Source organism: Carica papaya, chromosome 9 (assembly GCF_054855325.1).
Source record: "Carica papaya isolate Zhongbai chromosome 9, ASM5485532v1, whole genome shotgun sequence".
NCBI classification, from domain to species: Eukaryota; Viridiplantae; Streptophyta; class Magnoliopsida; order Brassicales; family Caricaceae; genus Carica; species Carica papaya.
This window is the reverse complement of record NC_142317.1, coordinates 34,840,703-34,982,648: the sequence shown is the minus strand read 5'-3', so window position 1 is coordinate 34,982,648 and position 141,946 is coordinate 34,840,703. Positions and strand designations below refer to the sequence as shown.

The 141,946-nt window shown below is 33.8% G+C and overlaps 17 protein-coding genes, 1 non-coding gene and 8 pseudogenes across 26 annotated transcripts; 17 read left to right on the top strand and 9 right to left on the bottom strand.

The window, feature by feature from the left end:
• Window positions 1-917: 917 nt before the first annotated feature.
• Window positions 918-1,716, bottom strand: LOC110821896 (non-specific lipid-transfer protein D, cotyledon-specific isoform-like). The gene is made up of 2 exons (XM_022051861.2): window positions 1,272-1,716; window positions 918-1,118 (listed from the first exon to the last, which is right to left on the bottom strand). Exons 1-2 carry the CDS (start codon window positions 1,613-1,615, stop codon window positions 1,109-1,111), a joined length of 354 nt encoding a protein of 117 aa, XP_021907553.2. The 5' UTR covers window positions 1,616-1,716; the 3' UTR covers window positions 918-1,108.
• Window positions 1,717-4,794: 3,078 nt separating this feature from the next.
• LOC110821888 (transcription factor bHLH52-like) lies at window positions 4,795-5,800 on the bottom strand. The gene is made up of 2 exons (XM_088212126.1): window positions 5,075-5,800; window positions 4,795-5,011 (listed from the first exon to the last, which is right to left on the bottom strand). The coding sequence occupies exons 1-2, from the start codon at window positions 5,798-5,800 to the stop codon at window positions 4,808-4,810; spliced, it is 930 nt and encodes a 309-aa protein (XP_088068252.1). The 3' UTR covers window positions 4,795-4,807.
• Window positions 5,801-8,557: 2,757 nt separating this feature from the next.
• LOC110821842 (transcription factor bHLH52-like) lies at window positions 8,558-9,822 on the top strand. Its single transcript, XM_022051798.2, has 2 exons — window positions 8,558-9,422; window positions 9,504-9,822. The coding sequence occupies exons 1-2, from the start codon at window positions 8,706-8,708 to the stop codon at window positions 9,705-9,707; spliced, it is 921 nt and encodes a 306-aa protein (XP_021907490.2). The 5' UTR covers window positions 8,558-8,705; the 3' UTR covers window positions 9,708-9,822.
• A 195-nt stretch (window positions 9,823-10,017) lies between these two features.
• LOC110821852 (Pentatricopeptide repeat (PPR) superfamily protein) lies at window positions 10,018-13,190 on the top strand. The gene has a single exon (XM_022051826.2). The coding sequence runs from the start codon at window positions 10,527-10,529 to the stop codon at window positions 12,756-12,758; it is 2,232 nt and encodes a 743-aa protein (XP_021907518.2). The 5' UTR covers window positions 10,018-10,526; the 3' UTR covers window positions 12,759-13,190.
• A 1,221-nt stretch (window positions 13,191-14,411) lies between these two features.
• Window positions 14,412-20,352, top strand: LOC110821864 (alpha amino-terminal protein methyltransferase). 2 transcript variants are annotated; one of them, XM_022051838.2, is made up of 8 exons: window positions 14,599-14,875; window positions 14,996-15,140; window positions 15,817-15,875; window positions 16,203-16,322; window positions 16,904-17,005; window positions 18,152-18,206; window positions 19,237-19,334; window positions 19,996-20,352. In XM_022051838.2, the coding sequence occupies exons 1-8, from the start codon at window positions 14,606-14,608 to the stop codon at window positions 20,119-20,121; spliced, it is 975 nt and encodes a 324-aa protein (XP_021907530.2). In that variant the 5' UTR covers window positions 14,599-14,605; the 3' UTR covers window positions 20,122-20,352. The 2 variants fall into 2 exon arrangements, with proteins under 2 accessions (XP_088067283.1, XP_021907530.2); XM_088211157.1 differs by lacking the exons at window positions 18,152-18,206; window positions 19,237-19,334; window positions 19,996-20,352 and adding an exon at window positions 17,242-18,145 and having other exon boundaries at window positions 14,412-14,875.
• Window positions 20,353-21,168: 816 nt separating this feature from the next.
• LOC110821872 (toprim domain-containing protein) lies at window positions 21,169-47,982 on the top strand. Of its 5 annotated transcripts, XR_015816515.1 has the most exons (23): window positions 21,169-21,533; window positions 22,166-22,305; window positions 22,685-22,740; window positions 22,836-22,893; window positions 22,974-23,087; window positions 24,062-24,145; window positions 24,231-24,311; window positions 24,742-24,807; window positions 24,896-25,012; window positions 26,755-26,802; window positions 26,891-26,976; window positions 27,058-27,118; window positions 27,531-27,713; window positions 35,395-35,526; window positions 35,945-36,006; window positions 38,848-38,931; window positions 42,969-43,100; window positions 44,562-44,658; window positions 44,728-44,862; window positions 44,972-45,039; window positions 46,533-46,789; window positions 47,379-47,599; window positions 47,684-47,982. XR_015816515.1 is itself a non-coding variant. In XM_088211824.1 (21 exons), exons 1-21 carry the CDS (start codon window positions 21,251-21,253, stop codon window positions 46,561-46,563), a joined length of 2,118 nt encoding a protein of 705 aa, XP_088067950.1. In that variant the 5' UTR covers window positions 21,169-21,250; the 3' UTR covers window positions 46,564-46,884. The 5 variants fall into 5 exon arrangements, 1 of the variants encoding a protein (XP_088067950.1); XR_015816516.1 differs by having other exon boundaries at window positions 22,974-23,084; window positions 47,379-47,982; XR_015816514.1 differs by having other exon boundaries at window positions 47,379-47,982.
• On the top strand, window positions 47,690-49,912 carry LOC110810609 (Sec14p-like phosphatidylinositol transfer family protein). Its single transcript, XM_022036833.2, has 5 exons — window positions 47,690-47,753; window positions 47,874-48,827; window positions 48,964-49,088; window positions 49,185-49,329; window positions 49,492-49,912. The coding sequence occupies exons 2-5, from the start codon at window positions 47,883-47,885 to the stop codon at window positions 49,747-49,749; spliced, it is 1,473 nt and encodes a 490-aa protein (XP_021892525.2). The 5' UTR covers window positions 47,690-47,753; window positions 47,874-47,882; the 3' UTR covers window positions 49,750-49,912.
• Window positions 49,913-55,797: 5,885 nt separating this feature from the next.
• On the top strand, window positions 55,798-57,611 carry LOC110807108 (berberine bridge enzyme-like 8). Its single transcript, XM_088211751.1, has 2 exons — window positions 55,798-57,168; window positions 57,280-57,611. Exons 1-2 carry the CDS (start codon window positions 55,839-55,841, stop codon window positions 57,501-57,503), a joined length of 1,554 nt encoding a protein of 517 aa, XP_088067877.1. The 5' UTR covers window positions 55,798-55,838; the 3' UTR covers window positions 57,504-57,611.
• An 8,967-nt stretch (window positions 57,612-66,578) lies between these two features.
• On the top strand, window positions 66,579-69,259 carry LOC110825012 (berberine bridge enzyme-like 8). The gene is made up of 2 exons (XM_088211360.1): window positions 66,579-67,341; window positions 68,155-69,259. The coding sequence occupies exons 1-2, from the start codon at window positions 66,636-66,638 to the stop codon at window positions 69,063-69,065; spliced, it is 1,617 nt and encodes a 538-aa protein (XP_088067486.1). The 5' UTR covers window positions 66,579-66,635; the 3' UTR covers window positions 69,066-69,259.
• Window positions 69,260-69,474: 215 nt separating this feature from the next.
• On the bottom strand, window positions 69,475-71,286 carry LOC110825014 (berberine bridge enzyme-like 4). The gene has a single exon (XM_022055483.2). The coding sequence runs from the start codon at window positions 71,231-71,233 to the stop codon at window positions 69,584-69,586; it is 1,650 nt and encodes a 549-aa protein (XP_021911175.2). The 5' UTR covers window positions 71,234-71,286; the 3' UTR covers window positions 69,475-69,583.
• An 834-nt stretch (window positions 71,287-72,120) lies between these two features.
• Window positions 72,121-72,938, top strand: LOC148240306 (berberine bridge enzyme-like 8; annotated as a pseudogene).
• A 1,459-nt stretch (window positions 72,939-74,397) lies between these two features.
• Window positions 74,398-76,196, bottom strand: LOC110825035 (berberine bridge enzyme-like 4 pseudogene; annotated as a pseudogene).
• A 1,846-nt stretch (window positions 76,197-78,042) lies between these two features.
• Window positions 78,043-79,875, bottom strand: LOC110824938 (berberine bridge enzyme-like 17). Its single transcript, XM_022055422.2, has one exon. The coding sequence runs from the start codon at window positions 79,859-79,861 to the stop codon at window positions 78,215-78,217; it is 1,647 nt and encodes a 548-aa protein (XP_021911114.2). The 5' UTR covers window positions 79,862-79,875; the 3' UTR covers window positions 78,043-78,214.
• Window positions 79,876-83,853: 3,978 nt separating this feature from the next.
• Window positions 83,854-86,095, top strand: LOC110825021 (berberine bridge enzyme-like 14). The gene has a single exon (XM_022055491.2). It carries the CDS (start codon window positions 84,289-84,291, stop codon window positions 85,870-85,872), a length of 1,584 nt encoding a protein of 527 aa, XP_021911183.2. The 5' UTR covers window positions 83,854-84,288; the 3' UTR covers window positions 85,873-86,095.
• A 933-nt stretch (window positions 86,096-87,028) lies between these two features.
• On the top strand, window positions 87,029-88,702 carry LOC148240305 (berberine bridge enzyme-like 14 pseudogene; annotated as a pseudogene).
• A 416-nt stretch (window positions 88,703-89,118) lies between these two features.
• LOC110818419 (protein STRICTOSIDINE SYNTHASE-LIKE 10 pseudogene) lies at window positions 89,119-91,136 on the bottom strand (annotated as a pseudogene).
• Window positions 91,137-91,448: 312 nt separating this feature from the next.
• Window positions 91,449-93,396, bottom strand: LOC110818394 (berberine bridge enzyme-like 8 pseudogene; annotated as a pseudogene).
• Window positions 93,397-93,916: 520 nt separating this feature from the next.
• Window positions 93,917-95,749, top strand: LOC110818412 (berberine bridge enzyme-like 21 pseudogene; annotated as a pseudogene).
• A 5,503-nt stretch (window positions 95,750-101,252) lies between these two features.
• On the top strand, window positions 101,253-103,099 carry LOC110818442 (berberine bridge enzyme-like 21). Its single transcript, XM_022047346.2, has one exon. The coding sequence runs from the start codon at window positions 101,335-101,337 to the stop codon at window positions 102,925-102,927; it is 1,593 nt and encodes a 530-aa protein (XP_021903038.2). The 5' UTR covers window positions 101,253-101,334; the 3' UTR covers window positions 102,928-103,099.
• Window positions 103,100-106,728: 3,629 nt separating this feature from the next.
• On the bottom strand, window positions 106,729-108,527 carry LOC110818437 (tetrahydroberberine oxidase-like). Its single transcript, XM_022047333.2, has one exon. The coding sequence runs from the start codon at window positions 108,347-108,349 to the stop codon at window positions 106,793-106,795; it is 1,557 nt and encodes a 518-aa protein (XP_021903025.2). The 5' UTR covers window positions 108,350-108,527; the 3' UTR covers window positions 106,729-106,792.
• Window positions 108,528-111,341: 2,814 nt separating this feature from the next.
• LOC110818451 (berberine bridge enzyme-like 26 pseudogene) lies at window positions 111,342-113,160 on the top strand (annotated as a pseudogene).
• A 7,991-nt stretch (window positions 113,161-121,151) lies between these two features.
• LOC110807599 (monolignol oxidoreductase AtBBE-like 13) lies at window positions 121,152-123,053 on the top strand. Its single transcript, XM_022032767.2, has one exon. The coding sequence runs from the start codon at window positions 121,200-121,202 to the stop codon at window positions 122,784-122,786; it is 1,587 nt and encodes a 528-aa protein (XP_021888459.1). The 5' UTR covers window positions 121,152-121,199; the 3' UTR covers window positions 122,787-123,053.
• Window positions 123,054-124,034: 981 nt separating this feature from the next.
• On the top strand, window positions 124,035-124,118 carry TRNAY-GUA (transfer RNA tyrosine (anticodon GUA)). The gene is given in 2 exon segments: window positions 124,035-124,071; window positions 124,083-124,118. It is a non-coding gene; the product is annotated as a tRNA-Tyr (tRNA).
• Window positions 124,119-124,486: 368 nt separating this feature from the next.
• LOC110807614 (berberine bridge enzyme-like 24 pseudogene) lies at window positions 124,487-126,082 on the top strand (annotated as a pseudogene).
• A 447-nt stretch (window positions 126,083-126,529) lies between these two features.
• On the top strand, window positions 126,530-128,600 carry LOC110807613 (metacaspase-1-like). The gene is made up of 5 exons (XM_022032781.2): window positions 126,530-127,188; window positions 127,273-127,603; window positions 127,907-128,018; window positions 128,122-128,310; window positions 128,467-128,600. The coding sequence occupies exons 1-5, from the start codon at window positions 126,750-126,752 to the stop codon at window positions 128,539-128,541; spliced, it is 1,146 nt and encodes a 381-aa protein (XP_021888473.2). The 5' UTR covers window positions 126,530-126,749; the 3' UTR covers window positions 128,542-128,600.
• Window positions 128,601-128,636: 36 nt separating this feature from the next.
• MEE22 (maternal effect embryo arrest 22) lies at window positions 128,637-141,654 on the bottom strand. Of its 4 annotated transcripts, none has more exons than XR_015816615.1 (11): window positions 141,452-141,654; window positions 141,240-141,354; window positions 138,309-140,698; window positions 137,427-137,634; window positions 136,031-137,345; window positions 135,060-135,190; window positions 134,107-134,936; window positions 133,083-133,195; window positions 131,769-131,946; window positions 129,377-130,797; window positions 128,637-129,284 (listed from the first exon to the last, which is right to left on the bottom strand). XR_015816615.1 is itself a non-coding variant. In XM_088212166.1 (10 exons), the coding sequence occupies exons 1-10, from the start codon at window positions 141,503-141,505 to the stop codon at window positions 130,624-130,626; spliced, it is 5,508 nt and encodes a 1,835-aa protein (XP_088068292.1). In that variant the 5' UTR covers window positions 141,506-141,654; the 3' UTR covers window positions 128,637-130,623. The 4 variants fall into 4 exon arrangements, 1 of the variants encoding a protein (XP_088068292.1); XR_015816614.1 differs by having other exon boundaries at window positions 128,637-130,058; window positions 130,161-130,797; XR_015816616.1 differs by having other exon boundaries at window positions 128,637-130,017; window positions 130,161-130,797.
• Between the last annotated feature and the right edge of the window lie 292 nt (window positions 141,655-141,946).

Here is a 141,946-nt window from a genome sequence, read left to right as displayed (position 1 = left end):
AATTTTACCCATACTGGATTTGTGTAATCAATTCTTTGAAACTCAATTGATATGTTTAATCCAGTTTACCCTCTTCTTTTATAGTGGATAAATTTACTATTTTTATCAGATCCCTATAAATGATCTTGTTTATTTTAGTCAAAAACAATTCAAACAGTTGCAGTTTTTTGTGAGGGTTTTTCTTTTTTAGATCAGAATGACAAATGAGAAACTTAAAAGTTCTTACTGTACTAACCATAAAAAAGAAACCTCCCAGACATTGTTGATGCAGAAAAAGATTGTAGTTCTTATCTCATAATCATTTTTCTCTTTGAGTTTGATTTCTTTGAAGGTTTTTTACCTGCTCAATTATCATTACAGGCTCAAGTTACTCCTATTTTTTCGAAAAATTATCGAAATACAACTCGTTATTATTAAATATATATGCTTTTTTTGTTTGATTTAAATAAGAAATAAGGATGTGTTGTTAGATCACATTAAATAAAAATTGAATTTAATTATAATCAAAATATTTGTCAATTTTTTAATATAAGATGTACGTTTATAAATTAGATCTAAAATGATAAACAAGTTGAGAAAATTACCGAGGATTGGTTGGAAGTTTTTCTGTATATGCTTTATTGAGAAACGAGGAATATATATATATATATTTAGGAGAATATACACAAATTTGACTACTTATGTATGAGGTTATCAAGTCGTATTTTTCAATCAGAGAAATTTAATTTAAATAAATACAGAAAATTAAATATATACAGAATATGAGAAACATATATTATAAGATGTTTTTTAATATTAAATGATATATATATATACTAATAAGAACACAATATATAAAAAGTTCGTATGATAACACATAAAAATTATTACTTTTTGTAGAGAATTGACATATGAACAGTTAAATTAAGCTGTATCACTTTAATTTAATGATTAAACTTATTATATATTAAGGATAAAAAGCATTAAGGGTACAAGAACCACATGATTAAACTTGCTTCAAGAACAATTTTATTCACATCAAGCTAAGTACTCTCTGTCTCTCACTCCCTCACTCATCATGCTCTTAATGCTAGCTCCTTCATCCATATTCTTGTTCCAGCATAGGAATTTAGTGAATCCTGCAAAACCCATATCACAAATCAATTATATTCTTACCAGCACAAAGCATTTCCATGTTTATAATTCCTGGCATGCATGCATGAGTCTTATCATAAACTGTAATGTATATGTATATATAAGAAAATATAGGTGTAACCAAGGTGAGAGCTCACGTGTCACAGTTGGTGGAGATAGAAACCGGGAAGCCAACTTTGATGTTGCAAGCCTGTGGAATCTGGCTCAAGAACTTATCTTGAACGCCGAGAGACTTGGCTCCGGCCTTCAAGCAGCGGCAAATCGCCTTCTTATCATCCACAGTCTTGACTGTCTGAGCGAGCTGCTGCAGCCCAGAGCAGCATGTAGGAGTTGGCTTTGCGTCCTTGCCTGTGGCAAACCCTACGCAGGCCGCTGCTCTCATGTCCACAGTGCTGCATGGGACAGCTGCCTCGTTCATGGTGGCAGAGAGGAAGAGTAGGGAGAGAAGGAAGATGGTGGAGAAGAAGATGTCGTTCTTCATGGCTGACGAGTTGAATCAGGGAGGGGTGTGTGTTTATATGTATATGTGTGTAGGAGTTGAAGGATCTTGGTGGGTTGGTGTGTGGGATTGGGTGTGAGTTGATGGGTTTATATAGAGGAGAAGTTTGAGTTTCCCAATATGATGCATTGATTTTCTTGGGATTGAAGTTTCGTGACAGAGAAAAGTGATGTTTGCTTGCCTGCGTTTCAAATTTTAAGAAGGAAACAAGAAACAGAGGGCAGGGTGTATGTATACATATATCTATGTATATATATATATATATATATTATATTTAATTTTGTAATTAAATTCATATATTTATTATGCTCAATTAGAGAACCTGAAACCAGCCACTGGAAAAGGAATACATTGTGCTGAGGGTTCAGCAAATCCAAAAATATGAGAGTTGGGGGGGACAACCAAAAACCATGGGCCAAACAGGTTTTACACAATCATATTATATATCTCTATATTCAAAATATTTATTATACATTCACCATATAAATGTCATTCAAATTTTTGGTCTCAATTTATATTTATGTGATTTTCAATTTAAAATAATTTATTTTATTAAAAATTCACGACTTAAAAAATAAACAGTCTTAAGGGAAAAAAGAATTGCATCGTGTTTTTTTTTGGGGCGCGTATGCGTGAGACCTACTTAAACGTACACTCGTTTGGATGGTTTGAGCTACAACTTATAATCAAATATTTAATAATACGTGAGATTATCTAATTCACAAAAAAGTATCGTATTCTGTTACTTTTATGAGATATATATCCTTATTAAAAAACTTCAAGTAGTATAAACTATATGAGCAATATAATGAGAATACGTGGAATCGAAACAGAAGAGTTCATAATGCCGAGAGTATTTTTATATATTTGTTTAAACCATTCTTTTTTTTTTCTTTCTTTCTTTCTTTTTCGATAGAGTTAGCATAGAGTTATATATTGTAACGACATGTTTGTGATCTTGATTTATGATACAGTAAAATAAAACAAAGTACAAAAATGAAAAAGAAAATATAATTTTTGATCTTATGAATTGGTGATAATTACAGAGTTATCACATATATAACTATAAAATTGGTAGACAATTTAATGAGAAAATATCAATGAATTTCACTCGTACGTAACTTATTTAACAATGATGAATCACTGACATGTTTCTAAGATAACTATATAGTTCATATGACAACGATCTTGAATAAAATAATAACATAACAATGATATATATATATATATAATCAGTAAAATAATAAGATATATTAATATTATACTAGTAAGTATTGTATTAATCACTTTACGAAATTATTATTTTTACAAAATTGCTTCTTCCAAAATAATTTAGATGGTCGTATATCATTTTTCCTTCCTTACCTCTCTTTGCTAGAGTGAAAAAGTCAACTCCAAATACAAATCATCATATTAAATTCAGTATGTAGAATTCGTATTTTTGTAACTCATGAGTTATTCAACTCATGATTACCTTCCATCTCCTCTCCATCATCGAAGGGAAAAAGAGTTAATTCTGAAGAAGGATCATCAAGTAAGCTTAAGTTTATCGTGCGAAATTCATTTTCTATGATCCATGAATTGTCAAGTAAAAAAGAACATGATGCTTCAATTTCTCCAAAAATTACACGTAAAAAGTTAAAGTTTTAATAGAGATGTTGCTTAAAGTATAAATTATAGTATGAAGATTTTCTAGCAAATAGGAAGACTTGTTAGGAAGAGAAACTCTTTTTAAAAGAAGTCAACAAAGCATATGACTATAATTTCGAATTGCGAAGAACTATATTGCATTTTAATATCAAGATAAGTGGTCTAAAACGTGAATTTATTACATATATATGAAGACCAATATAAAGTACGAAAATGAAATTGCATTAACATTCTTAGATACATAGAATAATTCATTAGACACATATTACTCAGAAAACTCATCACTAGGATCTTCATAAACTTGAATTCTCCACTTCTCTTATCCCAAACACTTAAAAGACTTTACAAATGAATTCTAATCCCTTCCATAGGCATCAATTTAAACATCTTGAGTGTTACCAAGAACCAACCCGTCTTCGCTAGCCCACCAATTATGAGGCATGTTCAAAAAGAACTCGAAATGCCTCCTCAATGTCCGACAACTGTTCCCGAAGACTAAAAAAATGCCGGTAAAAGTGAAATATGTGGTCGAAATTCCCTACCAAATCATCATTTTAAAAACGTTCAATGCTTTTTCCTCGTACCCTCTTTGTAGTAACGAGCTGATCGCACTGTTGGAAGAAATGGTATTCTTGCTAGGCATTTTATCAAACACCTGGTAAGCATAGTTGATGTCACCGACTTCCTCACAGAAGGCTATAAGGCGATTGCAAAGAGAAGTGTCCTGGAAGAGTCGAAAATGGATAATATCAGCACGGAGTATTTTTCCTGCTCTGCTATTGGGGCTTTCTTCTCTACACTATCCTGCAGGAGACTTGAGAGGTTCGTGACTGTTTTCCATTCCATCTTGTAAACTCGGGGGGCGAGTAATCTTGAAAAGAAGAAAAACTGTGTTTACTTTCCTTACTTTCTCATGGAATCGACACCATTTTGATACGAAAACCGACTGGCGATGATGGGTATCTAAAAGATGTTTGCTTTATGAATCCAGCCCAGTTGGAGGCTGTTCATTTCCCTCCAAAGTCCAAACGGGCTTAAGCATATCTATTTTGGGTCACCACTTTCTTTCAAAGGGTTGAGAACCGAGAGACCGGGGGACGTTTATCAAGCTCGATGGAGGTTGGTGGCTTGGACGTTGCCTACTGGGAAGTAAGTAGTACCATCGCGTCCTCTGTTTGGTTCTCGAGAAAATTTTTATGATGCAATATTTTCTTGGCTACTTATGGGTATTTTATTCATGAATGATTCACGGATTCTCTGTATTTTTTTCCTTTTTTCTCTGGATAAAATAATCGCAGGTTTAATTTGGAAAAATGCACATATTATGTATATACACACATATATATATAATTTCCAAGAGAGAAGCAAGAAAGAAACTGAATGAGAATTAATGGTTAGATTAGCTCTTTAAAACAACAAGACTAACAAGTGGTTAGCTCCTATAACATGTTAAAGGATACTAACAGAGATCTATCTCCTAATAAAAAACAAAACTTTTTTTTCAGAAAAGAAAAAGCTCCAAGGTTAATCATGGCTACTGCAAGTTGGATTTTGCAACAACTTATCGATTTCGTCATTGATGGTATGCATTGTTCGGATTTGATGATCATCCGCTAAGGCTTCGACAAGTTTTCCTGGAACCAAACACTTTTCTTTCCAGTACAATTTCTCATGAATTGTTGGAGATGAAAGCAGAACTTGAAGCTCTTTTCCAGGCTTTAATTCCTCCTGCGTCATCATCATCACCATCATCAATAATTATTTATATATTTATATATCCTGAGCTTATACAATCATTACCTGAGGAAGTGAAGACAGGAGTTGAAGAACACCAACTTGGGCCTGCAAGTATTTTACATACTTGGAAGCAGCTTGAAACATCTCAGCAGTGTTCATCTTGTGACCACCAGGAATCAGCTTAGCAAGCTTCTGTGTCTTCTCAGTTATCTTCCTTCTTCTCTCACGAGCAGCTATGCTCTGCGCAGACAAACTCACTCCATTACCTGCTTTCCTCACGTTCTGGTCGTCATCTTCATCACTAACCACTTTCCCAGTATCAAAAACAGAAGGTAGTGCAGGAACCTGAAGCTCCATCAATGGTGGAGGAGGTTGAATTTCATGCAGGGAGTAAAATTCTGGGAGTGGTACTGAACTGGGATTTGGCACATACCCATTAAACAAATCACTTGGCTGCTCAATATGAGGCTGGTAGTAATTTGTGTGGATGGTCCTCTGGCGCTTTGGGTATTGAAAGGAGCAGTCAAGTTCCAAAATTTCAGGTGGGAAGGAGGACTGGTGTGAGTAATGAAAAGGGTCATCTGGTAGAAATGGGTCAATGAAATTACAAGAACCCAGACGAGAAGGTGATGAATGAGTGTATTCAGAAGCAAGAAGATCATCTGGTGGAAGCTGAAAGTCTTGAAATGGAAACTGCTGGAAGCTGGTCATGGCAGTGGTCATGTCTGAGTTGAGAAGCTGATGAGAATCCCAGCAAGTAGTGCAGTAACTCAAAGCCATGGAGATTAATACACAGAATTATATATATAACCTGAGGAAATGAACCATCATAGCATGCATGGTTAGAATGCCAAGCAAAAGAATAAATATTGGCAGTTTAAGTTAGTATTAAATGCAGGTTAATAATTAGTAATGAATTAGCAGTTGAGTAGTGATGTAATGAGAAAAGAAATAACAGAAGCTTTAAATGGTGAAACTGAAACATGTAAAAGTGGAAAAAAGACAAGATGAAGATGAAGAAATAGTAGTATATAAGACATGGAGATCTGATAGTTAGAGAAAGAGGGAGACCTGGTGTCTTTGCTGTAGTTGAAGTGAAGTAGACCTTCTCATTAACTGACAGTAGTTGATATGTAAAAGTATGTTATATATTCACAGAGAGACACAGAGAGAGAGGGAGAGAGAGATGGAGAGAGTGGAGGCGGAGATAAAGGAGGAGAGGTTAAGGGGAAGAGGGGGGAGTTAGAGATATGATTAAACCTCCTAATTATTAGGATTAAAAGAACCATAATTGACTCTTTCAATTTTTAACAGTTACAAAATTTGGCGGCTGCTTAATAACTTCTTCTACTAATTAAACAATCCTTTTAAACCTAAAATGAGGGTTTATGTGAAGAACAAAGAGCAGAAAGTGCTGTGGAGGAGGGGGAATATTTTACTTTCTCTTCTGGGTATTTAGCAAATGAGATTAAACTAATAGAACTGTGCTTAAAGTTTTCATCTTTATCTCTGCACTTGTTTGAATTTCCTCTTTTCTTCTGCCTGTTGTTCAACATTCCCTTGCCATTAAAGAAGAGTTTCTGAAAAGAAGGGACTGGTAGATCCAGAAGAATTTGAGTGAGAAGAAGAAGAATCCAAAACTCGATATAATCTGTCGATATAGAAAAAATAAAAACCACAAGTCTTCTATATAGAAAAATCAGAACTACAAGACTAACTTTTTGATCTGGACATCTCAGAGATTTTACAAGTTTTTTCAAGGTAGATGATTGATTACAACAGGAAAGCAGAGGAAGGATTGTAAGCTGGTGAGGCTTAGTATGTAGAGTATATAAGCATGGATTATCCAGAAAAGTTGTGTTAACATCATTGAACAGAGAAATGAAATTGGCAGAGAAGAAATGGTAGGATCGAGCAAGAACTCAGAAAATCTTGCAGGGTAAACTTGTTCAAATTGCTCTGCAAATTTGAGTTCAGATCTTTGCTTCTGCCGGAAAAGAGAATCCGGGCAGGATGGTTTGATCATTTTATACATGCCATCAAATTTAGTCCTTCATTTACTAAAAATTATATGCAACTAAATCTTATATATATATATATGTAATTTTTGGTTCTGTTTAAACCCTTTATATATCTTAACTTTTATATACATATATGTGTGTGTGTGTATATATATATAGATATAACATACATGCATTTTAATTTCTTGTTTTCTGAATATGGCTGTTGGGTGTGCCTGGGTATCCTTCCTAAAATTCATTTAAACTTTTGGAGAAATTAAAAGTTTCATAATTTGTTTGGAAATTCATACCTATTTTGTACTGAATTTTAAGAAGGTTCGAGCATCAATTTTATCGAATTTGAACTAAAATAGAATACGAATTGAATAAAGATTTAAATAATCATATGAATGTTTGTCCCTACTTTGATTCTCGTATTGGGGATCATAACAGGTGTACTAGTAATCGTGTGGTTAGAAAAAAAAATATCTCCTGAGATACAACAACGTATTTGACCTGAATACACCGGTCCTTTGAGAATTTTTCAAATTTCTAACATATGAGATAAAATGACTTTTAAAAAAAAATGTTCTTCCGTTCAAAGAAAATACTCGTTTATTCAGTATTAGACCGTTTATAACAGTTTTATCAATTTTACTAAGTTATTCAATAATTTCTTTTGACAATCACTTTGCTTTTAGATAAATAAAAATATAATTTCATCATTATAAAATTAAAGATACAAATAAAATTAGTTCTTAGATATATAAATTGTATTTACGATTTATATATCATATAATTAAATTTTAAAGATAAAAATTAAAATATAAAGATCTACTTATAATGGAGTTCTTAAAAGAAATTATTGATTTATTTCAAACATAAAAATATAGAGCATAAAAATAATATTGTATGAACAACAGGCAGAAGAAAAGAGGAAATTCAAACAAGTGCAGAGATAAAGATGAAAACTTTAATCAAAATACTAATAATTTAATCTCATTTGCTGAATACCCAGAAGAGAAAGTTAAATATTCCCCCTCCTCCACAGCACTTTCTGCTCTTTGTTCTTCACATAAACCCTCATTTTAGGTTTAAAAGGATTGTTTAATTAGTAGAAGAAGTTATTAAGCAGCCGCCAAATTTTGTAACTGTTGAAAATTGAAAGAGTCAATTATGGTTCTTTTAATCCTAATAATTAGGAGGTTTAATCATATCTCTAACTCCCCCCTCTTCCCCTTAACCTCTCCTCCTTTATCTGCGCCTCCACTCTCTCCATCTCTCTCTCCCTCTCTCTCTGTGTCTCTCTGTGAATATATAACATACTTTTACATATCAACTACTGTCAGTTAATGAGAAGGTCTACTTCACTTCAACTACAGCAAAGACACCAGGTCTCCCTCTTTCTCTAACTATCAGATCTCCATGTCTTATATACTACTATTTCTTCATCTTCATCTTGTCTTTTTTCCACTTTTACATGTTTCAGTTTCACCATTTAAAGCTTCTGTTATTTCTTTTCTCATTACATCACTACTCAACTGCTAATTCATTACTAATTATTAACCTGCATTTAATACTAACTTAAACTGCCAATATTTATTCTTTTGCTTGGCATTCTAACCATGCATGCTATGATGGTTCATTTCCTCAGGTTATATATATAATTCTGTGTATTAATCTCCATGGCTTTGAGTTACTGCACTACTTGCTGGGATTCTCATCAGCTTCTCAACTCAGACATGACCACTGCCATGACCAGCTTCCAGCAGTTTCCATTTCAAGACTTTCAGCTTCCACCAGATGATCTTCTTGCTTCTGAATACACTCATTCATCACCTTCTCGTCTGGGTTCTTGTAATTTCATTGACCCATTTCTACCAGATGACCCTTTTCATTACTCACACCAGTCCTCCTTCCCACCTGAAATTTTGGAACTTGACTGCTCCTTTCAATACCCAAAGCGCCAGAGGACCATCCACACAAATTACTACCAGCCTCATATTGAGCAGCCAAGTGATTTCTTTAACGGGTATGTGCCAAATCCCAGTTCAGTACCACTCCCAGAACTTTTCTCCCTGCATGAACTTCCACCTCCTCCACCATTGATGGAGCTTCAGGTTCCTGCACTACCTTCTGTTTTTGATACTGGGAAAGTGGTTAGTGATGAAGATGACGATCAGAACGTGAAGAAAGCAGGTAATGGAGTGAGTTTGTCTGCCCAGAGCATTGCTGCTCGTGAGAGAAGAAGGAAGATAACTGAGAAGACACAGAAGCTTGCTAAGCTGATTCCTGGTGGTCACAAGATGAACACTGCTGAGATGTTTCAAGCTGCTTCCAAGTATGTAAAATACTTGCAGGCCCAAGTTGGTGTGCTTCAACTCCTGTCTTCACTTCCTCAGGTAACGATCATGCAAGCTTAGGATATATAAGTATATAAATAATTATTGATGATGGTGACGATGATGATGGTGATGATGCAGGAGGAATTAAAGCATGGAAAAGAGCTTCAAGTTCTGCTTTCATCTCCAACAATTCATGAGAAGTTATACTGGAAAGATAAGTGTTTGGTTCCAAGAAAACTTGTCGAGGCCTTATCAGATGATCATCACATCCGAAAAATGGATACCATCAACGACGAAATCGATAAGGTGCTGCAAAATCCAACATGTAGCAGCCATGAATGATTAACATTGGAGCTTTTTCTTTTCTTAAAATATGTAATCTGATGTTGTAATTCTGTGTTTCTTACTAGGAGATAGATCTCTGTTAGTATCCTTTAACATGTTAAAGGAGCTAACGACTTGTTAGTCCTGTTGTTTTACAGCTAATCTAACCATTGATTCTCACTCAGTTTCTTTTTCGCTCCTCTTTTGGAAATTATATATATGCCTATATATATAATTAACTTATTACACTGTATATTATATTAGCTTTTATGAATTTTTATAAATAATTTTCTAATATTTGAAACTTGAGAAACGAAGATGTTAAACAATAAAGATATAAGACCAAATAATATGTGTGCATTTTCCAAATTAAACCTGTAATTATTCTGTTCAGAGAACAAAGGAAAATGTACAGAGAATCAGTGAATCATTCGTGCAAATTCACAAACCAAAACAGCCCAATACCCAATTTACCAGCAAGTAAAATACCCATTAAGTAGCTAAGAAAACATTGCATCATAAATATTTTCCCGAGAACCAAACAGGGGACTCGGTGGTACTACTTACTTCCCAATAGGCAACGTCGTCTCTGTACCACTGAGTCTTCTCGGTCTGGTTCCTCTTCATCAGAACCAAGCCACCAAACTTAATGGAGTTTCATCAGCGCCAAGTCCCAGTTGGAAACGAACATCTTCCGACCAGGCTGGATCCATAAAGCAAACATCTTTTAGATGCCCACCATGACCGGTCGCTTTTCTTATCAAAATGGTAGTTGGTGTAGTTTCCATGAAAAAGCAAGGAAATGAAATACTGTTTTTCTTTTCAAGATGAAGCTGCATGCGGATTTACAAGATGGAAGGGAAAACAGTAATGAACCTAGCAAGTCTCCTGCAGGATAGCATACAGAAGAAAGCCCCACTAGCAGGGAAAATACTCCATGCTCACATTCTTCGTTTTTGCCTCTTCCCGAACACCTTTCTTTGCAATCGCCTCATTGCATTCTACGCTAAATGCGATGACGTTACTGCTGCTTACCAGGTGTTTGATAAAATGCCTAGGAAGGATGCAGTTTCTTGGAACAGTGTGATCAGCTCGTTAGTACGAAGTGGTTATATGCAAAAAGCATTGACCGTTTATGATACGATGATTTCGGAGGGATTTTTGCCTACCCATTTCACTTTTCCCAGCATTTTCAGTGCGTGTGGACAGTTGTTGGATAATGAGCGCGGTAGGAGGTGTCATGGTCTCGCTGTTAAGATTGGTCTTGATGAGGATTTAGTTGTTGGTAATGCATTATTATGCTTCTACACCAAGTGTGAGTCCATTAAGGATGCACTTCGAGTCTTTTGGAACATGCCTGATACCAGTGAGGTAACTTTTACCACAATGATGGCTGGGTTAGCAAAGACGGGTTGGTTTTTGGAGGCACGAGATATGTTTAAAATGATGTGTATGAAAGGGATTCGGATTGATTCTGTTTCATTATCTAGTCTTTTAAGTGTTTTGGGTGGAAGAGTAAGTGATGAACGTGAGTTTTATGACGATCCAAGTGATGGGTTTTTGAGTAATGCTCCTGGTGAACAAATTCATGGCATTGCAATTAAACTTGGATTTGAAAGAGATCTTCACTTAAACAATTCATTACTTGATATGTATGCAAAGAATGGAGACATGGATAGTGCAGAATTGCTTTTTGCTACTTTGCCTGAAATTAACACTGTTTCTTGGAATATTATGATAGCTGGATATGGTCAAAAAAATCAGAGGGACAAAGCTCTGGAATATCTGCAAGGAATGCGGCGTTGTGGTTTTGAGCCAAATGAGGTCACTTGTATTAATATGCTTGCAGCATGTGTTAAGTCTGGGGATATTGAGACTGGACGAAGAATGTTTGATCGAATATCAGCCCCAACTGTGACTTCTTGGAACGCTTTACTCTCAGCATATTCACATAATGAAAACCACAAGGAAGTCATAAAGATTTTTAAGGAAATGCAATTTAAGTTTGTGCAACCTGATCGAACTACATTGGCTGTTACTCTCAGCTCATGTGCTGGAATGGGGCTTCTGGATGCTGGAAAACAAGTCCATGCTGCAGCGCTAAAGTATGCTTTTCATACCAACAAATATGTCGCTAGTGGACTTATTAGCATGTATGCGAAATGTGGGAAGAAAGAGATGGCTGAGTGTATATTTTATAACATTCCTGAAGTGGATATTGTCTGTTGGAACTCTATGATTGCAGGCTTTTCTCACAATTCATTGGAGAAAGAAGCTTTCCTTCTTTTTAGCCAGATGCGTCAAAATGGTATTCTTCCTTCCCAGTTTTCTTATGCAAGTATACTTAGTGCTTGCACAAAATTATATTCTCCATTTCAAGGACGACAGGTTCATGCTCTGGCAGCAAAAGTTGGATATCAGAATGATGTCTTTGTGGGAAGTGCTCTTATTAATATGTACTGTAACTGGGGTGATGTAGATGAGGCAATTAAATTCTTTAATATGATGTCTGCTAAAAGTACTGTTACATGGAATGAGATCATACACGGGCATGCCCAAAATGGACGTGCAAGAGAGGCAGTTCATCTCTATAAATGCATGATTGAATCGGGTGAAAAACCAGATAGCATAACCTTTGTTTCTGTTCTGAGTGCTTGTAGTCATTCAGGATTGGTCAATTTGGGTCTTGAAATATTTAATTCAATGCAGAGAGTCCATGGACTAGAGCCACAATTGGATCATTATACTTGTGTCATTGATTCCCTTGGCAGGGCCAACCGATTTCTCGAAGCAGAAATGCTTATAGAAAAGATGCCATATAAAGATGATCCCATCATATGGGAAGTTTTGCTTAGTTCTTGCAGAGTTCATGCCAACGTGAACTTAGCTAAACGAGCAGCAAAGGAACTGTTTTGCCTGGATCCACAAAACTCTCTCCCTTATGTGCTTTTAGCCAATATCTATAACTCTTTAGGAAGGTGGGATGAAGCAGCGGCTGTTAGAGAACTCATGAGCAGTAAACAGGTTCTTAAATATCCAGGTTCCAGCTGGATTGAAGAAAAAAGCTAAATGCTTGACACATGTAGTGGATGAGAATATTTGATAGTACTAAGGCATATTTTCCAGCAGACATATGGGTGGGTAGAGTCCAATTTTCTAGCTACACAGAAGTTTAATTCTTGGATACAAGCTAAGTTGGGCTCATTGTTATTCTTTATATCCAAAGAGAGTGAAGAGAAAAGAAGAAGATCATCATTTTTAACTCTCCTTAAAGGTGGCTTATCCACTTTATGATCTATCTGGATAAAACTTAATATATATTTTAATTTGAATGTATCACAAAACTTTGTAATTTTTGGACCATTAGGAGTATACAACATAAATCTTTTTAGACTAGAAATCTGTACACTCGTTAGAGTAGGACTCTACATTGTAATGTTATAAATAGCATATAAACTTGATGAGTAAAATCACCTTCAATATTCTTATACTTGTTCATTAGTTCAATAATCATTATTTTGAAGATCAAGAAGAACTTTTATCTTTGATGGTGTTTTTGCTTGCAAATGACCATCTATCGTTCATGGATAACACCGCTTTGATACTTTTTTAAATGAATTTAACTTTCACATCAAGAAGTGTATTTGGTATTGTCGGTAATTGTACATATCCCCTTGACTGCTCTTTTTTCTTATGCCATCATTAGGGAGGGACAAAGAATACTCAATTTCCTCAACCATCTATCATAGGATAGATAAAAGTAAGATTTTTATGTTAAACTCATATTTCATCATAGTGTAAATGATGACACTACTTTTTTTCTCGTCCTACTCGCATGATTCTCTATAGATATCTCTCCTATTCTCTCCTAGTTGTTAAGTTCTCATTGAAGACCCAACATGAATTCTTTCTTCTGTCAATTTTTGTACCTACTAATTTGATGTAAGTATATATAAACTTTTGAAGTTAAGGATGAAGATTAATTGCTTGTTTGTTTGATTGTTTCAAGATGTTTCCTTGCTAATAAACTAAAAACCTTTTGATAGTCTAAATTACTTTTATCATTTGTCATATATTTCTGAAGTTCTTTTCTAAAATTATTGTTTTGCTTACCATAATGAATACCGAAAAACTATCATTTTTGTACTCATTGAAAATCACATTCTCCACTTTCGTTTTTATCCAAAAGACTTCAAACACGTAATAATTAAATAAATCTGAACTTTATTTCAGTGCATTAATTGAAAAATATTCAGTGTATAGAAAAATTGACCTGTCTTTGCTTACCTTCTAATCACTTTGTAAAAAGAACCTCAATAATTTGACTTGAAACACATCTTCAATGATACCACACTTCATGTACAAACATAATATTGCATTACTGCACAAATAAATTCTTATCGAGGCCAATCTTAATAGCAAGACCATGCCAACATCCATTGGAAATGCTCGCAAAAGTGAAATTACCCAGTGATAATCCCTCCTCAAGTTATCATAATAATAAAGCTCATATATTTTTTTTCATATTCATTTCGTACTAATGAGTTGGGCACACTATTTCAATGGAATGGTATCCTTCTTGATAAATAGAGGTGAGTTCACTGTATTTGAAAATAAAAGACTATAAGGTAATTAGTTCTAGAAAAGGCCAAATCTAAGAATGTAAGTGTGGAGAACTTTTCCTCTAGTGGGGCTTTCTTCTCTATACTCTGCTACAAGAGACTCGCCAGTTACATGACCAAATGTTTTTTTCTATCTTATAAGGACTGGTTTTAATGGGGAAAAAAAGGAAACTATATTTTTGTTTGCTTTCTCATGAACGATACCGTTTTGATTCAAAAAGTCACCTTTGATGGTGTTGGGTATCTAAAAGATGTTTGCTTTATTGACCAACATGTATGCGGCCCAGTTGCAGGATGTCCATTTCCCTCCAAAGTCCAAACCGATTTCTTCGACCTCCCTGTAAAAGTTACCATCTTGAGCCGCCATTGAGAGACCCGGTGAGGAGTCGGGCAGAAAACTCACGCATCGTGACTCGTCTATCGAGGTCGATGGAGGTTGGTGGCTTGGATTCTGATGGAAGGGAATTTAAGAACGCACAAGAGATGTGGAGAGAGCAGGTTGGTGAAGAAGGAGACGAGAATAAGAAGACCCAGTGGTATAGTGATGGTGTTGCCTATTGGGAAGTAAGTACCATCGAATCCACTGGTTGACGCTCGAGAAAGTTCTATGATGCAACTTTTTCTTGGCTACTTAATGGGTTTCTACTTCTAAGTCTTCTATGTGCTTGTTTTTGGTTAGGATAGGCTGTGGAGCCATCGGTAGATGGGGTCTTGGGCGGGTTTGGGCATGTGAATGACGCTGATATAAAGGGTAGTGAAGCTTTTCTCAAGACGCTTTTGCATGAAAGATTGACTGATTGTGGAGGAGATCAGCATCTTGTTGCTCTTGGTATTCCCTCCTCCTATACTCCCTTGGTGCTTCTTCTTCTTCTTCTTTTAAATATCTTACGTAAAAACTAGCATGCAAATTGGGGATTTGGTTAATTTGAGATTTTGGCCGTAATTTGGAAGATGTTGCAGTTTAGGTTTGGGTGGTATGAAATAATTCTGGCCTATTATGCATTTTTGCTAAAGAAATAACAAATTTTTATGAGTAAGCTTTTGGGTCTGTCTTCAACATGGATTTAAAGATACAAAGTGAAGATATTTTTTAATAGTTATTTCCGAACTTCTTATTGTGAGATGGAAGTTTCTCTATAAAACGTTCAAATTAGGATGCTTCTCACACTATTGCAATTTTTTTTTTTTGAATCTCAGTCTCAGTGCCAATAAGCATTGATGTTTCTACAAGTTAAGTTTAAAGAAATTTAAACCTATAGTTTTCTCTTGTTGGGCCATGTATAAATGCATGTTTTTTAGCAAGTATGGGAAAAAATATTTGATTTTTAACATTGAGTATGCGAACTGTGAATTTTTCTCTTCTAGTTTAGTTGGTAATGAAGGTTTGTGAATCTTGTTGATATTCCTAGTTCTTAGCTGCGGCAATGTATACATTGGGTTCACTATATTGAATTTCTGAAGTTCAATAATTTGATTTTTGATATCACTAAGTTGAATTTCTGCAGATTGTGGTTCTGGTATTGGGAGAATCACCAAGAATCTTCTCATAAGATATTTTAATGAGGTAAGGTCATTTCTGTACTTCTTAACCTTACATCTCAATTATATCATTTTGTTTCTTGATAGTTAATAATCATTATTTTCTGTTGTTATGCTCGGATGTACGGCATGTTGTGTGCTCATTATGAGAATTTCTTGTAACTATTGATGAATTAAAGACTGTAACAAGAGCTGCAATTTCATTTTAATTGTTCTAGGTGTAATTGAGTCATCATCAGAAAGTTCTCCCATTTACATGGAGTGAAATTGTTTACTTTAGTAGCTATATATTGTATTTTTTTTCTTTCAAAAAATATATTAGATTGTGATTGTTTTCATTGATCGGATCCAGGTTGATCTTCTTGAACCTGTTTCACATTTCTTGGATGCTGCCCGTGAACATTTGGCTCCTGGAAATCCTATGGCATCTGATACGCATCAGGCCATGAACTTCATCTGTTTGCCCCTTCAGGTAACATGCTTCAAGATTAACAAGGACATACTTGTGGACTTTAAATTGAAATGAAAGTAATCTGCAAGCAGTATCATGTATAAACTTTAAATGTATATAGTCCATGTCAGAAGAGTACATTCATTTGGTTACTGAAAAATAGGTTAGTTCTGACGAGAGAGAACAGGAAATATTTAAGGGTAAAAGTTCTCAGCATGTTCCTCATACAATGATGCTGCTTGTTATCAACTTCAGACTTGGAGTCTTGAGCGGTCTGGTTCTAGCTTCATCTGAAATATATATGTCAGCTTGGGAATAAACAGAACGAAATAATACAAGGTTTGAATTTGAACCTAGAAGATGAGATTTTCTTCAGTTCATAGGCATATATATAAATATGATTAGGAAACCAAATTGAGGAGGACTGAATTCTCTTTTGGGGACATGATTTTATATGTGCTTTTAGTTATGCTTGTTTAACTTTGAGTATCAAACCATTCAAGTTATGTCCTGTCATTCGTTTTTCCTGCATGGTCTTCTTTCCCTCCTTATCGTAGGTTTCAATTCATTTTCCCAAGTAAAACTTATTTGCATCTCTTCAGGAATTTACACCAGCTGCTGGAAGATATGATGTTATATGGGTTCAATGGTGCATTGGGCATCTCACTGATGATGATTTTTTATCTTTCTTCAAAAGAGCAAAGGTATTAGAATTTTTTTGAGATAATCTGTTAAACATCATGAAAAAGATTCTGGGACATTGCATATATTTATATTTCCAATTCATATAATGAACAAAAGTGAACTCAAGTTGGAGTTAGTTTCCCATATTTCTGATTTCATGTTCCTCATTTCACACAGTTTTCAGTGTTCAAGAATCTGTAATTTGCTTTGATAATTTTTAACACTGTTCAGTTTTCTTTCCTTCTAATTGATCTAGCTAATGGTATTCGCTGTTTACCATGACAAGCATTGCAACATGCTCAAATTCAATTGCGAGATCCAGACTTTCTAAAGAAGAAAAGTAGAAATATGTTATAAGAACCTAAAAGAAGCCCAAAACAGTGGATCCAATCTGAAGAGGATCTAATTCAGGGAAGAAACTGTCTGTTGTCTCTTCCTCTCCTGAACAATTTTCTCAAACTCTATCCTTTTACTCCCAGTGTCTCCTTGACTCTGCTTTGTTTGAAGGCTTTTTAGACATTAAAGAAGTGGAGTGTGGTGGTGGTGGGGAGCAAGTCTTGTCTTCCAATCTAAACAGTTGGTGGGATGAAGAAGTTTGTGAATTTCAGGTACCTTCACTGGTATCGAAATTTGAATGGGTGTTAAATTGCACTTCAAAGTGAGCGAACTTCTTGGAGCTTTGAAGTGTTGAGCGAACTTCAAATTGAGCCCTTAATTTCATATTTTTTCTCCCAAAAATTTCACCCTGCACATGTTATGTAGTTAGGACAGAGTTATTTGCATCTGACCTCTGTTGAATGAGGCAGATGGATTTTAGGGTTTGGTTTTCACTACTATGCAAAGAAACTGGAATTGCTGTCTTATACTGATACATATCCCCTTTCTCTTCTTTTATTTTTTATTCTTTGGTTTTGCTTTTTTAGCTCAAAAAATTTTTTTAAAAATTGGTCTTGCTTCACTCCATAGGAGGCCTTTGTTCTTTCACTGTGGATTCTTTTCCTCTCTTAATAATATGCCAGGTTTCACCCCTCTAACCATACTATATTTCCTATCTGTTTCTCTGTTGCATAACGGTTTCCTTTACGTGTCAAGATCTAATAATATGGAACTCAATTTTGGGTTTTTTTTGTGTAACTTATTTTAACCAACCGGTGCATGAATTCCAGGCTGGTCTCAAACCTGGTGGTTTTTTTATCTTGAAGGAAAACATTGCAAGAAATGGTATTGTGCTTTCCATCTCTCTAACAATGCTTAAGTTCTGATTTCTGCCTTCTTCTGCCTGTATAGTTTCTTCAAATGCTTTTGTTTTGAACCTGCTAACAACCCGACTGGTTACACTTCACCAGTTGTCTGAGTTACTTTCCTGAGCAAATATTTCTGATTTATTGTTCATCTCTCTTGCTCGTATCTGAAAAACTCAGTGTGGCTTTTCCTTCATCTATTCAATTCTCTGATTCTTGGGAGAGAGATTCATTACAGACATTCAAATTGTTGAAATGGTCGATCAATGAGAAGGATTGTTGCTGGCAATAGTAGATAACTAAATAATGCGTAAAAATATGGTTTATGGTGCTATAATATCCTTACAGGATATGAGTTAATATGGTGTATAGAACTACGGTATCCTTCCAGGATAAGAATTTAGTGTTGCTATTGAATTCTCATCTTGTATGTGCATTGTCTGCTAATGGAAGAAAAAGTGGCAGCATAAACTAAAATCTGAAGCCTCTGCTTAGTGCCTTGTGAATGGGCAACGCTACTTTTCCTCTTGAAGAAGGTACTAAGCTGTGAATTTGATTTGGGATTACAATTGGTAGTGTCGGAAAAGTGGAACTCAAGAAATAAATTTGATGAAATTGGCTTTCTAGCAGCAGAAATAAGAACTGATACGGAAAGAATATATATATATATATATATATATTTTGAAACCAGTACTGAGAAAATCACATGGTCCAAGGAACTCACTTTCTTATCGTCAAGACTTACTTAAAAATCATAGTACTTTTTTCTCTTTTGGACAATATATTAAGTAATAACCATTTTATGGCACAAACTGATAATTTTAAATATCCTTGTATGATAAGTTTTTTATGTGTGCAAATGATTGTACAGACTCAGGAGCATGTGCACCAAGTTCTTTTCATTTGGAAATCAGTATTCTTCCTGAAAATATCTTCATCTGCTTAAACATGTTCTTTTGAAATCCTTGGAAATATGGGGTTGGTTTCTCAATGGAAAGTATTGTTTGCAGGATTTGTTTTAGACAAAGAAGATCGGAGCATCACAAGGTCCGATGCATATTTTAAGGAGCTCTTTCATCGCTGTGGTCTACATCTCTACAAATCAAAGGTCAGCATAATCTTATGCTAGCCCCAAAAGTTTGTTTTGTACAAGTACCAAGTTCTTATTCTATCAAATTAAGTCACTATAAATACCTGGCATGGCCACATCTTTATGGTGGATTCATATTGTAGAGTTGCTTCATCTGGATAAACTCCAACAGTAAATAGCTCGGTGGTTTCTTAATCTTATGTTTGCATAAAACTAAGAGTGTAGTCTGTTGAAAATGAGGATAACAGGACATGTAACTCAGGAAGACTTGCTCAAATATAAATAGCAAAATTGGGGAATCAACTAGTTTAATTATCTCACATAGTTCCAAAGTAAAAGATCCCAGGATCGAACCACAAGCCCCCAAGAGGGTGCCATGTACAAAGGAAAACAGAGGCTAATTATTTATTGCAAAAATTTTTTTTTGGAGGAATTAATGTTAAGATACTACAAATAAAAGATCGAATTGTAGACCCAATCCTGTCTTCCCTAATGAAATATTGTTTCTCTTCGTATTCTTATTGAAATTGTATGAGTTTGGGGGGTTGTTTCTATTATTCAGCGATATGATACATTTTATGAACTTCAGTCAGCTTGTGTGTTCATTTGCTCTCACCTGTGAAGTGATCATGGTAGTCAATCCGTAAGCACAATCCTTACCAAAACTATTCTGTGACAGGATCAGAAGGGATTTCCCGAGGAATTATTTGCGGTGAAGATGTATGCTTTGACAACAGATATGCCAAAGAAACTTCAAAAGAACAGATCCAAAGTGAAAAGCAACAGGCCTGGCGTTATAAAATAAGGTTTTGCCCATCGAGTATCATGCAATTGCTGTAGAGTACAGTTTTCCTTTGGAACAGAAACCCGTATTATTTGACAAACAGGGTGATTATTTCAGAGTCGTAAACTCTAATTTGCTTCTGAATGTATCGTCATCTACCAGCCATTCTGTTTTCTTAATCTACACGGATTGCTTCTGTCAGCTAGCAAGTGTACAGTAAATTTTGTGAACAACATTCTGGATTGCAGTTTCCTTTTGAGTTCCTGAGTTAGACAGGAAATGTTGCTCCTAAACAAAAGCAAACAAAGATTTTACTCAAGTCATTTTTCATATTACTTCTGGAGAAATTTTCCGGCAAAACTGAAATTTGAACTCGAACTCGTGCTTGTGCAGCAAATCTGATCAGTTTACCCTACAAAGTTATTGGCGATGAGACTCGTGACAGTTTGCATTTTAATAAATCAAAGATGGCCATGGTTTTCACTGATTAAAGAGTGATGGAGAACTGAATTTAGAACTCATTTATGCTGTTTTTAATATATGAACTGGTTCAAACTTACACAACATATACACATCTTCCCTGTATTTGATATTTGGTCGATTGATCTGTGCAAGTTAGCCCCAGCCTTATTACCTGTTTTGCTCGATCCAATATGTTTTTCGTATTCAGCCTCACCATTCTCGAATTCTTCTTCCATTTTTATGTTCATCGTAATGGTAAAATATCAGTATATAATATAAATAATTTTTAAATAAAGAATATGTGAAAGTAAAATTTGATTCAAATTTCTAATTTTTTATGAAAAAATAATAATTTAAATATTTTATATTTTAATATAAAAATTAAAATATCAGTCGACAATATAATGAAATTTATTATTTTTAAAAAATAAAAATTATTTTAAATTAGGAATAAAATAAATACTTTTTTTAAAATATTACAGTTATATTTTTGTAATTTTATTTTTAATTTTGTTTTGCATCCAGAGGCCCGACAAAGATGAAAGGTGAACCCGACCCGACCCGACCCATTTCATAAGCTAGAGAGAAAAGAGAGAGATTAAAGAAGAGACAGAACCCTTAAACCCTTCCAAGCCATGGAAGCCTACTGAAGACGAAGGTTGATTACTTCAAGATAACACAATCAGATATGCGTTTCCTTCAACAAAATCAACAAAGAAATTTCCGTAGTATCTACTCCATGTCTGCTAACATTTCTGCTCTTGTGTCTGCTAATCGACTTCTCGAAACTCATACTTCTCTTGCTTTTATCCCCTTCACTCCTTCTTCTTCTTCTTCCTCTAGACAGCTATTCCACACCTGTAAACGTCTGTTGCCGGTCTTTTGTTCAAAACCCATCTCCAATAACCATCCCATTGCCATTAAAAGGAATGGCATTTCTTACATTTCTCGTGGACGCGTCTTAACTCCAGGTATTCCGTCTTATCGTCTTTTTATCTCGCTTACCAATTTTTGTATGTGGGTCTTCTTTATTTATTGTGGAAAATCTTTTGTTGAAGGCTTATGTCTGGTTGTTTGTGGATGTTGTTTTCTTTGTATTCTGTCATCTGCTGCTATAAGTGGGTTGTTTTTTTTTTTTTTTAATTTTGTTGTTATTTTGCTTGTGAGGTATTTAGTTGGGCTTATTTTTATAGACGCAGGCAACTAACCGATGAAGAGTTCAAAAGCTATTTGCTTTGTAATAGCATGTTTTAAAAGCGAAAGCTAGTGAGATATTTTGGTTTTGGAGAGTTTGTGCATAGAATAAGTGAATGATAATATTACTCCAACTTTGAAATATTTTAAGTCTTATTAATTTTTAAAATTTGTATTAATTAAATAACAATAAATGATTATTATTACACTTCCAACCAAAAAGTTTAACACTTGAACTTGTGTAGTTTTAATCCAATGACCCTTTTTTTGAAGTAACAAGAATTCGCCTTTACTATGCTTGCGCATGTACTTGTATTACTGTTTGTATAGATAAGCGTACTTCTGACTATTACATCTGTGGATGTGCATTTTTGAAGACTTACAAGTAGAAGTTTTGTATGTTTCTAAGTACATCCTGACGAAGAAGATGAAGAATTAGTGGGTCTCCACGAACGTCGATTGAGGTTTTTGTGTCATAGATTGAAGGAGATTGGCATAGATCCTGCTAATTGTGTTCCTGGGAAGGAAAGGCGCATGATTTGCCCTATGGTGAGTCCTTAAAATATAATATTTTCTGTTTGGAAGAGAAAGTAAGCTCGGTGTTAGAATATTAATGTTTGACAAAAGATACTGCATTTGTTGGAAATTGATATTTGAAAAAAATTTCAAACATTTTCTGTTAAAGAGTTTAGCCTACTCCCTTCCGTATCTCTTAGCTGGAGACTTCAACCCTCATAACAGAAGAGCCCATCTGAAGAAGGAATGATCCTGCTGAATATTGGGATAATAGACGAAAATTGTACAGTATATGTTTTCAATGGTTTGAAATGGCTAATTTAATTTGCTGTTTCCCTTGTTTTTTTTTTGAGTGGGAAAGTAACTAGTTTGTATTTCATTGTTGACCTTTGGCTGATGTTCCTTTTGTTAGTGCAAAGGTGGTGAATCGAAGGAAGTAAGCTTGTCTGTTTCTATAACCTATGATGGGTATGTCATGTATACCATTTTTTTTTCGTGAATTTTCAATTTTAGCTTATAATGGCTAAGCACAAACTTAAATTTGGTTTTCCTTGGATGCTTAGTGCTGAAGCTTTGTGGAATTGTTTTCGAGCAAATTGTGGGTGGAGAGGACGCACAAAGGTAAAATTGTGTGTTGAAAACTTGGTTCTCTTTATCTTATTATGGGATTCTAAGAGTCTTGAACTTGTGGTTGCTTGCAGGCCGTTGCAAATGAAAAATCCACTTATTCAAGTTTGAGTAAAACTAACGTGGTAAAGACCAAAAGACAAATTACGGAGCAGAGTCTATCACTAGAACCGCTTTGTGACCAGGTGGTGAGATTCTACCTTTCTTTAATTGTTAGATTTATTGATATGGCGTAAATAGCATTTTAGCTTTGTTTGGTAATTCTGTGGAAAAAAAAGAATTATTTTTAAGAAATTTGTTTTTAATTGTTGTCGCTAAAAGGCTGCTGTTAAAAAAAGTAAGTTTTTATGTTTCTTAAATTGTTTTCTGTACTGTATTATTAAAGGTACTGGAAGTTATATTTGTGTTTGGTGAGAATGCTTTTAAAGATGTTACGGGAATATGCTTAATATGATCATATCATTTTTAAAGATTTTTTTTCTTTCTCCCTTAAAGTTTGGATATTTTGTATATTTTTTACAATGTAATCATTTTATATAGATTATGTGTCTATTTGACAAGTAACTAAAATTTATTTGCTTCACCTAAGCCAAATTTTGTTGCTTTGAGAAAGCAAGCACATGTCTGCTTGTCTAAAGCAACTATATTTGCTTTTATTGATTATAAATTTTAAAAAAGCAATTAAGATGCGCTCAACCAACACTAATTCTTCAAGAGCTAGATTATTTGAGAAAAAGCAACTTCCAAAGCACAACCAAACAGTGCCTTTATATAAAATATGATTTACTAGCATGTAAATTCTTTGCATGTGTAAACTTCTTCTCACACATAGTGATGCAGTCTGGAAGAAACTTGTATCTAAGTTCTTTGGACTCTTTAATATGAGTGCCATCCTTTGACCGGACGCAAGGAAAATTGCTGTGGGTATGGGATTTGTACTCGACACTTGATGTGCATGCCGGAGACTTGACGGTATAGAAGTAGACCTTAATATATGATGATATAAAGCTGGTGACGAAGACTCTTGTATTAGAAGTTGAAAAAGAACACATAAATGGAAATACACGTTACATTTTTATTGTTTAATTACTCAATAGCTATTACATTTTTTGCTTTTGTGGGATTCATATTTTAACATAACTTTTTGTTGCCAATTTATCAGATTCGTGAGTATTTTGCTGTTCGAATGATATCAGCAGAGACACTACAGAGAAATGGTGTTATGCAGAAAAAAGTTGATAATCAGGTACCTAATGGACTGCAAATTGATTTCTTAGGATCATGATTCCATATTTTTCTATTAAATAAATGTTTATGGTCGTTATGTGCAGATTGCTATTGCATTTACTTATCGACGGAAGAAACTGCTTGTAAACTGCAAGTACAGGGATCTTAACAAGAGGTTTTGGCAGGTCCACAAATTAGTTCATGCCCTTCAATTAAATGTGCAATGCTTTAACAGTTACTAATAAAATTTACTGTTCAAGCATTTACTCTTTTCTAATGGTTCCAAATACTCGTCAGCTAGGTCATTATCTGGCAAACGCTGGAAATAGTTGTTTGACCCATATATTGTCTATTGTCATCAATAAGATTGATTCTTATATTAGAGAGAGAGCTGTGAGAACTGAACCCATGGTAACATTTGTTGCTTTTGTTTTAGCTTAGTCTATAACTACATTGTTGTTTAATGTTTTACATTTGATCATATAGACTTCAGATTCGGATGGGTGTTGTGTTGCAGTCCTTGCATGATTTCTTTCACAATATTGCTAATTTCTTTCAGATTTCTACATTTAATTTAGAAATAACTATTGGTAACTGTATTATTCTTTTGTTTAGGAAAAAGATGCTGAGAAGATATTATATGGACTGGATGACATAGAGAAAACGGATGATATCATCATTGTATGTCTTTCCTTCTTTCCGCATTCTTGTCACAATGACGTACTTTATATTTACTGCTTTGTTTTATTATACATATTTTATAATATAGGTTGAGGGAGAAATAGACAAGCTTTCAATGGAAGAAGCTGGCTTCCGTAACTGTGTAAGTGTCCCTGATGGAGCGCCACCATCAGTGTCCAAAAAGGAACTACCAGCTGAAGATAAGGTTCCTCTCAAACCTTAGAACTGTTGGTTTGTGTTGTCGTCAGTACTTCTGGCTTTCCATCTTTTATGAATTGAGAGAAATTTATAAATGGGGAAATAGTTAAGAAGGGAAGAAAAAGTTATAATATGAGAGGATAAGGCACCCTCCTAAGAGAGAAGAAACAGAAAAGAACAACAAGTGAAAAACAAGAGACAAGAGGAAAGGGCCAACATATAAGGGATTTATAGATATTCAACCACTCATATCTTGTGTGTGTATATGCAGGGATTACCTGACGGATAGATTTACGAGTATCCACAAAGCTACACTAAAAGTAAATATATTGCTGGGTTGGCATGTATCTTCTTAAAGCTAACATCTGAAAGTAAAATGCTAGTTGTGAAATATTGGAATTGGGTGATTATTTACCCAAATAACTTCAACTAGTAGTAAAGTATCCAACTTTATATTGTATTATAATTTGCCTCTTCACCGTTAAGCCTATTTATTTGAAAACATGAAGATAGTATAGGTTCACTATATTTTATGCTTAAATTTAAATTAAATAGAACTGAGCATTAAGTATTAAACTTTTGATACTGGATCTAGAACCATGTGAAATTACAGAATTTAGTGATAGAATATAATAAAATACCTAATCTTATTTTTTACATTCTAGTACTTTTTTTTAAAGAACTATATTTGTTCGCTTTTTATAGGAAAATAGATTTTGTTAAGAAAGAAATAAACTAGGGAGAATGAGGATAAGGAACTATTTGTATTCTAGTACTAGTCATGAAGACAAAGCATGAAAAAGACACCATAAAAAAGTAGAAGAAAAGAAAAGACATGTTCCTTTTGTTGGTGGCTTAGTTTTCTCTTTTGGTGTCCATATTTGTTTTTGCAATTTTTGGATTGTAATATAATAATAACAAAGTTGATCAGAATTTATGACCCTAATTTTAGAAGACTCGGGATTCCAGATCAAATAGAATTGGTAGTAGACACAAGTGGGACTGTTCTTGGAACCTGTTCTTTTTAGAAACCTTCTTAATGATCAAGCAACTACAGATGTGCTTTTCTTGCTTGATCTAATGAACCTTTCAACTTTTTTTTCCCTATCCCTTACCATAGAGTTTGGTCTTTCAATTCTTTAGGGATTTTCACTTGCAAATATTTCTTTCCCCAGAAGGAGCTCTTTTTTGTGTTGGGTTTGTGCCATCCCTTTTTGTTGTAATGGGGTTGATAAGAATGCTTGTAGGGAGAACAGGATGATTGTGAATAAGGAGGGGTTGCAGTAATCTTATTCTGGAGTGAGCCAGAGATTTCCTCTCTACTCTTCAATTTACCTGGTTGGTGAATGGGTTTGAATCACTTCTTCTCACATTGATTGCTGTCTTCATTTCCAATTGTTGAGAGGATATTTTTCATGATTTGGTGAGGGAGATTGCATTAAACTAAAACAAACACAACATTATTTCTGTTGTCCAGAATTATTTTGAGGAAAATAACAAAATAAAAAAGATTTAATTGGAAAGTATTCATTTTTGTGTTAAAATGATTTCACATTGTTGCAAAATGGTTTAAATAGAAACAAATTGCCTTAACCTCAGCTTGGCTCTATTTGCAGCCATAAAGGCATTACATGATAACATGATTACTGTTGGTTCATTTTTGTCTTCTTGAGAAGGAAAAATAATGTTGACTTCATTACTTCTAATGACCTGGATTTAATACACTTCTCTCGTGTTTCATAAAGCTAGGACACAAAGTATCAGTATTTGTGGAACTGCAAAGAATACCTAAAGAAGGTAGATAAGTTTATTGCTTAAAGTAAAATATTAGTTCAGGCATAAAAACAAGAGGCCTTTTGTTTATAAAAGATGTTGGTATTGATAGGCATCTCGCATTATTCTTGCAACTGATGGGGATGAGCCTGGTCAAGCATTAGCTGAAGAACTAGCACGCCGCCTTGGGAAAGAAAGGTTTTTAACTTTATACATGGAAGGAATCCTCTAAGCTTTTTGTTTTTATATTAAAGAATAACTATGTGTTCTCTATGGCAGATGTTGGCGAGTCAAATGGCCTAAGAAAAACAAGGATGGGTTTTGCAAAGATGCAAATGAGGTCAGATAAGAAGTTAGTTCAGATTAGCTGCGATAGAAACAAATTTTGTTGCATCTATTGTCCCTGCTCCCCCTTCTTTAATGAGTAGCTGTTTCTTTGTAGCATTTGCATTTAAATGAATCTGGAAACTCTGTTATTTGCCTGGCTTGGCTTTTGCTCAACCAAACATGTGTGATTTGTTATTGTCAATGAAGTGGTTATTAGATGTATAAATGTTTGATAGATGGCACAGCTGACTTGTGAAAAATTGTTACATTTGTTTCTGAGTAGATGCTTAGGCAAGTCTCATACACACCGTCGATGCATATATGTGTTGATTCTCACAAGGATCATTTCATTAGCCAGTACATATGTAGTTCTTCTTCAGACATTGCAACAATATTGACTATTTACAAAAGAAATTCTTATATAGGTGCTTATGTATTTGGGACCTGAGGTTCTGAAGGAAGTAATTCAGGATGCCGAGATATACCCTATACGTGGATTATTCAGATTCAGCGATTATTTTGATGAAATTGATGCATATTATCATCGGACTCATGGATATGAATTTGGAGTCTCAACTGGATGGAATGGTCTAAACAACTTATATAAAGTAAGCATCATATTGTCTGTGATCTAGCATCTTTTATATCTTCTTAAACTTCACTAGTTTTCTTCTTTGACTTTCGTCAGTCTGTGGCGCTTCCAGGTCAGGATTTTGAGATTTCAAAGCCTTCCATTTTAAGTTAGGAAGATGCTTATGTTGTGAATGTTTCATTTTTTAATTTGAAAATTTGATTAATAATTTGCTTGACGGCATAAGCATCTCTTTTTAATAATTTGGTCACTACAGTTAGTTATAAATTTGATTCACAGCATAAGCATCTGTATTATTAGTAATTTGCTCAGCTTATAATTAATGAATTTTATTTATTTGTAATTAATGTAGAACAAAGTTTCATTGCTTAATCATTAAATTACATTTTCTACTGGTTAGAATACAAAAAATTATATCAAAAGATAAAATGGTCTTAGTATAAATTTTTGCTATGCAGACAGTATCACATGGGAATTGGGAACTCAGGTATCATACTTTTCAGGGTTTCTTGTAAATTTTTCTTTCTTCCCTTCAGTTGAGTGAGTTGGATGAGGGAAGAATAGAGCAACTTGAGAGGGATTTTTCTGAGGAGGAAGTGTGGGAAGGGCTAATGCAGTGCGATAAAGATAAATCTTCAGGTCCGGATGGGTTTAACTTGGGGTTCATCCAGAAGTGTTGGCATTTCATCAAGGATGAGATCATGGAGATCTTCAGGGAGTTGGATGAGAAGGAGACTTTTGTGAAATCACTGAATTCTACATTTTTGGTCCTCATTGCCAAGGTTGAAGGAGTGCATAGTATTAAGGACTCCCGGCCTATAAGCTTGGTTGAGTGTATTTATAAAATCATATTGAAAGTTTTGGCTAGAAGAATGTCTAAGGTGTTGGGGAAAGTAATTGGGGAAAGTAATTGGGGAAAGTCAACACACATTTGTGGAGGGGAGACAAATCATGGACGCGGTGTTGATAACTAATGAAATGGTGGACGAATTGGGTTATAGAAAGAAGGAAGGTGTGTTGTGCAAACTAGACAAGGAGAAGGACTTTCTCAAACTGTTTCTTTTTAAGAACCAAAAAGATTTGTGCCAAAACAATGGATGCCAAAAAGAACAAAAGGCCTTGGACATGTGATGGATCTTGAAATACTATTTCTGCATCCCCCTGACCAAATCCACCCACATTAGGATTACTCGTTAATGGTTGATCGAGTTTGATGGATTCGCCCTCGGAAACAAGAAGTTCTGGTCCTGGGGGGATAATATCAACCACTTGACATCCATCCGATGCATCCACTATGGTTATTTCGTATCCTTCCTTTTCTTTTCATAAAATTTTGCTTACTATACCCGCTGTTGTAGCATTATAAACTGTATTGTTACTTTTTCTCCCGTCAGGATAAATCTTACCCCTTCCCCTGTTCCCGCCTACATATATGGAATATTTTAAGAAGTGAACATCTTTATTAGTAGCGGGGTCTGGGGAAAGAATAGGAATGGTGATTTCACTATATTTCTGACCCGGAACAGGACCTATTACAAGAATATTTTTTTTAGTAGGGCGATAATTCTGAAAAGATTACAACATGTAAATTGGGATTTTGTTTATTATATGCTAGGGAGAATGAGATTTGGAGAAAAATGGAGAAAATGGATGAAAATGTGCATGACGATTACCTCTTTTGCTATTAGATAATGGGGGAGCTTCAAAATTTTTTTGGGCAAGCCTGAGTTTGGGGCGGGGAGATCTGTTATCACCATTATTTTTCATAGTGGTAATGGAAACATTGAACAAGCTTTTACTGAGGTCTAAAGAATTAGAGCTAATCAAAAGGGTTACGATCGGGTAAAATGATAGTGCGACGGATATGACTCATGTTTTTTTCGCTGATGATACACTTCTATTTTGCCAGCCCGATGAGAAAATGTTGCTCAATCTTTGGTCATTTTATTATGTTCCCAAGTTGTGTCAGGTTTAAGCATTAATCTAAAGAAATCAGAATTGGTTATGGTGGGCGACAAGAGGGACCAAGAGAAACTTGCCAGTGTTCTGGGCTGTAAAGTTGTGGATTTCCCGATCAGATACCTTGGCCTTCCTCTTGGGGCGAGATATAAAGATGAGATGGTGTGGGATCCGGTTATTGAGACGTTCAAAAAAGGATTGGCTAAGTAGAAGAGGAAGTTCTTGTTTAAAGGGGGAGATTAATATTGATGAAGAGTACGTTGCAGAACCTTCCTATATATTACATGTTTGTTTTAGCAATACCAGTGAAGGTAGCAAGAAGACTTGAGGCTATCCAAAGCAGATTCTTGCGAGGAGACACTGATGAAAGAAGAACATATCAATTGGTTAGGTGAGAGGAAATAAAACAGCCATTGATGTTGGATGGGCTAGGGGCTGAGGTCCTTTGTTGAGTTGAATCTGGCCCTTCTAGGGAAATGGCTCTGGAGGTATTTGAGGGAGGAGGATAGACTTTGGAGGAAGGTGATTGATGCAAAATGGGGGAGTTGGATCCCGGGTGAGAGGATTAAGGAGCATGCTAGGCCCCATGGGTCGTCTTTATGGAGGAAGATCAGCATGGGAAGACAGAATTTCCGGGTGTGTATTCGGTCAAAGGTTGGAAACAGAAAGGGTGTAAGGTTTTGGAGCGATGAGGGGGTGGAAGGGGGCAGACTTAGCTGTCAATTTCCCCAGATGCATGCAATTGCTTGTTCTATGTTGGTGAAGCGTACAGTGAAGGGATTAGCAACAGGGACTGGAATGTCAAAGTTAGTAGAAATCTTAATCATTGGGAACTGCTAGAATTAGGAGAACTTGCTGAGCCTGTTAGGAACTACTTTGCTGAATGATGAAAAGGATGAACCTATATGGAAACTTAAGAAGAAAGGTGCTTTCACTGTCAAATCCTATTATTTTTTTTTTGTTTAAGCAGAATGGGTTGGAGAGCAGTTTCCCAGTGAGACAGATCTGGAAAGTGAATGTCCCACCTTGTGTTGCTTTTTTTTCTTGGGAAGCAGGAAGAGAATGTATTTTTACCATTGATAAACTCATGGGAAAGGGTAATATGTTGGTTAACGGATGTTTTTTGTGTAGAAAGGCTGAAGAAACTTGGAACCATATTTTGCTTTGGTGTCTGGTGGCTTACAGCTTATGGACTTTGGTTTATGGATTACTTGGTATTAGTTGGGTCATTGCGGGTAATATGAAAAATAAGTTTTGGGCTTGGGATGGGTTAAGTAGGGGGAGGAAATTTAATACCTCTTACCATTTCTTGGGTTGTGTGGAAAGCGAGGAACCTGGCGTTTAAAGGGTTTGAGGATGATATCTCAAAGTTAAGGGATAGATAGTTGCATTATTTAGACTCTTTATATTTGGGTCATGATATTAATACTGTGGAAGATTTTGGGAATTTTATTGATATACTGACCAAACTGTAAATATCTTTGTACATGGGCGGCACCTCCTTGGTGCCTTTTTGTTAATTATGTACCTTGTACTTTTTATTTAAAAAAGACTCTCTCTCTCTCTCTCTCTCTCTCTCTCTGTCAGCAATTATCAACTTCTTTTTTTCTCCTCTTTTTATATTGGAAGGTCTCACAATCCAATTTCTTTTTCCCAGAAGTCCTATAATATGCATGTACCTGGTGCCTCTTTTTGCTTTGTTTTTCTCATTATTTGTTGTCTACTCTTGTCTTTGCTGTATTGAGTACAAAATTACTTGCTACTCTTTTTTAGTTTCCTGCTCTTTTCATAGATATAAATATATAGGAAGATTATCTTTTCACCTTGCTGTAGTTGCTTATTTTATTATTATTATCTTTTTGAAGTAAAAAGTATAAATATGTAGTAACGTGCACCAAAGGGGTGCCAACCCGTATACACATTATTTACAAATCTATCAAAATATCAACAAGGTCCCCAAACTCCTGTTGTAGTTGCTTATGTGGGAGCTACAGTCCAAGTTTGAAACTTTTTTGTCCTAAAGCAGTTGTGAGGAGACTTCTCTTACCGACTTCATTTGTTTGATATTTTTTAGAGGCATAATCAAAGTACCAGTTTTAAAATTTTATAGATTTTTTCTTTATCTCAAAAAAAAAAAAAGGATTTTAAAGCTTTTCTTTGAGGTGTAGGACAGAGTTCTTCATATTTCTATTAACCTTCAGGTTATGACATTGCGTTGTCTAATTAAAGAATCAGTGAACTGTTTACATGGAAGACAACTTCCATTCCCCTTTGCTACATTGAAGGTAGTGGAAGTTGTATTCTCTCTTTACCAAATGGCTTGGCACAATATTCTTTTGTCCCTACCTCTCTTTGCCTGGAATCTCTGGGTGGTGGCTTAGAAAATTGAGAAGATACACGAAGAATTTTGTGGTGTAGCGGGTTTTGGCATAGACTTGGCGGGACAGAATTTGTGCTGTCTTTTTAAGAGAGATGGTGGCGTGGTATTGGAAATCTGATGTCTAAAGAGTAAGCAGAGATTGCAAAGAAGTTGGAGTTCTAAAGCCAGACATTGGAATTCTTGGAAACTTTTACACATCTCTTACCTCATTTGAAGGGGGATGATGCTCTTGCATTTTGTTACTGGAAGATAACTGGATCGGTGATCTCCCCCTTGCTAAATGATCGTGGTGTTTTCCTTCGGAATCACTTTCTTTTGTGGCACAGGTTGATTAAGAGTAAGTAGAGATTGCAAAGAGGTTGGAGTTCTAAAGCCAGACGTTGGAATTCTTGGAAACTTTTACATATCTCTTACCACATTTGAAGGGGCATGATGCTCTTGCATTTTGTTACTGGAAGATAACTGGATCGGTGATCTCCCCCTTGCTAAATGATCATGGTGTTTTCCCTCGGAATCACTTTCTTTTGTGGCACTGGTTGATTAAGAGTAAGTAGAGATTGCAAAGAGGTTGGAGTTCTAAAGCCAGACATTGGAATTCTGGAAACTTTTACATATCTCTTACCTCATTTGAAGGGGGATGATGCTCTTGCATTTTGTTACTGGAAGATAACTGGATCGGTGATCTCCCCCTTGCTACTGTTTCTGCATGCCTTTATAACCTCACTTGTGCTGCAAGCTACAATCTCTTACTTCATTAATCAGCCTGATGGCACAGCTCTTGCAGTTTGTTCCTTTTTAGAAATTTTAAATGTTTGGGAGTTAGATGGAATTCTTTCCTTGCTTCATATCAATCAGCCTTTTATGTTCTCCCTCTCTGCTGGACTTACCCATAGCTCTAGTTGACTGAGAGAGAATTTCACTAGCACGTTTTGGAAGTAAGCATATTTACCTGAATGCTGCTCTTAACTGGCTGGATACAGATGATCTTTTGCAACTTTACAGACCCTGAAACCTCTCTTCCTAGTGTTTTATGTGCTTCTGGAAGCTGAGTACTATCATCATCTTTTTGCCTTAGGGTTTTTTATACTTTTGGTATCATGTGGATTTCTTCCCTTTCCCTCAAGTATTTCTCACTTTATCACTTCGGGGAGTGAGTGTGAAGAAAGAAAAAAGCTAGATGCTTTGGAGAGGATATCTTTTGATGGAGATTATGGCTGGATCATAATGCTAGACCCCCTGATGATGCTTCTTTCCTTCGTACTTTCTCTAAGTTAGTGAATTTTTTAGTTGCTCTGTGGGCCGAGGCTCATGGTTCTTTAGGGGTCTCTCTTTGATTATGCTACAAAGGAAGGGGGTCTTGCTATGTATGGTTTCTGTATGGCTTTAGTTCATTTCTTTCTTGGTGCTTAGGAGGTTTTCTTACTCGTTGTATTTGTCCATATTTTTCCTCACTAATAACATTTGTTTCTTTGCAATATTTTTGGTTTATCATTATTTCATTAATTATTTGTATGGAGATGAGGCACATGGGTCTGGGGAGGGAGTTGTTGGATAATGTGTCTATTATTTACCTGTGTAGTTTGTTACTGATATTTTAAACTGGTAACAAGAATAAGTTTGCATATCTTTTAATATGGGGAAATGTTGGTAACAATTTTTCGGCAGCGGAAGCCAATGAATTCAAGGAAGTGTTGGAGAGGTGTGGGCTGGTTGATCTGCCTTTGTGCAAGGGGCAGTGGATGTGGTCGAATCAGAAAAGTAAATCCAGAATTGACAGATTTCTTATATCTTCTTGTCTTTTGGTGGAGTTGGCGGGGGCTAGCCAAAAAACTCTTCCTAGGCCAATCTCTGACGTCTTGAGACTGATGGAATTCACTGGGGCCCGATTTTTTTAGACTTGATAACAAGTGGTTGAAAAAGGGGAGTTTCCGTCAGTTGGTGGAAGATATCTGAGGAAATTGTAGCATTAAGGGTTGTGCTAGTTTCAGATTCGCTCACAAATTGATTGCCTTGAAGAATGCTGTCAAAACCATTGCCAAGGAGGAGAGGGAGCATAAGAAAGTCTTTTTCGATGATGTTTTGACTCAAATTAATGATTTCGATTCTAAAGAGGCCGCTGTGGGTCTTAACGATGAGGAAAGGAGTAGAAGGGTGTCCTTAAAGTTTCAACTATCTATACATCGGAAAGATGAAGAAATGGTTTGGAGACAAAAATCCAGGGAGAGATGGCTGGCTGAGGGAGACCAGAATACCAAGTTTTTCCATGCTTTAGCCTCTCACAGAAGAAGTAATTATGTTGACGAAATCTGGGTTGATAGCTGGAAGATTAGTGGGAATTCTGACCTGAGGGAGGCTGCTAGAGAGCATTTTTGTCAGTTACCAAGCTCAATCAGTCCTGTTCTACACAGGTGGATCTCATTAGAAACTTGAATGACTTGAGAGGAAGAGGAATACTTAAACTCCTTAGTCTCTCTCATTAGAAACTTGAATGACTTGAGAGGAAGAGAAATACTTAAACTCCTTAGTCTCTTCTTTCTTTTTACTGTTATTCTATCTGAGGCAGATGCTCATAGGTGGAAATCTAGTATCAATGGCCTTCTCTTAGTGAGATCTTTTTGCTCCACTTGCACTATCATCTTCTACTGAAAGTGACCTACCTTTCATTTCGAAAGTCAATGCAATTTGTTTTCATTTGGGAAGCTTTGTGCTTAAAGATCCTCTACATTAATAATTTGAGGAAAACAGGGCAAGATTTTGGTCGATGGCTGCTACTTGCATGAAAGGGCGGACAACTCTCCAAACCATCTTTAGTTGCAGTGCCCTTCCCCTGTTCAACCTTTTGCAAACTGCTTGATTTCCTATGTTTGACATCATTGTTGGCAATGAGATTTGGGCTTGGCTGCGTTTCTCCAGGTGATAAGATTCGGAAAAAGTTTATTTCTCTTATTCCTCTAGTTACCCTGTGAGTTATTTGGAAAGACAGAAACGAGAGAGCTGCTAAGATTCAAGTTTTTTCTTAGAAATTATGGTTTTAGACCTGTATATCTTGTAAAGGTTCATCCTATTTATTGTATTTAGGATCTTTGAGGAACTTATTGATTCTTTGACTTAGTTGTTATTACTTTCTGTTTTTAGGCAAGACTAACTTGCTCCCTTTTAATAATATTTACCTTTTTTAACTCTGGAAGTGTTATCAACTTTATGAACAAAGGTGTTTGCTTTTACAGTTCTGATTGATAAATATTTGCTAGCAATATTGAGCAATTTTATTATGTTATTTTATTTCTTCATGTACTCCCTTGAATTGTGTGTTACCTGTTCTTCTAACGTTTGTTTTTATTTAATTTTCTCGCATTAGGTTGTACCAGGAGAATTAACTATGGTGACTGGGGTTCCAAACTCAGGAAAGAGTGAGTGGATTGATGCTTTACTGTGCAACATTAATGAAAGTGTTGGTTGGAAATTTGCACTCTGCTCGATGGAGAATCAGGTATGGGACTCTATACTTGTTAAACTTGTACTCATATTAGATGTTATATCACTACACATTCTAAATTAGTGTAGATTGCCTCAGTGGTTCTGAATTGTTAGCTTAACAATATGGAACAAAGTCACTTGAATTGCACTTATTATCCTTTGGTGGTTGTGGGTCTGGGGGTTAGGTTTTATGCATAGTTCATGTGGAGAATAGAATGTTATGAATTTATTGAATACTACAGTCCTGTTTATATACAATTTTAAGAGCGGAAAAGTAAAACCTTAGTAATTAATTACACTCCTTTGAGAGACTAATTAAGAGTTGTAATCTTGGCAGAAAGCAGTTTAGGGGCCATTCTGGCTGGTATGAATAGTAACAACTTGGTGTATTACATTTATGTCACTATCATTTTTCTGTTGTTGACTTATAGGTCCGAGAACATGCAAGAAAACTGTTGGAGAAACACATGAAGAAACCTTTCTTTGATGGAAGGTAAGTTTGAGGCAGCGCCCTTGTTTCTTCCTTTGTCATGTTGTGACTTTTTTTTTCAATTGTGAAATTCTTATTATATGTAATTGTTACATTTTGTAATGATCTTTGGGACGAGCTGTCCCTTTTCTTTTTCGTTTAAGTTGACATTATCATTTAACTTGTAAGGCTGAAAAATTGAGCTAGGACATCCAGATGTGGGAATTTTAAAAAGGGAGTTTAGCTTTAATTCGTTAAGGGCTGTCTTAGTAATTTTTTCCTTCTTGGATTAGCAGTATTTACCCGTTGGGGTTTTATTAACCTGTTAGGACCAACCCTCCCTACATGTTTACCGATCCAGGACCTTCAGCAGTGAAACCATTGAAGGTTTACCAGAGGCATCCGCATCCCAAATGGGTAACCCATGAGGTTACACTAAATGTGTAGTAATTAACTTAAATCTGCTAAACTTAGATTAGTTACTGGATTCAGAGATTAGTTACATAGTCATTTTTTCCTTTTACAGCTGTGTCTTTTATTTCAGGAATAATTCTCTACTATGTACTATTTCTGTCTTGATTTTGGAATTTGCAGTGGAAATAGGACTGTACTGATGTATGGAGCATCTATGCAAAAATTTTAAGGAAATCAATCATTCACGAAAAAGGACTATTATGGAACTATCTCTTTCTCTAATTCCTCTGCTTATTGATTTACTCTACTCAGTTTTCTTCTCCCAAAAAAGCTCTCTAATTCCTTTCTTCTTTACATCCTGCATTTTTCTCTCTAAACCTTTCCCTTGTTGGAGTCTCTGTCTAAGGCTCCTAAGAACTTGGTATCAGAGCTCTCCGATAATGAGGATACCCCTACCTCTAGTGTGGTTATGGCTCGCAGTAAGACCACCATGAATGATAATCAATGCCTTCAACACATGGAAGACACCATGAAGGGTTATGACTAGAGGTTTAAGGATTTTACGATGAAGGTCTATTAAACCATGCAACGCATAACTGGTGACTACAAATCGCTTGCAGCAATTGAATGAAAACCAGTGCTAGAGCCAGGAGCAACTCGAAGCAAGAATCGGGTGCTTGTCCGAATTGGTTCATGGATTGACCAAACAAACAATGCCAGCAACCCTGGTAACTTCCTCTCCTACTTCCAACCATACCTTACAGGGAATCTTACCTACTCCAAGACCAAGAGAGACGGGAGGTTGTAGTAACAGTCTTGGGTCCCCTATGAACACTCAAGTTTTGTTTTTCCAAGGGTAGAAATTTCTGTGTTCTATGGGGACAATCCTGGATATTGGGTTAGACGCTGCCTGAAAGTTTTTCAAGTGCATGGTGTTATAGAGGAATAGATGGTAGAGCTGGTCACTCTGTTTCTAGCTGGCAGATGTATGGTACCAGGGTTTGCTTGCTCAAAATGAGCTCCAATGCTGGGATGACTTTGTGGAAGAATTATATTGAAGGTTTGGGAAACTTGTTGACTGTTACGTGGTTGAGGAGTTCAATAAACTCACTCAAGAAAGTTTTGTAGTGTATTATCAGGAGCATTTTGAAGATTTAAGGTCCCAGATGTTGGAACCCCACCCTAAGCAAGCGTTACTTTATTTCCAGTTTCATCAGCAGGTTAAATGAAGAATTCCATCCATGATTAAAATGTTGAAACCTCGAAACCTCAACATAGCATTTGAACAGACACTGCCCCTAGAACAATTAGTCTTGAGCCATTTTTGGACTCCATAAGATACTCAAAACATACCTTTAGCTCCATTCTCAAACCAGTCAGTACAGATACCTCTTGACTGAATCCTACACTCACCTTCATTACCCGATACAATTGCCAATACAAGACATCATTTTCTTCCTCTGTCCAACAGTGGAAAACACCATCATAACATCACCCACCAAAACAATAGCTAGACTAGCTACACTAACTGTAACTCCTCGACCCTCACCAATTGATAAAAAGTATCCAACAATGCTTGCTTCAACTGTGGGAACAGTACCTTTTCGGGCCACAAATGTAGATTCAAGGCTGTGCTAGTATTAGAAGAGTGTTTTGTGCAGGATTTCCCATGTGGGAATTTTTACTTGTAATTTGGGATGTTACCTCCAATATAATTTATGACTTCTTAGGGAAATTAAGGCCAAAAAATAAAATTACGGGAAGGAAATGACAGGCTGGACAAGATGATCCGAGGCAGCTTGGCTGGTGGCCAACAAGATGTTGAAAGAATGGTGAAATGGTGTTATGTTAATATGCAGATGACCATTCACAAAAATATGAACTTGTCACCATCTACATTATCTTGGTTTATCTGAGCATATGGATCGATACCCTTATGATTCTCTACACCATCTTGGTTTTTCTTAGAATGGACTTTGTTCTTGGACTGCGAAAGACGACAAGGGCCTATTATTCTATGTTTTCATTGGTTGATCCTGTTTTTAATATGGCTTACTTTATTCCTCGTTTGCAACAATTGATGTCTCATGTGGTAGAAGTACTTTTTATTCTAGAACACATGATGTTATCCTGGGGTAGAAGTATTTTCTAGAGCAAGGATATTTCATATCTACATTCTCGGCTTCAATTTTGGGTAATGATGTCATGTTTATGAATCACTCTTGGAGGAGAGTAGTATTTTTACACTACCTGTGCTCATGTATTGTGTATTCTGGGTGGAATATTATCTTTACATTGTATGCATGGTACTTTCTTCATTTAGTTTGTGAGCTTGCTAGTGTTGATGGATTACTCTGTTGCTTGAAGTATTCTTTCGTAAATTTACTAAGCTTTCGTACTATTTTTTGATGCCTGACCTGTAACAAGTCTTTCTTTGTTTTCCAACTAAAGTTATGCAGGATCAGCTAAGAAAATGAGTGTCGAGGAGTTGGAGCAAGGGAAGCAATGGTTATCTGATACATTCTATCTCATAAGGTTAGTTAGAGAGTCAAGGATTGTAGTGCATCTTCAGAAAATAGCTGTTCATAAAGATTTCCATAATACTTCAATCAATCAATTCCATATCATGTTTTGCTATATTTTTTTTTTTTTTTCAATTTTCCATGTTTAAGGTCAACATAGAATTCTGAGCCCATCCTAGAGAGCCATTTGTGGTGTTAAATTAACAGTAAGTCTGTCCATTAAAAATGCTAGTTGATAGGTTTTAGGGATCATTAAGCCATAAAAATGTCATAAATTTTTCAAGAAAGCGTATTGCAAATTCTGCTGTTGGAATACTCATGTCTTGAAAAGTCATAAACAAAAAAAGTTATAACTGCTTGTTTACCCAAAAAGAATTTAACCCTTCTAGCTCATAGATACCAATAAAATCTAGTTGTGGTAGTGGATTTGAGTTGACTTTGGTACCATCTATGACAACAGATTGTCATCTAAAAGTGCTAGTATCTGTTGTTCGACTTGGTATTTTTTTGCTATACCCGTTTTGAAATGATATAACCAAAGTGTCAAAGTTTTCTACAACTCTCTTTTCTGATTTCTCAGTATCTAAGCCTCTAACTAGATCCATAACAAGGGAATGTACCAATTTGGTACTAGAGCAAGGAGTTCTGGCTGATCAGATCCTTGTTTGAGGGTCCTATTAAATCCCATTATGAAGATCATGCGCAAGACTATGCACCCTTTGTTGCACAACTACAAGAACTTGATGCCTGTTTGAATGAATGATCAACAGCAGATTGATAGCACATGCAGGGACAGAAGCAAGCCCAAAGAGGTTAGCCAGAACAAAGGACTGAAGTAACAACATGACCAGGAGCATGAAGATACTGCCTCTTTTATTCCAAATATTCCAAATTAGGTTTCCCTAGATTTGACTGGACAATTTGTGTTAGCATACCAACTGTGAGCATTTCTTAGAACACTGAAACACCTAAGAGGATGAACGAGTTTAGGTTGGTTCCATTCCATCTAAAAATTGATGCACAAGCATGGTTCATCAAATTGGATTGGAGCATACAAGCACTTCCACAGGAAGAGTTTCAGCATTCCTGTCATTTGCATTTTCATCTTTCAATTAGAAATGACAAACCTGGAGGGTTTGTAAAATTGAAATAGACGACTTTAGTGGCGGAGTAGCACTGCCAGTTTAAGCTTTTATATATCAGGGCAAGTCGACTGACTTTGGAACAGGAAATGTAGCTTTTCTTGAGCAGCTTTTAGCCCTATAATGTTCTGAAGGTAGAACTCTGATGTGGTTAGACCCTTAAACAAGTTGGCTACTGTTCTTGAAAAGGCTAAGTCCTGTTCATCTGGAGTGGTCAAAAGCTATTCTATTAGGAGGTTAAAGATGGTGATGACAAAAATACAAACTGGGATCTGGCCAACGAGTTTCGCCAATTCCTCTGAAGTGGAAAATCTCCATAATGCAATTTTTGGTGTCCACTCATCACAGATAATGCTGGTGCAAGAATCCTTGGAAGGTTTTCGATTACTGGTGTTAATATGCAATTATGCTTGGAGGGAACATAGGCATGCGGGTTATAGTTGCAAATGGAGAGAGTCTAGTTTGAAAGAGTTTGTCATGGGTTCCTCTTGCACATGGGTAATTTTGTCTTCCCAATTGATTTATTTACTCTCTCACTGGTTAAGGTTGTATTGCAAGCAATTAGGATTCCCTTCAGTTTCATCATATATTGTCTCAGAATTTGTTGCAATTTGATTCCAATTTGGGATGGTTGTCACTGACCCAATCATGTGACCACTGTATTATCTTAGAAAAGAGTTGCGCAGGATGGTGGTTACACCTTGTCAATACCCTTACTTCCAAAAGGATGCATGGAGAAGCAATGTGAATAGATGCTGGAAAAGGAATCATTAAGCATAGTGACTTTACTTTTTCTTCACTAGTATTGTTGGTTAAAAAAGCATATGGTACTTGGGGATATTGTATTCATTACTGGGCTTTAAATGCTAAAACTATTGAGGATGAGTTCACAGAGTTAGATGTATGCTCCGCTTATCGTCAAATTGAAAAAACAACTCTTTGGACTCATCATAGGGATTTCTACCCTATGATAATGCCGTTGGTTTAAAAAATGCTTGATCGACGTTTCGATAATGAAGTCATTCACATGGTTCCTATCTCATAAGATTTGTTCTTCTTGTATGATATTCTTATGATCCACTGCTGGTAGGTGGAACACATGCAGTACTTGTGGCTAATCTTTTCGGTTTTACAAACTCACTGCCTTTTCCTTGGAAATCAAGATGCTTGTTGAGAAAGCCTTAAGTCTCTTATTTGCATCATGTGATATCAGCTAAAGGGGTAGCTGCAGGTTCCAGCAAAGCTTCAAGGAAAATGAATAGGCTCCTGCCCACAACTTTTCCGTGGTTGTTAATTCTTTTGGCTTGTCAAGGTACTGTCATCTATTTGTTAAACATTATGGGTTCGTTTTGGCTCCCTTAACAGCTAAGTTGCAAAAAGTTCTTTCATGTGGAAGAACCAATCTGCAACTGCAGTTTGCTTTTCTAAAAACTGCAGTGTCCACTGAACTAGTATTTGATCTCGACTGTCTATTTTTGAATGTGATGCTTCTGATTCCCAAGTTTGTGTTGTGCTCCAACAGAAGGGGTGACCTGCGGCTTTCTTTAACCGTCGTTCAGCTTCCTGTGAGATGAAGCTTCTCATATGAGAAGGAATTAGTTCTACTAGCAAAAAATATCCGTCATTGATGTCTTTATTTGTAGTGAAGGCACTTCCTGATTCGAATTGATCATTATAGCCTTAAACTTTTCGTTCTAGCCAGGGATTACGGCATTCTCACAGAAGCATTGGATCAGTTAATTATTGGGTTTTGACTTCACAGTTGACCATCAAACTAGTAGAAAAAATATTGTCGTAGATGCCTGAAGGATTTTTGGCATTTGATTAATCTTAAGAAAAGCATAATCAGTTTACCTCCTAACTCTTCCTTACAATCTGCTTTGTTTTCTGTCATCCAAAATCAAGCACATGACAGGGTATTGGAGGACTTCAAGGCACTTAACTTCAAATTCTTATTGGTAGGGAATGAAGAAGCAAGTACAAGATTATGTAACACCTTTAGCCATTAGGTTCATTGCAACTTTTACTAGTGCTGGTGCAAATGTTGTCAGATACTTCAGATAACACTTATGGTTTAGAAGTGCTGGTGCAGATGTCATCAGATACGTCAGAGAATTCTTATGGTTTAGAAGTGCTGGTGCAACTTTAACTCAACCTTCAAATAGTGTTATTGGTACACCAGAGAACACTTGCAAGCCATACCCTTGTTTAATAGGAACTTCGTGATGGTTTCCTTCATGCTCAAGTTTGACGAAGGCTTTTTATGATTCTCATCACCGTGATGTCTTTTTCAAGGAAGCTTTTATTTCAAAAGAAAAAGATTTTTTCAAGGATGGTGATCTTTTACTTTTGAAGCTTCAGCCTTATCACCAAGTCTATTTCTTATCTGCCTTTGTTACAAGATTATCTTCCTACTCAACCTGTGTTTGATTTCATACTTGAAATGGTCAACCTTAACTCGTTAAATTGGGAGGTTTTTCTCCAACTGATGCTTGCTGGGGATCTGTTAATCATATCCTACTTCATTATCCTGTTATTCTTTGGGGGCGAGGGGGGAGAATGTTTCTTGCAAATTCTGCAATTCTCCTTTCTAATACTTTGTAACTAGGCCTATAATTAGGTTCATATCAGTGAGATGTCTTTGGTTAAATTGCTGGTTCATTAGTGTTTGACTTGGAGGGCATAGGCCCAGGGATTGCTTTATTCACTTTTTTCTTTCAAAAAAATAAAAATAACAATAACGAGGTCCACATCAAGGGATCATACGAATTATCAAGGGTATCCTAGTTATATAATCGATACATAGGATGATAGTATTATGCATACAATGACAAAAAGATTCCTTCTTGTCAGGCCATTGGTTTTGGCCTTTCAGTTTACCATATAATCGTTTTTACTTGTTGAACAGGTGTGAGGACGATTCCCTTCCTAGCATAAGATGGGTTCTTGATCTTGCAAGATGTGCAGTTCTGAGGCATGGGGTGCGTGGGCTTGTAATTGATCCTTACAATGAGCTTGATCATCAGCGTCCTGTTAGCCAGTAAGTGCACGTTGAGCATCTGATTAATAAAATAGTTTCTGTATAAAAAAAAGCTTTTCTATCATTAGTTTTCTTATGTAATCATGATGATCATAAGAACTTGGTTATGATGCACAGGAGGTTTAATTACTTAGGTTTCTTTTGTCAAAGTACTTAGTTTAGAGGTGCTGACTTTAGGGTGGTGCAGCCATTATGAGCTTTTTTAGATCTTAAAATCTATGATTGAGTAACATAGCAGTATAAATACACTAATGACACGTTGAATTTGCTGAATGAAATATATTTGGAATGTAATAGCCATTCATGATGAATTAAATGATGCTATAATGGAAATGTGGTTACATTACAATAACATCGCAATCAGCAATGCTTTATTATGATATTTGGTTTAGAAGTACTAAAGGTTGAAAGAAAATTCTTTTAAGTTATAAATTATAGTAATCTTTTCTATTGGATTTGTTTTAATATATATATATATATATTGTGTATATACATTAATTTAATAATATACTATTACATGATAAATGGACAAAGTTTCATGTAATTATTGTAACTAATAAAATTATGCATGTTATATTTAAATTTTTACTTATATTATTTTAATTTTGTAAAATTATAAAACTTCATATAACTTATCCTAAAAATTGCACATGGTTTGCACCCCTTGGTGCCATAGTAATATATATTTACACTTTTTATTTCAAAAAAAAAAAAAAAACTTATCCTAAAAATCTAGTAAGTTCTTCTTATGCTCAATTTTAAAAAATTAAAATAAATTCTTCGATGAACTAGAAATTTTCAAACATCTCATAACTATAAATTTTTTCATATTTGATAATTTCTAAATTTTGAAAATTTGTAATGGGCATTCTTTTTTCTTTAAGGGGAAGAATTACTACTATATAGGCATGTTGGTGGAGTGTACACCACTATATCAGTTCCCTCTCCGTATTCAATTCCCTGCAGGATAGCGAATAGAATTGATAATATCATGAAGTATTTCTTGTTGGGAGTGAGGCTAAAAATTATCTAGGCAGGGAAGCTGTTGGAAGCCAAAAGGGGAGATGGACTATGGTCTTGGAAATTTAGTATCTAGAAGGAGCACCTTTGTGGATAAATCTTTTAATGAAAAATAATGCAGATATGGACCACAGTGAGATATGGCTATATGTTCAGGTATTTGCATAATGTGTCAACGGAGTTGGGGAGCAGATAATCATTTTCTCTTGCATGTTAAGGTGGAATGACAGTCATAGATTTAACTTTTTGCTGTCTTTTGTTCTTGGTTTTCCTTACTTGGAAGCTTTCTTATCCATTCATCTGATTTGTATATATATATATATATATTTGCATGTGTGCATGCGCGAGCATGTGTATAATGATTCTGTTCATGATCATACGTCACCCTTGGTTTTTAGCTCAATTTTCCCTTTTTTTTAACATCAACTACATTTCTAATAGGACCGAGACAGAGTATGTGAGTCAGATGCTTACAATGGTCAAGAGGTTTGCTCAACATCACGCTTGCCATGTTTGGTTCGTTGCTCATCCGAGACAGGTTGGTTTCTGTTACCCTCTTGTTTGTTCTTATGTTTGCTTTGTTCTAATTTTATCTCTTGTTCAATAGTTGTATAATTGGGCTGGGGACCCTCCTAACCTCTATGATATAAGTGGAAGCGCACATTTTATAAACAAATGCGATAATGGGATCGTTATTCATCGAAATCGTGATCCAGATGCAGGGCCTGTTGATCATGTCCAGGTGGGTATTTATTTCCAGTTATGTTTATATCAAATCTTCATATCTTTTTATTGTTGCAATTGTCTTACACAAGGACGCCTACTGTGGAATTCATGGCTGTTGTATGCAGGTATGCGTGAAGAAGGTACGCAATAAGGTTGCAGGAACCATTGGTGATGCATTCTTGTCATATAATAGGTATGTATCCTGATCACCTACTTACTCATTGGATTAAGCATTGAAACAGGGAGGAAGTGGAGCTTGATATATCAAATCAAAACAAAGTAGAGCTTTATTAGCATCTCACCGTAACAATTTTTTTTTCCAACAACTAGATGATTATCTGCTTTAAAGTTTCAGTAAAAGGAATTTCTAGTGATAAATATTAATCTTCCTATCGAGGTTCTTTAGCTATTTCTGGTCTTGGTTTGTTTATCTTTTATCTTCTTATTCCTTTAATTTTGGATTTATGATGAATATCTTGGGTGGTCGTTGACTGAATTAAAGTAAGACTCTTCAATAAATTTTCCATACTGCATTTTCTGTGATTGGATGCAAGCTCTTCGGTGAGATTCTTAAACTATATTTAATCTTGATCCGGTATTTTTGTTCTGATATATAGATGTACGTTGAATCTTTTATTTGGCCAATTACTAAATTAATTATTTCTCTTTGTTTCAATAATTATCTCTACTATATCAGAAACAACTACCAGGAATTTCCCCTTTTTTTTTTCATTTACAATTTCCTTATTTATATTCATAGATGATTCAGTGCTTAGTGCGTTGGTATGGTCATGGAGCTCTATTTCTTACCTTTTAGAATCCAGAGGTTGTGTTCGGAACTTTTTTTTTTCTTTTTTTGTTGGACATGGTAGAATACTATAAACAAGGCACCCAAAGGATCTGCCATTTGCAGAATTTAGAGCATTGTAAATTGATTAAAATATTAATAAGATCTCCTGAATCCTCGTAAAAAGCAAGATGATTATGGGATGTTCCAACTGAGAAGAATTTCGAAGTTATACCTGCTCTGTGCAGTTTCACGGAACAACCTCCAAATGCAAATTATGGCCTGTTTTACCTCTCTCTCTCTCTCAAAATCATAAGTTCTATGCTGTTGTTTCATTGTTCCCTTTTATTATTTATTTTTGCACAAGTTTGGTTCTTTTTCTGAACAAGGCTCCTTATACCACAAGAATGAAAGCACTCCTAGACCACAAAAACTGAAGCACTATCTTCCAGATTTCGGACAGAAAAAGAACTGGTTCGCTAAGAAAAAAGAAAGAAAAGAAAAAAGAAATGCTGACTTACCTTTTTCTTTTGTTGTTCAATAGAAAAATGACAAATTCAATGAAGTTCAGAAAAGTTAATTAGATTTGCTCTTCAAAGACAACCGTGTCACTTCCTGCTTTCTGTAGGAGTCACTTAGAAAAATCATCTGCTCTTAATTTCTCGTTGTTACTATTTCACTGCGATTATCAACTTAACCATTCTATTGACTTTGTAAACTTTAGCACTAACCGGAAGGCACTCTTTGGCGTAAGTTTGATTAGCTTCGTTGCATCTGCTGCTTGATTTCTTGAGTTAACACGTTTGTCTTATCTGTCTCTCTCTCTCTCTCTCTCCATCCTCTTATGTTTTGTCAAGCTACTGTTGTTAGTGATGATTTGTTCACGTACAATTTAACAGAGTCACTGGTGAATTCGAGGACGTTGAATGAATAGCCAGAGAAATAGGCTGCTACATTCGACAATTTTCTTGTGATGCAAGGCTGTACAGCGAGGTGTCTCAACAATATCCGGTTCCATTCACGGTGTTCGCTTAGACAGTTCCTGCTCTTCACACTACGCCAATTCTTGTGATCTTTACCGAGCAGACTGTGTAAATTTTATCTAGCTTTTTGTTAATCTTGAACAAGTACAGCTAAACAGCTTAAGAGTTATCTGGTAAATCCTATATCTATGATATATACATACATACATCTTTTGGGTGTATTGTTGTTGTAGATGGAGATGATAAATTTTGTCCATTTTGTTCTGAATCTCTTGTCTGTAGTAGGATATTTACTGCCCTGTTCTTTTTCTTTTTGCTGATGCTTTGATTTGAACATTGGAAATCATTGAGAAAATATATGGTCTAAATTCATATATAGAATATAAGCATACAAAAATTTGCAGACATTTATGGATTCCATGTATTGCTGCCAGTGGAGTGTATGAATTAGAATACCTGACAACAGAGTAGGGACATTAATTTGATGGTGATATAGGAGGGATCACATGGAGCTTGTCATATATCAAACTGTCATCTGTGAATATATATATATATATATATATAGCTATATATGTATATATATATATATAATTGGGAATATGCACATGCCAATTCTTCAATTTTTTAGAATTATTTTACACTTAATGTCATAATATATAATAATAAATTGTTTAATTTTTTTAAGTATTAAAAGAATTTTTAAATATATTTTGGACTAAAACTGTATTATTTTATATTTATGAAATGTATATAAAATAATAGGTTGTACCGCTCATTTGCTAAACCTGAGCACATATTAGCACTACCCATTGGAGCCGTTGGGTTAACTCAGTGGGGTCGACCGTACCTGATCATTTCCCGATTCCTTTCGGCCAGTGGGGCCCAAAACGTTCTTCCCACGCCAAAAACTTGCTGGCTTCCAGGCTAGCAAAACCCTTGGGCAAATCAAATAATCTCCAACGGCTCATCTGCGGTGGCTCCAGGTATGTTATGTTACCGTTGGTGGGTCCCACTTTCCTTCTTTCGAAAAATATGTAACCGTTACAAAACCCTCATTTTCTCCCCAGCCAAACAAGAAATAAGAAACCAGAGTTCGCTCATTTCTTAAAACCCACAACCGCCGAACCGGTCCTTGAGGTGGGTGTTTTTTCTTTTTTCATCATTTTCTCTCTCTTTTCTCACTTCCCAAACAAGGTTCTTGCTTTTCTCTTTCTCATTCCGAAAGTTTCTTGCTTGTTCTGGGTGTAACATATTTAGCAAGAAACAATGACTGTGGAGGCTGTTAAGGTTGAAGAGAAGCAGATGGATGAGGTTGCAGTTCCTCAAGAGGAGTGCGAGAAGGTTGTTGAAGCTGTTGATGAGCAAGTTGTGGAGTTGGATGAATCCGAGCCCAAGACAGTGGAGAAAAGTTCTTCTTTTAAGGAAGAGAGCAACTTTCTCTCGGATCTTAAAGAGTTTGAGAGGAAAGCTCTGAGTGAGCTTAAATCCAAGATCGAAGAAGCGATTCTCGATAACAGTTTGTTTGAGAAAGAAGAATCCAAAAAGAAGGGGAGTGAAGTGGAAGAGAAGGAAAAAGCTGTAGCAGAGGTGAAAGGAGGAGGAGAAGAAAAAGAGGAAGCTGAAAAGCAGGAGGAAGAGGAGAAGAAGATTCCTGAGTTGGGTAGTGAAGAAAAAGGGAAAGAGATTGACGGGGAAATCAAAATCAGTCTTTGGGGAGTGCCTCTTTTGCCTAGCAAAGGAGAAGAGAGTACTGATGTTGTACTGTTGAAGTTCTTGAGGGCAAGAGAGTTCAAGGTAAATGATGCATTTGAGATGCTGAAGAAGACCATTCAGTGGAGGAAAGATATCAACATGGATTCTATCTTGGAAGAGGACTTTGGTTCTGATCTAAGCTCAGCTGCTTATATGAATGGTGTTGACCGTGAAGGTCATCCTGTGTGTTATAACATTCATGGAGTTTTTGAAAATGAGGAGCTCTACCAGAAAACTTTTGGCAGTGAGGAAAAGAGAATCAGGTTCTTGAGATGGAGGTTTCAGTTGATGGAAAAAGGGATTCAGAAGCTTGATTTAAGACCTGGAGGTGTTACTTCTCTTCTTCAAATCAATGATCTCAAGAATTCTCCAGGCCTCTCAAAGAAAGAACTGAGGATTGCCATGAAACAAGCTGTTTCTACTTTGCAGGACAATTACCCTGAATTTGTTGCTAGAAATGTAAGTCTTTTTACATTAAAGTTACATTTTTTTTCCTTCTTTCCATAACTCATGCTTGATCTTACCTAGCTTTTATTACTTCTAATATTAAAAGTAGGAATCTTTTTCAGTTAGATTTTGTGAATATGATGTGCAGATATTTATAAATGTTCCATTCTGGTACTTTGCTCTCAATGCTTTGTTATCTCCTTTCTTAACACAAAGAACCAAGAGCAAGTTTGTTGTTGCTCGTCCTGCTAAAGTTACAGAAACCCTTTTCAAGTAAGTATTTTCTATTCAGTACCCATTAAAAAGGATTTGATTTTGACTCCATTAGAACCTCAAAACCTTAAATTGTTTGTGTCTGGACCTCAACAGGTATATTTCAGCTGAGGAAGTCCCCATTCAATATGGTGGTTTCAAGAGGGAGAATGATTTGGAATTCTCCACTGAAGATTCTTCAGTCTCTGAACTTGTAATCAAATCTGGATCAACAGAAACCATAGAAATCCCTGCCAACGAGGTACTCAATATCATTCAATTTGCAATTTTAAGTAGTTGACTGAACCGATTTTCCTGAAAACTTAAGCTGATGCATATCAAATCGATTCTTTTCCCTTTCTCGTGAACCCAAATTGGGTTATATATCAATCCAAATTGTGTAATGAAACTGGAACACTGACAGATTGACAGTAAACTGGTGTGGGACTTGACTGTGTTGGGTTGGGAAGTGAATTACAAGGAAGAATTTGTGCCAGCAGATGAAGGGTCTTATACCATCATTGTTCAAAAGGGGAAGAAGATGAGTTCCAATGAAGAACCAATTAGGAACAGTTTCAGGAACAGTGAGCCAGGGAAGATTGTTCTGACTGTACAGAATTTATCGAGCAAGAAGAAGAGAGTCTTGTATAGGTACAAGATCAACAAAGGCGGCTCCTTTTAGGAAGAAGAAAACTTAATCTTGTTTATTTCCATATTTTTTGCTTTTTATTTCTTCTGGTATATCAAATATTGGTATTGCATTCTTTTATTTTATTTTTGATAATATGTTTTGTTTATTAAAAGGATGATACTAAAATTGGAATTCATTTGTTAATTTTATTTTATTTTATTTTGTATTCGTTTGAAGAAAGTTACTCGGCCCAAGTAACTTTCTTAATTTAACCACACAACAAAAGAAAAATGTATCTACTATGAAAATTATGGATCAAATATGATTAACGATTGAGAGCATGCGGCTTAATTTAACAACAATAAAGAAAAAATGTATCTACTATGAATATTATGGATTGAATATAACTAACAATTGAGATAGTGAACTCTTAAACTTAGTCATGAAGGAAAAATGTATCTATTATGAATATGATTAACGATTGAGAGCATGCGGCTTAATTTAACAACAATAAAGAAAAAATGTATCTACTATGAATATTATGGATTGAATATAACTAACAATTGAGATAGTGAACTCTTAAACTTAGTCATGAAGGAAAAATGTATCTATTATGAATATGATTAACGATTGAGATAGTGAACTCTTAAACTTAGTCATGAGATTTTGAGAAGAGTTCCTCCTGTGTTCGGGGAGGAGTCTATCGTTGGCCTCTATGGTAGAATCAGTCGGGAGCCTGATAGGCGGTGGTTTACCCTGTGGCGGATGTTAGCGGTTCGAGTCCGCTTATCTCCAACTCATGAACTTAGTCGATACAAAGCTATATGATAGCACAATAAAGGACAAATGTATCTACTATGAATATGACTAACGATTGAGATAATGAACTCTTAAACTTAGTCATGATGGAAAAATGTATCTACTATGAATATTATGAATTGAATATGACTAACGATTGAGATAGTGAAACTCTTAAACTTAGCCATGAAGGAAAAATGTATCTATTATGAATATTATGGATTGAATGACTAACGATTGAGAGAGCATGCGACTTAATTTTAACACACAACAAAGGAAAAATGTATCTAGTATGAATATTATGGATTGAATATGACTAACGATTGAGATAGTGAACTCTTAAACTTAGTCATGAAGGAAAATTTTAATTTTTCTCTCATTCTCTTTTGATTAAGGATGTCTTCAAGTTTTCTAGTGTCGGTTAAAGTAATTAAGGATGAAGGAGAAAAACATATTTAGAGAATTTCTAATCTTGGAGAACAAATGCGTGTCAGATTTAAAAGACAATAACTAAAATAAAAGATTATGGGTTCGAGTCAGATTTAAAATGTTACTTCTGTAATATTATAATGATTGAATAAATATCACTTAACTAATAAATGTATGAATTTATTTATAAACCTAATTAAAAAACTATTTAGAGAATTTCTCATCTTGAAGATCAAATGCGTGTCATTGAAGGAGATGCGCGGGCATTAATGCAAAAGACAATAACTAAAACAAGAGATTATGAGTTCGAATCAGATTTAAATGTTACTTCTATAATATTATAATGATTGAATATATATATCACTTAATTAATAAAATGTATGAATTTATTCAAAAAAATTGACAAATTAAAATATGAAATGTATTCATAAAGTTTAGATTAAGGGATGTAGATATGCAAAAAAAGTCTAATGATTTTTACTCAAATATTAAGAAAAAAATCAAAACATCGTCTCTTTAAATCGAGCAAAAATTCTAGAACATAGAATGTAGATATGCAAAGAAAAATCGGCCAACATTTAAGGGACATGAAGGAAGGGGTTGTGGAAAATGGTGTCCTTCTCTACTCCCCTCACTATGTCCCTTCTAAGACATTACTATTATTTTCTACTCGACCTACATGAGTATCGAAAATTGTTTACTACCTAATCTCTAATCCTACTCTGTGAATGTTCCTCTATAAATGAATAAAGGGTTTTTCTACTTGGAAAATTTTAGCATATGCCTTCGAAATCATGTTAAAATAAATAAGAATTTCAAGACCTACAATATGCTTCATTTAGGATATAAGATTGTTTGAGTAAATATTGTAATAATATGATGAGCGATCCAGTACGAAAATACGATACATTTCATTTGGGATAGGGTTGTCAGAGTAGATAATGTAGTAATATGATAAGTGATCGAGTAGAAAAACGAGATATGTATGTTTATCTTGATTTGAAACTAGGGTGCTGAACGCCTTGTGAATTTATCAGAATGAACTTAAACTTGAGGTTGAAGGTTTGTACTTTCGTATCGTATGTGTTAAGTACTTCGGTACTTCAGATAAAAATAAATCATTTAAAATTTTTAAAATATTTAAATCAATTAATAAATTTATAAAAATAAATTTTCTTAATACTAATTGTAACTAATCAATACCCATGCTTTATCATATTTTTAGTTTACATTAAATTTTTAATTAATTTAAAAATATTATTAATTGTTTAATTAAAAAGTTAATTGAAGTTAAAATTATATGGTAATTGTATATGTTAGATATCTCCTTTTAACTTTTAGGAATTAAGTTGATATTACATCTTTGTAATATTAATTTGTATTTATTATTAAATATTATATTTATCTATTATTTTAAATTATATTTTATTTTAATTAATACTGAAATTATTACTTAAATTTTAGTTAATTATTTAAATATTATGTAATATTTTGTTCTTCGAGTATAGAAATAGTACGAATTTACATTTTTATTAATATTATTTCATGTGTCTTAAATGCATTGGCACTTTATGTAAAAAGTCTAACAAACATATATATATATATATAAGTTAAATTTCGAGCTCTTATATCTTCTTAAGAAATTAAGTAGGTAATATCTTTATAAATAATTCAAGTCTTTTTCAATTATCGAGTCATATATTGTGAAATAACATCTACCTCACTCAATTAAGAAACAAACTAAAAATTTAATTCGTTATTATATACTATTTATATAGATTTAACATCTACACGAGAGTGTCTAATTATTTTCTGTCGTATGTTATTTAAATATTTAGTCAAAATAAGTGGTTACTGATATAGATCGGTAATACAGTATGGACTATTAAGCAACGTGAGTTATATATAACAAGAGTATCCAAATAGATCTTTTCTCATGGTCAGAGATGTAATAAAGCATTTCTACGTCTTTGTCCTCACGATGCCCGATATATATTGGAGATTTCTCTTAGTAGATGACTTCAATTGATTACTTGATATGACCAACACAAAAAAATGACGATTACTCTGTGAAATTAGGTTGCCATTTTGCACTGTTGATGAGAGCTTCACAGCATTAGGATCATCGTCTTGTGTTTCTGGCTTTCCTTGGAAGAAGATTTGGCATTCTTAGCTTCTTCCTAAGGCTAGACACTTAAGTTTAGAAGTTGTGCTGCTATATTTTGCCACGTCTAACTCGTTTAGTATAGGAACGTATACCCATTGATACTCATCGTCTAATGTTTGGGAGAGAGTTGAGAGATTTTAAATCACTTTATGATTGCTCCAATGCGAGACGAGTTGAGTCCCTTAATACATGACGTTTTTTGTATCGTTGTGCTTTTGGCTTTTGATTAAGGAAAGTGTCTCAAAAACTATTTAAAATAAACGTTCTGGATTCATGTTGATCTTACGTGACTTTCAACGGGCCAAAACAAATAAGTGTATAATACCATAAAAATATTGATTCTCTTCAATCGACCCATTATCTTTAGGCATGGTTCTTAAATATATAAGCAATTCAACAATAAGATGTTGTTGATATATCTATAATCTCATAAACGTATATGATTGAAGAATCATGGATTTTATGAAAGTTAATTCTAACGTATATCCAGTTGTTGACGATTGAACAAATATTATATATATTTTTAAGAATTCTATTATGAAAATTATAATATTAAGGATGAGAAAAACGTCTGTCCCATTTTCTATTAAACATAAGGAATTAGAACTCTTATTTACACTAAATGTTACTTACGGAAAAAGATACACACGTATTGTTGTAACAGATGTCAACTCTAAACATGTTTACTCATTCATTTATTTTACATCGGTTTTTTTTTTATTTTAAATATCTAAAATTTATAATTTTATATCTGAAACTTTATTTATAGATGGACTTTGACTACATAAACATATTTATATAATTCGAATTACCCAATTCGGATAATTTTTTATTTTATTAAATTAGAAATACTTAGTTCATGAATGAATTTCTATTTTCTCTAAATACATATATATATATATAAATTTTCTATTTAATTACACCATTAATTAAGACTCATAATTAAAAATTAACTTTTATGGAGTCACCTTTTTAGGCATTTGTAATAAGTATAGTAAAGAATTTTTAATGTACAAATAAATATAATATGTAAAAAGTCATTTTTAACCTTCGGTAAAAATTATTTGTCGTACTAAAAAAATATTGTGTCAGTAAAAATTTATGATGATCTCCGTACTCAATCAATGAGTGGGACCCACTTCGAAGTGGCTGAATCACTACCATACAATTGTCCGTACCAGATTACTTCCCCTCCTCTTTTATAATTTTTATGTTTAAATTTTTCTAATTTTATATTTATTTTTTATGGATTAAAAAATGAAATTTTATTTAGAAATACGAGTAAAATTTTTTTAAAAAAATTAAATTTAAAGTGAAAATAATTTAACATTTTATTAAAATTATAGTGGTGATAAAAATAATGTGTATAAAATATAATTTAAAAATATATTAGAAAATAAAATAAACGAAAATATATAAGAATGTTGAAAATGTATGTATAGACAGTGTAATTAAATTTAATAAAAAAAATAAATTCATAAAAGAAAAAAATTAATTTGTATAGAAATAATAAAAATTGATTTGTATTTTTTAAGATGGAGAATTTTTTAATTTTATTGTCACCTAAAAAATTCTTATAATTTTTTTATAGACCGATGAAAATTATTAATTTAAAATATAAAATAAGTAAAAAAAAAATTATAATTTTGAATTTTAAAATTTAAAAATTTATAGAAGAAGAAGAAGAAGAGATATACATTTTCATAAATTATGGAATTTAAGAATTAATAATATAAAATTTCTTTTATTTTCTTAAATATTTTTGTGACAAAAATAAACATAAATATTAAATATTAATTTTTTAAAAAAAATTAATTGATGAGTTACTCAATGCAATAGGCTTTTAGAACAAGTTTTTTGGTTTTATTTTTATCCTCACAGAGTAAATAAAATAAAATAAAATTTATTAAGTGATAAAAATTTATAAATCATTAAAAAAATATGTTGTTTAGTGTATTTATTTATCGATATTTATAAATTAAAAAAAGTAATGATTAACTATAAAAAAAAAAAAAAACTAGAACAAACAAAAAATTAGGGTTCGATTAAGTGGTTTTAAAACAGTACTGTAATGATTCAAACATAGAAATTGTTATAAGTCATTAAGAGATTGACGTAGAAAAATTAAGTCAATGGATGTCTGATATGCCTGGTGTGCCGATTGACTAGAGCACATGTTGTCTTTTCTATAGATGTGAAAGAATTTAACATTGTAGTACCAAGTCATCAGCTCTCTAATCTTACGTACGTAGTTTATGGTAAAATTCTCGTTATCGATCCTACTCGACATTCACTATCAAAGATGAAGAGAATCGACCTCAATAGTGAGGCTTTTGACCTTTCATCCAAGGCAAGTTAAAGTATAACAAGAACGCCATATATATCGGCAGTCATAAGATTATCCTGGCCAATATTGCACGTGAAACCGATGATTTAAACGTTTTGATTATATTTAATAAGACTTATAGCTATCGTTTCTAACAAACATCAGTCATCGAATTGTGTACTAATTCTCAAGAGGAGCCTTACCGAGCTCGATTGAAAAATAAAAGGGCAAAATTAACTTCGAGTCAATTACTTATAATTAAGAAATTTTAATACTTTTTTTACTTTAAATTTATTTATAAACCCTTAATTTATTAATTATTTTTTACAAACCAAACACACTTTCTCCTGCCTACTAGAATTCTTCTTAGTATAAATTAATCACATCAGAAGACTTCCTTCAGAAGAGAAATCCAAGAAAATGGGAGGACTTCCATGGCAGCTCCCACTTCTTCTATCACTACTACTAACCCTTTCATCTTTACCTTCTTCGTCTTCATCATTTGATTCTGAAATCTTCCAACAATGTCTTCAAAACAATTCTCACCCTTCTCATCCAATCTCCCAAGCAATCTACACTCCCCAAAACCCATCTTACTCCTCCATTTTAAAAGCTTACATTCGAAATCTCCGATTCACAACTCCGGCGACACCAAAACCAGTCGTCATCATCACCGCCATGCACGAATCCCATGTTCAATCCGCCGTTCTCTGCGGGAAAAAACACAGTCTGCAACTGAAAATCAGAAGCGGCGGCCATGACTATGAAGGCACATCGTATGTATCTTCTTCCCCATTCTTTCTCCTCGACATGTTTAATCTTCGATCGGTTGACATAGATTTGGAAAAGGAAACGGCTTGGGTTGGTGCAGGAGCTACACTAGGAGAGTTGTTTTATAGAATTGCAGAGAAAAGTAGAATCCATGGATTCCCTGCTGGTGTCTGTCCGACAGTGGGTGTTGGTGGGCATTTCGTGGGAGCTGGGTATGGAAATATGATGAGAAAATATGGATTGTCAGTTGATAATATTATTGATGCAAGATTGGTGGACGTTAGTGGAAGAATTCTTGATAGAAAATCAATGGGTGAAGATCTTTTTTGGGCTATCAGAGGAGGAGGAGCAAGCTTTGGTGTTCTTCTTAGTTTCAAAGTTAAACTTGTTCAAGTTCCAGAAACAGTTACTGTATTTCGTGTAGAAAAAACTTTAGATCAAAATGCAACAGAAATTGTTTATCAATGGCAACATATTGCTCATAAAGTTGAAAGAGATCTGTTTATCAGACTGGTTTTAGATGTTGTTAAAAGGGATGAAGAGAAAACAGTAAGAGCTTCTTTTACTGCTCTGTTTCTCGGTGACTGCAAAAGACTGGTTTCCACCATGGATGAGAGCTTTCCTCAACTGGGTTTTACAGAATCAGACTGTGTAGAAACCAGTTGGGTCAAATCGATTCCGTTCTGGGCCAATATCTCCATGGACAAACCTGTTGAGGTTTTACTAGAAAGAGCTCCTGAAAGGGTATTCTCCCTCAAGAGAAAATCTGACTACGTAAAAGAGCCAATCCCAAAAGATGGGCTTGAGTTTATCTGGAAGAAGATGATAGAGCTTGAAGCTCCATCAATGGCGTTTAATCCTTACGGAGGGAGAATGGCAGAGATTCCAGAAACAGAAACCCCATTTCCTCATAGATCAGGAAATCTATGGAAGATTCAGTATTTAGCAAACTGGAATGAAGTAGACATTGAAACTTCGGGTAAGTACATAGAGTTGATGAGAAAGCTTTATAGTTATATGACTCCATTTGTGTCTAAGAATCCAAGACAAGCTTTTTATAGTTACAAGGATCTGGATTTGGGATCTGCAGATTGGAAGAGGAAGGATTGTTGGGGAGGAAGAGGAGATGATTATGGGATTAGGTACTTCATGGGAAATTTTGAGAGACTGGTTAAGATTAAGAGCAAGGTCGATGGAGATAATTTCTTTAGACATGAACAGTCCATTCCTACTCTTTCAATGAGTGGAGGGTGCTGTGAAGTAGGAGATAATAGCTACGCTGACGTCATCAATGGTGGGTATGCAATTTTGTAAAAATAATAATAATAATATCAACTCTCCTATCTCTCTCTCTCTCTCTCTCTTTCTTCTTCTACTTTTTATGAATGATCATGGTGTGAAAAAGAGTAGATTTGCTTTTGATTATTATGAGTATCTAAATTTAAGTTCAAATTAAATATAACTTAATCACTATAATTTTATTAATATATTAATAAATTCATAATATACATATAAAGTAAGTGATTTTACGAATTCATTAAAATTTAAATATATAACTTTCAAATAGAATAGAAAAATTTTAATTCCCGAACTTGTGCATTGTTAACTCTTATCTATTTTAAGTTACGTAGGGGCATCAATTTATTCTAGTTATTGAAAATCCAAAAAGAATCTTTACAAATTTCGTTATATTGAAACATTACTAAAAACACTTAACATGTCGAATGCATGTAAGTAATACCGGAGGTTCTAAACAATCAAAGTCTATGAGCAGCCCGTGTTGGTTTTAAGTTGCACCATTTTGCTGGAGCGGACATGAGGATCTACTATAAGGGTTGTGGGCATACACAAAAGATTTATGCGATTAGGTAAGACACTCGTCAACTATAAGAACGTTTCAGTCAGAGAGGTATGATCTTTTTTTTATAGTTGATCCCAAGAGTTTAGAACCTTTTTACCAGTTTAAGTAGGAGTTCAATGATCTTCGTACTCAGTGCCATGTTCCAGAAGAGTTATCATCGAGATTTTCTTGTATATATTTTAGTTTCTTATTATTTAATTTTAGAATCTGAAATGTTAATTCTTTAAATTAACGTGTTGGTTTGTCAATTCTATGTTGTTAAATCTAGACAACAACATATGATTCCAAAATATTTTATAATTTTTTTTTTAAAAAATGTGAATGAGAGGAACAACTACTATGATACATAATTTTATTTATATTGATATTTTATATTTAATATGTACAAAAAAAAGATACGGTCAGTATTTAATACACGTAGACGAGTCATTTATAAACTAAATATAAATATTTTTGTCATTAATAATATCAGTGATTGAGACCGAAAATAATTTATGTATATTAGAATTATAACATTATTTTTAATTAAATATATAAAGTTACTTTTCAAAATTCACTGAATGTTATAAAGATTTTAACAATTTCATATAACTCATACATAAAGTTATGAATAAACATTCAATATATCATTATAAATGTAGTTTTTTACGTAATATTTTTTTTATTATTGTTAAAATTATCGAATTTAACAGCATTTAGAATGATGATAAATGATGTTTTCCATTTTTATTATATTTTTATTTTTTTTTCTTTACTAATTACTTTTAAATACTATAAATAAATTATACATGTTTTGACTAGGTAAAAAAAGTAATACACCTCAAACTATGATGTATACATATGATAATATAATAAATGACTATTAACCTTAGTATATGAATGAATTTTTTTTTTTGTAGAGAAAAATATTTACCAAAAGAAATATAATAGTATTGAATACATGTGATTCATAAAGAATTGGATTGGACCCACATGCTCCAAACTTTTTTAAAATTAGATTTTCTATGTTTAAAGTAATTATATATTAAATTATACTATATATATATATATATATATATAAGAGATCTGATAGAGATAAGAAAATCTTGGGCAGGATTTGAAAATTGTAAGCAACAGAGAGAAAAACAAAAAAGGAATATTTTTAAATAAATTAATTGAAATAAACATGTGAAGAAAAATTATTAATTATATTAATAAAATGGAAAATTATAGAGAGACAGACACTGAAATGTAATTGTTGTAATGGGTCTAATCAAATAATTACACACCAATTCATTAAAAATAAATTCAAAAAAAAAATTGTAACTCAAAAATATATATATGTATATATAAATTACAATTATATTAAATTGGTGGGTAATAATTTATTAAATTAATAAAATACTATCTTCTACTTTTGTAAAAGAATTATTAAGTTAATAGATTTTTTTAAATCACTAATTTTGATACATCTTGATAGTCAAAGACTCATTTAATCTTTCATTAGAGTGTTAATTAATTCATAATTGAACTTGGAATGATCAAATTGCCATATTTTTCATTTGACAATTCATAATTATGTCATGAACCAAATTAATTTGAATTAATCCGATTTGCCCCTTTGAAATGTAGAGGACTATGGAACATTTAACAAAAAAGTTTCTTCTGGTATAAAGTTAAACGGTAGATAATATAATTTACGAAGTATCATGATGATATCTGTTAGCAAGAAATATTAGAAAAAACACGAGTACTTAGTTGTTGTAATCTCTTTTTTAAGTGCCAAAGTGTGTTTGAAATCATACCTCTAATGATTTTATAGAGTAATTATCAATGTAAGAAAATAAAGATATAATTTTCGTGGTGATTGATAGGTTCATAAAGTATGTGCACATCTTTGGCCTCAATCATCTACTTATATTAATAAAGTTTGAGAAGATCTTCGTTGCTTATATAATAAGCTGATGGTGCTCCTCAGTTTTTGGTAAATGATAAAGATAAGATTTTTATTAGTTTCCTCTAGCAATAGTTTATAAAGCTAACAAGTATTGTAACGGCCCCAGAAATTTAAAATGAAATGTATATTAAAAATATCAAATGCGGAAGTGAAGTCAAAAATTCGATTAAAATCCCTTACACTAAAACAAAAAACGTGCTCATAAAATATAAAAGATCAAACTACCTAAAGGAGAAACTTGAAAGTAAAAGCTACGAATATGACTATGGAGTCTTTAGGCGTCCCCTTCGTCGTCCTCCTGCGGAACCGGCTCGGGAACAATGTCTTCCTGATCTGAAATGATTAAATAAGGAATGAGCTACACTAGCCCAGTAAAGACATCACGATATCTCACCGTCACGGAGGTAAAGGTGGGTAGAAAACACAAAAAGACCAATGGAGCATAATTTATAACAAATTCTTTTATCAATAATAAATCCTTCACCATCCACTTACCTCGGTGAAATTCATAAAACAGTATACGAAAGCAATAACATTATCATCATCATGAAATCATATATAAACTGTATAAGATAATACTTATCAAGCCTTTTGAAATTCAATCGTTACACAACATATTTTCCTCATTTACCAGCCCACTAGTATCCATGGGGATCCATAGGGGTCCCGCTACCCGTTAATCCTTAACACTTGAAATCAGATTCCAGGGCCGTCCCCATACCCCGTCCGGTATGGGTGCCAAAACTATAAACCTCATTACCCCGTCCGGTATGAGGGTGAAACGGGTCGTCCCCATACCCCGTCCGGTATGGACGCCAAAACACATAAGATCTCCATACCCCGTCCGGTATGGGAGACCACAATCCCGGTAGGGTTCCCTACGGACCCGGTCCGTCCACCATCTCCCAGGATATCTAGTCAGGCTGACCCCATTATACAATTACCCATTTACATAATCTTTCATTCTCTTTTTCCTCAGTCAGCATCATTAATCCACATACAAACAAGCAAAACGGTAATTTATGCCAAACAGACAACATACAGCATCAATATCCCAGTCATTCAATTCATAATCAATAAAACAGTAAAATATGCACACAAAACTATAAAATGAAAACATCAAACCTCATACTGCATTTTAAACTGTAAAATATGCCAAATAACAGTTAACCGATAAACACACTAGACTCGAGCTCCATTAGTGACCTTAAGCAATTTCACACATTCGTTGATTCAAGAAATACCGTTTTATCATTGTTGAACTTTAATACTGTGATAGGAAATAGGGTGAGGGGTCCTTACTCGTTTCGGGGTCCGAACACGGCTTCACAGTGCGCCTACAGGCTATCCCTAATTTTCCCTGAATTTCTCCGGGGAACTGAAACGCACTACTGGTACCTGCACGTGTTCCAAAAAATCGCAAATTAGGCCCAGGGCCCCTTTTTGGCCAATATCGCAATTCCGGCACGGCGGCTCCGCCGTGCTCCGGCGACGGCAATTTGCCTCGGTTTGGCAGTTTTCGGCCGTTTCCGGTCGAATTCGGCCACACTTGCATCAGTCCTTGCGATAAAACAACCCTAGGGCCCTCGGGGGGCCAAAAAATTATGGAAAACCGAAGCTTACCGGCGACGGTGCTCTCGGGTGCGGCGACTCTCCAGTGAAGTTCGTGTTTTGGATTCGACTCTGATCAACCTGTAGAGAAAAGAATGGTGATCACGGTGATATAAAAATTGCATCAAACGGAGGCCGGGAAGGGCCTCATCGGAGGCAAAAATCGAGAAGGGGCGCGGCGGTGCCGCTGGGTTTTGGCTGTGTTTTCCGGCCGTTTGGCCGGGATTTTGGCTCCGATTTGGCCACAGGGGAAATCAACGTGGAAAAACGAGTCGGGGGTATGAAATTTACCTCGATCGGCGGTCGGAAATATCCCCGGTGCGGCAGCGGGCGGCGGCGGCCGGCGTCTCCGACGTCTTCTCCGGCGAGGGCAGGCGGCTAGGGTTTTTGTGGTCAGGTGTGGGGGTTCTATTTATACCCTTTTGCCTTTTGATCTCAGCCGTCTATTTTGTTTTAATCTGGGCTGTCCGTTTTTGATTGAATCTGGGCCGTCCGTGCGATTGCATCTGGGCCATCCGTACGCACGCTTGATCTGGGCCGTCCGATCGCGCGTACATGGATCGCCAACGTGGCCCGTCCCCGGTCGATGTAGTTTTGCCACGTGGCAGGTCCTGGTTGGCTGGGACTGCTGACTGGGTCTGCTGACGTGGCTGCTGACGTGGCGTTTTTTTTTAACTCTAATTAAAATAATTAATAATAAAATAATAAATTTTTTTTTTTAAATTTCCGGGCGTTACAAGTATCATCTACAATTGTAACTCGACCTATCGTCCTAAAAAAGATTGGTAGAAAGACTAATTTAATTGATTTAAATCCTATTTAATGTGGGTGAGTTTCAAAAATGAGTCTGGCGTATGCGTTAAGTGGCAAAGTAATAGTCTAATATTAGTATGACACTAATTATAATTCTAGTTTACAAATGAAATATTTTTTTATCTTGTTAAATGATTTTTTAGGGAGAAAGAGAAAGTGTAATACCCGAGTCCAGAATTTGGTCCGATATCAATTTTAACATTTTCAATTATATAAAAATTTGTTTTTAAATTAATTTATTTTAAATTTTGTTGAATTTATAGAAAATAATAGGTTATGGATAAAAATAAAAAATAATTTTGAAAAAAAAAGAGTGAAAATTTGGGTTCATATGATGTTTTTGAAAGAAAAATTAGAAACAAAGGATCAGAGTGCAATAGAAAAAATTGTGTCACGTAGGACCGTCCAGTCAGCAACATCGACGAACCGGAGCACGCTGCGTGGCGAGGCATATTGACGTCGGTGCCACGCGGGCGATCTGCTTGCATCGCGATCAGATGACCCAGGATTGATCCTGCGCACGTGGATAACCCAAATTTATTTTTTCTTTAAACGTGATCAGACGTTCGAGATCAAATTGTGATGGACGGTTCATATTTATTTTCTCCTTAAATTCAATCGGATAGTCGAGATCAAATCGTGATGGACGGTTTAGATTTATTTCCTCCTTAAGCGCGATCGAACGAACGAGATCGATCGCTATGGATGGTCCAGATCAAAACAGGATGAGTATAAATACCCCGCATCACACGAGAATCCAAACCCTAGCCGCCAGACCTCGCCAGAGAAGAAAAACCAGACGCCGAAGAAGGAGGCCGATCACCGTCTCACGGGGCTACCGCCGACCACCAAAAGAGGTAAAAATTTTCCCTACCAGTTCAAAATTTGATTCTGAGCACCCCCTAGCCAAATCGGAGCAAAAAAGATGGCAGGTGAGCCATAAATCGTGGGTGAAGCTCGGTAGTGCCCCCGCGACCAAAGTCCTAAAACCCTTCCGATGAGCCCCTTCTCGTTTTTATTTTACGTAATTTTTGATTATTGTGTTCATTGTCATTTTCTGTGCAGGTTGGTCGAAGAAAGAACCTTAGTCGCGAAGGAGAACCGGCGGAGCCGCCGCACCCGGAGGTCCCCCCGCCTGTGAGTTCGATTTTCTATGGTTTTTGGGCCAACCAAGGCCCCTGACGTATTTTTTTGTAAGGATATGGCCAAAATCGCCCAAAAAAGAGACCAAAATCGGCTAGGCCGAGGCAAACCGCCGCTGTGGGCGGTGGAGATGGCGCTGGAGCACGGCAACACCACCGTGCCGGAACTCCAAAATTGACTAGAACGAGTTTTGGACACCAATTTTGGATTTATAGGGTATTTTTAGGTATGTGACAAGTGTTTTGATTTCCGCAGAGAAAATTCAAGAAATCCAGTACATATTAAGAAGCCTAGTAGATAGTGCAGTGTCTCGAAACATCGATCCGGGTAAGGATCCCTTACCATTTTCTCCGTTACAGCAAATTGAGATTTAATAATCGATAATTGTATGTTTTATGAAAAATTAGAGAACCCTAAAAATAATTATAGGTCACTAGTGGAGGTAGAACTGGTTAGTTCACGATCGTTTTGATTTCTTATTTATTTTTCTTTATTACCAATATTTGTTTACTATTATACTGTTCGTAACTGAATTGATGGTTTTTAGGGTCTTTTTGGTTATTTAGTTATTTGTTTCCCTTGTATTGTTTGTCAGTATTTCGGTCATTGGTTATTTAGCTGTGTTAAACTATATTATTATTTAAGTGAACTGTGAGTGTAAGATGAGATATGATTATTGCGTAGTTGATTGTTATACTGATGAAAATTTATATGGAAAAGACTTACTATGTACTCGGGAAAGGGTGGACAGACCCAGTATATAGAGAACTCTACCGTGAACGTTACCTCAGTCGGACAGGGTTGGAAAATCCATTACCAGTAAGGTTTAGGATATATGATTCACCCTCATACCGGACGGGGTATCGAGATTATTTGACATCCATTACCGGACGGAGTATGGGGAGGATAAGTTAATTTTTTAACTGAATATTGGGTTCACGAGTAGGAGGACATCCCTATGACCTCCATGGATACCAGTAAGCAGAAAAAAAATGAAAAGTGATCGTTTCTTGTTATCTTATATGTGATAATGAAAAGTGTATGAATATGATTTTTATAGGTTATTTTTAGAAAAAAAACTTGTTACGTAAATACAGAATAAATGACTTTTTTATAGTAAATGAATTTACATAAATTAAGGGATCCATTGGTTGTTTTTCTGATTTTTATCAATCTTCAATTTACTGTATCTGTTATTAGTGTGATATTCTTATTAGGGTAATGTAACTCATCATTTCATTAACTATTTCAGATCAAGATGATTAAGATCCAGATCTCGATTAACAAGAGGGTCATGAATAGTTCATCATCTGGACTCTCTTCAAAAGGTAGTGAAGGTCGTTATAGGCTTCTTAGCTATTTGCTTTTCTTTTATTTCTTTAATTTTTGTTATTATTTTAGAATAGATATTCTCGTATCTTTATTGCGTATTCTAAATTATTGTGTAAGGAATATAAACTCTAATTCTATCATTTCGTTTTTACATTTAATTTACGAATTTATTTTTATTTAAGTTTCGAATCTCTACAGAAAGTGACTCAACATATGGGGTATCATGTGTTAGGAGCGTAAAATGAGATGAAAAAATAATGATACATAGTGAACAGAGAGAGTTTGAAGAATAAGAACTTAGTTATAATAAAACTTCAGTCTTAGACAAAACTTAATGTAGTCTTCTAGTCTTCCGTGCCTCTCACATGAAAAAATATGTACCAAAAAATCAAGTTTATCATAATAACTTACTTGAGATAATTCAGTATGGGCAGATAAAAGTAGAACACTTCAAATATTTATGGAAGTAAAAAAAAAAAGTTTTAGAGGCATGACAAACAAGTTAAATAGTTTCTAGTGCAATGATCGAACCTAAATCTTGATAAAGTCACATTAGGAGGATGCAGTTTACCTGAAGGTCGATCCCTGATAAAGATTGCTTTTAATGGAGAGGGTATTGTCAGGAACTCTACTAATATAGATGAATGAAATAAGGAGGTGAAGGGGAATAAGTTCACAGGTTAAAAGGATAGTAAGTTCTTAAGCTTCAAGAATCTAAATAAGATAAGTTGAATGAACAGGTTTGTGGAGAATAAGTTCTTAAACTTCAAGAATCTGAGTAAGATAAGTTGGACAGCTAGGTTTGTGTATTTAAGTTAATTTGTACTAAGTTCAATAACTTAGTAAACCAAGTCGGATAATTTGAGATCGACTTTCTCTTTTAGATCCGTTACTTTGATTCGACCATATCCCCTCACAAAGTCAACAAAAACCATAAACTTACTCGAGAATGTGTAAGTGAAATCATGAATGAAAAGTCAAATCCCTCTAAATAGTCCTTTTATATTCGTCATATATCGTCCACAATATATCCACGAGGATTTCTTATTTATGCAAATTTAATTAATAGAAGCAAGTAATTAACAAAAATATTAGAGAGAATATTAATAGGAGAAAATAAATTAAGAGCAAAGTTACCCAATACTAAGTTCAATGTATAGACATTGAATTCATCTTATATTCTGTTTAATACATATATATATTTATACACATATAATTAATTTAATTAATAATATTATTAATAATAAATCATTATTATGTTAAATTTCTAAGACTACAAAACAAAAAAGAGATCAAACTGTCCCATTGTTCCCTACAAAGCCATTTACTTACGTGAGATATATCTTATCATCATTGAGTACGTGTGCATGACAAGTGCACAGATATTGCAGATTATGAAATACCAACGTATGTATGTATATATATATATATATATATATATATATAATAACGTACAAGATCATTAACAAAAGGCAGCTTCCTCTAATAATTTGTTAATTATTGATCCTGGTAATCATCCTCTCGAATGTCAAAGGCTAATTATCTTACGTTTTATAACTTTGAATGTTCTTAGTCAAATTTAATCAGGCCGCAAATATCACTTGCGTGATCATCTTTATATTTATATCCAAACAAAACACGCCTTTATATAATATACTATATTTACAATTTATATATATACATATATATATAGGGTAAACTCATCTTACATCTTCATAAAATTCCAAACCCAGGACTCAATTAACCAAAAATGGGAACTTCAATTCCACAACCAATAGTAGGATTTCTAATCTTGTCAGCCATTGTTACAGTCTTCTTAGTTCCTTCAGCTTCTGGTTCATCATCATCAGCTCATGAGAAGTTTATTCATTGCCTGTCAACTCATGCTTCTCCTTCTCATCCAATCTCCACAGCCATTTTCACACCTCGAAACACTTCTTACTCCACTGTTCTACAAAACTACATAAGAAACCTAAGATTCAACACCTCAACTACACCTAAACCCTTCCTAATCGTCACCGCATTGCATGAATCTCACGTTCGAGCTGCCATTCTCTGCGGCCAGAAGTATGACTTGCAGATGAAAATCAGAAGCGGCGGACACGATTACGAGGGCACATCTTACGTGGCCTCCGTTCCTTTCTTCGTCCTCGACATGTTTAATCTTAGAGGTATCGAAATTGACATAGAGAAGGAGACTGCTTGGGTTGAAACTGGTGCAACTTTGGGGGAAGTGTATTTTAGAATTGCAGAGAAGAGCAGAATTCATGGGTTTCCAGCTGGTGTTTGCCCTACTGTGGGCGTTGGAGGACATTTTGGTGGAGCTGGGTATGGTAATATGATGAGGAAATATGGGTTGACTGTTGATAATATAGTTGATGCAAAAATGGTGGATGTGAAGGGGAGAATTCTTGACAGAAAATCCATGGGGGAAGATCTCTTCTGGGCTATTACTGGTAGGTAGAGTGGATGATATTTGAATACATTTATATATTCATTAATTAAATGATACATATACATATACATCAATTATAACATAATATAAATAATTCTTAAAGGATGAAATGTATAAAAACATTTTCGAACTCAAAATTTACGATTTTTTAAAAAGAAAAAAAGTTTATCAAACATTCAGTAAAAGAAGTAGTTTATCCAAACAATGATTAGATTAACTAACACTAGATAATTTATCAGATAATATACATACATACATATATATATATATATATATACTTGGTGATTACTGGCTTAGAAAAATATAAAATTGACTAATTCGATATCAAATTGAGAGTTCTATTCAAATAGACATTTTGTCAAAACTAATAATCTTGTTTAAGAAAAAAAAATCATTTCTTTTTCAAAAATTATTGTTGCGTATATGTTCTTAATCTGGGTCATCTAAAATTGATAATTTTTTTAAAAAAAATTGAAACGGAAGATTCTTTTTTGGTCAAAACATCGGAATAGTATTAAATGATAACATACGAAATAATTTTATAAGTTTAAAGACCAAACTATAATTAAAAATGTAATATTAAAATAATGATTTGCGTTATTCAGGTAGCCATTATTCGTCTCAATTCATTATATTAATTATTTTGAAAATCTCAAAATATCTTTTATAATTATTTAAAAAAATTATCCTATTTGCACGCATCGAACTCACAATTTTTTATTTTTATACTAATGAAACAAAAAATATTTAATTATTTAATTAAGTTAACCCGATGAGTATTTTTGGTAAACTAAATTGGCGTCTAAAATTACAGGCGGAGGAGGAGCAAGCTTTGGCGTCGTTCTTTCTTATAAAATTAAGTTGGTTCGAGTCCCAGAAGTAGTGACAGTCTTTCGAGTTCAAAGAACTCTCGAACAAAACCTTACCCACATTGTCGATCGCTACCAACATGTAGCTTCTCACTTAGATGACAACCTCTTCGTTAGGCTCACTATGGATGTTGTAAACACTAGTGGCCAAACTGGTAAAAAGACTGCAAGAGGAACATTCCTCTCCTTGTTCCTTGGTGACTCCAAAACTCTCCTCTCCATCATGAACCAGAGCTTTCCTGAATTGGGTCTGGTCCAATCTGATTGCATCCAAACTAGCTGGATCCAATCAGTTCTTTTCTGGACCAACTTCGCTATTGACTCACCCGAGCTCTTACTCAACCGCACCCCACCATCGGTCACTTTTCTGAAGAGGAAATCAGACTATGTGAAGCAACCAATTCCGAGGGAGAAGTTAGATGATATCTGGAAGAAGATGATTGAATTGGAAGCTGTGATGTTAACTTTCAACCCTTATGGTGGGAAAATGGCTGAGATTCCTTCGACCGCAAGTCCTTTTCCTCATAGAGCTGGAAATCTATGGAAGTTTCAGTATGCCACAAACTGGAACGAAGGAGGGATTGAAACTACAAATCACTTCATAGATTTAACAAGGGAGCTTCATAAGTTCATGACTCCCTTTGTTTCCAAGAACCCACGGCAGGCATTCTTTAACTACAAGGATCTTGACATTGGCATCAACCATAATGGGAGGTTTAGTTTCTGGGAAGGAAGAGTTTATGGGGTGAAGTACTTCAAGGAGAATTTCAATAGGCTGGTGAAAATTAAGACTGAGGTTGATCCTGCTAATTTCTTTAGACATGAACAAAGCATCCCAACATTACCACATAATTAGGTCACTTTTATAAAGGAGATTGTGACCAAGATACTTAGTGGTTGGCCAAGATTGGTCATAAATATATTGTAATTTACTTACGATTCTGAATGTTTATCGTTCATTTGTAATTATAAATATGTCTATGTATGAACTCGTACTTCCACTCTATACCAAAAAAATAAATTAGTCATTTATTGACATAATTATTGAAATTAATCTTACATTAGATTTCAATATATATTAGGTTACATGCAGTACCATATGACTTCAATCATGTACTTAAATAATTCGGTTTGTCTAATATTAAGTTCCAAATTTTATATAATTATATATATACTCACTTTAAAATTTTTTGAGTTTTAAAAAATATTTTGAACGAACAAATCATATTTACAAAGTCTTTTAATTCATTTGTTCTTCCGAAAAGCGTAGTAACTATTGAAATTAACATATTAATTATTTTTGTAATCATACTTATTTAAATTGATATTAAAACTGTAACGTGATACAGTGATTTGTATACAGAGCAAATGGAATTATAGTTCATAAGAACTTTTCACTAAGCCTTCACCAAAATGGAACAGGGGTGGAATGCTTTGTTCATTCTTAAAGAAATTATCAGGATCCACCATGGCCTTCACCAAAGCCATTCTCTTGAAATTACCCTTGAAGTATTTGAACCCATAAACTGTAGCATCTTCAAAGTTGGTGCCATTGCTTGAGCCACTACCAATGTCAAGATCTCTGTAATTTAGAAAAGCTTCTCTGGGTTGGCTTGTCACATAAGGAGTGACAGCATTGTAAAACTTTCTTATAAGACTTAAATACTTTGGTGTTGCCTGGTTTCCTTCTTGTGTCCACGAAACCGAGTGTAGAATCTTGAAGATTACTCCTGCTCGGTGTGGAAATGGTGTTTCGGATTCTGTAATCTCCTCCATTCTTCCTCCATAAGGATTCCATTGCATCCAAAACCCTTTTATTTCCATCATTAACTTCCATATGGTTTCCAAATCTTCCTTCGAGATCACCTTCCTTACATAATCAGACTTATTCTTTGACATGGCTTTGATCGTTGATACTCTTTGAAGTAAAACATCGATGGAGGTCCCGTTAGGGAATCCAAACCAAAAAAGAGTCGATTCAATCCACTTCATTTCAATGCAATCATTTCTTTGTAAACCCAATTCTGGAAAATCTCTGTTTAGCAATTCAAGAAGCCGATCCGTTTGCCCAAGAAAATGGCCAATGAAAGAAATATTTACTGTCTTCTGACCATTATCACCGTTCACAACTTGTGGCATAACCCTAATGAAGAGATCCTTGTCAAGTTTTGAAGCAACTTGTTGCCATTTATAGACTATGTCAGTAGCTCCTTGCTTTAGGGTTCTCACCACATTGAAGACGGTGACTTTGGGTGGAACACGAACAAGCTTTATCTTCCACGAAAGGATAACACCAAAGCTTGCTCCACCACCACCTCTAATCGCCCAAAACAAGTCTTCCCCCATTGATTTCCTGTCAAGAATCCTACCATTTGCATCAACTAATTGGGCATCGATGATGTTATCAATCGACAATCCATACTTTCTTATCAATGTCCCATATCCACCTCCACTAAAATGGCCACCGGCGCCTAAAGTGGTACAAACTCCTGCAGGGAAGGCATGGAAATCACTTTTCTCTGCAATTCTATAATATAACTCCCCGGTTGTCGCTCCTGCTTGAACCCAAGCAGTCTCGCTCGCTATATCCACATCGATTGCACGAAGATTAAACATGTCAAGGATGACAAATGGGACAAAAGAGACATACGAGAGACCTTCAAAGTCATGTCCACCACTTCGGATTCTGATCTGTATGTTGTTTTTCTTACCACAAATAACAGTTGCCTGCACGTGGGCGTCCTCTAAAGCAGCGATAATGGCCAAGGGTTTTGGAGTTTCAGGAGTCCAGAACCTGAGATTGTTTGCATAAGCCTCGTAAATGGATTGGAAAGAAGGGTCGGATGGAGTGAAAATAGCTTTAGAGACTGATTGATTAGATGGGGATTGAAGAAGACAATTGAGGAATGAACCAAAAGATGAATCTGGCGATGATGTTGCTGATCTCGAAATCGAAATCAAGAAGAAAACCAGAATTGAAACTGTGGGAAAGATTGAATTTTGTTTCATCTTGAGGAGAGACATTTTCTCTTTTCTTCTGTCACAACTCCTTTTGCATGCAAGTTTACGGGTTCTTCACATATATATATATATATATACACAGATATAGTTGTATTAGTTGAGAGATAAAGAAAATTTGATCAAGAAAAGTTCAACCCATCACATCCCAGTCTATGTATTTTAAACGTACACACCAACTATAATTCCTTGTTGGAGCTAGAAAACCAAAACCAACGTATGAAATTTTGAAACTTGTGAGCACGTACGTGTTAGCTGGTCAATTGAATCAATTATGTTAAGTATGAAAGCATACTTAGTTGCTTATGTTAATTGATTATTACTGTCTTAAATTACACTAAATGCGCCATTAATAGGATCCATATATATATATATATATATATATATATAGGCTAATTAAAGTTACTAAAATTCCAAATTAAAAGTTTTATTCAAATAAAATCATAATTAATTAATGCATGTGCTAGAAAAATTAAAGTATTTCTCATGACGTATATATTTGAAATTGTGAAGATATGTCATATTCTTATTTGACAAGTCAACGGAGGAAATTTAATATAAGTATTTTATGTATATATATATATATATATATATATTAAAAAATTAACCTACTTTATGTAAATGGTTCATCTAGAATCTCTCTCTCTCTATATATATATATATATACATATTTGGTGATTACTGGTTTAGAAAAATTTAAGATTGATTTATTTCATACGAAGATGAGAGTACTTTCCAAATAATCTTGTTTTAGTTAGGTCACTAATTGTATTATATGTATAGATAAGGTAGGTTAATTTTTTAATTTATGTTAATTTCATCTTTTTAGTTATAATTTTTGAAAATTACTTTTATTTTCTCCCCGAAAAAAAAAAATAAAATCGAAGTAACATATGCATAGTAATAATAATGTTTACATTTAAATATATGTATGCGTAAATAAAAAATAAAAGTTGAAAATATTTTTATATACTAAATACAAAATTCTCATGTTAACTCAAAATAACATAAATGAAAAAATAATTTTATCACAATGTTAATCTAAGATTAATATGTAACATATCTTAAAAACAGTTAAAAAGCATTTAGTGTTGTTAAATTACAGGTGGAGAAAGAGTAAGCTTTGGCATCGTTCTTGCTTATAAAATTAGGTTGGTCGAGTTCCAGAGGTTCTGACAGTCTTTCGAGTTCAAAGGACTCTTGAATAAAACTTTATCCACATCGGAGATCCCCACCAACATGTAGCTTTTCACTTGAATGACAACCTCTCAACTACGCTCATTGTGGATGTTGTATACAAGTGCCCATATTAGTAAAAAGACTACAAGAAGAACATTCCTCTCCTTGTTGCTTGGTGACTTTGAAACTCTCCTCTCCATCATGAATCAAAGCTTCCTTGAGCTAAGTCTAGTCCAATCTAATTGCATCCAGACTATTTGGATCCAGTTAGTTTTTTTTTTTTTTTTGGACTAGCTTTAATATTTATACAATCGAGACTGTCTTGCTCAACTGTACCCCACAATTATTCATTTTTCTTAAGAATAAATCAGACAATGTGAAACAACCAATTTGAAGAGAGAAGTTAGACGAGATTTGGAAGAAGATGATTAAACTAGAGGCTCTAGTATTAACTTTCAACCTTTATGGTGAAAAATTGGATGAGATTCGTTTGAACGCAAGTCCTTTTCCTCATAGAGCTAGAAATCTATAAAAGTTTCAATATACTACCAACTGAAATGAAGGAGGGATTGAAACTACAAATCATTTAATAAATTTAACGAGGAAGCTTCATAAGTTCATGACTCCTTCTATCTCCAAGAAGCTAAGACAGACATTGTTTAACTACAAAGATCTTGACATTGACGTCAATCACAATGGGAGATTTTAGTTTCCAGGAAGGAAGAGTTTATGGGGTGAAGTACTTCGAGGAGAATTTTAATAGGTTGGTGAAAATTAAGACTAAGTTACCACATAATTAGGTAAGTTTATAAAAGAGATAGTGACCAAGGTCCTTAGTGGTTGGCTAAGATTGGTCATAAACTTTGAGTAATTTACTTATAATTCTGAATGTTTATCATTTATATATGATTATAAATATGTCTATGTATGATTTTATACTTTTTCTCTATATGCAGAAAATAAATTAGTCATTTATTGACATACTTATTGGAATTAATCTTACATTAGATTTAATTGTACAATGATCCAAAAATTTGTTAATTTAATTTCGATATATGTTGGGTTACATGCAGTACTATATGACTTTAATCATGTACTTACATAATTTCGTTTGGCTAATATTAAGTTTCAAATTTATATAATTAACAACAAGTTCACCTATCTCAATCTGTATAATCATAAACTAAGTTATTTAATAAGATGAATAATCATTAGATTAATCCTATTTGTTGTGTATGTTGCACAGCCCATTTGAGTATTTATATAGGTATATGGAAGAGAGTTCTTCATGAAAGATTTGAATCCAAGTCCTCCATTAAGGACTCCTTGAGTTAGTCAGTTTCTAATAAGGGTTTATTTCACTAGTTAGAGGAGTTATTTCACTAAATTCTGAAGTTACGCAAGAGGGGCATCGGACAAAGCATCGTTCTCCCTTCGTGACTCTGATTGACTTAGAATGGATCCCTATGTTACCTTTGAAAATATAATCTTTTCGTCTGTATACGATCCTTAATTAATTTTAGATGTCACAAATCTACTAATAGTATATGTAAAAAAATGCGAGTTATCTTAATATATATATTTTTTAAAATTTAATATGTTTTAATTCATTAATGTATTTTAATGAGTTTTCTCATATGATATAGATTGAATAATGTAAAATATTTGATGTTTTTACTCGTCTCTGACACTATTAAGTTAATTCTTAAATGTTTAGTATACGTGTTTTTCTATATTTTTGTCGTGATTGTTTGTTTATTTTCAAATGTATATATAATTTTTTTTAGTAAAATTCATATTTAAAAATTAATTATCGATGTAATATTTAAAAATTGCATAAAATATATAACACATAATTCTATTTTTTAGTAAAATTCATATTTTTTTAATAATATATAATCTACGTATAATCTGATTCACATAGTAGATTATATCTAATAATATATATATTTATTGTTAAAAGAAAAAAAAAGAAAAATTATTAAATACTCACAAATGAGTTATAAAATTTATATTTGAAATGAGCAAATTATATGTATAATTTTTTGACGCTAAGTTATAACATAATAGCGCGAGTTGTATAGAATAATAACTCGTAAAGGCTCTTCACTTGAGAGGTGGAACACTTTGTTCATTCTTGAAGAAATTATCAGGATCCACCATAGCCTTCACCAAAGCCAATCTCTTGAAATTACCCTTGAAGTATTTGAACCCATAAACTGCAGCATCTTCAAAGCTGGTTGCGCCATTGCTTGAGCCACCACCAATGTCAAGATCTCTGTAGTTTAGAAAAGATTCTCTGGGTTGGCTTGTCACATAAGGAGCAATTGAATTGTAAAAGTTTCTTATAAGACTTAAGTACTTGGGTGTTGCCTGGTTTCCTTCTTGTGTCCATGAAACCCAATGTTGAATCTTGAAGATGACTCCTGCTCGGTGTGGGAAAGGTGTTTCGGATTCTTGAATCTCCTCCATTCTTCCTCCATAAGGATTAAATTGCATCCGAAACCCTTCTATTTCTGTCATTAACTTCCATATGGTTTCCAAATCTTCCTTCGAGATCACCTTCCTTACATAATCAGACTTATTCTTCGACAAGGATTTGTTCTTTACTACTCGTTGAAGTAAAACATCGATAGAGGTCCCGTTAGGGAATCCAAACCAAAAAAGAGTGGATTCAATCCACTTCATTTCGATGCAATCATTTCGTTGTAAACCCAATTCTGGAAAATCTCTGTTCAGCAATTCAAGAAGTCGATCGGTTTGCCCAAGAAAATGGCCGATGAAAGCAATGTTAACTGTCTTCTGTCCATTATCACCATTCACAACTTGTGGCATAATCCTAATGAAGAGATCTTTATCAAGTTTTGGAGCAACTTGTTGCCATTTGTACACTACATCAGTAGCTCCTTGCTTTAGGGTTCTCGCCACATTGAAGACGGTGACTTTCGGTGGAACAGGAACAAGCTTTATCTTCCATGAAAGGATAACACCAAAGCTTGCTCCACCACCACCTCTAATCGCCCAAAACAAATCTTCCCCCATCAATTTCCTGTCAAGAATTCTACCATTTACATCGATTAATTGAGCATCGATGATATTATCAATCGACAAACCATACTTTCTTATCAATGTTCCATATCCACCTCCACTAAAATGGCCACCGGTGCCTAAAGTGGTACAAACTCCTGCAGGGAAGGCATGAACATCACTTTTCTCAGCAATTCTATAATATAACTCCCCGGTTGTTGCTCCTGCTTGAACCCAAGCAGTCTCGCTCGCTATATCCACATCGATTGCACGAAGATTAAACATGTCAAGGATGACAAATGGGACAAAAGAAACATAGGAGAGACCTTCATAGTCATGTCCACCACTTCGGATTCTGATTTGTATGTTATTTTTCTTAGCACAAACAACAGTTGCCTGCACGTGGACGTCCTCTAAAGCTGTGATAACGGCCAAGGGTTTTGGAGTTTCAGGAGTCCAGAACCTGAGATTGTTTGCATAGGCCTCGTAAATGGATTGGAAAGAAGAGTTGGATGGTGTGAAAATAGCTTTAGAGACTGACTGATCAGATGGGGATTGAAGAAGACAATTAAGGAATGAATCAAAATATGAATCCGGCGATGCTGTTGCTGATCTCGAAATTGAAATCAAGAAGAAAACTAGTATTGAAACTGTAGGAAAGATTGAATTTTGTTTCATCTTGAGGAGAGACATTTTCTCTTTTCTGCTATCCAACTCCTTTTGCATGCATGTTTACGGGTTCTTCACGTATATATATACATATATAATTCAACCCTTCACATCCTAATCTAGGTGTTATTTTAAACGTACACACCAACTATAATTACTTGTTGGAGCCTAGACAACCAAAACCAACGTATCAAATGCTTTATTGTGCGAAACGTATGAAGATTAAAATGTAAATGTTCTTAATAAACCAGATTCTTTTAATCATCCATTTACAGTTGACAGCATGCTTGATCTACCATTTTTAATTAATTATTACTGTATTAAATTATACTAAGTGCTTATTAATGACCAATTATATAGATATATATAACGTTACACAATCATAACCATATACAGGTATTTGTAGTGTATGCAGTGGGTTCGAAAGACTGTTCAGAAATGGTTGTTAAATAAAATTGTTTTTAATTATAATTTATTAGGTATTTAGAAAAAAAAAAATAGTTATTAAAAGTGATGTCAATTTAAAAAATAGATCCCGAGTATTTGATTAAAATAATTGGTTATACTAAAATATATCAAAAGAAGTATCGAAATTACACCAGTTTCTATAAGCCGCCCCTAGTTCTATCCATGCTCGGATACCATACAAGGCTTCAGTATTCAACTTGAACGCACCTACTTACGACATCATTCAAAACAGAAACGTTTCTATACTCTAAATGACATAGAGTCATTAAGAGATCATCAAACTACCTAACTTACGATTATAATTTATACACTAAGGACTAAGGTTCAATGCATTCAAGCATTCATGAGTTCGAAGTTCACCAAAGACCCGATAAAATTATCATATGCCATCGCTTCCATGTCCAAGTTTGTACGATTAATGGATTCAGCTAACCAAGCAGAATAAGGCATACGAGAAGATTTGTTACTTGCGGCCACCATAAACATGTAGCAATCGTCTTCAACTACTTATAAACTCTATGTGGTAGTAAAAAGATACTCATATGATGAGATGGAATTACTTAAGCTACGACTTTGATAAGCACTTCTTACCAGCTTCAAAAAAATTTCATTTCCTAAATCTATACATGCTGAACCATTTGAGATTCACAATAAAATTAAAATTTTCCTTCATATATCCTCTAAGAGTTATCGGGAAAACAAAATACTTAGATGCATGTTAAAAAGAACCTACAATTCATGCAGCAAAGATAGACGACCCTTTTTGAGAATGATAGAGTTCGTTTTTGAAGATTGATGGCATGACCTAATGTTTTCCATTAAATCCTCACAACATTTGCCCAAGGTAAGAATTTCAACTCTCGAGGCTCTCTCAAACACTATACTATCATCTACAAAAAAAAAACGTTAGTTATTAGAAGAGCAACTCAACAACCTCTAACACCATAGATCCGTCCCTCGTCTTCAACATGCCTCAAGAAGTTAGAAAAGCTTATGCATGGAAAATAAAAAGATAAACTGATAGTGAATTTTCTTCGAATAGTCTCGTACCATGGTAAATTAATGATTACGTGTTCTGATTTACTAAAGTTGAGTATACGGTTATGGCTAAGGTACAAATTGAGATTCAAATTCCAACATACGCAACATACCTTCCTTAAAAGGTCAACAACCTCATCATAAGCTTTATTTGAATTGAGTTTGATGCACAATAACCTTATCTAGAATTTGGATGGCATTTAAGGAAATAAAACAATTCAAAAGCAATAATAAGAATTCATATTTAGAAATTACTTAAGCAATATAATATTTGAAAAGTGCATATAATTTATGACATGTATAATTCTTTTTCCTAATTATATATATATATATATATAATCTATATGTATAATAGATCATGTCTAATTATATATATACTCATTGTTAAAGGGGAAAAAAAAAAGATAAATTATTAAATATTTGAAAAGTACAAATGAGTTGAAAGATCTCATAGATATAGTTTATTTATGCTCTTAGAAACATATAATTGTTATTGAAATTTACATAAATAATTATTCTATAATAATATTTATTCAAATTGAACCACAACATAATACAGCAAGTCGTTTATATGACAAATGGAATTATATAATTCATAAAGATTCTTCACTTGAGGGGTGGAATGCTTTGTTCATCCCTAAAGAAATTATCAGGATCCACCATAGCCTTCACCGAAGCCAGTCTCTTGAAGTTACCCTTGAAGTACTTGAACCCATAAACCGCAGCATCTTCAAAGCTGGTGGTGCCATTGCTTGAGCCACTACCAATGTCGAGATCTCTGTAATTTAGAAAAGCTTCTCTTGGTTGGCTTGTGACATAAGGAGCAATTGCATTGTAAAAGTTTCTTATGAGCCTTAGATACTTGGGTGTTGCCTGGTTTCCTTCTTGTGTCCACGAAACCGAATGTTGAACCTTGAAGATGACTCCTGCTCGATGTGGAAATGGTGTTTCGGATTCCCTAATCTCCTCCATTCTTCCTCCTAAAGGATTCCATTGCATCCAAAACCCTTCTATTTCTGTCATTAACTTCCATATCGTTTCCAAATCTTTCTTGGAGATCACCTTCCTTACATAATCAGACTTATTCTTCGATATGTCTTTGTTTGTTGCTACTCTTTGAAGTAAAACATCGATGGAGGTCCCGTTAGGGAATCCGAACCAAAAAAGGGTCGACTCGATCCACTTCATTTCGATGCAATCATTTCGTTGTAAACCCAATTCCGGAAAATCTTTGTTTAGCAATTCAAGAAGACGATCTGTTTGCCCAAGAAAATGGCCGATGAAAGCAATGTTCACTGTCTTCTGTCCTTTATCACCGTTCACAACTTGTGGCATAATCCTAATGAAGAGATCTTTATCAAGTTTTGAAGCAACTTGTTGCCATTTGTACACTACGTCAGTAGCTCCTTGCTTTAGGGTTCTCACCACATTGAAGACGGTGACTTTGGGTGGAACACGAACAAGCTTTATCTTCCATGAAAGGATAACACCAAAGCTTGCTCCACCACCACCTCTAATGGCCCAAAACAGATCTTCCCCCATCAATTTCCTGTCGAGAATTCTACCATTTACATCGACTAATTGGGCATCGATGATATTATCCACTGACAAACCATACTTTCTTATCAATGTCCCATATCCACCTCCACTAAAATGGCCACCAGCGCCTAAAGTGGTACAAACTCCAGCAGGAAAGGCATGGACACCACTTTTCTCCGCAATTCTATAATATAACTCTCCGGTTGTCGCTCCTGCTTGAACCCAAGCTGTCTCCCTCGGTATATCCACATCGATAGCACGAAGATTAAACATGTCAAGGATGACAAATGGGACAAAAGAAATATAGGAGAGACCTTCATAGTCATGTCCGCCACTACGAATTCTCATTTGTATGTCATTTTTCTTAGCACAAATAACAGTTGCCTGCACATGGGCTTCCTCCAAGGCTGTGATAATGGCCAAGGGTTTCGGAGTTTCAGGAGTCCAAAACCTGCGATTGTTTGCATAGGCCTCGTAAATGGATTGGAAAGAAGGGTTGGATGGTGTGAAAATAGCTTTAGAGATGGATTGTTTAGATGGGGATTGAACGAGGCATCTAAGAAACGAATCAAAAGATGAGTCTGGCGACGACGATGCTGGTCTCGAAATCGAAATCAACAAGAAAACTAAGATCGAAACTGTGGAGGAGATTGAATTTGGTTTCATCCTGAGGAAGGACATTTTTTCTTTTCTGCTATCCAACTCCTTCTGCATGCAACTTCATGGGTTCTTCACGTGTATATATAGAGGTTGTATGAGTTGAGAGATGAAGAAATTTTCATCAAGACAAATTCAACACCTCACATCCTAATCCAAGTATTTTAAACGTACACACCAACTATAATTCTTTGTTTGGAGGCCGGGCAACCAAAACCAACGTATCAAATGTTTAAACTTGTGGGAACGTATGTATATATATGATGCCTGGTCAATTGAATCAACTGTGTTAAGTTCTTGATAAACCCTATTCCATTTACAGTTGAAACCATACTTGGTTTGCCATTGTTAATTTATTATTACTGTCTTAAGTTACACTAAATGCTTATTAATGACTAATTATATATATATATATATGTATATATATAACATTACACATTCATAACCATATATTTAGAGAAATAATTAATCATAACTCAATTTCGAGTTATGTTTTCAACTCATTTCACATAAACATTTTAGATTAAAACTTTGGTACATTTTTAAAATTTTATAGTCAAATATAATCTTACATTATATTTATATCAGTCAAAAATTACATCCTCATATTTGAAAAAATAATAATAATAATTTTTAAATATATATAAAAATTATACTTGAATTACATTCAAAAATTATAATCTAAATAATAATTTCAATAAAATTATTTCAATAGTTATCTAAATTTATTTAAATATGTTTTTTCAAAAACAAAAATTAAGATCAAATCATAGTTTTTGAAAGATATAAAATTATAATTAATCGATGCATATTTGATATTGTGAAGATATGTCATACTCTTATCCAACAAGTCAATGTAGAAAATTTAATATAAGTATTTTCTTGTATTTTTTTTAAAAAAACACAATTTTTCAAAACCTTAAACCATACCACTAAGTAACGATGAACTCACGATTATCTAATAGTTAAAAAACTGTATTTTCGTTAAAGTACACGAATTTCAATTTCATTAATCGTATAAAACTTGTTGTTTTGTAAATATATTATGAGTTAACAATTGTCAACCTATAATGTTTCATCTACTATTTAATAATACCAAAAGTTTATTTCGTAAGTATGTTGGTTGGATAAGGATGGTTAAGTCGGATTTAGTTTTAACGAGGTTATTACGTATTTTGATTTATCAGTTAAATTTTCTTAATTGAAAGAATCAATCACAACTAATTAAAACTTAACCTAATTTTTTTTTAAAAAAAACACAATTTTCCAAAACCTTGACCACACCACTAAGTAACGATGAACTCACGATTATCTAATAGTTAAAAGACTGTATTTTCGTTAAAGTACACGAATTTGAATTTCATTAATTGTATAAAACTTGTTGTTTTGTAAATATATTATGAGTTAACAATTGTCAACCTATAATGTTTCATCTACTATCTAATAAAACCAAAAGTTTATTTCGTAAGTATGTTGGTTGGATAAGGATGGTTAAGTCGGATTTAGTTTTAACGAGGTTATTACGTATTTTGATTTATCAGTTAAATTTTCTTAATTGAGAGAATCAATCACAACAAATTAAAACTTAACCTAATTTTTTTAAAAAAAAACACAATTTGAATTTCATTAATCGTATAAAACTTGTTATTTTGTGAATGTATTATAACTTAACAGTTATTAATATATAATACTTTCTCTACTATCTAATAAGACCAAAAGTTTATTTCATAAGTATGTTGGTTGGATAAGGATAGTTAAGTCGGATTTAGTTTTAACGAAATTATTACGTATATTGATTTATCAGTTAAATTTTTTTAATTGAAAGAATCAATCACAACTAATTAAAACTTAACTTAAATTTTTTTTTTAATTAAAAAAAAAGATTATCGAGTCTAAGACCATCTTCGTTATATCTAAAGATGTGCTAGACACCACTTGATGTATCGTACTTTTCTAGCCATCGGATATATATATGTATATACTAATCAAGTTGTCCGTGGAGATATAATTCTATATATGTACTCATTTGAACGTTATTTTTGTTATTTTATAACTATTATATGTGTATCACTTAATTAATAAATATATAAAATTTATTTTAAAAAATAAAATAAAGTTTGAAGATTTTATTTGAGAGCTCCAAAATTAATAATGATGTGTCAACACGTAATGGATGATAACTTCACAAATTAATACTTGTATTAATAATTCACATAATGTGATAATCTCTGTTGATTTTTTCTTTTAAAAAATATTTGGTCAAAATTCAGGATGTGTGTGTGTATACATACACACATATATATATATATATATATGTATGTATGTGTATGTCAAATAACACAAAATTATTGGTCAAATGTCTAAATTTTTTTCAGTATAACCCACAAATCAATTTTTTTTTCCTTTAAATTGAAATTTATAATTTTGTGAATTGTAAGATATCATGTTTATCTTTGAGAAGTATAGTTTTTAATATCATATAGGTCAAATGACTTAAAATATCAAATGTTAAATTGACAAGAAAATAATAAAATCTTATTTTAAAATTAATTACATTATTTCAAATACTACTTTTGTAAGGACAAAATAATCTACCATTTTGAGTAAAAAGTCAATTTAATATATATATATATGTATATAAACAAAAAAAAAATTAATGTTTGGGAAAATGGAGGTAGCAAATTCTAGATTTTAACTTAGCAATGAGAATAAAATTAACTTTTAGAATAATGTTTGGATTGGTGAATACTCACTTAAATTGCACTATGGAGATAGGAAGTGAATGTGGGATGTAAGGTTTAGGAAACTTGTTTTGATTTGGGAAACTTGTTTTGATTTGGGAAAAATTTAAGTTTTTAGTTCCTTATAAAGTTAACTAAGGATTCTAGAGGTGTCGAAAGTGTGGAAGTTCAAAATTTTTTCACGAGAAATATTTTTTATACGACAAGTTTAAAAAGCAGAGTTCTTGTTTTATATTATTTTCGTAATGTTGTTTGCAAATTGGATTTCCCTAACTACAATCATTTGTAGGGAGAGAGGGTGGATAATCGATAGATCATGTATTTTATAAGGTGCTCTTGGTCTTTGAAACGTTTCGTTTACAATTCTAGCTCGACCGGGGATAGTTTGGGTTTAGGATAATCTAGTCACTTATATATTTAGACCTCACACTTTATTTCTTATATTTGATGCTATTACTTATCGATTTAGTTGATCAACAACGATGAGAGTGTGTATTGGAAAATATTAATTTGTAAACAAGTGTGTCGATTGATTAGGATCACATTTGCTCGGTTTAATTAAGTTTTTTTTTCTCGTTTCTAAGTCTAAGTCTCCGTAAATTATTTTTTTGTTCTTTCTTCAATTTATCTAACGAATTTTTTTTTTTTAATCTCTAACCCAAAATTAGTATAAAAAATTCATATTTATGATTCGTATCAAACATTTTATTCTGAATTTTTTGTATATAATATTTATATGAAAAGAAGACAATCCAAACACCCACATAATATATAATATATATATATATAATTAATTTGATGTATCAACATTTTATGAATATGTTATGATCAACATATTAGGTTATAACTTAGTACTAATTAAGGGACAAATGCTCAAACCTTTCTTAATTAATTTTAAAATGAGACATAACAAAAAATTACCTTTGAGTATCTCCTCTAATCACTCTCCATGCAAAGAGCATGTCTGATCTTGGGTTAGTTAATTTAATTGATTAACAAAAATATTTTACAAAGGGTTTTTTAGGGTTCATCAAAATCAAAATTTTTGTAAAGTTTATCTATAAATTTATACTTGATTTAATTAAAAATTATATAAATACTTAATAGAGTGATGATAAAACTCAACTTATATGGAATTTGCTCATATAACTGTAAAAAATGCATTGAAATTTGTCTGATATTGCAGCTAATTATCTTGAAAAGTTGAACACTTCAAAAAATCCCAATAGTGCTTTTATAAAGTTTTAATACAAAATTAATGTGGGATTGAGAGATCTTAGAAAGAATCACAGACGAAGTTAATGTTGTTCAATGGATTGTGCCGGACAAGAAGACATGTTGGATAACCTAAGGATGAATACCAGGAAATCAGAGAACAAGATCTTCCAATTTTATGGATTATTTTCTTGGGTAGAGATTGAAAATCTGTTTTTCAACTTCAAAGTAGGAAATTAGAGATTGAAATCTCTAAGATTTAATGGAGTTTGATTTTCATTTACAGAGAGATTTAAGATGTGTTTTGTTTTTTTTTTTTTTGACTGGGAAATTAGAGATTCATATCTCCTAACCATTAATTATTAACTGATTCAATGGAGTATCCATTTGATTAACATGATCGCTGCAAAGCAGGAGGATTTCTGTATTAAATCCTGCAAATCTTAATTAACATGATTAGCTCTATAAGTTAACCAAATTCAGAAGAGATGAACACAGCCTTACGGGGGTGGTGGTGAAAAAAGAAAAATGAAGGGATTAACTTCTGTACTTCTGTTTGTTGTTTCGATGATTTTCTTTTCAGCTTCATCTGCATTACCTTCACCACCAGAAACCAGCTTCCTTCTATGCCTTTACAAGCAATCTCAACCCTCCAATTCAATCTCCAATGCGATCATCACCCCTAACAACTCTTCATTTTCATCTGTTCTGCAGAAATATGGAAGGAACCTGAGATTCTTGACACCCGCCACTCCGAAACCTCTTGTCATCGTTGCTGCCATGGACAAATCTCATGTTCGGGCCACTATACTTTGCTCCAAAGCAGGTGGTTTGCAGATGAGAATTCGCAGCGGTGGACACGATTACGATGGTCTTTCTTATGTTTCGGACGTTCCCTTTGTTTTACTCGACATGTTTAATCTTCGATCTATTGATATAGACTTGAAAGATGAGAGTGCATGGGTTCAATCTGGCGCGACTGTTGGAGAACTTTATTATCGAATTGCAGAAAAGAGTAATGTCCGTGGATTTCCAGCAGGAATATGCCCTACTCTTGGAGTTGGTGGCCATTTTTCAGGAGGTGGATATGGGAATATGATGAGGAAATACGGGTTATCGGTTGATAATGTTGTCGATGCTGAAGTAGTTGATGTGAATGGAAATGTTTTAGACAGGAAAGGGATGGGAGAAGATCTGTTTTGGGCAATCAGAGGTGGGGGAGCTGCAAGTTTTTGTGTTGTTCTTTCATGGAAGATCAAACTGGTTCCGGTACCGGAAAAGGTTACAGTTTTTCAAGTGGAGAAGACAATGGAGGAAGGAGCTGTTGACCTCGTTGTGAAATGGCAAGAAGTTGCAGACAAACTCGACGAAAATCTCTTCATCAGACTGATGCTGAGTCCTATGAAAATCGGTACCAAGAACAGTGTAAAAGCATCTTTTGTTGCCATGTTCCTTGGCCAATCTAATAGTCTTCTGTCTCTGATGAATCATAGCTTTCCTGAATTAGGGTTACAGCAGAAAGACTGCATTGAAATGAAGTGGATTGAATCTGTCCCCTTTTGGACTGGTTCTCCGAACGGAACGCAAATAGATGATTTGCTCATCCGAGAATCGAAACGACCAGTTTTTCTAAAAAGAAAATCTGATTATGTTCAAAAACCAATCTCCAAAGCAGCCATCGAATCAATCTTTAAGGCAATAATTGAGTCAGAATATGTAGGGATGTTATGGAATCCTTACGGAGGAAAAATGAGCGAAATCTCGGAGTCAGAAACTCCATTTCCTCATAGAGCAGGAAACAAATTCAAGATTCAGTATTCTGTGAACTGGAACGAAGAAGGCAACGACATCGTTAACAAGTACTTGGATCGAACAAGAAGGCTTTTTGGCGCGATGACTCCTTTTGTTTCCAAGAACCCTAGAGAGGCATTCCTCAACTATCGTGACATCGACATTGGCGGAAACCTAAATGGAACATATGATGAAGGAAAAGTTTATGGGATTAAGTACTTTAAAAATAACTTTGATAGGTTAGTACAGGTGAAGAACAAGGTTGATCCTGAGAATTTCTTCAGATATGAACAAAGCATTCCAACTAAGAACAAGGCTTAGAGAAAGATCAAATCTTCTGTACCAAGTAAGAGGATTAAGGTTGTATTTCATTTTTTTTTTTTTTTCTTGAAGATACACATGAAAAATCATCAAAAAGAAAGAAAAGTTACAGTGATCATACATAATTTCATATATTTAATGTGATTCTTATAAATAAATATTTCAAGATTTACGAAACTATATAATCATAGATCCTCTCTTTTGTATCTCATTGATACCCCAAGTTTAATTTCGGATTAACTCAACAAACCCTACTCTTATATTGAATTTTAAATTTATACTCGACGTAAGTAGTTTCCAATTAACTTAAACGTCGGTAAAATTAATTCTTAAACCGCGTATAATTTCAACAAAGTAAGATGCATAACGAAAACAACACAAGATTTAACGTGGTTCAGCAGTTTGCCTATATCTACATATAAGATCGATAAAAAAAAATTTCTACTGTAATAATTGATAGTACATTATCAATAGGTTTACAAGCCAAATAGAGAAACTATACTGAGTTTTCTTCACACAAAACTCTATATGATATATATACGACAGTGTATCTATATACACGATAAGATCGATGAAAAACTTTTTCATTATAATAATTGAAAATACGTCATCAATAAATTTACAAACCAAATAAATAAGCGATAGGAGTTTTCCTCCCACAAAATATATATATATATATATAATGTTTCTTAAAATAAATACATCAAATTCAATACACGTCAACAGTTAAAATTTAAAAAATTCAGAAGATATATACAAATCACGAATTAAAACTATATTAGAAATAATTTATGACCCCCAAGTTAATTGAGAAACGTTTAACAAGTAAGCAAAGAAGAGAGGAATCAGGAAGGCAAATGGAAGGTGATTAATAAAGAAACTTAATTGGTGCCAAAAAATTGTAGAAGAAAATGAAAAATCTTGGGCCGTGAAGAATTCTAGATGAGAGATTTTTGCAGTTGTCGGCAAAATCAGGGGTATAAACAGCCATGGCCTCTTGATTCGGAGGTAATTGAATCATAATCTGAAATGTATGATTAAGTTTCTTGATCTGAGATATTTGATTTGCTTGATATCTGCAGAGTTTGATAATAACCCATTAATAATATTTATATACCAAAAAATCCCAAGAGAAGGTTACAGTCATCTGGAGAAGATGAAGGATTCAGAGTCTGCAATTCTTCTCTTTTTTGCTTCATTTCTTTTAGTTTCGGAATCTTTATACGTAAACTCTGACTCAGTTCAAGAAACCTTCGTTGAATGTCTTCACAGCAGATCTCAGCCATCCAAGCCAATCTCCCATGCCATAATCACCCCTGACAACTCTTCATTTTCATCTACTTTGCTGGAATATGCAAGAAACCAGCTATTCACGACAGCCAACAATCGGAAACCTCTTGTCATCGTTGCCGCCATGGACAAATCTCATATCCAGGCCGCGGTTCTTTGCTCCAAAGCAGCAGATCTGGAGATGAGAATACGCAGCGGGGGGCATGATTACGAGGGCCTTTCTTATGTCTCAAGTGTTCCTTTTATTATACTTGACATGTTTAATCTTCGATCGATTGATATAAACATGAAAGACGAGACTGCCTGGGTTCAATCTGGCGCGACTGTGGGTGAACTTTATTATAGAATTGCAGAAAAGAGCAGTGTCCATGGATTTCCAGCAGGAGTGTGCCCGACTCTTGGCGTTGGTGGACATTTTACAGGAGGTGGATATGGAAATATGATGAGGAAATTCGGGTTATCAGTCGATAACATTGTTGACGCAGAAATTGTTGATGTGAATGGGAATGTTTTAGACAGGAAAGGAATGGGAGAAGATTTGTTTTGGGCAATCCGAGGAGGGGGAGCTTCGAGCTTCTGCGTTGTTGTTTCATGGAAGATCAAGCTGGTTCCGGTACCCAAAAAGGTTACAGTCTTCCGGGTGGAGAAGACAATGGAGGAAGGAGCTGTAGATCTTGTTGTGAAATGGCAACAAATAGCAGATAAAGTAGATGAAAACCTCTTCCTCAGATTGTTTCTGAGTCCTCTAACTGGTACAAAAAAGACTGTGAAAGCAGCCTTTATTGCCATGTTTCTTGGTGAATCTAACACCCTTTTGTCTGTCATGAATACTAGCTTCCCTGAATTAGGGTTACAGCAGAAAAACTGCACCGAAATGAGCTGGATTGAATCGGTCCTCAGCTGGTCTAATTACCCGCAAGGAACATCAAAAGATGTTTTACTCAACAGGAAATCTAAATCGTTGTACTTTCTGAAACGATCATCAGATTATGTTCAACAACCGATCCCGAAAACAGGAATCGAGTTAATCTTTAAGTTGATAATAGAATTTGATGAGTTGGGAATGGTATGGAACCCTTATGGGGGGGAAATGAGTAAGATTTCAGAGATGGCAACTCCATTTCCTCATCGAGCAGGAAATATCTTCAAGATTCAGCATTCCACAAGCTGGAAGGAAGCAGATAATAATATCATCGACAAGCACTTAGATCAGATAAGAAAGCTTTATGACGCCATGACTCCGTTTGTTTCCAAGAACCCTAGAGAAGCATTCCTCAACTATCGAGATATTGACATCGGAAGAAACCTTCATGGAACATATGATGAAGGAAAAGTTTATGGGATTAAGTACTTTAAAAGTAATTTTGACAGGTTAGTGCAGATAAAGAACAAGGTTGATCCTGATAATTTCTTCAGGAATGAACAAAGCATACCAACTAGTGGTCGCCACAGTTAGAGGAAGTCTTATTTCTAACTTACTTTTGAGGATATATGAAACTAAGCAATACAATAAAAGACTGTAATGCCTCCGACATGAACATGCAAGACTCAATAATTACGAAAATTTACGAGTACATATTTTTGTAAATTTTAAATTTTTTCCTTTATATAACACTCATAACTCGTTTAGACAAAGATCAGATTGTGAAGTCAAAAAACAGACTTTTCCATTTCCAAAATACAAAGATCAAGAACACACATATATACAAAGTCACACAAACTCAACTGACGGCGTAGAAGACAGAATATCACAAATAATATTCAAGCAACTGCTGGTACGTATTCTAGACACAAACACATCATTGACAATGCCACAAGCAAGTCCTTATTGACAATGTCATGGACTGTCATGTGACAATTCACTACAAATTCAAGTTATTTGACACTATCTAAATACAACAACGTCGAAGAAGAGATGATCATGAACAAGTAACATAATAACAAATTTACAAATACTTACCGATCGTAATCATAAATGCCTATATATGGCGTGGTTATAGACCCAATCCAGAGCTTCCCATCTCTCTCCAGCACTTCGCTGATAAATGCCAGTGTCTTCCCTTTCGAATCTTCCAGCACCTCAATAATCTCTCCGGTCTCACTCAGTTTTGCAGCAAGTGCATGGGGTGTCCCTCCAATTAGCAGTGAGTTTAATTGACTGAAGTTCAATAACTTAAGCAGGATATTTCCGAACCATGGATTAGTAAAACCCATGTATGCAAAAAGTGTTTTCTTGGTGTACATAGCTACCCAGAACTCACCCTTTTCGTTTCTCCTTATATTGTCTGGGGCACCGGGAAGATCAGCAAAAACGTCATGCTTGCCGGCATTAGGACCACGAAGCCAAAACCTGAGAACCCTAAACCGAGTGGATTCAGCAACTAGAACAAAGGATCGGTCTTTGCTTAATGCCACACCATTTGGAAATCCAAGCCCTTTTAACAACACTGTCGTTTTTCTGTTTTTCTTTTCGTACTTAATCAATCTCCCTGTTCGGTCTCCACTCATGATCAAATTCATGTATGTCCTGAAAACAATTGAAACATCCATATAGGGATATATATATATATATGCACACACACACACACAAAGTGGTATAAGCCATAAGATTATGGATGTTAAAGAGGAAACAAACCTAATGTTGTAAACTTTGCTACTATCGGTGAAGTAAATAACATCATCAAGCTCATCGATGTCCATATGGTTGGTAAAATCGAAACGGAGGCCTTCAGCTTCTATTGCTAGTTGTTTGGCCAGGCCGCCTTCAGGGCCAACTACCATCAGGCCGAGATAACAATCATCAATATACAAATCTCCACTCTTCTTTTCAAACATTACACCTAATGGCCTCCCACATATATGCTCCAACTGTGGAAAAGATGGTTGACTGCAACTCTGCCTTCAGTATTAATAATTCATTAATCGATTATCATTTCAATATTCACCTTAATGATTTCATAATATCATACACACTTATATACACACACACACACATATAGATGACCACCAAAAGAAACGCATAAAAACAGGTTTTTACAATTCGAATCTACTATGAAAAACAGAGTCCAAACTTTTCAGACTACAGCATGAGTTGCAGAAACAAAACAAACCCACCATTTACACACTCTTCACTTTTCAAAGAGGCTGAAGTAGATATAGATATATATACTAAACCATATAGATATATATTTATACGCACACCATTGTAAATAATTAAGAATTTCTAAGTATAAGCTCAAATCAACAGAAGGGGCTGTACATGAGAAACTTGATTAAAGAAATTTCCTGTTAATGTAGCTTGATTCTAAGAAATATTCGGAGTATATTTTAGACAATATTCTATGTATATTCTTTTGAGTAGTTCAATATATTCTGGAAATATTTCCAAACAAACTCTAATAATTTCCATATATAAGAGTCTATAATCTTATGTTTTTTCTTATTTTGTTCTTTACTTTGGGTGATTGTATTCAGGATTTATTTTCACAACATTTCCATATATAATTGTGGTTGGGAGTAGGCAACTTCACGGCTATATAAATACCCATTTGATGTTGAACTTTTGAAATGAATCAAACTCCCCCAAAAATGAAATTCGATTTTCCCCACAACAATTCTAACTTAAAATCATTATAATCCAAACATCAACCTTCAAACCCTAGCATAACATATATAAAAATATACCTATGAGGAGAGTCAATTGCAAATTCCCTCCAGCCAACCGATTCGCCTTCCCACTTAAGAATTCGACCATCAGCAACGCCTGTGTAAGGTCCTTCTCCTTTTGGATCAAAATCCAGACTCTCTCCGGCGACAGCCCCGGCCGTCGAGAGATCAAGAACTCGAGATGCATGTAGCACGTCGCGAGAACCTTTTATTTTGGGCACTGGATAAAAGAAAGGAGCTAAGAAGATTGCAAGAAAAGCTACAGCCACCGCCGTAGCCCCTCGCACCACCAGCTTCTTCTTGTCCATTGAAGAGTGCAAGTTCAAGTTGAAATGAAAAGATGGCTACTTGACAGAGATTCATAGTAGAAACTGCATGTAGAGGAGGTGGCGGCAGGTGGCGGCAGGTCGATGGCAGGTACTGCATGTACGTGGCGTTTATATGCTGAGCTCTTACTTACACCCAGCAACCTCTAGAGTTATACACGTGAATGTAGAGATTTTTTATCATTTTTTCAAAAATATAAATAATTATTAGACTAAAATTCGATATTTAAAATTTTGGATTGTTTAATTTAATTGTATTATCTACATATTTGTTATTATTACAAAATAAATTAATTAGATCTCAAGAAAACATTATGCAATTTATAGAAAAATTTGAACTTCGCAATACCAGTTTCCCTTTTCAGTATCAATTTCCGAAATAGGAAATAAATCTCATATGAACCTGTTCCAAGCAGCATCTACTCTGCCATTTTACCCTCCCAAGCTGCAATACTTGGTATACTTTGTTCATATCTGAAGAAATTACCAGGATCTACCATGGTTTTTACCTGCACCAACCTGTCAAAATTCTTATTAAAATACTTTTCACCCCAAATTCTAGCTTTTGAGTAGCTTGCATTGCCATTTTCATTCACACCCAAATCAATATCTCTGTAATTTAGATAAGCAGATCTTGGGTTTTTTGATACATATGGTGTCATATAATCATACAGCTTTCTAATCAGACCCAAGTTTGTATCTTCAGCTTCAGCAGTTTCCTCTTTCCAAGTCACTGAATATTGTATTTTGTAAATATTGCCTGCTCTATGAGGAAATGGAGTTTCCAATTCTGAAATTTCACTCATTTTCCCACCATATGGATTTAATGTCAATGCTGGTTTTCTCGACTCAATCATCTTCTTGAATATCCCTTCAAGATCAGTTTTTGAAATTGGTTCAACCACATAATCTGATTTCTTCTTTAAGAACTTGACTGATTTTGGTTGTCTGTTAAGCAAATTCTCCATTGATGTACCCTTAGGATGATTATCCCAAAACAATACTGATTCCGCCCAGCTCATTTCAATGCAATCATCTTTTGACAGACCCAATTCAGGAAACTTCGAATCTATTAAACCCATAAGTTCTTGAGCATTTCCAAGAAATAAAGCTACAAACTTGGCTTTGATAGTCTCATTGTTCTTCCTGGTTACTGGTAACAAAACCACTCTAATGAACAAATCTTGATGAATATTTGGTGCAACAATTTGCCATTGATGAACAATGTCTGTTGCTCCTTGTTCTAATGTTCTCTCAACTCTAAAAACAGTAACAATTTGAGGGACAGGAACTAATTTGATTTTCCATGAAAGAATGACTCCAAAACTAGCTCCACCTCCTCCTCTTATAGCCCAAAACAGATCTTCCCCCATTGATTTTCTATTCAAAACTCTGCCATTTGCATCAACAATGGTGGCATCAATCACATTATCAGTTGATAACCCAAATTTCCTCATCAAATTTCCATACCCACCTCCACTAAAATGGCCACCAACACCCACTGTAGGACAAACCCCAGCTGGGAATCCATGGATCTTACTCTTCTCTGCAACACTATAAAAAAGCTCACCAAGTGTAGCACCTGACTCAACCCAAACACTTTCATCTTCCAAATCAACCCTTACAGACCTTAGATTAAACATATCTAGAACGATAAAAGGAGAAGTAGAGACATAAGAAAGACCATCATAATCATGGCCGCCGCTACGAATTCTGAGCTCCAACCCATGAAGTTTGGCGCAGATGATTGATGCCTGGACGTGAGAGACATGAACAGGGGTGACAACGAAAAGTGGTTTTGGTGTTGATGGGGATGTGAATCTCAGGTTTCTGATGTAAGCCTGCAAAACAGATGGGTAATTAGGGTTATCAGGGAAGAAGACGACCTGGGAGATTGGTGGGTTTGGTGTGGAATGCGCAGAAAGACACTGGAGCAAGACTTCCTGGACTGGATCTGAAGATCCCATCTGAAAATGGAGAAGAAAGATTAAGAAAATGTTCAAGACTGTTGCAGAAGATTTCATTGAGGTGTTGAAATTGACATGCTTGGTCATAGATATTTGAAGGGAAGGGATTCACTGTAAAGATTAAAAAAGCAAGTTGCTTGAACATCATTTAACTTCAACCCTAAAGCATCATTGAAATTTTCTGTTAAAATGACTAACTTTGTAAAAAATTTTATGTTAAAATAGTTGGATCTGTTATAATGTATACAGATATACACCCATGATTACTTTCTGTTTGAACATAAAATATATATATATATATATATATATACATACATATGTATATCATCAGCTCTTGATTTCCAGTCATAGTGATATTATCAATTTAATTCTTGTAGGTGGGAGAAAGACAGAAATTATGGAGATAGGTCCCTCAATTATCAAATACATTTATGAGTCGGCTTCAAATTTATTAATGAGAAATTTTAATTAAAAATAAAATTAATATTCAATTTAATTTATTAGTTAAATAAAATTGCAAATTGGTTATTTTTTTAATGAAATTATCGATTATTTTCATAATAAAAAATAAAAATTTTTAGTTAATAAAAAATTAATTTAATTAGTATATTCCCCTGAAAGCGGGGCCCACAATTTAGGGGACATTATTTAAGGTTCCGCTGAAAGTGGGGCCCATAATTTTCGGAACCTTGTCGGCTTTTACTTGAAAATAATTAGTAAATACGTAAATATAGAGAGTCACCATGCATGGATTTCTCCTCAAAGCAAACCTCCCTATAAATTCTTCTCAGCCTCTGTCAAATATCAATGGGGTAGTTTGTGTTCTTATTAAGTTTATTTCTTCTTTTCTTCACATAAATCCTTTTGTGTATATATATATATATATAAAAAGAACACGAACCCCAGAAACTTCAAAAGAATCAACAATGGCGAAACCAAGCTCTATGTCGATTCTCGCAGTTTGTTTCCTCTTGTTCTTCACCAGATTCGAGTTATCTTCGGCAGTCGAAGTTTACCAAACCTTCCTGCAATGTATGACAAACCAGACAGGTCCTGAGATTTCAAAAGCCATTTTTGCTAAAACCAACTCTGCTTATACCTCCGTTCTTCAAGCATACTTACGTAATGCACGTCTCAACACCTCTACTGCGCCAAAGCCGGAAATCATCATAACCCCATTGCAAGAATCCCACGTTCAAGCAGCTGTGATTTGTAGCAAGAAAGTTGGTTTTCGTTTGAAAATCCGCAGTGGCGGCCATGACTATGATGGGATCTCGTATGTCTCTGATCTCCCTTTCTTCATGCTGGATATGTATAATTTGAGGAGTGTAACGGTGGACATGGCGGATCTGTCTGCGTGGGTTGGATCCGGTGCGACGCTTGGGGAAGTTTACCATGCGATTTGGAAGAAAAGTAAAGTTCTTGGGTTCCCCGCCGGAGTTTGTCCGACTGTCGGCGCTGGTGGACATATAAGCGGCGGTGGGTATGGAAATATGATACGTAAGTACGGTTTGTCCGTTGATCATATGGTGGACGCTAAAATAGTTGATGTGAATGGAAGAATTCTTTATAGAAAATCAATGGGGGAAGATCTTTTTTGGGCGATCAGAGGAGGTGGAGGAGCAAGCTTTTGTGTTATTTTATCTTATAAACTCAAACTCGTCCCTGTCCCCGAAACTGTTACAGTTTTCCGAGTACAATATTACATGGAAGAAAATGCTCTTGACATAACTCACAAATGGCAATTCGTTGGTCCAAAAACTAACCCTGGTTTATTCATGAGAGTTCTTCTACAACCCATTACATGGAAGAAAAACAGGACGATAAGAACGACTATTATGGCATTGTTTTTGGGTAAAGCAGATGAAGTAGTTTCCCTTTTGGGGAAAGAGTTTCCTGAAATGGGTTTGAAGAAAGAGAATTGTACAGAAATGACATGGATTCAGTCTGTTCTATGGTGGTCAAACATTGATGATGTAAACAGTGTAACCCCAGATGTTTTACTTGATAGACATCCTGGTTCAGGAAGTTTCATGAAGAGAAAATCAGATTACGTGAGTAAGGAGATTAGTAAACCAGATTTGGAATCTCTATTCAAACAGATGATCAAGATTGGAAAAACAGGTTTGGTTTTTAATCCTTATGGGGGAGCACTTAAAGAGGTTTCTGCAACCGAAACTCCATTTCCACACAGAGATAAGCTTTACAAGATTCAGTATTCTGTGAACTGGGTAGATGCTGGGATTGAAGCAGATAAACAGTTCATGAACGAGATAAGAACTCTTTATGGGTATATGACTCCTCTGGTTTCTCAAAACCCTAGAGGGAGTTACATAAATTATAGAGATCTTGATATTGGGATTAATAAGCTTGGTGGGAATGTGTATGAAGAAGGAAAGGTTTATGGGAAGATGTATTTTGGTGATAATTTTGATAGGTTGGTGAAGGTGAAGACTGCAGTTGATCCAGGAAATTTCTTCTGGAATGAACAGAGTATACCTCCTCTAAAAACTGCGGCATAGACAATATATATATATATGATAGGTTCACAAAATTAGTTTGTGATCAGGAATGGAAATTCCTTGACATCTATATACATACATATATATATCATTTGAACCATAAACAGAGAGGTTTATTATGATTATCTCTCTGTATTATTAGTTGTATTGATTTCAATCAATCACTATTATCAAAAAATTTCTCCTTTTTTCCCCTACATATATACATATATATATATCATTTGGTGGGACAAAAATTATAATGTGATGATGGGCTTTTCTTTATACTGTTTAAGGTCCAAGTTTTGGCCCAAATTCCATGCCTTTCGTTAAGCCTTCCTCGGACACGAATAGGCCTTTCTTCGTAAAATCTTGCGACCTAAAAAATGCTAACTTTCTAACTTTAGAAATCGAAAACATGTCGAAACAATGAGATATCAACCTCGATTATCTTTTGTCGTTATACCTACTAAATTCTCGAAAGTTATGTTGGTTCGTACATGATTCTCGTTCGCAATCGTCTTCTTTCTCATTTGCAACCCCTTTGCCTTTCTTAACCAATATACTCCAATCTCGAATTTTATTCACTTAGAAGAAAAAACACGTAACTCATTAGTATGTCGTATTATTCTTTTTTAATAAATAATTCCACTTACGTGGTTATAAACGGTATTTATATAAAAGAAAAAAATGTTAGTAAGTGTTTGTAAAAAACGATATTTAATTGAGTTTTTATAATATAAGATTTACGAAAACATAATACATAATATGATTATATTTTAATTAAGATTGAAATCTAATTTAAGTTTGATATAATCAAATCTAATATGATTATAGGGTAATATATTAAATTAAACAAAGACTAAGTGAATTCTACTACACCAACTCTATAATATATGTATATATATATATATATATATTTTATGTTGAAAAGATCGGGTGATCTTAGTGAAAATTCAAATGGAACAACAAGCACGAAACGACATGACGTTATCGCGAGGACAGGAGACAAAGCGACAAAAACAATGTCGTTTTACAAAGGCCAAAAAGAGTAGTCTCATAATATGAATCCAGAGAATGACACGTGTTACAACCACATGATGCCACGTGTCCGACTGAAAAAACGCAAACGCGGGGCGGCTCTGGAGATACCAGGTAGGAAAGGGTTGAAAAGTCAACCTCCGAGTGGGCTGGCCGACTGATTGAAGCCAGTTTGACTTGGTCAACCTTATAAATTTCACGCTCTCCACGTGAGACCAAGAGATTTTTGGTGCACACGCACCCACATGATAATTTTAAGACGCGCCTCCTCGTGGTGTAAAATCAAACCATGTTTATCGTTTCAATAAATTAAATTAATTTTTTTAATTATCAAGTACCTAAAAAATAATTTTCACTATAAATATTACATACACGATATGAAGTTTTATGTGTTTCTTTTAATTAAAAAAATATTAAAAATATAGTAAATTCACTGAAATTTAATCTAATTTAATCATCAAAAAGTAAAAAAAATAAACGTCATGCACATTTGAGGTTATGAAATATTAATGATATCGTCAGTGAAGAGCTGTTGAAGATCATTTGACACCTGAATACGAGAGTGGAGGCCTATCAGTAGAGAGAAGTCAGCATTTGCGAACTAATCAATACATTTATTTACGATAAACATGTTGGATCCTAACATGTCAATCATGCGATAATAAGTATTTGATCTCACGAGCGAGAGCGGCATGCGTATTAGTGCTATAATTTTCTTAATAAGTAATTACACTGTTAAAACGCTATCCATTTTCAGAATAATACTACAGAATCCAGAATGTCAAATGAGTTGAAGGTCATCGAAAGCACTCCAAAACTCGACATGAAGAACAGAGCATTTGTCAATCTTCCTGTTGAAGCTTCTCAAGCAAATACCATCCTCATCCTTAATAAGTTCGCCACAGCAGACGAGATTGATAGCAGCACGATAAGCACCATCAACATTCACCTTTCACAAATTTCTGAGAGGTTTCTGCTAAGTTACAAGTCATTAATTTTACTAATTCAGTTATTACAAATTGGTCATACTCGACTAAAATTTAATCCTTAATTTTTAAATAAAGTACAAATATTTTAATTACACTAAACCATTGATTGTACTAATTTTTTTAATATATACCAAAAATGTTTATTATATGAGACATGTTACATATAACCAAGCAAAGATGGTAACGATTATGTTTTGGGTTATTGAGTAAGAGAAGAAGTTGGGCACGTAGTTTATTTGACTAATAATATCTTAATGCATCTCAACTTACTATAACATAATATAATATAATTATAATAATAACAAATATAGAATATTAATATTTTTTAAAAAAACTATTAGAAATACTACTACTAATAATGTAAAAATATTCATAAGACTTACGGAAAAAATAAATATTTTAATAAAATTTGACACCACTCAATATTAAACTTATCAAAATGAGTAAAGAAAGTAAATAAAATAAATTAGTTTAGAGTTAATTGAAAAAAAAAAAAAAACTAGTTTAGGGATTGTGTTAATAACAAATCTAAAATTTCTACTAAATTCATTTTAAAATTTACACATATTTAATTTAAATAACGATAAAATTCTATATCGAACAGTAAAGATTGAATTAATAAATATTGGTAATTCTTTCGATAGTTCATATGCAATAATTAAATTTTGTTTAACGTAATCGGGAATATTTTATTTTAATCGTTTATAAAATTATATGTAAACTTAAAACTTGTCATTTCTTCGTTAAAATTTATGCCTCGTATTATTAAAAAGTTTAGATTCGGGAAAATTTAAAAAACGAATTTTGAATTTTCAATCATAAAACTCTTCAAATTCTAAAATACTCACACAATTTTTATATGTATCAAAATCACTTACGATCCAACTTGGAAAATTTGGGATTGTGACTTTTAGAATGCTTGAAGTCTTATTAACAATCGGCAATGAACCAATGAATGTGGATGAATAATTTATTTGGAATTAGTTGGTATGCACGTTTGACTTTTTCCTTGGTGAAGACTTTGAGTTTTGTATGATTGGAAGGTTGCTTGTTCCGTAATTAAAGACTAAAAGGTGATAAGATGCTTATATATATATATATATATATATATATATATATATATATAAACCAAATATAAACATGGGGAAATAAAATATTGGAAGAACCAAGAGATTTTGACTATGTATGTTTTGATCTAGTTTAGAAGAAAAAAAAAATTCTTTTTTTTAATAGCTCAACTTTAATTAGTGTAACTAAAACCTCATTAAAAATATATATAGTAACAATTATTTTCATAATATAAAGTATTTTGTTGTTAAATATTAATATATGCTGAAAGTCGTAGTTTAAGTATTACCTCGTAATGGCTATAATCAAATAGAGTCTATTGGATCGAACTTTTGACAGAAAAACAAAGATAGTTAGAGATTTATTCGTTGGCTTAAGTGGTCTGTGATACGTGTGAGTAAAAGAACAAGCGGTATAGGCTTTTGGGATTTCTAAAGTTTCAATAAGGTAATGCTTGCAAGGCAAGTTTGGAGATTCATCGAGTATTCTCATACTCTAAGTGCAAGGTTACCTAAGATTAAATACAATTATGATGGAGATTTTATGACTGTATTTTAAGATTTATACTAGAATATATATTGGATCGACTTTTTGACGGAAAAACAAAGATAGTTATAGATTTATTCGTTGGCTTAAGTGGTCTGTGATACGTGTGAGTAAAAGAACAAGCGGTATAGGCTTTTGGGATTTCTAAAGTTTCAACAAGGTAATGCTTGCAAGGCAAGTTTGGAGATTCATAGAGTATTCTCGCACTCTAAGTGCAAGGTTACCTAAGATTAAATACAATTATGATGGAGATTTTATGACTGCATTTTAAGATTTATATTAGAATATATATTGGATCGACTTTTTGACGGAAAAACAAAGATAGTCAGAGATTTATTCGTTGGCTTAAATGGTCTGTGATACGTGTGAGTAAAAGAACAAGCGGTATAGGCTTTTGGGATTTCTAAAGTTTCAATAAGGTAATGCTTGCAAGGCAAGTTTGGAGATTCATCGAGTATTCTCACACTCTAAGTGCAAGGTTACCTAAGATTAAATACAATTATGTTGGAGATTTTATGACTGCATTTTAAGATTTACACTAGAATATATATGGTGTAGTGTTCTTGCAGGTAGAATTTTGTTGAGTGATGATATCCTGTAGAAAGTGAATAATAGAATACAAGTGAATAACGGTAGGACAAATGACTTTCAAATCAAGAGAGTTATAGAGTATGGTCACTAAAACCACAAAATTGTACCTTCAAAACATGGTGCAACTTATATATCCTGATGGACCTTGACAGAATTGGGAGTTAATTGATAACTTAAGTCAATGAAAAGGTATTTAGTAGATTTGTAGCATTTCATCGAGTAGATGATTACTACCAAGCAAAATAATTTAGAGATTTACAAAGTATGGTAGCTATACATTTAAATTTGGTTAGCGTAAAGTTTGGAGTATATGTTTCATAGAAGAGACAAAATTCTCGTCCAGCTCTCCAATGTTCATATCGAATAAAGTTCAAATAAAACTAGTTTTTCCTGCACTAAACGCTTGTCTTATAATGTATATTATAATATCATCATATGCAAAGATGAAATAATGTTAAAACAATGACTTTAAGTGTTGAACGCCAAAAATATTAAAAGAGACGAAAAATGAGTGATGAGAGTATATGGATAAAAAAAAATATATAGTATATATAATACATGTATATGAAACAAATCAAATAACAAATCGAAATATTATTAAACAAATAAACATTACGTTCAAATTAATTAATTCTTTTTGCTATTTCATATCGGGTTTATTTTAATTTTTTTTTTAAATTTGGATTTAAGTTTTTGGAATTGGAATACTTTGACTTTTTTTTTCTTACAAAAACACGATCGAGTTGACTTTTTCTTTGGGGAGAAGATGATCAAGTTGACTTTTTTGTATTAAAAGAAAATTATGAAATTTAAAAATGTGTGATTGGTGGGAAGTGATATTAATTCTATACATATGGAATCTTGTTATTCCATGAAAGGTGCAAAAAATCAAAATTTTAAAACATGTTTGATAATTATTATTCGTCTCAAAAATTTAATAAAAAATATAAAAAAATTTATAAAATTTTAATAAATTTTATTTTTTTTCTTATAAGTATTAAAATTTTATTAGTAATAAATTAGTGATATCTTAATCATAAAATAATAGTGTTTTAAACATAAAATAAACATATTTTAATTTTAATAATTATAAATTAACTGATTAGTGATTTTTTTAGTGGATTAATATTTTAATTTTAATAATTAAGAATGTTTGGTGGGGTTTTTTTTTTTAAAAAAAAGAATTATTAAATTTAAAAACTTTATTCGCATTTAATGGTATTAAAACGAATAATCATAATTAAATAATTAAATCATTTAAAACATAATTAATTTTTATTAAATTACTAATTAAAAATATAATACCACGTCATGTGTCTCCCCCGTAGATTCCTCCGTCTCATTAGATTTTTTCTATTTTCCTATTTGGGATTTTCCGGGAAACTAACTAAGCCGTAATAACGCTCCTTTATAAACCAATCAGGAAACCACCGAACTCAACGCCAATCATTTCAAAAACCTTCAAACCAGACCGACAATGGCGAAACCTATAGACTTCATTCCACTCTGTCTCCTTCTCTTCACTCTTCTTCACTCATCTTCTGCAAACGAAGATTCTGTTCACAAAAGTTTTCTGAACTGCATGATCAAGGAAACAAATCCAGAAATCTCAAACACCATTTTCGCCAAAACAAACTCTTCTTACACCTCTGTTCTTCGAGCTTATATTCGTAATGCCCGATTCAATACCTCCTCAGCGCCGAAACCCATTATTATTATAACCCCGTTGGAGGAATCCCATGTCCGGGCTGCTGTAATTTGTACAAAGAAAGTAGGGTTTATACTCAAAATCCGCAGCGGCGGCCATGACTACGACGGGATCTCCTACGTCTCCGATTCCCCTTTCTTCATCCTCGATATGTACAATTTGAGAACGGTAACCGTAGACATGGAGGAAGAATCAGCGTGGGTCGGCGCCGGCGCGACGCTTGGCGAAGTGTACCACGCGATTTGGACGAAGAGTAAAGTTCATGGGTTCCCCGCCGGAGTTTGTCCGACGGTCGGTGCCGGCGGACATATAAGCGGCGGCGGGTATGGAAATATACTGAGAAAACATGGATTGTCTGTTGATCATATGGTGGATGCGAAGATAGTTGATGTGAATGGAAGAATTCTTGATAGAGAATCAATGGGGGAAGATCTGTTTTGGGCGATCAGAGGAGGAGGAGGAGCAAGCTTTGGTGTGATTTTATCTTATAAGATCAAACTTGTTCCTGTTCCTGAAACTGTTACAGTTTTCAGATTAGAATATCTCATGGATCAAAATGCTTTGGACATAACTCATAAATGGCAGTTCGTTGCTCCAAAAACCGACCCAAATTTGTTCATGAGAGTTCTAATTCAACCTGTTACTAGAAACAAGAAGAGAACAATCAGGACTACTATTATCACATTGTTTCTGGGTAAAGCAGATGAAGTGGTTTCCCTTTTGGGAAAGGAGTTTCCTGAAATGGGTTTGAAGAAGGAGAATTGCACAGAAATGACATGGGTTCAATCTGTTCTGTGGTGGGCAAATTTTGATAATGTCACTGAGATTTCCCCAGATGTTTTACTTGACAGAAATCTTGACTCTGCAAATTTCTTGAAGAGGAAATCAGATTATGTGGGTAAGGAGATTGGGAAATCAGAATTGGAGAGTCTATTCAAGCAGATGATCAAGATTGGGAAAGTGGGTTTGGTTTTCAACCCTTATGGAGGGAGAATGAGAGAGTTTTCTTCAACTGAAACTCCATTTCCACACAGAGAAAAGCTTTACAAGATTCAGTATTCTGTGAACTGGGAAGAACCAGGGAATGATGCAGACAAGCAGTTTATGAATGAGATTAGAACTCTCTATGGGTTCATGACACCTCTGGTTTCTCAAAATCCCAGAAGTAGTTATCTGAATTACAGAGATTTAGATATTGGAACCAACACAAATGGTGGGAAAATCTTTGAAGAAGGTGAAGTTTATGGGAGAAAATACTTTGGTGATAATTTTGATAGGTTGGTGAAGGTGAAGACTGCAGTTGATCCAGGGAATTTCTTCTGGAATGAACAGAGTATACCTCCTCATAAAAGTAAGGCATGAAGAGGAAGATGATGAAGAAGAAAAATCAATTGATTTGTAATAATTTACGAGATTATTTTCAAATCTGATTTTATCATGAACACATTATGCATACATATTCACAGAAAAATTAGCTTGTATTATTTGGTATCACACTGAGAATAATGAATTATTACAGATTTTCCCTCTGTTACTTGTTTTGTTGCTATCATGTTGTGTTCGTTGTATCAAATTATCAAGGAGATCTAATTTCGTAGAAACCGCGAGTTCGAAATACAAACTAAAGGATTCTGGTTTGTGATTGCAGAGGAATTTGAAATTTCCATGGCGAGCGAATTGAAGACGGCGATATCCTCTGCTGTGTTTCTGATCTTGCTGCTGCTAAATTCTTGAAGCCATTCAAGAAAGAGTAAAAAGTTCTTTTTTCTAGTGACACGAATTCGTTATAAATAACACATGAAAATTGCAGAGTTCGAACCGTGGATTTTAAAATTAACGGGAACTTTACTAAAACGCCAATGATATAAGTTTTAAGTCTATTAACGTCAAATATTACGAGACAATCGCATTCATACTTCATCAGTAGTCATGAATGACTGATTTTTTTTAATCAATCTTTTCGACGTTAGTTCCGTAAGAACAAGTCAGAAAGACCGAGAAATAGAATCATCTGATTTGATTCGTTCTCAATAGCCATGAAACGATCATCTTAGAGTAATTCTTTTGTCGACAGACGCTTCGTCGTCGTCCTTCATGTATTATTTTATTACTCGGCGATTTAAGGTGATTTAATAAGTCAAAAAGTCTAAAAATTCAGAGCACCAAACATGATGATATGGTACAAACCCATTAGTGCAAATTGCATGACTTTTTTCACTTTCACAATGAAAATTTAGTTTCTAAAAGTCTGACTTTTATATATATATATATATAATTATATAACACATTCATAGAATGTATACTACAAATATTTCAAGAGCTATTATTGAAAATACAAAATGGTCAAAAAACTTTTCCATACCATATTTAATGAGAAAAAAAATTTCAATCTTCTAAAATAAATTTTATTATTGGTTTTTAAAATTTTATAATTAAATAATTTTAATTGTAAATAATAGAATTTTTAATTTCATAATTAGTAAAGCTTCTAATTAAATTTTAATTTCAGTAAAATAGACAATTTATACATATTTTTTTTTTGAGAGCAAATATAAATTTTTATTGGATATTACTTTGTGAAAGTATAAATTTTAATATAAAATTAATGTTATGTTATATATATATATATATATATATATATATATAAATTAAAAAAATTATAAAGTCACGATTTTTTAAATATTTATTTAGTCTTTAATTTATGGATATATGAAGATCTTTAATGTTGTTTGTAAGTCATACAAATATAAAATTTTAAATCTTAATTTAATAATAATTATAAGGTGCTAAAATATATAAATTACATGATATTACGGCTAAAAAATCGATAGAGATATAAATTTTATTCATGAACTTTATAATTTGCATGATATTCTATATGAATACTTTTACATATTTAGTGGTTCGCCATATTTGAAAATTTATAATCTTTATTAGCTTTTATATTATTTATGTTAAAAATTCATGAAATTAATATATAATCTACACACAAACATAATTTTTTAATATTAACATACGTAACAACATATACAATCACATTAATAAATAATAAACTGTACGAAATATTCACGACATAAATATCTCTTATAGAAATCTGAATCACATAATCAGAACTTTTTGAAAGAGTGAGAAAGAGAGAGAGAGAGGGAGAGTACTGAAATTATTTTCTTTTACTATACAATAAATATATTGTTATTATTATCTTTAATTAAATTCTACTTAATTTAATGTTGGATTGTAATATATGCATGATATGCGGCGAAAGATAAAAAAATAATTTAATCTGATCTATTTGTGCTTAAAAATTATATTGTAAGTTAAATATTAAATTTAAAATATATTTGACAGCGAATTCTTAAATTAAAATTATTCGAAAATACGAACATTTTATGCGTATTCACACTGAAACTAATATTTACTGTTCAACTCTTTCATTCACGGAATTTTTTCACAAAACTTTAACAGAAAAATTCTTCAATTTCTCTTTTCTTGGTGTGCGGCTAAATTTTCTAGTTCTCTTCTCCACACTTTTTCAAAACCTCTACACCTATATATTTATCATATACGTATATGTAGGTGACATGGGTGGAGAAGTTCCTTTTGGACTCTCCCTATAGACGTACAAAATTATTTTGGATTCATCCACCTTTTTTTTCACACTTATATATTTATATATATATATATGAAATATATATATGTTTATCTTTTTTAATTATTATTATTTAATAAAATAATTTTATAAATTAATTTAATTTTAAATTAAATTTTAGAATAATCTTAATTTTTATAATAGCTCTATGTATTATATTATTATATTAATAATATAATAATCAAAATATAAATATTAATTTTTTATTTTAAAAATAGAAAAATTTAATTTATTTCAAATATTAATTACATTCTCGATACTAGTAAAAAATATAATAATATTTTATTTAGACCAAAAAATTTATTTATTTGATTAAATTAAATTTTTTAATTAAATTCTTAAATAATTAAAATAATTAATTTATTTATCAAAAGTCAGAACACTCGTTAAGGTACGATCCCATAAATTTAATATTAAACCGGTAGCAAATTAGTTAATAAATTTACTAATTAAGGTTGACATATAACAACACTTTTTAACGACTAGATAATGTAAAATGTACAATTACTCTCAAGAATTTATTAAAGAAATATGTATTACTTTCTTCCGTCATTATTGCTATGGGGTTAATCCTAGGATATGGTTTAACCTTCAAATCTCAATAGGTAATGATTTATGTTTCACGTCAATTATAATTGATTAGTGAATGACATAAAAAATTTTTTTTTTCTTTGATTCAACTACAATGACCAATGTCTTAATTTAGTCATTATAATAAATGACAACATAAAGTTTAAACTTATTATCCAAGTTGACAGATTCCGTCTTAATCAATCATTAATTATACAAGTATTTAATCACACTCAATATTCTTTCAACTGTAGTTCTATAACTATAGGTGTTCAGAATTAAAATATAATAAATGAGTTATCAATGATTCTGATGATCTCAGATCTAAGAAAATTTTTACATTTTATCAAAATAAGAGAATACTCTATTGACAGTTTAAAGTAATGTTAACTATTAGAAATTTTCAATTGGATCGGTTCAGTAATCGTATCTCCATATGCATCATCTATATATGTAATTTAGTTAATAAGATCAACTAATCTTTATCTTATAGAGACTATCACATATATATTAGTCTTTTCGGGTCATTAATGTCTCATTTTGATGATCCAACAACTAAGAACATTTTAAATTAAATCATAAAAGATTTCACTCTCATTATCAAAATCTTCATCTTGATGTAAAACCTATAAATTTAATTAAGTACTTTATCACATAAATTAAACAATAAGATAATAAATATGATAATAAAATACTGTTATCATATATTAAAATAAATTGTCAAATAATAATATATTCAATATATTACACGAATAATTGGATCGTAGACTTATAACACTTATATCCCCAACATTGAACTACTATAAGTTTTTGATTATTCACCGAGTTGTAAGCTCATTTTATCTAATCTGTATATATAAGATGTATATATGGAAGATAAATTTAGAAAGAGTTAAATACAAAAAGAGAAGTAATTAGATATATATAGCAAATAAAGTAGTCCCTTGCAATTTATTTAATTATCTCCATAATACTACATGCATTCGTTTAAGCACATCCCTAATTGCATTACTCTAATATTGGAATGCTCTGTTCATCCTTGAAAAAGTTTGAAGGATCAACAGCAGTTTTCACATGAACAAGTCTCTTGAAATTATTCTTGAAATACTTGAAGCCCCAAGTGCTTGCTTCTTCAAAACTTGTATTCCCATCAATTCTATTCATGCCCAGATCAAGATCCCGTCCATTTAAATACGCAGCTCTTGGATTTTTAGAAACATAATTTCCCATGTAATTATATAAGCTTCTCATCGACTTTATATGTTTCTCACTTTCTTGTTCATCTTCCCAGAAATCTGAATACTGGAGACCATACATGATTCCACTTCTGTGAGGAAAAGGAGTTTCGGAATCAGAAATCTCACTGATTTTTCCTCCGTAAGGTTCGAAATGGACCCGGAATTTTTTCTCTGCAAGAACAAATTTGTATAAACCTTCTAGACCAGTTTCTGAAATAGGGTTCTTCACATAGTCTGTTTTGGATTTGAACGATGTTCGTCCACTGCGATTAAGCAATAGATCGAAATGAGAATTTGGCGAGAATCCAGCAAAGTAAAGGACAGATTGGACCCAGTTCATCTCTTTGCAGGCTTCTTTAGATAAACCCAATTCTGGAAAAGCTTCTTGCACTACAAGGAGAAGTTCCTGAGTCTGTCCAAGAAACAAGGCTTCGAAGGAAATTATAATACTTGGTTCTCCATGTGGATTGCTTGTAGTATCGATGTTTTCCATGGTTGCATGAAGATAAATCTCTTTAGGTAGCTTATATGCAATGTTTTGCCATTTTTGGAGCAGTCTGATTGCTCCTTGTTTCAGTGTTTTCTCGATCTTGAACACGGTCACTATTTTCGGAACTGGACTGAGTTTGATTTTCCATGAAAGAATGACTCCAAAACTTGACCCTCCACCTCCTCTAATGGCCCAAAAAAGATCTTCTCCCATGGATTTTCTCTCAAGAATTCTTCCATTCGCGTCAATTATCTTTGCATCTATCACATTATCAGCTGCTAAACCATATTTTCTTGATATCACACTCAATCCACCTCCACTTATATGTCCTCCGATTCCAATAGTGTGACAAGTCCCAGCTGGGAAACCGTAGCTTTTACTTTTCTCAGCAATCTTATAGTATAATTCACCTGTTGTCGCACCAGATTCAACCCATGCACACTCGTTTTCCACGTCAACATTGATGGACCTGAGGTTGACAAGGTCAATGATCATGAATGGAAGATGAGATAAGTAGGATGAACCCTCATAGTCGTGGCCGCCACTTCGGATCCTTACCTGCAAGCTTTGTTTCTTGGCACAAAGAATGGCTGCCTGAATGTGGGATTCATGAGTAGGAGTGATAATTAGTTCAGGTTTGAGAGTTGAGTTCAAGAATCTGAGATTTCTGATTGAAGATTTCAAAACAGAAGAATACTGCGGATCATTTCTGGTGAAGATTATGTTAGAGGAGGATTTTAAATGGGAATCAAAACATTGCATAAAGCCATTGTAATAAGCTAGTGATGGAGTTGAAAAATGCAGAGAGATAAGAATCAAGAATAACAATGAAACCATGTTATTGAATCAGGCACTGAGGATGATTATTTACATACATACAAATATTATATATATGTAGTGTGTGTGTGTGATGATCATGTACATGTTAATGGGGTAACTCCACTTTAATTATTACAGAACTTTGTGATGAGGGGCCTATATTCACTGCAAATGAAGGACATATTATCACAAAACATGAACCTATAATGATCACAATTTTGTGGTGGGTAAGAGGTGGAGGGTGAAGAGATTCAATCAGTTGCTAATTATATATATTACAAACATGCATATGTATAGTACTGGGAATTTCCTAAAATAACAATTTACATCTCTCTCACATATTAATTTATAAAGTGTTATCAGTGAATGTATGAATTTCTTGAAACACTGTATACTTTTTTCTTTCTTTTCTAAGATGCAGATTCCTAATTTTTCAATAAAAATTCACATATTTTTTTTTATTAATTATATGATACTTACATAAAATCCACATTTTTATAAAAATAAGTATTTACGATCGAGTCAAAGAGTGAATGATTATATTGTTAATTTTTCGTAGCCGAAATAAATATATTTCGTTAAGTGAGTAATACAACACAACAAAACATACAATCTGATTCGTACTCAGAGTCTCTAATTCAAAGATGCAAACTTATATCATGATATGATGGACGATATAAAGAAATTGTCTACATCAATTCGATCTGTAAAACAAACGAATATTGGATCAAAGTAGTAATAGTAGAAAATGAACTTTATTTGCTTTTCTTCAAAATCTTTTAATATAAACCCGTGATCGATGATCATTTTGGTAATTACAAGTATATTAATGAAAACTGTTTTCATTATCATGATTATGAAGTGTAAGATTGATTAGTATCATTTGCTTTTTTTTTTTTTTAAAGTTTAGTGAGCACCATCTTCTTTCTTTGGAAATTTTTTGTACGGATATTAGTTTTAGTATTATTTTTTATACAATAAAAAAAGAAAAGAATTAAAAAATGATACAAAACAAAACTAACAATCCATCAGTCTTCTGAAACAACGAAAGAATTTAATGTGGTTGCTAATGAGAGACTCATAACTATTAAGGAGCTACGTCGCGTCGCTAACTAAAACATTGTTGCTTGACTAAGGATCTAAGAATCTAATTTACTTCATCAAGTAAAAGCTCACATTCTCCGTATTGTTGGTCTTTTGGAGGCTAAGAAATAATCTTTGAGTATTAACTTTGACAATGAAATTTTATATGCTTCTTCATCGTATCATTTCAATATCAATTCTCAAAACTGACAATTCTATTAACTCTATTATCTATTGATGTAACACTTCTCATTCTTGTAAGAGCTATTTTACTTTTATACCCTATTCATTGCGGGTTGGTTATTCGTCAGCACGGGTTTAGCTTACGATGTGTTTGGAAGCCCTCATCCAAACGAGTATTTTACAGAGAGCCGACAAGGAATTCCATTAATAACTGGCCATTTTGATTCTTTAAACTTTTGTCTAACCATCATTTTTTAATAAAGCATCTGTTCAACTTAGAATAACCCTCTAGAAGTTACGCCATGAAATAGGATATATGGATAGGAGAGATAGAAATGAGGTGCATTGTTCGTTCACATAGTCTACTTATAATCACACAAGTCTTTTTACGAAATTTATGTTCAGGTTAAGAAAGTACGCTCTTCTCCTATTATGACACTATTATTTTCTATTCCACCATATATATATAACGGGGCGAGGCAGAGCGGGTACAAAACAAGTAAATGATTAAACTCACATTTGTTTCATTTTCATTTTAGGTTTATAATTTTCTACATACGCTCGTACCATATCCTGTTAATTATGAACTTTTATTCATTCACTCTATTCTAAGTAAGTTAACGAGTCATCTATCCTAATATCTATTTCTACATGCTATTTTTAACTACAATTCCGTAAATTTTTTACCCAAGAGCGGCAAAAAAGCTTAATAAATCAACAAAAAACACAAGATCGTAGAGCAAGAATAAAAAAGTTCTTTACATCAAGTCAAATGGAAGGGCATTAAAAACCTAAAGTCTCAAGCTTTTGGCTTTTCTCATGGACCACATAGCCTTATCAAGTGGCTGGCATCAAAACCTAACACTACAATCTTACCTAATGTATGGCACATGTCTAGAGAGAAAATTACCATATGCATATTTATGACATACATGTATATATCAAAATAATTTTATAAATAGTGAATTTGTATGATGTTTATTAAATTAATTTAACTTTGTATACAAATACATGTATTAATAAGTTAATTTTCGAAATGATTTTCTTGAGGATTTTTTTAGAAAAAATTAATTTATTACATACATGTAAAAATTAGATTTTTTTGGAATAAATATCGGAAATAATTAATTTAAATGCATGTATTTAATTAATTTTAGGAAATAATTAATTGCATTCATGTGTTAAACTAATTTTATAAAGTAAATTACTTTATAAAGAATTAAGTAGATGTGTGAAACATTTTTTTTTTTTCGAGATTAAAAAGGGTGTCCAAATTTAATGTGATATCTTCATCTCTATCTATCATAATCTCTAATCAAACAATTCCTATATTCGAGTTAGTCAAATATGATATGATACGGAACTGATTAAGTCTTCGTATTTAATAAATCTAATATGATACTTGATTAATTAATTATTAGGGATTGATTAGTTTTACTAACACTTAAATTATATAAATATATAAATAGATTGATCATATTGACTTTTAAAATTTGATGCAGTTCGATCTCTAATATTTTTAGATGAATTCAAAATATAAAAATGATGTCGTGCATATTCCGACCCCCATGTTAGAGTCTTCTTCACTTTGTTCATTGGTTTTTCCATCTAATATAATATAATATAATATAATATATAAATTACAATGCTAACTTGAAGTTATATCTACAAGTAATGATACCACGCTAACTACTATATATGTAAATCATTTTAGTTTAAATGGTCACGTAATAGGGGAAGGAAAAGTTCCACCTATTGCTTGCTTATGTACATGCATATATATATATATATATATGTGTGTGTGTGTAAATACCAGCATAAGTAAGAGTCATGGCAGTTGTACACATGATGAAAATGGTTTCATTGTTGTTCTTCCTTGTTTTCTCTCTAAACTCTGTAATTGCAGCATCAGCATCTTCTGACAAATTTGTGCAATGTTTTGCTTCTCATTTGCAAAACCCTAATCAGATTTCTAAGATCATCCTGGCGAAGAACACTTCTGATTATTCGTCTGTCCTGAAATCTTCCATCAGAAACCTCAGATTCTTCGACAACTCGACGCGACAACCACGGCTCATACTCACTCCATTTCACCAATCCCATATCCAGGCCGGTGTTGTTTGCTCCAAAAAACATGGCCTGCAAGTAAGAATCCGAAGTGGAGGACACGACTACGAGGGCCTATCTTACTCATCCGATCCTGATTTTAGTAAGCATCCCTTTGTACTCTTTGATCTTGCTAATCTGAGGTCCATTAATGTTGATATAGAAAATGAGAGTGCATGGGTTGAATCTGGTGCAACGCTAGGTGAATTATATTATCATATTGCCATGAAAAGTAAAGTTTATGGATTCCCAGCTGGGAGTTGTCCTACAGTTGGTGTTGGAGGACATCTTAGTGGAGGTGGGTTCGGTACAATTTTCAGGAAATATGGTCTAGCAGCTGATAATGTTATGGATGCTAAGATAGTTGATGTGAATGGAAGAATTCTTGACAGAAAATCAATGGGGGAAGATCTTTTTTGGGCTATTAGAGGAGGTGGGGGGTCAAGTTTTGGTGTAATTTTTTCCTGGAAAATCAGATTGGTTCCAGTTCCAAACAATGTTACTGTTTTCAAGATAGGAAAAACACTTGAACAAGGAGTAACAAAGCTTCTCCAAAAATGGCAGATCATTGCTCATAAACTTCCTAAAGAACTTTTCCTTCATGCAGTCATCGAGACAGTCGATTCAGGAGGCGAAAAAACCGTCATGATTTCTTTTGATTCTTTGTTTCTTGGTGGGACTAAAGAGCTTCTTGTTCTGATACAAGATAAACTCCCCGAACTGGGTTTATCAGAATCCGATTGCAAACAGATGAATTGGATCCAATCAGTCCTTTATTTCGCTGGCTTCGAGTCTAATCACTCATTAGATATATTGCTTAACCGCACTACATCACTACAATTCTTTAAAGGTAAATCAGACTACGTAAAAGAACCCATTTCGGAAACCGGGTTGGAAGGTTTATACAAAATGGTTCTTGAAGGGAAGACAGCTTTCTTGATCTTGACACCTTATGGAGGAAGAATGAGTGAGATTTCTGAATCAGAACTTCCTTTCCCTCACCGAATAGGAAACATATATGGAATCCAGTATTTGAATTATTGGGATTATGAAGAAGAGACAGAAAAAAATATTAACTGGATGAGAAGGTTATATGATTACATGGAAAATTATGTTTCGAAAAATCCAAGAGCTACATACCTAAATTACAGAGATCTTGATCTTGGTAAGAATAGATTTGATGGGAAAACAAGTTATGAAGAAGCAAGTGTTTGGGGATCCAAGTATTTCAAGAATAATTTCAAGAGACTTGTCCATGTTAAGACTGCTGTTGATCCTGCCAACTTTTTCAACGACGAACAAAGCCTACCAGTGTGTCCATGATCATGGAAAAAACACACAGACACACACACACACATATATATATATATATATTGGAAACTTTGTTGTTAAATAATGATCTAATGTAAAGCAGAAAACCTGTTTACTTGGACTTCAATATTTAATTTGATTCATAATTCTTATCTAAACAACAATTTTTTGATACTCTTAATTAGTTTAATTAATTAATTAAATTTATTTTTTAAACTAATCTAAATATAACGTAACATTATAATTTTTTTATTAAAAATTTAAAAAATAGTGTTTGAAATTATAAAAAAAAAAACGTGAAAGTACCTCGTATATTTCCTTCTGCCTCAGGTTGTCTCGCGATACCTTTGATAGCTTAGCTCGCAACAGTACCTTCACCAACTCCAAGTCTAATAGAAGCAAAACCAACGGCGAACCCAACAGCAATAACAAAAATAGTAGAAATTAGTGGACTCATGATAAGTTTCTCGCACCAAAATAATGAAACGATTAATGACAGAACTATTTCGATATCTCGTTTTTAGTTCTTATCCACGAGGTTTTTTTGAATCCATATGTATAATATATGTGATTTTTTTTTTTCATTTCTTTTCTATGAACCATTCTTCGAATCTCTCGCTCTTTGTCTTTATTTCGTCCCTTTATTCGTTTAATTCACGCTCAAATATTGAAGAAAGGGAAGAGCTTTGACTCGAATCGCTATCCAAATTCACGAAACAAAATATCATAAATCAAATTTTAATAACGTAAAAAAAGAAAATTACAATACAATAGATAAATAAATCAAATTTGAACATCAAAAGAGCTTTGATCATTTGCTAAATTCTCTATATAATATGAACAACATGTGATCAACTATTATTTTTTATACAATACACTTTCCGCCATTAGTTTAATTCATTTGAAAAACTTGTTCTTCATTTTTTGTATTCTCACATGGCTCCCAAGACTCGAATCTCTGAAAAAGAGATATATTCCACTCGTCTAAGGTGAATTAATTTATTCTTAAATTAATATATACTAAAAAAAATAATTAAAATATTATAGATACATGCACTAACAAATTAATTATAGTTACAAATTAATTTTTAAATATGTTTTGAATTTTGGGTTAATTCGTACAACCATCAAGTATGTGTGTGTGTGTGTGTGTGTGTGTGTGTGTGTGTGTGTGTGTATATATATATATATATTGTGTGCATATATGGTCCACATGTATTGATTTTGAATGGAAGCCAAGAAAAGAATTGGGGTTTAATTAAATTTCACAAGTGCAAGACATGATGGAAGCATCATTAAGTGAGGTCTTACTTGGATAGTGGGAATCTATTTGTATTGATTGTGGGTGAGTTTGTTCATATTTGAGTGAACTACTTAGTCAACTTCATTGATAAAAAAATATGAACTACCTTATGATCCTTCTAGTAATTGAGAATTGAGATCTTATATTTTATTTTTATTTAAAGAATACATATATTTACACATGATATATTTGTAATCTGATTCGAATTTATAATTTTATATTGAATATAATTATTTATTTTTTAAAATACATACCAGAAATAATTTTTCTTTGTCTGTGCAATTGTTTATTAAATATGATTATTGTATTAATGTTCATGTTGTTCTCGTCTGTGATATTAAACACTTGTTATTTAAGGACTGACATGTCAAAATTCACCATGCATATCGCGAAGGAAATAAATGTGCTGACTGATTGGTAAAATTTTGACTTCTCGTTGCAGCTTGATCTTCATCTGCATGCTCATGTGTCAGATGATCTCCAACAGTTTATCACGAACGATGTCACGGGAGTTTCTTAGTTCATGATGTGTTTGATGAGCTCTTAGTTATTTTTTTAAAATTTTTGTCTCTCTTTATAGTTAAAAAATATAATAATTTATTTTTAATAAATATTGATGATTTAACTATTAATAGAATAATATGAAATTATTATTTTAGACACACCAACTCTTCAAGTTTTTTAAAAGTTCAACACATAAGCCACTTATTCTAGACCACCCAAAACTAATTGAAATCAATATTTGGAATAAATCTTGAAATTGAAAACTAATTGTTACCCTATAAAGAACTAAAATCTAAATATGAAGAAACTCCAAGTTACCAAATTGTATTTTATACTAAAATCAAATTCTCTACTTGTCTATATTGATATATGTATTTATATATACATTGTTATTGGAATTGATTGATTTGATTAGGTTTTTGTAGTTTATTTACTTAGTGTGTAGAGACCCGAAACTTAAAAAGAAATAAAGACATGAATTGAATGCGGAAGCAGAATAATAGAATTAAGATTTACATTCCTTACACAATAGTTTAAAATACTCAATAGAATTACGAAAATATCTCTTCTAAAAAAACAAACGAAAATCAAAGAAATAAATGAAAAGTAAACAACTGAACATCTTAGGACGACCTTCACTAGCTTTTGAAAAAATCTGGGTGGTAAACTATTCACAACACTCTTGTTGATTGAGATCTGAATCTTGATTCTCTTGATCTGAAATAGTTAATGAAAATGTGAGCTATATTAACCCAGTAAAAATATCACACTACTCACCGATACAAAAACTGAATGTTGGTAAAAATCATAAAAACAACCAATGAATCTCTTAATTTAAGCAAATTCATTTATCATAAGGAAAATAATTTATTGCATGTATTTACCGTTACGACATTTATAAAATCGACCTATAAAAACAATAATTAAAATAATATTCTACTCTCATATTCAAGTGAGTAAGGACAATAACTTTTTCTTTTTATGTATATATTGATATCCTTGGGAACCCATAGGGATGTCCCACTATGCGTGAACTAATATTCAACATTATCTTTTAACTGGTCATCCCCATACCTCGTCCGATATGAGTCCTAAAAATACAATTCCAAAAATAACTCATCCGGTATGAGCACTAAAAATACCAATCATCGATACCCCGTCCGGTATGAGGCAACATTCACGGTAGGATTCTCTATGTACCTGATCCGTTCACCATCTCTCAGGATATTAAGTGAGACTATCATTCATTAATTCACATGACCAATCAATTTTCTGTTTGTATATTAATTACCAAATTCACAATCAACCGTAATCACGCAAGACAAACAATATATATATCAAGTAAGTACAATTGAATCAATTAACCATTCTAAAATATCATCATATTTTTAAAAATGTAAATTCAACAATCAGTTAAACAGGATAATATAATAAATGACTAACTGATTTTCGGCTCCATTAGTAACCTGTAATTATTCTCAAAATTTTTTAAATTACACAAAATACCATATTACCGATTATTAAGCTTCAATTCTATAACATGGAATAAGGTGAGAGATTCTTACCCGAATCGGTATTCGAAATACCAAACTTTCAGCTACACCTACTACCAGTCCCAAGATTTCTTAAATTTTTTACGGAGATTAAAACATATTTCACGTATCTAAAAATATCTTTAAAAATCCAAAATCGATGTTAAAAATATTTTCGGTCAATTTTGGAATTCTGTCATGACCATCCATGCGCGCGCGGAAATGCATCCGGACCATCCGATCGCAGGCATACGAATTGGCAGCGCGGCGCGCTCCAATTCGTCGGGGCTGCTGACTGGCCGGTCCTACGCGACGTAATTTTTCTTAATTACATTATGACCTCCAGTTTATTATTTTTCTTTCAGAAATACTTTTCGAACTCAAAATTTCATCCATTTTTTTCTAAAATTATTTTTAATTTCATCATCAACCTATTTATTTATTTTTCGTAATTTCATATTAAATAAAAATTTATAAATTTTAAAATTATAATTTTATATAATTTCTTTAATTTTAAAATTAATCTCGGAACAAATTCTAAACCTGCGTGTTGCACAGTCATTGAAAAAAAGTACAAAATCATGGGTAGTGGTTGAATCACAATTATTTGGGTATATCTATTTACTTTCATGGATGATGCTGACCACTTCCGAGACTCTTGAGTGAATAATTAAAATACACGACCATTTTTGTGGAGATTAACAAATCACCTTTTGTTCTTTTTCTTCTTTTCATACACATTATGCGGGAGGGTAGGTGATGTCTCTTTGATTTTCTTTCACAATTTTCTTTGAACTTCTTCCCATCATGTGATCAATGTATATGTATATATATATATATATATGTATATTATAATTACTTCTTCAAATGGGTCTTAAGTACTTTTGAGCACTAAGGCACTTATTTCGATATGGGTGATTTTTTTTTTTTTTATAATTAAAAATAGTCTTTTTATAACCAATACATCTAATTTAATTAAAAATATTTAAATATTATAAAATTTATATATATTATTATAAGTCACATATCATGTAGAAATATTTGTATTTTTTTTTTATAAAATTCAAATTAATAATCTTCAAATAGTTACAAAAATTCTAATCCCTACTACAATTAATTTTTTTAAAGGATTCTTTTGGTTGGATACTTATAATTTGTAATCTAATTGATAAATGTTTAAAATAATTATGAATATATAATGGGAATTAATATCCCAACATTTAATATAATTATAAATATATAATTATATTTTTAAAATTATACAAATAAAAGCATTCAATGAGTTTATGTAAAAAAAAAAAAAAAAAAAAAAAACCTCTATAAAAACAATTAATTAACATATTAAATAAGATTTTGTTTTTACTAATCCTCCATAAAAATTAAATCCAAAAATTAAAAAAAAAAATTGGGTTTGGCAATTTATAGCATAAGATTGACATGAAGCATACATAATTCACTTAATTAATTAATAAATAATAAGAAAATTAATAAATATTTATATCAAAATAAGAATATTTATTATTAAATATTAAATATTAAATACATACTAAAAGACTCTTTTGTGTGTGAACTAGACAAGCATTGTGGTTTTGGTGCCTATGAAGTCCTTATCCGCAAACATCTTTTGTCTATTCCCTTTATCTCTTTTCATTTACTTGTACTTTCTATTCTTCTACTCGTTATTACTTTACTACTATTTGAAAAACTAGCTTAAAATTATATGTTTATATAGGAGTATTTACAATTTTGAATTGAAAAATGAGTCAAACTAGACCAAATAAATCGGATTTGGCTAGACCAAACAATAGTTTAGTCGTAGACAAAATTCTTGGCAATAAAAAAGTAAGAGATATATGAAAGTTTGGACATACAAGGTCTAAATCAATTCTGAATCTCTGATGGAGAGTTGATATATTATCGGTTCTATTCTATCTAATTTTTATTCAATCCACACTGATTACATGAAAGTTATTTTACTTTTTTAAAATAGTACTAATGTACTTGATGATCATTTACTTTGTTGCATTTACAAGTTATTATGATACCAAGAACATAGTGGTTTATTGGTCAGGACATTCGTATTCTACTTCAAATTCAGATGTCCAAACTTTATTATGGATGTTGATTTTGCTACTTTGTGAATATTTTATACACCGTGGTGATTGGTGTATAATATTTGATTCAATTGAATTGATAATTTAACTCACTAGTGCATTGTGTTCATAAGACTGCAGTGATCAAGTTTGATAAAGTATCAGCAAACCTGTTACCTCTCTAAGAAAAATAAATATTTTGTAGCAATTAAATTCTCTTAGTTAGGACAACTATTAAGAGTTAAAAAAATCAATCTAAACTTTATGTACTTAAAAAAGAATTCAAATGTGCACGTCGAATTTCAATTATTACAAAATTAAAATGTGTTAATAAATAATGTTATGATATTAAGAGTAAAAACGTAATTAAAAATGAAAAAAATTGAATGGAAATTAAATCACATAAAGCATAATTTTATAAAATTTCTAAAGAAGGAAAATTCGAAAAAGAAAAAACCAACAAAGAAATTTAGACTAATGTTTGCTAATGTGTAGACAAAGTTCATAGTTGACTTGAAAATAAATGGAAGTTGAATTCAAATCAAAATGGAAGAACCATAAACCTAAGTTTTTCAAAAATATTGACCAACATTTAGTGTGTATATTCATATTCATTTACAAATTTAGAAAGAAAGAAAAAAAAAACCTAGTGGGTTTAGTCAATTGAATGAAGAAAGACAAGAAATAGCTATTTGATTTTGACCTATCTTAAAAATTGGATATTTATAAGTTAATAATTATATTAGTTTAATAATGTTTAAAAGTGAATTATTAAATTAATATTTGAAATTTAAAACGTGTTACAATTTGGTCTCTATTGTTTTTGGTTACGATTTGGTCGCTAATATCTTTTATTTACTTAAAACGCCTAGCGTGATATAAATTATGTTAGTTTCTGTATCAAATTAGACATTTGAAATAAATTGAAAACGTCAATGAGCCAATTTTAACGAAAAAATATTAAGAATTAAATTATAATAAGTGTCAAATTTTAGAAATCGATACAATAAATTGTCCTGTATTTGAGGATGGTATAGTTCATAAAATATTAGTTTTACTCAAATAATAAAAATTACTTTCAAAAGAAAATATAACAAATTAGATAGAAATTTTTACTTTGTTAAAGATTTTTTTTTTAACATTTTAGTTTATTATCATAATATTTTAATGTTTCTATGACTAACTTTCATAGAAAGTTTGATATATTTGTGCTTATAGTACTCTAAGAACTTAAAAAAGATAACCTTAGTTATTTTAGGGTCAAGTAAGGGGTGTGAAAAGACCGAAAAACTGGACTAAATTGACCCTTTTGGTCTTAAAACCTAGGGACCAAAGGACTAGTTTATTTCAGTCTAGTTCATGTAGGAAGAATTAAATATGATAAAAAACTTAAATCGGAAATGTAAGATCTCGTGTAAATCTTAAAAATTATAAAGTTAAATCAGAAATTTACTTGAATCTATCATGACGAAGTAAATCAATGCTAATGATATTCTATAAACCTTGCGTAAGTAGAACTTTGCTTACTCGATCTTATGTTTTTGTCAACTTATCGAGAAGTAAATTATAGTAAAAACTTACCCTTGGCAACACTTAAGCAGACGGAACTTTGGAGGCCTCAAACCACTAAGTATTACCTAAATTTTATTTAACTTCACAACTCCCAACCTCATTCCCTTCTATTAAGGTAAATTTAGAACCACATAGCTCCAAAGCCTTGTATCCATCAAAATGACTTTAGAGTCTCACATGCCTTACGCTCTTTAAAGATAGGGAGCCTTACCATCCTTCATAATTGCTACCATTTGTAATTTTTAGCCATAAGCCATGGGGTCCTAATGCCTTGAGCTATCACTAGAAACCTCCAATATGGATCTTTGAATCCACCTTCACAGTGCCGAGATGTTCCTTAACCCATTTTTTTGTCTATTTATATTTTTTTTCTATATTGATAAGACACAGATGATGAAAAAAGACACAAAAATATCTAAAAAATATAAGAAAGAAAAGTAAGAATATCAAAATGGATTACATACATCCAGGAGAAGCTTCCAATTTGAATATTTTTCTCGAACTAATCAAAATGGATTACATACATCCAGGAGAAGCTTCCAATTTGAATATTTTTTTCGTACTAATTTATGGTTTGTTTTTCTAATTAAATATATTAATTTATCATCGGAACAAAAGGAGATTTTTGAACATCATGGACTGATTTAGCTAATGAACCAAAACATAATACGGGGCACTAATTATGTTTGCTAAGCTTTGTCGATTTGAAATAATTTGTTACATAAAGTAGGTTTAAAAAACATGTATTTCGTAAGAAAAAAATATTTTTTAAAAGGGTTAAATTCAATTACGATATTTCAATACACAATTTGAATTTAATTGTGCATGTATATTTAAAAATACATTAAAATTATTGTTTCATATCTTTATTTTTATACAATATATAATAAATATGATATACAAATACATATTAATTTATTTTTTAGTTCCTATCGAGATAAGCATGTGAAATTCTTTTTTAAAAAAAATTAAATAGGAATCGGGTCCCCGAGAACCTGACCCGTAATCAACGCATGGTCATCTTCTTGTTGACCCGAATTGTAAAATGACCCTAATGACGTCACGCTTCGCTCATTAACACGTTTCAACTCTGTGCTCTGCACATGGCAATACCGATATGCTCATCTCTATATATAATACCATCCCGAAAACCCACAACTCAAAACTTAAATCAGACAACAATGGCGGCTTCTTCCATCCTCTCACTCTTACTTTTTGTCCTCTTCTCGTCAGTTCCCTCTGTAATTTCAACTCTTCAACAAGATTTCACCTTTTGTTTCCTTCAAAATTCCGAGCTTTCTTCTCCTATCTCATCTGCATTTTACAGTCAGAGCAATGCTTCCTTCACTTCTTTCCTCGAATCCTCTGCTCAAAATCTCAGATACTTAACACCATCAATGCCGAAACCAGAATTCATCTTCACACCTTTCCACGAAACCCACGTCCAAGCAGCTGTTATCTGCTCTAAACAACTCAATATCCATCTCAGAATCCGCAGTGGAGGCCATGATTATGAGGGTTTGTCTTACGTTTCACAGATCGAGTCGCCTTTCATCATAGTTGATCTTTCCAAGCTCCGGGGAATCTACGTCGACATCGAAGATGACAGCGCTTGGGTTCAGGCTGGTGCAACTATTGGTGAACTTTATTATAGAATTGCAGAGAAGAGCAACATCCATGGATTTCCTGCAGGACTCTGTACCAGTTTAGGCATTGGAGGTCACATTACAGGAGGTGCTTATGGTCCTATGATGAGAAAATATGGACTTGGTGCTGATAATGTTGTAGATGCTCGAATTGTTGATGCCAATGGGAGAGTCCTTGATCGTGCCTCCATGGGAGAAGATCTGTTTTGGGCAATCAGAGGTGGTGCAGGAGCAAGTTTTGGTATAATTCTTGAATGGAAAGTCAGATTAGTTCCTGTTCCAGCAATGGTCACAGTTTTTACCGTTACTAAAAGTTTAGAACAGGGAGCAACTGATATTTTATATAAATGGCAACAAGTAGCTGCTGAGAAACTTGATGAAGATCTTTTCATTAGAGTAATCATACAGAAAGGATCAGGAACCGTAACAACATCATATAATGCTCTGTTTCTCGGCGGGGTTGATAGACTTCTGCAAATAATGAAAAACAACTTTCCTGAATTGGGTTTGACACAGAAAGATTGTATTCAAACAAGTTGGATCAGATCAGTTCTTTATATTGCTGGGTACCCAGGAAATACCAAACCGGAGATTCTACTTCAGGGAAAATCAACATTCAAGAATTACTTCAAAGCAAAATCAGATTTCGTGAAAGAACCCATTTTGAAAACCGGGTTGGAAGGGATTTGGAAGAGGTTTCTCGAAGAAGACATTCCATTGATGATATGGAATCCTTTTGGAGGGATGATGAGTAGGATTTCTGAAAACGAAATTCCTTTTCCTCACAGAAAGGGAAACTTGTTCATGATTCAGTACGTGAATGCATGGCAAGACGGTGAAAAGAACATGGGTAAACACATGGAATGGATTAGGAAACTGTATAATTATATGGCTCCTTATGTGTCCATGTTACCTCGAGGTGCTTACGTGAATTACAGAGATCTTGATCTGGGGATGAACAAGAAGAATAATACAAGCTTTATACAGGCAAGTGTATGGGGAGTTAGGTATTTCAAGGATAATTTCAACAGGCTGGTGAAAATCAAGACCAGATTTGATCCTGGAAATTTCTTCAGGCATGAGCAGAGCATTCCTCCACTTCCACTTCCACTTCAAATCTAAAGAGAAGAAGAAGAAGAAGAAGAAGAAGAAGAAGGAGAACTGGGCTTACTTAATATTCTTGCCTAATGCTAATTATGAGTAAATTAGGGTTGTAGGTAGGTGGGTAAGAACACAGAAATAATAAATGCTAAGTTATATATATATATATATATATATAATATAATATATATATATATATATAGTAAAGTGTTAAGAAATGTGTAGAAGAGTGATGTAATGGTCTTGGCATTTATATGATTTTCTTCAAGGCTTTAATTTCTCTGTCAATCTCTTCAACTACTACTAGTTATATTAGAATTTAATTCTAACAAGTGTTTAAATTCTATATATAAATAATTTATTTAACTCTTTAGATTATTGATTCGAGTCGAACAGTATTTTTATATATAATTTTATTTAAAAATTATTTATATTATATTATGAACGAAGTATATATATCTTTTAGTTGATAAATGAATTATTATAAACGTTGAAAACTCAATTATAACTTAAATTTGATCTCCGTATACTAATTTTCATCTGGCTCATGTCCGTATCGATCATTATACGATATTATTTGGAAGTGCTAATTATTTGCGTTCTCTAAATTATGTTTGGATTAAGGTAAGACGGAGAAAGAAAAACGAGATGATACTCACTGTTATTTTTTTTTTGTTTATATAAAAATAATAATTAATAAAAAAAAATAAGATAATATTTGTTCGAGATTTAAATGTGGGTTGACATTTTTTATCGAGATTTTTTAAAATAGTATTTTCATTTTTTTTTTCGTTCTTTATGATTTTTTTTTAAATATTTTGAACAATTATGTAATGGTGAAAAAAAAATTATTTAATTTATAAATCCAAAAAAAAATAAAAAGAAAATACTCATTATTATGAATTTAATATATATATATATATATATTTTACCTTTCTAAATTATAAATAACACGTGCACAAATATAATCAAACATACACATCATCTTTTGACTTACTCATAATGACAATTAAGATGATAATTTTCTGTTGGTTATTATCATTATTATTTATTTTATTATTTATTATATTTTTATTTTTATTTATTATTTTATTATTTTTATTTTTATTATTTTATTATTATTATTTATTTTATTTATTGGTTTTTTATTTTTATTTATTTTATTTATTATTTTATTATTTTTATTTTTATTTTTATTTTTCTGTCATTTTTTTATGTCATTTTTTAGCCTGCTAATATATTTTACATATGTAAGCCTTAAAACACAAGCCGACCTTAGCTCAGTTGGTAGAGCGGAGGACTGTAGTGGTGCAGATAATCCTTAGGTCGCTGGTTCGAATCCGGCAGGTCGGAATATCACAATTTTTTCATTTCAATTTTAAGATTATTCTAAAGCATACATACAGCCATTGATTTTAAAACTTCATATTTTTTTTTCTAAATCATAATTATAACGTTTTTTTATTAAAATCAAATTATGGTTACAATGAAATTCCCGTAATATCAACCGGAATTAATGCGTTTTAATATTTTAATTAACATTATAACATCTCTAACTTTAACGAAAACTTCATTCTTCAATTAAAATGTTAATTAATTGTTATTTATAACACTGTAAATGCTTTCAGATTCTTGTGTAACGTTTTAACTCGTAAAGAAGCAAAAAATGTAAAGGGTATTATATATAAATCATATTATGTGTACAAAAATATTGAGGAACAATGGGGAAATCAAAGTTCTATCTCATCTTTACATTATCTTGTTTCGTGTTTACTCTTTCTTCAGCACTTCTTCAAACTATTCCCGCATTGTTTGCCGATTGTCTTGTTAGGAATTCTCCATCTGCTGATATAGGAAAACTGTTTTACCCTCACTATTCCCCTTCCTACTCATCCATCCTCGAGTCTACTGTCCAAAATCTTAAGTTTAACTCCTCCTCGCTGCAACCCTTCTTCATCGTTACACCGTATAATGTTGATGATGTTAGATCTGCAGTGATCTGCACACAAAACTTCAACCTCCAACTAAGAGTTCGAAGTGGAGGTCATGACTATGAAGGCTTGTCTTACAAAGCAAACGCGCCTTTTGTTCTCGTTGATCTTGTCAACCTTCGACGTGTGAGTGTAGACTTAGAGAATCAAACTGCTTGGGTTCAATCTGGTACTACATTGGGTGAGTTGTATTATCAGATTGGTAATCGTAGTCAAGAACTTGGTTTTCCTGCTGGAACTTGCCCTACAATAGGTGTTGGAGGACATTTTAGTGGTGGAGGGAAAGGTACATTAACAAGAAGTTTTGGCCTTGCGGCTGATAATGTTCTCGATGCAGTTTTGGTTACAGCTAAGGGTGAAATTCTCAATAGGACATCAATGGGAGAAGAGGTGTTTTGGGCTATCAGAGGAGGTGGAGGGGCAAGCTTTGGTGTGATTGTTGATTGGAAGATCAGGTTGTCTCCTATTCCTGAAAAAGTTACTGTCTTCACCATCTCTAAAACACTGCAACAAAATGCGACAGAAATCATATATAAGTGGCAAGAAGTTGCGCCTCAGTTACCGAAAGAGCTATTCATTAGACTCGTCTTAACAATTGGCAAAGACTCTCAAGGAAACACAACTGTGATAGCCATATTTAGGGGCTTGTATCTCGGAAATGTTCATAGTCTGGTTTCCTTGATTAACAAGAAACTCCCAGAACTTGGCTTAGATTCCAAACAATGCCAAAAGATGAGTTGGTTAGAGTCTATATTATTCTTTGATCGAGGCCTAAGACCAGGAGAATCTGTAAGTATTTTAATGGATCGTAATCGTTTATACACCAAAGGTTTCTTCAAAGCAAAATCAGATTTTGTTACTCAACCTATTACACATGAAGGGCTAGAAGAAATATGGAAGGTAATAAAAGAAGGTGATTCAGGTGTTTTGATTTTGGATCCTTTTGGTGGGAAAATGAATGAAATTCCAGATTCCGAAACACCGTTTCCATTCAGAAATGGAACATTGTACAGTATACAATACTTCACCAGTTGGCGAGATCCTAAACCAGAGGTAGAGATGAGTAAGATGGAGTGGATTAACCGAGTCTATAACGCTATGACACCTTATGTTTCCATGAACCCTAGGACTGCATATCTTAATTACAGAGATTTAAGCATTGGAATGAATGCATTTGGGAAACATACCTACTTTTCTGCAAAATTATGGGGTGAAAAATACTTCAAGGGCAACTTCCCAAGACTAGCACAAGCAAAAGCCAAGGTGGATCCATTCAATTTTTTCAAGAATGAACAAAGCATCCCTCCTCTGTGGCTCAACATTTAAAACCTGTAATTTTCTTGAGTTAGGAAACTTAACTTTCTTCACGAATTCATGGATAATAAATACTTGATTTAAGACAAATAAATAAGTTGTCTAAATGGATACCAAATCTTCTGTCCAATTTCTTTCTAGTATAAAATTTATTAGGTTTTCTTGCCTGCCTTTAACATGAACTAGTAACTGATGATTCATGAATAATGAGAAAATAATATGATTAACAAGCATGAACAAATGAGAAAAAGCAAAAGCCGCAAAGCATACATGTATATGTTGTGTGTACATGTATATATATATATATATATATATATGTACACACACACATAAATGTGGTTGTGATTAACTGATATCAACATACTTCAGATAATGGGGGAAAAGATGGCATCTGGTTCTTCTAACTTTCTTTATAGTAATATTATCTTTGACTCTTGATGGACAAAAAGATGAACATAACACCAAAAGTAGAGATATAGATGATAATATGAGCTGGATTTTCAGTAAGAAAAGAATCTTAGTAAGAAGGAATCATGTATGGAGAAGTTTGGGTTTACATATGGATCGATCCCCCACCATTTTTGATGATAGACATAAGCTTTTTATATATAAATTAGCATTCTTCTCATACACCCACCAAATCACATTGGCTTCCATTAGAGAACCTTATTAGTCTATAATGGAGAACACAAGTATGTGCAAGTTTTGCAGAGAACGATTCAAGGTAGCGGCTATAAGAACCCAAAACACAATAAGTCGGTGCCCTGGGTGCAATCAAATCAACACAAGTATACCCTCTACTTCTACTCTTGCCTCAACTTTGATCAGATCATCATTGTCATCACAGACTCCAGCTTGCACCATTGACAGATTTTGCAGTCATAAACTGAAAAAGAAGCTTTCTGCAACTGCTGTTTCTCTGAATTGTAACCCATCACCTCTCTTAAGTCGGTTTCATACACCGCAGGATCAACCGAGAAAACGAGCTTTGCTTATTGGAGTGAGTTACAAGAAGTTTAAGTACAAGCTTAAGGGAACCATAAACGATGTCTGCAACATGAGAGATTTCTTGATCAACGACCTCTCGTTTCGACACAACAACGTCCTTGTCCTCACCGGTATGTTACCTTCTTCCTTCTCCTCTCATCATCTTCTTCTCCAAATCTACGTTGACGAAAGAGTAGAAAACTGAGTTGGTGCAGAAAAGGAGGCAGATTCGAGTCTAATTCCGACAAAGAAGAACATAGAAATGGCGTTGAAATGGCTTGTGGAGGGCACCAAGTCGGGTGACTCACTGGTGTTTTACTTCTCCGGACATGGGTTGCGACAGCCTGATTGGAAAGAGGACGAGAATGATGGGTTTGATGAAACAATTTGTCCCACTGATTTTATGGAAGAAGGAACGATCCTCGATAGAGACATTCACTCCATCATCGCCTCTCCACTCGAACAAGGTGCTAATCTTCATTCCATTGTCGATGCATGTCAGAGTGGAAACATTCTTGATCTCCCATATATATACAACTCACATCTGTAAGTAATTACAGTAACTATACTAAATTTTTGTTTCTAAATAAAAGAAAATCATTTACTGTTGTTAGTTGAAATTGATTGAAAACTTTTAACAAATAGATTTAACTCTAAATAATACTTTTCTTGGTGGAAGAAAGAATAATGAGAGATCATTAGAAAAACTCAAATCTTAAATTTTGTATTCAAGTAAACCTATGCTTCCCTATGTTCTCTTTTGAAGACTATGTTTTATTGTGTTATAATATATATATATATATATATACGGATCAATTAACGTATGAATTTTTACTGAGAAATTAATAGGAAGAAGTGGGAAGACAGAAGTCCTCACTATGGCATCTGGAAAAACAGTAGAGGTGGATGGGTCACTGCAATCAGTGCTTGTGAAGATGATCAAGAGTTTGCTGATACCACCGTATGTTAATATACATACATATGCTTACATATATATATATGTATAGTCTTTTACTCCATTTGTTTTTCAATATATAATTGGAGTTTTATTTTGTTGTTTATAGGCATCCACAAGAAATACAAAGAATGGAGTCTTAACATATCTGTTAGTAGATTTGTTTAAGAAATGCCCTGGATTAACTTATGGCGAGGTGCTTGATACGATACATGAAGATTTTCAGAGGGTTAATAACGAGGGAGGATGCCTTGCTACTTCAAAGATCTTCAGAAGAATTTTCCAAAACTCATCTCAAGTAAGTTCAAATTCATTAGTTTTTGTTCATCATATATCTACTATATGATTCTGATAATATAAATCAATTGGTGAGTCATGTGATTTACATATATATGTGTGTATATGTATATATATATATATATGATTATTGATATGAATGAATATGTATTTGCAGAGGCCTCAACTTTCTTCTTCCAGAATGTTTGATGTTTATAATACTCCCTTTACATTTGGTGACTGTAAGATCTAAGAAGAATCCAGTGAAGTCTCGAGGCAGTATCGTGTGTATATGTATTTGTCTGAGGTGAAGGGTGTCAGCATCAAATTTGCAAGCAATTCATGCCCTTCAGAAAGGATAACGACACCATTAAAGACAAAACCAAATACATCATTCAAATGCCAAACAGTATACAAATATATATATATATATATATATATATATATAATAGAATAGAACCAGACGAAATAAGTTGCATCAGCTGACAATAGAGAATCTCTAGAGACCATGTTCATCTTCTTCTATTCAATTTACTCTCATGGATATTTTGGTTAAAACCCAAATCCTTCTGCAACTCTTTCTGTTTCATCACCACCTTCAAATCTACTATTAACAAATCTCGCCTCTTGCTATCTTCATCTTCATCTTCTCATATACAGTACTAGCAAGCTGACCTCACTCTTCCCACAACCAACCAAGACAAAAGCAACTCATTCATCTGTTTACTTAAACTCAAGCCCGTATGATGAGGTGCTCTCCACTTGTAGTCTTTGTGCTTTTGCTTTCTGCTAACTGGGTTTTCTCCGACTTGATCCAAGAAATGTTTGTGCCTTGCATGTCAACCTACTTTGGGGCCTACACAAAGAATATGGAGATCATGCACACACCAAACTCTTCTTTATATTCATATATTCTTCAATCTTCTATGCAAAATCCCAGATGGGTAAACTCCACTGCCTCAAAGCCTCTTCTTGTCATGACACCATTCCATGAATCTGAAATCCAAGCAGCAATCATTTGCAGCAGAAGATATGATCTGCAAATCAGGATAAGAAGTGGAGGACATGACTACGAAGGCCTGTCTTACCTCTGCGCCACCCCATTCATCCTCATAGATCTCGTCAATCTCAGGTCAATCACAGTTAATATTGAAGACGAAACAGCTTGGGTCCAGTCTGGTGCAACCCTCGGTGAGCTCTACTATGCCATTGCTAAAAGAAGCGGCATCCATGGATTCCCTGCTGGACTGTGCTCTACTGTAGGGATTGGTGGGCATTTAACTGGAGGGGGATTCGGGACAATGGTGAGAAAGTATGGTCTTGCGGCAGATAACATCTTGGATGCTTACCTGATCGATGTTAATGGAAGAGTTATGAACAGAGAAACAATGGGGGAGGAGTTGTTCTGGGCTATAAGAGGAGGTGGTGGGGCAAGCTTTGGGATCATCCTCTCATGGAAGATCAAGCTTGTTCCTGTTCCAAAAACTGTGACTGCTTTCACAGTCTCAAGAACGCTTGAAGAAGGTGCCACAAAGCTGGTTCACAGGTGGCAATACATTGCACATAAAATGCATGAAGATCTCTTCATCAGAATCATCATTCAAAACGTATGTACCAGCAACAAAAGAACCGTGCAAGCTTCTTTCGATTCATTGTTTCTTGGAGGGATTGACAGGCTAATCCCATTGATGAGTGCAATCTTCCCCGAGCTCGGGTTAAAACCCAAAGACTGCAATGAAATGAGCTGGGTTGAATCAGCCCTGTACTTTGCTGAATTCAAGAAGGGGCAGCCATTAGAAGTTCTACTGGGTAGGACACTACTATCCAAGAGCAATTTCAAGGCAAAATCAGACTTTGTGCAGGAACCAATACCTGAATATGGACTTGAAGGGATATGGGAAAGGTTTCTTGAGGAGGATTTACCAATGATGATTATGGATCCCTTTGGTGGAAGAATGGATCAGATTTCCGAATCTGATGTACCATTTCCACACAGAGAAGGTAATTTATACAACATACAGTACCTGGTTAGGTGGGAAGACAACAGAATAGAAGAATCAAATAGGCATAAGAACTGGATTAGAATGCTTTACAGGTACATGAAACCATTTGTTTCTAAGTCACCAAGGGCTGCATATTTCAACTTCCGAGATTTGGATTTGGGGATCAACAATCACACCAAGACAAGCTACTCAGAAGGAAGAGTCTGGGGCCTGAAATACTTCAAGGGTAATTTCAGGAGATTGGCACAGGTGAAGAGCAATGTTGACCCAGATAATTTCTTCAGAAGTGCACAGAGTATTCCTCCTCTTCCTGCACCAAGAAAATTGCAGAATCAATAGACAATAGGAATAAAAAAAGAAACACCATGGATCGAAAAACGGTCTATTCTGTATCCAGCCACTAGCTTCATGGGGAACTTATCATTGAGCCCCAAAAATTGATACACATGATTCCTGCAGCTCATTTTGGAGAGGCCCAAGATCAATGCATAGAGCGAATGAAGCAACTGCAGTTAAGAGAATGCAATGAGATTGACATAAATCTATTGCAAAAAATAGGGTATGAAGCCAGAAATAAGTCTTTTTCTCTATGAGAAATTAACTAAAATAGAATTTTTTCTGAGATATATTAGCAATGATAGAATTTTAAGTTGTTCAACTTTATTTATGATTAAAACAGCATAAAAGAAGTTTCTAAAAATGCAGATTATTTGTTCTATAGTTCATTTCCAGCTCCAGTTCCGTTATATCATAGAACCTTCACTTACCCTTTTTGTTCACCCTTTTGCTAACAATATTCATTCTGAAACTTGTTACATCACTCATCAGGGAAAAAAAAAACTTAATGAAATTCTTCTCTCTGGTTTCTGTAAGCCTCTTATTTTCCCAATTAAGACTGACTCTGAAACAGAAGCCAGAAACAACAAAAGTATTCAAAGGAAGAAAGCCTCAGAAACAAATCTTGTTCTTCAGCAATTGTAAGAAAGGTCCCAACCAAAACTTAAAAAAGAATTCAAGTAGGGTAACTTCACAGGATTACAAATGACAATTTCAATAATACTAACAACATTGATCTACTTCCAACATCCTGTAAGAAAACAAAGAACTATTGTTATTCAACATGCCATCAGATGATGCAGCCGCATACTGGTTCAGAAAAGCAAAAGGAGCAACAGACACTAAAGGAATACATTATTTCAAAAAAAGAAAAAAGAAAAAAGGACATTAAGTAATACAAAAAAGATCTACACCCGCTCATCTTGGAAAAAAAAAGATCTAAGCCTGCTCTCTCTCTGTCTCAACTAACTATTCACATTGTAGACTCTTGTACAATTTCTTACATCTGCTCTGGTGTCACCAAACCAGGATATTGTAAAAGGCTGGGTAAAAAAGCCTGCTGCTCCTTACTCAACAAAGAAAACCATTTCCTAATAAGATCTGTGGTATCAGACAGACCTGCATCGACTGGAAATGCTACCTGACTCTCCATAACTTGGTTGAAATCAAGAGAGAGAAGCCTCAGCAAGGCACTAACAGTAGCAATTTGGATAGGAAGGCCTCCTCTGATGGTAGCCTCTTGCTGCAGAAAAGCAGCCAATTTATCTGTTAAGTCTTCGACGTCTTTATCTTTGCAGCCACCAGCATCAACAGCTCGCCTGAAAAGAAGACACAATTAGACTCATCAAAGACCAGAGGAAAGATGTCAAAGCACTCTCAAAACTCCCAAAAGAACAGCTAATTTGTTCCTCAATTTTATTATCATGTAGCACGTCTACCACAAATCAACAAAGAATGTATACTATATAGTATATCATATAAACCAATGAGTTTAGCTAGCGGAGCAAAGGATGGAATAAAGTAGCTTTGGAACAAGGATGGAACACAATGACTGAATGGAGGTTATAACAAAATGCGATTACCTTGCATTGTCAGGTTCTTATGTGAATTAAATTGCATTACTTGGTAGGTAAAATTGGAAAAGAAAGTGAAATAAGTCCTAAATGACCAACATAACATTTTTAAATAAAAGATTTATTTCTAAATTATGAATTTAACAAAAATATAAAACAGAAAATTGAGAAAGGAAAGTGTTAGATTTCTGTCATGGATGCTAGCCCCACAACTCTGCTCTGTTGAATGGCGTTGATGGGAGGACACAACAAATCTAGCAGTCATGCGATGTCAATGGTGCGACACCGGCCCCCTAATGGCAAAAAGACTGCAGATCTAGCTCACAGAAAGAGACACTAGACTGCAAATCCTGCATTCTTGCAAAATTATGGACATAGATTTCAAAGGAAAAGAGACACTAGAGAGAGGTGGAATTGGTTTCCACAATGAGAAAGTGAAAGAGCTTGTGATCCACAGGCTTCATGCAATAGAAACAGCTTGGTGTGCAGACAGCGGTTCGAGCAATAGCCAGCAGTCCGTTACTGGCTAAGTGATAGTCAGGTGGTGGTCACCAGAAAAAATTTAGAGGCTGAAATCCCAATGCAGACTTACTCATAAATCCCTATTACACTATCTTCAGTAAATAGCAATTTATTGTAGTTGCTATTTATATGTTTTAGAAGACCAATCAAACAAATGAACACCTACTACGCATGCAAAGGCTACTCCATTCATGGCTTAAGCTAACCAAACACACATTAACTTTTTAACTCTTAAGTTGTCTTGGGATCTCAGACATGCATCTTGCTGACCAGAATATTTGAATTCAAAACACAGATAGCAGATAACGAGAATCAAGAACACTAAAATTTGAAGAACTGATTCTGCCGGAGAAAATTACCTCCCAAGTTGACCGAGTAGAATAACAATAGCAACAGATAAGTTCTCTACCATTGATGATTCCAATATTTTAAATAACGGAGGAACAATCTTCTCATGTATCCAATCCCAGCCCTGTATTTTGAGAGAGAAACATTTAGGGAGTTCAGTATGAGACTCAAGTCCAATAAGAGAATGATGGTTACCAGGAAAAGAAATTTAACAATATATTTTTACTCTATATACGCAATCTTAAAATTGTTTTAGAATGGTATAATCATGTAATTGTGACTTCGTGATTCATACGTACAATAAGAAACATAGGACAAGACGAGTAATAATTTTCTTTTGAAAGAAAAAAGTATTCAAGATGAGTAATAATTAAGAAACCCCAAAAAGAAAAGCTGCAAAATACCAAAATCAATAATCAATATTTAACTAACCATCAGAAGCAACTAAATAGAAAATCATACTATAAATCTCATTTCATGCAACAAAACTGAAAAATTGCATTATAAAATCCATAAGAAACAATACTTAATAATATAAATCAAAAAAAGAGACTCGCATGAATTGCCTGAACTGCGTACTTAAATGTAAAGGTTAATAATTCATAATGTGAATACTTATCCAACAAAGTGCAAAATGTAGAAACTTCCACAGAACCAGGAGGTGGTCAAATTAATATAAGATCTATTGGGTATTGAAAAACAACTATAACTCCTAAGATAGGGCATGGTAATCTTCTGCAATTCATCCAACTCTAGCTGACTACCAAGCAGTGTCCTTCATATTCGAACTAGCACAAGAAGCTACGGTTGATCAAACAACTATAACTACTATAACTTCATAAAAGATTATTAGCTACCAACTCTCATGGCTAAAACAAATTCAGGAAGTTGAAGAAGTTTGATCATACGATATTATAAAAGCCTACTCTCAAGGATGTCACAAGACACCTTCCGATGTTGTATGCAATCCCACATGATAAGCATGTCAAAGTAAGAAACAATAATCATTGTAGTCCAAGTTGGTGAGAGACATACCATATTGGCTGCAACCAACTCTACCAATGAAAGGACATCAGTGAAGTGGCATAAAGTCCCAACTTCAGCAGGCTCTGATGGGATCCCATGCACCCCATACTTGCTTAAAGAACAGGATGTATCACAGTTTGTACCAAATGAACAATCAACATCTTCATGCCTCAAACTAAATCCAGTCTTGTGCATATTGGATAGGAGACCAGCATTCACTGTATTGATCTCACCTTGATTCATGGTCCCAAATTGAGCATAATTTTGAAGTGTTTCAACGAGAAAGAAAATAGCAGAATCCACAGAAACAGCACCCTCTGAAAATGGGCAAGTAGCAAATAGATGGAACTCAGATTGAACCTTGCCAGTAGATGAATGGCAGAACTCCATAGTAACATCCAGATGTCCTTTTTCAAGGTATGTGACAACTGATTTCAAGACTGTGATTATTAAACTATATGACCTCAACGTGAAAAATCTTTGCCTACCCAGGTAAGCAAAAATATGAAGAATGGTCAGCAACACTGATGTATCATATGCACGCAAAAGGAGCATGTTGCAAGAAACCTCACAAATGAACCCAATCTGATCAGAGGCTGCACAGAGTGATGCTAATATAACACTCCCCGCCACCAAAAGGTCAGCTGAAGCTAATCTTTTTGACAATATTAAATTCATTCCATCCAGAAAAACATTGATTTTTGAATCACATCGAACATGCGTTTCAGAAGATCTATCAGCATACACTATTCTGCCATCTGAAAGGAAATCTCCAATGAGACTCAGCAAACTATGAAACATATCAGCAATCATGGATCTTCCCTCAGCATCGTACATCACTATAAAAGAAAACAAGAGTGTGAGACCAACAAACCAGGAGAAATATATGAAACAAATGTACTGAAAGACTCCTAAAACTGTGACATATATAATGATATATTAAGAGAATACAAATAACAAACCTGTACTTAAATGGCAATGGAAAGCATCCAAGAAGGATCTGAAATTGTTATTTATAAAGCTCCCATATTTTCCCAAATCAGTGACGGAGAACTGTAGTAGTAACAACGAGAAAAATACACAAGCCTTTTCCCTAATATAAGCCAAATGAAAAACAGAGAGGGAATAGATCAGATCCAAGGACTACTGCTACAAACTCCACAAGTGGGAAATTAATTCCTTTGGTGAAGTGTATCAAAGGAAGAAAAGAAAATTATGTAATTCATAATATATGTATGCGGAGTAGAATATTATGATTGTGTGTATATTTACTGTCATGTGGTGATATATGTAATATGTGTACTATGTGTCTAATAGCTAGGAAGAAAGAATAAGTCTAGGATAAGACTAGGAGCAGTTATAGCAGCTATGTGCCAATCTGCAAATAAACTTCCAGCATAACCGTCCCTTCTGTGTAATAAAACTGGGCTGTCTCTTTTTGACAGCATTATGAATGAAGCAGCACATTCAAGTACAGGGTACTTTCTTAATCAAGAGATTGTAGGGTTCTCTCTTGATGAGCCCTTGAATTAGATTAAAAATAGGAAAAGACAGAAAACTCGAAAGCATCATAGAGGTCCTAATGATTTCTATGTTTCAAGACCCATAACTAGATCAATAACTGGGATCAAAACAGCTACATATTAACTAATTGAGGAATAATCCCAAGTAATTTCAGAAAGCTCCCATATTTTCCCCGAGCAGTGATGGAGAATTTTAGTAACAACGAGAAGAATACACAAGCCTCTTACCTAAAATAAGCCAAATGAAAAATAAAATGGAAATAGATCAGCTCCAAGCACTACATATTAACTAACTGAGAAATAATTCCAAGTAAAAATAAGTCCACTACAAATTTAAAGAAATAATCAACTTGCTAAGAAGTCTAACAGAGAAACAACACTACACCATTTTGAATGCAAGAACCACTTACTGGACTAAAAGGTTTTCCTCCTTCATAGCAAGCAAAATGTTTTTCACCGCCCACCCTGTTTGAGTCACTAAAGCACACCGATTCATACAAGTTTTTGTGGCATGAAATATTTTAGTAGTAGTGCTTTGGTCCTTGATATTAGAAAAAGAAACAAAATATTTAGGAAAATTTGTGTGTTTATATCCAAGTTCATTGCCAAACAGAATCTTCATCCCATCATCTCCAGCACCTGGAATAACTGACATTGCCATTTCCATTTCCGAGTTTCGCTTATGACTTACCCAAGTTTTCTGAGATTTTGTTATATCAGAGAAACCATTGCAATTATTCTCCAGCAAACCAAAAGAACCAAGAGGACTTTTATTCTGATCCAATAATGAATTACAAGAAAGTTCAGAGCCATTAGAGTTCAAATTGTTGGAATCAAGCTTTCCATTGATGACATCAATGCTGCAAGAAGGCTGATGACTGTCCAACTTTTTAGATCCATTTTCAAGGGAGTTTCCCTTCATCAAAGGTTCCAAGTTATCTACAACAAAATCCTCAACATGCTGGAATCCAATTTCAGGAAGAGTAGGGGACAGAGGAATTTCCATTACTTTCTTGTAGTATTCTTCATCACTAGCATTTTCCAATTCCAACAACTTCATATAGTCCCCATTGGCTGCCTCCTCAAAGCATATCCTACCTTCAAGTCCATTTGCAACAGAATCACATATGGCCTCTCTGCAAGCCAGTCCAGCTCCTATTAGATTATTGGCAGGTTGAAATGCTTCTCCACACCTATTTGAATCTTCCTGGACTACAGTCTTCAATTTTCCAATCTTCAACTTATCAGAATTATCAACATGCTTCATTACCACTTCTGCTTCATGAGATGCTTTTCTCTTCTTGTGAACTCTGCTGTCCTTACCATGTGAACCACTTTGCAGATTAGGCACTGAAGATCTCTCCTTCACAGGTTTGTCTGCTTTTCTATCTAACATGTCATGCAAAACAGATAGCCTCTCTTCTATCTGCAAATGCCACTTCTTATTTTTTGAGCACAATGATCCAATGGATTCAATTGTATCTAGCATCCTCTTTCTCTTTTTACTATGCCCAGTAACTCCTTCAATGACGTTAATGTGAGAAGAACTTCTAACACAATTGTCAGCCACAATGGCAAGATTCTCATTTTGCATCTTTTCTTCCCCAGACATACTGGAATTTGATTGTTGACAAGTTGGCTTCTGTTCTGGCATTTTTGTTGATGTGGTGACAGAAAAGGCACCTTTGTCCTGTGAGCCCACTAAATGCCTGTCAGAAAAAGATGCTGTATGCAAAATTTTTGCATAACTCTGTATCAGTTTTCTATTAGAGCATCCATGCAGAGACTCCAATTCAGAATCAATACCTGAAATAGATTCACAATAATTCCCTCTAGAAGTAGGAGTCAACATTTCAGAACATTGGGGACCCTTCTTATGAGGATCAGAGGTAGTTTCAACATTGCAGCTAGGCTTCTGAAGCTCATTTCCCTTTTGGTGATGCATTTGAAATGGCTTCAAAGAACAGAGCCTTTTTTTCAACTTTGACAATTGCACATTCTCCAAATCTTCAGCCTGTAGCCATATTATACCAACGAGTAAATAGAGGATTAGAAAAAGTTTAAAGCGGAAAGCAATATCAACGCAATAAATTTGCAAGCCAAAGTAAAGTGTTAAACATGACGATAGAAGAGCATAAAAGGAATCATGCATTTCAAACATGGAACTGAAGTATAAAGCACTCTCCAATCCAACCAGGAAAATTTCAAATTTATACAGAATTGCATTAACCAGTGATTGTTTAGGAGCCAAAACAATTAAATAAGCCTCATCCAACATAGACAGAAACAAAAAGAGTGGGAGCAAGGATAAAAACATTTTTTTGTTTATTCTCCACGGGACAATTTTTTCTCTGTACTTTCTCTTTTTTTCTATTTCACAGGATGGGGTTTGAGGAGACCTACAAAATGGTTTTGTGGTTCAATAAACAAATGCAATGCAGATCCATGTGGTAAAAGTAGTATTAACTATATTAAGAGCAGACACAAGCTCTACCCACCAGGTAATAACACTAAAAGAGCCATCAGCTAACTTGTGTCTGAGAAAAACAACCAGTAGGAAAGACAGTATGAAACTCCAAAACCTGTATGCTATTTATCAAAAAATAAATTTATGATTACGATTCAGAACAAGAAACAATTCAGAGATTTTAGAATAGAGGTATAAGTGCTTTGATAAAGCAAACCAACCTTTTCCAGGTCATTTATACCTTCCAACCTGGGAGAGAAACAACTATCCAGTAAAGTTAGCCGATAAGAAAATTGAACAAACTCCAGTTTCAAGCGACTTAATTCTTCTTGCAGCACATTATTGCGATATCTTTCCATCTTAGCCACTGTTTTGGCATGCTTCACTCGCATTTTTTCCAACTTCAGCTCTTTCTTCATAATTTTCATTTTGGCAATTCCTGCATCTCTGTCTTTGCCAGGTGAAGCAGCAAAAGTCTCAACCACTCTTCTAGAGGGTGCAAGCTCACATATCTGCTTCTGCATATCCTCAATCTTTAATCTAGCTTCTTTCAACTGCTCAGATAGACAATCAGCACGACATTTTTCTTCCATGACCTTTCTCCTATTTATTTCAGCAAGCCTCTTTTGCTGTTCCATTTTAACCATATCTGATTCTGCATGTTCCTTCTTGCTAATGGCCTTCTGGTCATCTATCTCCTTCTGCAGTTCCTCAATCACTCGTCTGGCTTTTTCCAACTGCAGAGACAAATTCCCAGCCCATAATTGTTCTTCATCAGCTTTCTTCTTATTCACTTCTGCAAGCTTCCTTTGCTCCTCTGCTTTAGCCATCTCAGAATCTGCACGTTTTCTCTCTTTGATTGTCTTTTGCTTCTCTGCTTCAAGCTTTTTTATCACTTCTTCAAGCTTTGAAGTCCGAGAGAGCAATTCAGATTTCGCTTCACTAGCTTCCTTTCTCAATGCCTCAAACTCCACTCTACAGTCTTCAGCCTTCTTAACAATAGCCTTCTGGCCATCTATCTTCTTTTGAAGTTCCATATTAGCTCGTCTAGCCTCTTCCAGCTTCAGAGAGAAATTCTCAGCATGTGATTGTTCTTCTTCAGCCTTCTTCCCATTTACTTCTGCAAGGTTCCTTTGCTCCTCTGCTTTAACCATCTCAGAATATCCACGTTTTCTCTCTTTCATTGTCCTTTGCTTTTCTGCTTCAAGCTTTTTTGTGACTTCTTCAAGCTTTGAAGTCTCAGAAAGCAATTTTGTTTTTGCTTCACTAGCTTCATTTCTCAAAGCCTCCAACTGCATTTTATAGTCTTCAGACTTATTTTCATCAATTTGGGAGACCTCTATTTCCTCATCAGCCTGAACCCTCTCAGCCTTCTTGCTAACAGGCTGCTGGTCATTTATCGCCCTCTCCTGTTCCTTAATATTCTGTCTAGCCTCTTCCAATTGCAGAGACAAGTTCTCAGCCCGTAATTGTTCTTCTTCAGCCTTCTTCCTATATACTTCTGCAAGCTTCCTTTGCTCCTCTGCTTTAGCCATCTCATAATCTGCACGTTTTCTCTCTTTGATTGTCGTTTCCTTTTCAGCTTCAAGCTTTTTGGTCACTTCTTCAAGCTTCGAAATCTCATAGAGCAATTTAGATTTGGCTTCTCTAGCTTCACTTCTCAATGCCTCCAACTTCATTCCTTGCTCTTCAGCCTCCTTTCCTTCAATTTGAAAAGCCTTCATTTCCTCATCAGCCTTGGCCTTTTCAGTCTTATTGATAATAGCCTTCTGGTCATCCATCTCTTTTTGCTGTTCCTTAATATGTTGTCTAGCATCTTCCAATTTCATAGATAAATTCTCTGCCCGTAAAAGTTCTTCTTTAGCCTTCTCCATATTAACTTCTGCAAGTTTCTTTTGCTCCTTTGCTTTAGCCATCTCAGAATCTGCTCGTTTTCTCTGCTTGATTGTCTTTTGCTTTTCTGCTTCAAGCTTCTTGGTCACTACTTCAAGCTTCTTGGTCAAGTCTTCAACCTTTGAAGTCTCAGAAAGCAATTCAGATTTTGCTTCACTAGCTTCATTTCTCAATGCTTCCAACTGCATTTGATAGTCTTCAGCCATCTTTTCTTCAATTTGGGCAGCCTTTCTTTCCTCATAAGCCTTATCCTTCTCAGCTTTCACAAACTTGTCCCTTTCAATTGCCCTTTTTTTCTCTGCCTCAGCAATCTTCTTTTCTGCATCTGCCCTCAGCTTCTCTCTCTCAACGAGTTCTTTCAGCTGACTGATTTCTTTCTCCCCTTCAGAAACACGTACCTCAAGAAGGTTTATTTTTTCAATCTTATCCTTTTCAGCTTTCTTCCTCTCTGTCTCAACAGTCTTCCTCTCCATATCTGACATTAATTTCTCTTTCTCAAGAACCTCCTTAAGCCAGGTTATCTCCTTTTCTCCATCAGCAACACGAATTCGTAGAAGCTTTAGTTCTTCATTTTCATCCGAAGCATCTATCTTGGCCTGCAATACAGCTATCTCAGACTTCAAAACAGATACCTCATTCTCTAGAAGAGCTCTCGTGGATGATTCTTTCTCCCTGCTCTCTTTCTCAATGACTACACGAGCTTGCTCATCCTCATATGCTGCCAAGTAGACCGTTACAAATTAGCTCTAAAAATTTCAAAACTACAGTGATTCAAGAAAAAACCTATACCCCAATAGAAAAACACATGCATGCATAAATTCAGAGTAACAATCCAATGAGAAAGCCTCCAAAAACAACATCCCAGGCCATTTGTAAATCCTACAAAATTCTCCTACCAAGTCAGATTAAGTCACAATACCACAAATTAATTCACCATATATCTACCAACATGGTCCACAAAGAAATCACTATATTGATCCTCCGTGGTCAGTAAAAACATACATAAAATAAATTACAAAGAAAGGCTACATCACTTCTAATAAAGGCGGGATTTTCAAATCAAATTATCTAATTGAATTTTCCATTGAATCTAACCAAAAATCTAATACCTCTCAAACGTAACAGATTAATCAAAACCCTAATGAATCCTTTTTTTAACAAAAACCTAACAAATTATAAGCACACGATGGGGAAGGGGAAAAAACAGAAATAAAAAAAATAAAAATAAAAATAAAAAAAGAAAATTGTCAAGGTTTTACCTTCCTTGAGCCTGGCATTATCGGCTTCAAACTTGTTTACTACCGACTGGAGGATACTAATAGTCTTACGCAGTGCAACCCGCGCTTCTTCCGACTTCAAACACTTATCTTTCCACTGAATTAAAGACAAAAGAAATTAAAACAAAAATTAAATAAAAACCAAATTACACATTTCCCGTAAGCAAAACATAAATGCAAGAGGAAATCAATACCGCTTGGCAGCAGGGATTCACTGCCGCGGGCTTCACTGAAACACTCGCGGCCATTGATTCGGTCCAGAGAGACTTTACGTATTCACGGCTTAAATCTCCATGAAAGGTGTCTTGCTAATTCGCACCCACTCAAAGAATAAAAAATTACTTCGAAGTGCAAAAACCCTAAACCCTAATCCTCCACTGAAGTGACTCTTGCAGGAAGATGGATAGAACAGAAAAATGCGGAGCGAACTAGAGATGGGCACGGGTCGGGTCGGGTCGGGCATATAAACTCGGATTAGATTTAAATAGTTTTAAAAAGTTTTAAAGAATAAATTTTGATAATTTATTTAAATTTAAAAAATTAATAATAATAAATTTAATTATTAATTAATACCATTTTTTAATTTTTTTAATTAATTAATCAATTAAATTTATTTTTTTAATTAATTTTTTCCATAAAAATTAAACTAAAATTTTGAATTTGAAGGAAATAAAACATATTGTGACCAA

Excerpts from the sequence above, each read along its gene's own strand:
- LOC110821888 (XM_088212126.1), bottom strand. The coding sequence starts at position 5,800 with ATGGCTTTGAGTTACTGCACTACTTGCTGGGATTCTCATCAGCTTCTC. Across the intron at positions 5,012-5,074 it reads CACTTCCTCAGGTAATGATT|GAGGAATTAAAGCCTGGAAA; the intron begins GTATAAGCTCAG and ends ATGATGACGCAG.
- LOC110821852 (XM_022051826.2), top strand. The coding sequence starts at position 10,527 with ATGCGGATTTACAAGATGGAAGGGAAAACAGTAATGAACCTAGCAAGT.
- LOC110825014 (XM_022055483.2), bottom strand. The coding sequence starts at position 71,233 with ATGTCTCTCCTCAAGATGAAACAAAATTCAATCTTTCCCACAGTTTCA.
- LOC110810609 (XM_022036833.2), top strand. The coding sequence starts at position 47,883 with ATGACTGTGGAGGCTGTTAAGGTTGAAGAGAAGCAGATGGATGAGGTT. Across the intron at positions 48,828-48,963 it reads CTGAATTTGTTGCTAGAAAT|ATATTTATAAATGTTCCATT; the intron begins GTAAGTCTTTTT and ends TATGATGTGCAG. Across the intron at positions 49,330-49,491 it reads TAGAAATCCCTGCCAACGAG|ATTGACAGTAAACTGGTGTG; the intron begins GTACTCAATATC and ends GAACACTGACAG.
- LOC110821842 (XM_022051798.2), top strand. The coding sequence starts at position 8,706 with ATGGCTTTGAGTTACTGCACTACTTGCTGGGATTCTCATCAGCTTCTC. Across the intron at positions 9,423-9,503 it reads TCCTGTCTTCACTTCCTCAG|GAGGAATTAAAGCATGGAAA; the intron begins GTAACGATCATG and ends GTGATGATGCAG.
- LOC110825021 (XM_022055491.2), top strand. The coding sequence starts at position 84,289 with ATGAAGGGATTAACTTCTGTACTTCTGTTTGTTGTTTCGATGATTTTC.
- LOC110821896 (XM_022051861.2), bottom strand. The coding sequence starts at position 1,615 with ATGAAGAACGACATCTTCTTCTCCACCATCTTCCTTCTCTCCCTACTC.
- LOC110818442 (XM_022047346.2), top strand. The coding sequence starts at position 101,335 with ATGGCGAAACCTATAGACTTCATTCCACTCTGTCTCCTTCTCTTCACT.
- LOC110824938 (XM_022055422.2), bottom strand. The coding sequence starts at position 79,861 with ATGCAGAAGGAGTTGGATAGCAGAAAAGAAAAAATGTCCTTCCTCAGG.
- LOC110825012 (XM_088211360.1), top strand. The coding sequence starts at position 66,636 with ATGGGAACTTCAATTCCACAACCAATAGTAGGATTTCTAATCTTGTCA. Across the intron at positions 67,342-68,154 it reads TCTCTTCTGGGCTATTACTG|GCGGAGGAGGAGCAAGCTTT; the intron begins GTAGGTAGAGTG and ends CTAAAATTACAG.
- LOC110807108 (XM_088211751.1), top strand. The coding sequence starts at position 55,839 with ATGGGAGGACTTCCATGGCAGCTCCCACTTCTTCTATCACTACTACTA. Across the intron at positions 57,169-57,279 it reads AGTAGACATTGAAACTTCGG|ATTGGAAGAGGAAGGATTGT; the intron begins GTAAGTACATAG and ends TGGGATCTGCAG.
- MEE22 (XM_088212166.1), bottom strand. The coding sequence starts at position 141,505 with ATGGCCGCGAGTGTTTCAGTGAAGCCCGCGGCAGTGAATCCCTGCTGC. Across the intron at positions 134,937-135,059 it reads CCATTGCCATTTAAGTACAG|TGATGTACGATGCTGAGGGA; the intron begins GTTTGTTATTTG and ends TTTCTTTTATAG. Across the intron at positions 130,798-131,768 it reads ACCAAGTTATGGAGAGTCAG|TTGCTTCATTCGCTCTATGC; the intron begins GTAGCATTTCCA and ends TCTTAACTGCAG.
- LOC110821872 (XM_088211824.1), top strand. The coding sequence starts at position 21,251 with ATGCGTTTCCTTCAACAAAATCAACAAAGAAATTTCCGTAGTATCTAC. Across the intron at positions 25,013-26,754 it reads AACTACCAGCTGAAGATAAG|GACACAAAGTATCAGTATTT; the intron begins GTTCCTCTCAAA and ends TCATAAAGCTAG. Across the intron at positions 27,119-27,530 it reads TTTGCAAAGATGCAAATGAG|GTGCTTATGTATTTGGGACC; the intron begins GTCAGATAAGAA and ends ATTCTTATATAG.
- LOC110807613 (XM_022032781.2), top strand. The coding sequence starts at position 126,750 with ATGGAGAACACAAGTATGTGCAAGTTTTGCAGAGAACGATTCAAGGTA. Across the intron at positions 127,189-127,272 it reads CAACGTCCTTGTCCTCACCG|AAAAGGAGGCAGATTCGAGT; the intron begins GTATGTTACCTT and ends GAGTTGGTGCAG. Across the intron at positions 128,311-128,466 it reads TTTTCCAAAACTCATCTCAA|AGGCCTCAACTTTCTTCTTC; the intron begins GTAAGTTCAAAT and ends ATGTATTTGCAG.
- LOC110818437 (XM_022047333.2), bottom strand. The coding sequence starts at position 108,349 with ATGGTTTCATTGTTATTCTTGATTCTTATCTCTCTGCATTTTTCAACT.
- LOC110807599 (XM_022032767.2), top strand. The coding sequence starts at position 121,200 with ATGGCGGCTTCTTCCATCCTCTCACTCTTACTTTTTGTCCTCTTCTCG.
- LOC110821864 (XM_022051838.2), top strand. The coding sequence starts at position 14,606 with ATGTCCATTTCCCTCCAAAGTCCAAACCGATTTCTTCGACCTCCCTGT. Across the intron at positions 17,006-18,151 it reads CTTTCTTCAAAAGAGCAAAG|GCTGGTCTCAAACCTGGTGG; the intron begins GTATTAGAATTT and ends CATGAATTCCAG. Across the intron at positions 18,207-19,236 it reads GGAAAACATTGCAAGAAATG|GATTTGTTTTAGACAAAGAA; the intron begins GTATTGTGCTTT and ends TATTGTTTGCAG.